The sequence below is a fragment of the Pelobates fuscus genome, chromosome 3 (genome assembly GCF_036172605.1).
Source record: "Pelobates fuscus isolate aPelFus1 chromosome 3, aPelFus1.pri, whole genome shotgun sequence".
Taxonomy (NCBI): Eukaryota; Metazoa; Chordata; class Amphibia; order Anura; family Pelobatidae; genus Pelobates; species Pelobates fuscus.
This window is the reverse complement of record NC_086319.1, coordinates 262,847,650-262,978,388: the sequence shown is the minus strand read 5'-3', so window position 1 is coordinate 262,978,388 and position 130,739 is coordinate 262,847,650. Positions and strand designations below refer to the sequence as shown.

At 41.9% G+C, this 130,739-nt stretch overlaps 1 protein-coding gene across 6 annotated transcripts; it reads left to right on the top strand.

Annotated features, from left to right (window-relative positions):
* The first annotated feature begins 21,198 nt into the window (after nt 1–21,198).
* Nucleotides 21,199–108,209, top strand: RHOBTB2 (Rho related BTB domain containing 2). 6 transcript variants are annotated; one of them, XM_063448461.1, is made up of 11 exons: nt 21,199–21,346; nt 29,876–29,938; nt 79,503–79,704; nt 79,919–80,022; nt 80,141–80,326; nt 92,300–93,204; nt 94,594–94,712; nt 97,910–98,060; nt 100,734–100,822; nt 103,689–103,794; nt 106,365–108,209. In XM_063448461.1, the coding sequence occupies exons 2-11, from the start codon at nt 29,886–29,888 to the stop codon at nt 106,568–106,570; spliced, it is 2,121 nt and encodes a 706-aa protein (XP_063304531.1). In that variant the 5' UTR covers nt 21,199–21,346; nt 29,876–29,885; the 3' UTR covers nt 106,571–108,209. The 6 variants fall into 6 exon arrangements, with proteins under 6 accessions (XP_063304531.1, XP_063304532.1, XP_063304534.1 ...); XM_063448462.1 differs by lacking the exons at nt 21,199–21,346; nt 29,876–29,938 and adding an exon at nt 71,400–71,515; XM_063448464.1 differs by lacking the exons at nt 21,199–21,346; nt 29,876–29,938 and adding an exon at nt 71,400–72,048.
* The last annotated feature ends 22,530 nt before the right edge of the window (nt 108,210–130,739 follow it).

Here is a 130,739-nt window from a genome sequence, read left to right as displayed (position 1 = left end):
GTTATGCGTTACCAAGGAGACCGTTTTTTTCAAACAGGAGAACGCCCTCTGGTTAAACTCCGTGCACCCTAGGCTAGGACAAATCGGACAATTTAAAATACAAGTTCAAATACATGATCTGCAATAACAGGGCACAGCAAATTAATTAATCTTATATACCAAAACATAGTGACATATAATACCAAGAAAATGAAAATAATAAAAATAAAAATAAAAAGCATAGTTATCGTCAGAATAAGTGAATGAACGAATCTTTAATATAGATAATGGAAGTGAGACTTCCTAGTGACTGTTAGCTATAGATGTGAACTTTACACTTTCCACTGAATGTGCATATACAAAAAAATTATTAAAAAAATTATTATTAAAAGAAATTAAGGAAAAATAAATAAAAATATCTAATATATTAACACTCTAATGTGCATACTTGTGTTAAAGGGAATTCTATATAGTTAGGGCACTTAAGATGCCTATATTAATTAGGGGATAGAGTACCTATTTCTATAGGGATTATCCTACTTTAATTCCAACTTTTGATATAAGTGCTTATGGTTGTGTCTGTACAAAACTATGCATTATAAATATATCCTATTAAATATACCCTATACAATAGCAGATCATGTAATCATGTGGCCGACTACCGGTATTTACAGTGAGGATAATCGTCTTAGCTTTTATTTAGAGAGCCCTTATTAAGGTGCTGCAGTTTCAACTGCAGATGCTCAGAATAAGTTTCTAAGGCATATTATTAAATGTAATTTAATTTAGACTTTTTACTTTAAACTTTTTCCAAGATTTTATTGCAACTATATTTTACATAGTACTAATTGTAATGTCTATAATGTAATTTAGTCTAAATATAATGCCATTGCTGTTGCATTATCCATTCCTATATTCCTAATCACTGTTATACAAATCTATAAGTCGGTCCTAATTAAAATCAAAAAACACAAGCAGGAGTCTACTCAGAGAAAAGAATGATATGAGATCATTTCGTTGAGTCCTTTTGGGGCAACAGTATCTAGCAAGAAGATCCAATAAGTCTCTCTGTTGAGGAGCATCTTGCCTCTGTTTCCACCTCGTCGTGGTTCCGGGATATGGTCTATAGCCGTGAATTTAAGGGATGCTAGAGGATGTTGATACTGTAAAAAGTGTATATATATATATTAATATATATTAATATCAAAATACATGTACAATGATATTGATTAAATATATATATAATTTTCATTATATATATATATATATATATATTTATATATAATAAAAAATAAATAAATATATAAATACGTTAAAAAATAAAAATTAAAAAATATATATACATGCGTAATTTCGTTCTAACTGTATTTTAAAATTAATATATATATATTGATATCAAAATACATGTAGAACGAAATAATATATATATCTATATACATAAGTACAAGTGGAAGCTTGGCACTCTCCTCCAAAGACAATTAATTGTGTCTAATATGCCTGGGTGCAAATTGCTGGCGTCACATATATAAACAGAAAAATGAAAAATCAAAATGCACTCACAGGTCTTCGTGTTAGTAGAAAAATTGGTGCTTTATTAATTCATATATGGTGTACAAAAATCAATCGACGTTTCGACCCTGCCGCGTCTTTTTCAAGATCACAAAGTACATGACAGTGAAGTGTTTATATATTAAATACAAATCTAAGTAAATGTGCACTTACCCAATGGTGAAGTGAGGAGGAGTGAGTCTGCCCGTTGGAACCCGGAAGAGATTGGAAGCCGCATAGAACGTCACGTGATCGGGACGTCGGACGGAGGAAAAGTGGTTGCCAAGGCAACGATATACAAAGAAGAAAATTACATGCCGGGCGCAAGTGAAACGCTCTGGGGAACAGAGTGGGTAGTGTAAACTACCAAAGGGTCTATATAGCCCAGATGCCAGGAGAGAGCACTAATAAACAATAACCAGTGCTGTGCAATGACGTGTTTGGTGTTAATGACACACAAGTGACAAAGTGTGACCAACCAGAAAATACAAACAGTGAAACAAATCAAAAAACCTGACATCATAAATTAAAATCAAAGCAGAGAACAACACATATTCATACAGTGCTATATACATAATTTATACATGTTCTATACACTAAAGCATACTGTGAAGTGTACTGATAATGTAATAATCTAGTACTAGAGAATATGTCATGAACTCTAAAGGTGACACGAACTGACTCAAATACATATATGTAATTCGCCCCGCAGATAAAGGCGGAGGCGTTGTGATTCAATCGTACCAGCAATATAAGTGTGAAATTATGCGACAACTGAATGATATTTCCACATATCGGAAACTCACTTATGATCCTGTTCAGTCATTTCAAAAAAAGATTCAACAACTCGTCGATATCGGCCTTCAAGCTGGTTATATTGATTCTAATACAGCAAAATATCTCTTGGTGATCCATCCTATACACCCTGTACTGTACACCCTGCCTAAGATCCACAAATCCAGTCAAAATCCACCAGGCAGACCCATAGTCTCGGCCAGGGGTGGTTTACTAGAACCTATTGCTAAATACGTGGATCATTATCTACAGGATTGCGTCAAAGATTTGACATTCTGCCTCAAAGACACCCAGGACCTTTTAAGACAACTCAGAGAACTTGGTCAGAATATAAAAAGTGAATTTATTTTTGCCACTCTGGATGTTCAGAACCTATACACGGCAATACCACAAGCGGAAGGGATTGAAGCTGTCCGCATTATCTTTTTTTATTGTCTAAATGTACAGCATACAAAGGCCCCCCTATCGAATTTATTTTGGAATTACTCACTATTGCACTCTCTTGCAATTATTTTAAATTTAAGGGTAATTTTTATTTGCAAACATCTGGGACCGCTATGGGGGCGGCCATGGCTCCATCATATGCTAACATCTTCATGTCATGGTTTGAACAACAATACATTTTCTCCACATATGCAAATAAAATACTGAAGTATTTTAGATTTGTGGATGACATCCTTCTCCTTTGGACTACTACACACCAGGAATTGGAAGATATGGTTCAACAACTAAACACGTTACCCACCACCATAAAATTTACTCTTAATCATAATCGTGACCAAATCCACTTTTTGGATGTTTACTGTACAAAAACACGGGTGAAATTGGCTATACTCTACACCGCAAAGATACGGACAGAAACACTATTCTATCAGCCACCAGCTTTCACCCCCAACATCTAAAAGACTCTCTGCCTATCTCTCAGTTTCTCAGAGTCCTACGCTACAACAGTGACATCTCTCATATGAACATTCAGCTGGCAGAAATGAAACAACGTTTTTTTTTTTTTTTTTTAAATTTGCATTTTATTAGCTTTTGCACATAAATCTTACAACGTGACCAATATATGGGTAGAGTAAAGTATAGTAATATATAAACATTTGCAATGCTGGGTATGGGTCCATATCACATATAGCCAAACAACACTACATGTTAAGGAGATATGATACTAGGTTAAAATATGCTAGTTTTACTTGTAATGTCTAGGATTAGAGTAAAGTGTCTCTAGATTGTAGTTGTGTCTTCGGTCTCTCGTCATTGATCGTAGGCTTGTTTTGCCGTCCTCGCATTGTAGGTGTGCGCTGGAACTCTTCAGGTAGTGTTCCTCGAGCCCCGTAATTTTTGCACTGGAAGGGTCTTCACTGCTGCAGATTCCAGTCTCCACCGTGGTGCGGTGTGGCCCTGAGTCATAGGGGACAGTATGTCGTGCCCCTTGGGGTCTGCTCGTTTCTTTGGTGTAGGCTCCGGTTGTATTTGTTGTCGTCTGTCTGTTAGTGCATTAAGGCTGCGGAGGAAAGGTTCTGGGTCCTCGGAGGAAGTGAGGGTGACCTGTCCTGTTCCCGACATTGCCAAGAGTGACCCGTCCGCTCCCCATCTGTACTTCACGGAATTGTCTCTTAGTCTCTTTGCTATGGGTGCCAGTTTCCTCTTCTCTACCAATACTGCAAAAGGGAGATCACTGTATATCGCCAGTGTAGTGTTTTCGTAGTGTATGGTTTGTAATTCCCTGGATCTGGCCATGATCGCGGCTCGTACCGCTATGTCTCTTGTGAGAGCGATTGTGTCTCTCGGGGCGTCGCTAGGTGCTGCAGCGGACTTTTTCACCCTGAATGCTGCTTTTATGGCGGGTGAGGTTGCTTCACTTTTGATTCCCAGAGCTGCTATCGAGTTCCTGGCGAACTCCAATAAGTGCTCCCCTTCAACATCCTCTGGGATACCCCTAATACGGATGTTCCTTTGTCTGTGTCTGGTTTCGAGCAGTGTCATTGCCCGTTGCATCTGGCGTACCTGAGTGGTGAGTTCCGCTATTTGGCTGCTGTTGCTTTGTATGTGGCTGTCTCTGGCGGTTTCTCTCTCCTCCACCTCTTTCACTTTTTGTTGTATAATCCCCATTTCATTTTGTGTCTCCGCCAGATCTGCCTTCCAGATCTTCCTCAGGTCCTTTAGCAGGTTTTTAATGTCCCCTTTAGTAGATGGGGATGAGTCTTCTTCTGACTCCGAGGTGTGGGGGGTCTCCCCCTGTGCGGATGAGGGAATCGATTCCTCTCCCTCTTGAGAGTCTTCCGAGGCTTCTGGGTCTGTGTGGGCTTCGGGCGCCATCTTGGGCTGCAGCCGCGGTTCAGGCCTGCTGAAGGAGAGCCTGATATCAGGCATACGCGGGGGTTCGGGTCGTGCTCTTTGACGATTCTTACGGCCCATTTCGTTCTCTGGGGGTTCGTGGGTCTCTTGCTGTGAGTAAAGTTTGTTTTTTTATCGGCTTTTCTTTCTTTTTTGTGGGTTCCTGTCGGAGCTCCACAGATAGACGTCTGGTCATGAAACAACGTTTTATTGACAGAGGCTATGCCCCTCAAACATTGGAGATTGCTGAAAAAAGAGCCAGAGAACGCCTTGATTCTAGCGCCAACACCAAAACCATGAAGACACAATTGTTTCTCCCTATGACCTACCACACAGCAACTACAAAAATAAAAAACACGATACACAGACACTGGGATGTAATACAAGCAGATAAGAATCTCCCCTCGATTTTCCAACAACGTCCTATGATCAGTTATAAAAGAAACCGCAATCTGAGGGACTTATTAGTTCGCAACGACCCTACACAATGTTACACCAAGAAAACATGGATTAAAAAGAAGGGCTGCTACAAGTGTACTGGTTGTGTAACGTGTAGCCATATGCTGACCAGTACCTCCTTTGCCCACCCACACACGGGCAAACGGATACCGATTAAGCACTACATCACCTGTACAACAGACCATGTCATTTACATGGTGACCTGTCCGTGTGGACTATCGTATGTTGGGAAGACAGACCTCACATTACGTGACAGGATGAGGGGTCATCGATCCGGGATAATGACACCAAACCACGTAAAAACCCGTGGCTAAACATTTCTTGGCTATGCAACACCATCTTCCCACACTCAAATTTATTGGGATTGATCATGTACCTCCTCTGGACCGAGGTGGCGATCGATCTAAAATCCTTTTACAGAGAGAAGCCTATTGGATCCACTATTTGGACACAATTACACTTAAGGGATTTAATGAAAACATTGTATATTCAATGTTCTTGTGACTATATTCTCATATCTCTTATAGAGCATATCTGTAGATTGGTGGTGATTATTATTATTATGGGTTTGGTTTTTCCTGTACCATCAAGATTCCTTTAACTTCATTTTTTTCTTATTATTTTTTCCATTTTTTATTTATTATTTTTTTTCCTTTTCTTTAGTTATCATTACCAGATGCCTTATGGCAACTATTGGCGGTTGCATTGATTATAGTCTTTTTTTGTTTAAAAAGATATTACAGCTATACGCCTTAGTTATCATTCTATCATTATTTTTTATCATTACAGTGAGTGCAGAATTATTAGGCAAATTAGTATTTTGACCACATCATCCTCTTTATGCATGTTGTCTTACTCCAAGCTGTATAGGCTCGAAAGCCTACTACCAATTAAGCATATTAGGTGATGTGCATCTCTGTAATGAGAAGGGGTGTGGTCTAATGACATCAGCACCCTATATCAGGTGTGCATAATTATTAGGCAACTTCCTTTCCTTTGGCAAAATGGGTCAAAAGAAGGACTTGACAGGCTCAGAAACATCAAAAATAGTGAGATATCTTGCAGAGGGATGCAGCACTCTTAGAATTGCAAAGCTTCTGAAGCGTGATCATCGAACAATCAAGCGTTTCATTCAAAATAGTCAACAGGGTCGCAAGAAGCATGTGGAGAAACCAAGGCGCAAAATAACTGCCCATGAACTGAGAAAAGTCAAGCGTGCAGCTGCCAAGATGCCACTTGCCACCAGTTTGGCCATATTTCAGAGCTGCAACATCACTGGAGTGCCCAAAAGCACAAGGTGTGCAATACTCAGAGACATGGCCAAGGTAAGAAAGGCTGAAAGACGACCACCACTGAACAAGACACACAAGCTGAAACGTCAAGACTGGGCCAAGAAATATCTCAAGACTGATTTTTCTAAGGTTTTATGGACTGATGAAATGAGAGTGAGTCTTGATGGGCCAGATGGATGGATTGGTAAAGGGCAGAGAGCTCCAGTCCGACTCAGACGCCAGCAAGGTGGAGGTGGAGTACTGGTTTGGGCTGGTATCATCAAAGATGAGCTTGTGGGGCCTTTTCGGGTTGAGGATGGAGTCAAGCTCAACTCCCAGTCCTACTGCCAGTTTCTGGAAGACACCTTCTTCAAGCAGTGGTACAGGAAGAAGTCTGCATCCTTCAAGAAAAACATGATTTTCATGCAGGACAATGCTCCATCACACGCGTCCAAGTACTCCACAGCGTGGCTGGCAAGAAAGGGTATAAAAGAAGAAAATCTAATGACATGGCCTCCTTGTTCACCTGATCTGAACCCCATTGAGAACCTGTGGTCCATCATCAAATGTGAGATTTACAAGGAGGGAAAACAGTACACCTCTCTGAACAGTGTCTGGGAGGCTGTGGTTGCTTCTGCACGCAATGTTGATGGTGAACAGATCAAAACACTGACAGAATCCATGGATGGCAGGCTTTTGAGTGTCCTTGCAAAGAAAGGTGGCTATATTGGTCACTGATTTGTTTTTGTTTTGTTTTGGAATGTCAGAAATGTATATTTGTGAATGTTGAGATGTTATATTGGTTTCACTGGTAAAAATAAATAATTGAAATGGGTATATATTTGTTTTTTGTTAAGTTGCCTAATAATTATGCACAGTAATAGTAACCTGCACACACAGATATCCCCCTAAAATAGCTAAAACTAAAAACAAACTAAAAACTACTTCCAAAAATATTCAGCTTTGATATTAATGAGTTTTTTGGGTTAATTGAGAACATGGTTGTTGTTCAATAATAACATTAATCCTCAAAAATACAACTTGCCTAATAATTCTGCACTCCCTGTATTCTTTACTATTTATTTTATCCCTTTTTCGTTGTTTAGATGTAGGTAGCAATCATATGGTACTAGTATTTTCTGTGTATATTACATTTTTTTCCAGGCATCTGAGTATGGTCTAAGATAATCAGTGGTGTTGTGCATGGACCGTTATTGTTTCTCCATTTACTTCTAGCGTTTGACATGTATGCAGCAACCACACGCTACAATTATGATTCTGTAGGATAGATCCTATTGTAGATTAGCCACACATAGAGATTTGTGTGATCCCACTCGACGTTAGTGTTCTAGCTTTTATTAGCATTAGACTCTTTTTCTACTGTGGTTTTCCATTTATTATAAGTTTTTTCATTTGTATATAGTAATCATATGCTATAAGCATTATGTTACTATTCCGCACGTCGGATTTAGATTTGGACCTGTCATAGACGGTGTGCTGCGTGTTGATATCTGGCATTATGCTAGATTTACCTGTTAGTGGCGTTCAGTCACTGATTGATTTATTTTCCGGCTCAATTATTGATTTTTTTCTGACAAGTCATCTCAGATAACTCTATGTGTAGTTAGTTTGATATTCAATAGGCTGTCCCATTTATCTCTTTAGCCCTCTAGATAGGATACGTATTTAAAAAATGCATATATGTATTTGAGTCAGTCCGTGTCACCTTTAGCGTTCATGACATATTCTCTAGTACTAGATTATTACATTATCAGTACACTTCACAGTATGCTTTAGTGCAGGGGTAGGCAACCTACGGCACTAGTGCCATGCACGGCACTCAAGGTGTCTTTGCACAGCACTCAAGGTGTCTTTGCACGGCCCTCAAGGCTGCTAGAGCCAAACAGGCTATGGCCTATTAGGAGTCCCAGTGAAACTTCAGATACCTGCTAATACAAAAAGGTGGTGAAGGACAATCCTTAATTTATGCATTGCAGCACATAGAGGAAGTGATCTCAGATCACTTCATTCCAGCACTTGTGAATGGGAATCCACACTGTAGTAGAGCAGCCTGCAGCTGCTGTTGCAGCTCCTGGCCAGCCTGGTCCCCACTGGAACCCAGGGAAGCCACCCGCACTGCTAGATATACACAGAAATGCACAATAACCCTCCCCTCTTACAAATAATACAAACAGCCCACAAACATACACACAATCCGCAGAAACGTAACCTGCTAACAATCCACATACATGCACACAACCCCACATGCAGTCTCTCACATGCAATACACCAAACAGCCCCCACACATACACACACTACCAAAGACACAACGTGACATATCCATCCACACACAATTCCACAAGCAGCCCCCATACACCGCCCACATTCATATGTATCATACACGATACCACAAACTACTCCTGAACATACACATTATAATAGCTCATATACGCACAAATATTCAACGGTACAAAGCAATTACAGTATATATAACACAAGCAGAATACGGCAGCACACACACCTCAATTTAAAAAAATTGGACCGGCACGCTACGAGACATCACAACCCTATATCGGCACAGTGCTGCTAAAAGGTTGCCTACCCCTGCTTTAGTGTATAGAACATGTATAAATTATGTATATAGCACTGTATGAATATGTGTTGTTCTCTGCTTTGATTTTAATTTAGTGTGGCAGTTGTTTTTTGTCAGGTTTTTTGATTTGTCAGTTTTTTTGATTTGTTTCACTGTTTGTATTTTCTGGTTGGTCACACTTTGTCACTTGTGTGTCATTAACACCAAACACGTCATTGCACAGCACTGGTTATTGTTTATTAGTGCTCTCTCCTGGCATCTGGGCTATATAGACCCTTTGGTAGTTTACACTACCCACTCTGTTCCCCAGAGCGTTTCACTTGCGCCCGGCATGTCATTTTCTTCTTTGTATATCGTTGCCTTGGCAACCACTTTTCCTCCGTCCGACGTCCCGATCACGTGACGTTCTATGCGGCTTCCAATCACTTCCGGGTTCCAACGGGCAGACTCACTCCTCCTCACTTCACCATTGGGTAAGTGCACATTTACTTAGATTTGTATTTAAAATATAAACACTTCACTGTCATGTACTTTGTGATCTTGAAAAAGACCCGGCAGGTTCGAAACGTCGATTGATTTTTGTACACCATATATGAATTAATAAAGCACCAATTTTTCTACTAACACGAAGACCTGTGAGTGCATTTTGATTTTTCATTGTTCTGTTTATATACATAAGTATATACGTATATATATATATATATTTATATATATATATATATATATATATATATATATATACACATATACTCAGGAGACTTCGCACAGTAAACGTACAGTAAAACGTATCACAACAATTATATCGTCAGTGTAAGTGCCATTTGTGTGTGAAAAATGCAAAAATTGTCACTGTCACTGACGATATCGTCGTTGTAATATATTTTACTGTTTTGAAACACGAATATTTGTGTTCATCGAAGTCTTCCGAGTAAAACAGTACCCCCCATGTACAGGTTTTATGGTGTCTTGAAAAGTTAAAGGGTTAAATATAGTGCTAGAAAATTAAACTCCCTGAACTTTCGGCCTGGGTTTTCAGGCAGGTCCTGCAAATTGTAATTAATAAAATGACTTAATTATGTAAAATTATTACATAAATATATACGTAGAATTGTTATATATACGTAGAATATACGTAGAATTATATATCAATAAAATGACCTAATTATGTAAAATTATTACATAAATATATACGTAGAATTGTTATATATATATATATGTGTGTATATATATATATAATAATTCTACGTATATATTTATGTAATAATTTTACATAATTAGGTCATTTTATTAATTACAATTTGCAGGACCTGCCTGAAAATCCAGGCCGAAAGTTCAGGGAATTAAATTTTCTAGCACTATATTTAACCCTTTAACTTTTCAAGACACCATAAAACCTGTACTGTTTTGAAACACTAATATTTGTGTTCAGTGAAGTCTCCTGAGTATAACAGTACCCCTCATGTACAGGTTTTATGGTGTCTTCAAAAGTTACACAGTTAAATATAAGGCTTGCGTTTCAGTTTTTTCACATAAAAATTCGCCAGGTTGGTTATGTTGCCTTTGAGACCGTACGGTAGCCCAGGAATGAAAAGTACCCCCATGATGGCATACCATTTGCAATAGTAGACAACCCAGGGTATTGCAAATAGGGTATGTTCAGTTTTTTTAGTAGCCACTTAGTCACAAACACTGGCCAAAATTTGCGTTCAAATTCGTTTTTTGCATTTTCAAATATTAACACTAACTTTGGCCAGTGTTTGTGACCAAGTGGCTACTAAAAAAGACTGAAACTACTCCATTTGCAATACCTTGGGTTGTCTTCTTTTGCAAATGGTATGTCATCATGGGGGTAATTCCTATTCCTGGGCTACCATACGCTCTCAAAGGCAACGTAACCAATCTGGCGAATTTTAATGTGAAAAAACTGAAATATGTAACACGCTATATTTGACCCTGTAACTTCCCAAAACACCAAAAGGCCTGTACATAGGGGGTACTGTTTTACACGTGAGACATTGCTGAATACAAATATGTGCATTGTATTGCAGTAAAAGCAAACAGTATTTTAATATTCATAGTTAAAATGTCACGTATAACTAAATTTTTTTTAAAAAATTCCCATTTTTTTATATTTTTCTCTTAAGGGGTTAAGGGGTTAAACACTTTGTATATTGTGTAGTTGGTGTTTTGGGGTGTACAACACTGTATGCTTGATATGTCAATGAATACTACTTAAATAATTGCTGCACTAATGGGGGATATGACAGATTTTGTTTTAGTAAATTCTTGCCCCCATCTGCTCTATCTTTTATTTTCTGATTGTATTGGAATTTCAATGAAATCAAACAAAATATAGTCAATCTGAGTTTTTCATAAAGATTCAATATTTATGAAAAATTAAAAAAAAAAAAATAGTGGAGTGATGTGCAGTTATATCAATTCACTGCAGGTAAGAGGCAGGGTGCATGTATTATAGAGGCATTTAAAATTAACTAATCTTATCAGAGACACAAGTGGTTCATTGGTTTAGCTGTGAATTGAAAATTGAATTGCAAAAGGAAAAAAAATGCTAATTTGAAAGAAAACAATCTACGGCTACCTGTAGTTACAGCTTGGATATTTTAGTGTAATTCTTATTTGTTTTTCAATTCATCATAATTTACTGTTTAGTGAACAAGCCTTACAATGTTCATACTCAACCAAATGCAAATAGATTTGAATATTGAAATCCGCTAAAACAGCAGATCCTTTACAGTGCACTCGAAGGTTTCATATTCAGCAGCATAATAATTTATAGTACATTGAAGGATTACTATAGAGTCAGGAACACAAACATGTATTCCTGACCCTATAATGTTTAACCAACCATATAGGTGGCTTGCCCCCTTATAAAAGTTTAAAACTCAACTTATTTCCAGCGCCGCTCGGGTCTGCCGGCGTTGGCCCGCCCCCTTTGTGACATCATCTAAATGGCCGATTTTTAGCCAATCCAATGTTTTCCCATAGGGAAAGCATTGGATTGGCTAAAATTGGCACAGGGCAGGGCCAAATGCCGTTTTGGCCAATCAGAGCCTCCTCATAGAGATGTATTGAATCCTCCTCATAGAGATGCTTTTCCATGCAGAGTGCGGGAACGCTGAACATCAGGGCTGCTTACTGTGCAGCCCTGAGCAAGGAAGCCCCTCCAGTGGCCATCAGAGGAGTGGCCACTTGAAGGTTTCCCTAGGGGCAATGTAAACGGCAGTGTTTACATGAAAATGCCTGAAGGGTGCTATTATACTCACCGGAACAACTACATTTAAAGGGACTGTCCAGTGCCAGGAAAACAAACCGTTTTCCTGGTAGAAAAAGATACTCAAAGAGCTGGAGTGATCCAGACTAGCTGAGTATAGTGCTGGAAAAGATAGTAATTGAGTGGATAGATAAATAACCATACAATATGGGTACTGAGTAATCCAAATTAAGTAAATAAATAGGTATTCAAATAAACCTAGTGTAATCTTGCCTTAATGGCTCACCTCCAGCTAGATCCAGTTATACCTTGGTACCTATTCGCTCCAAAGATCCCCACCGGGTACTGACTTTATTAGACAATTAGGTATGGTCAAGTCCAGTGGCTAGAGCGTGTGGAATAGGTGTCTGTCAGACGGCTGACATAGGTATCTGGAACGGGTCACTGAAACAAGTCTGGATAATAGTTAGTGCCGGATGGTTGCTGATTAACTCTACTATACAACATAACTATTGTAGTATGGTTGTAAGTGACTGGTTAAATCAGATGCCTGTGCCGGCGTCAGGGGTGACATGCAGCTGTACCACTGTAGATTAGCTATTAGCATCTAGGTATATTTGTAACACTAGAAATAACTGCTGAATAACTGTGACTTTACTCTTTTGGTAGTCACCAGATCTACTGAGATGTGTACTGCCTGCTTGTCAAGATAACCCCATAGTACTCTGAGGAAAAATCCTCTCCAGACTATAGTAAGTAACAAACAGTGACCCAACGAAAAGAGGTGAAAAAAATAGTTAGAATGACTATATGTGCAGAACCATACTTAGGATGTTGGTTGCCTGCACATATGGATAGATAGCCCTAGTGAGAAGAAATAGTGAGTGAAAATGAGCCCATAGAGCCCGACGCGCGTTTCGGTGCTTGCTTAGATGCACCTTCGTCAGGGGCTGACTGGAGACTGGTCCCTTGTCTCCTTTTATATGTAGTCTAAAAACTGTGTCTCTGAGAATTGTCCAATCATAAGCCGGTATTCTGAGAATTCCGGCGCCAAACTCCCCCACGTGATGGTATGCAAATGAGCCGGTTCAGCCAGCCAATCATATGTGTTCTAATCCGTGTGATTTCCCCAGCGTATTAACCATTTCAGTGCCGTGAGAAGCCACTGGCATCTAAATGTACACAGAGAGGAGTATCGCTATACCCATTGAACTGTGCTATAGACTGTTCCGAAGTTACAGATCACAACATGTGGGTTCAGAAACGTTCTATTTATCACTATGTGCGCCGATCGAGATTGAGGCTGATTCTCTCTGTTTCTTGTTGTATAACAGGGAGAGACCGGGCTCAAGAAGAAACTCTCTGTCCCAATACGTGCCCTATAGCCAGGGCAGCATTTCACTGTACGATCCTCACAGCCTGTTAACCACCTCAGTGCTGGTGGATTCCACCGGCATCTAGGTGTGTGCGAGGAGCTGTATCATTGTGGCCGTTCAGCTGTACTGCAGATGATACAGAGTTGCAGGTTGTCAGAGCGGCATGCTTAGCACTGTATGCCATTTATGGTAATATTGTATTGAAGATGGTTAGTGTAGCAAATTAGATTGCTGTCAGTTTGGGGCGATACTGCTATATGGTTATGTTGGAATATATCTGATTTATTAAGTTTATTCATCATACGGCAAGATTAAACGTTCATATACGTTAGGGGATCTCCTAATGAACAAGTTCTACTGAGAAATCCCTCTGCGCTGGGATATAATATGTAGCCCAAGTTGCATTACACTATATAATCCTCTAGGGTGAGGATAATGTTCTGGTTATCTTGGCATGTATCATAATGGAGTCTAGAAACTCCTGAAGTATCCCTTAGTGCCTCAGACTCCTACTAAGAGTATATATAGTGTTCAATGATTATGGAGGAAGGCTAATTCTGGAGAGTTGTACTAAATATGGACATTTAGGTCCTAGAGACACAGCGATTACGATAGAGCCTATAGCTAATATACATATTTACATATTTACAATATATACAGATTACTCTTTAGTACTAATATAAATTAGTAGTAAAGCGTGCTCAGGATGGAAGTGCGAGAGGGATTCTGTACTGCCATAGAGAGGTGGTACATAGATGAGAATGGAATGGGAATGGAGAAAGAAAGAAAATAAAGGACACTTTTGGACGCGTCCACCAGAGTGGCTACTCCGTTCCAGATAAGTATTCAAATAAAAGGAGTGTAGGAGAAACCTTCATTCAGTCCGTTTGGGGATAGAGTTTTCAGTGTGAAGATCCAGTAGCTCTCCCGTTGGAGTAGTTTTATATCTATGTCCCCCTTTCTAGGACCTAATTTAATTTTCTCGATCCCATTGAAGCGTAGGCCCTGTGCTGAGCCATCATGTCTTGATTTTAGGTGTCGAGAGATGACCGTATCGAGTTGTCTAGTGGGATTCACAGAGTTTACATGCTCAAGAATTCGTTTTTTGAAAGGTCTGAAGGTCTTTCCTACATATTTCAGATTGCAGCTGCAGGTTAGAAGGTATATTACTCCTGTTGTTTGGCAGTTGAAAAAGGTATTAGTCGTATAAGTTTGTGTGTTAGTTGAATCCGAGAAATCTTTGGATTTTCTGCGGATGTATTTGCATGCTTTACACCTGCCACATTGAAAGGTGCCCGTTGTTGGGGACCTCAGCCACGTATTCTCTGGTTTTTGTAGTGAGAGGTGGCTTGGTACCAGTAGGTCTTTCAAGTTACGACCTCTTCTGGCTGTAAGTGACACGTGTGGAGTTAGGACCTCTTTGAGGTGTTGGTCTTGATAAATGAGAGGCCAAAATCTTTCTAAAATCTGTTTCACTGGATCCCATCCAGCGTCAAAAGTGCCAATACATCTAATCAAGTTTTGTGACGTGTCTTTCTTGGGAGTGTCTTCTAGGAGAGTTGTTTTCCTGGCACTGCAGGTCCCCTCTCCCTCCCACCCCCCATCCCAAGTTGCTGAAGGGGTTAAAACCCCTTCAGTGACTTACCTGTATGCAGCGCCGATGTCCCTCGTCGCTGGTTCAGGGTCCGCCCACGCTCCTCCCCCACCGACGTCATCCGGCGGGGGAGACCCATTGCGCATGAGCTGCCAGCTGGCGGGGGAGACCTAATGCGCATGCGCATTAGACCTCCCCATAGGAAAGCATTGAAAAATGCTTTTCTATTGGGATTTCAGCGACGCTGGAGGTCCTCACATAGCGTGAGGACGTCCAGCGACGCTATAGCACACGGAATGTGTGCTATAAACACGGAAGTGCCCTCTAGTGGCTGTCTACTAGACAGCCACTAGAGGAGGAGTTAACCCTGCAAGGTAAATATTGCAGTTTATGAAACCTGCAATAATTACACTTGCAGGGTTGAGGATAGTGGCACCCAGACCACTCCAATGGGCAGAAATGATCTGGGTGCCTGGAGTGTCCCTTTAAGCTGTAGTTGTTCTGGTGACTATAGAGTCCCTTTAACAAAATCTATTAATTCCTTTACATATCTAAATACTGTGCAACTCTGGTATGATAGTGAGGAAAACATTGGTCGAGACTCCACCTAGTGGATATTCTACGTCATTGATCAGGTTTCCTTTCAGATTTTCTGAAACTAAGGGGCAGATCACAAATAGGTAACCTCTATAATAAAGAACAATATTCCTGTAATAATTTTATATGTAGTACAATAACAAAGCCCAGTATAGCAGTTCGAATTCTTTATAGAGGCACATTCCTGAAATGGTATCCAAGTTCCAAGTAATCAGGGCACCTCGCATAGGTAATTGAGACTGAAAATCTGAACTACAAATCCTTAAAACCTTTTGTGAAGGGGATTGTTAAACTATTGCAGAACCGACCGTAAAATGCTATGGTTGCATCTGGGTTAGCTTAGATGTTACAGGCCCTTCCCGATCTATTGACAACTCCGGTTTAAAGCCTTGTCAATCAAAGAGTGGTGTCATAGATCTCCTGGCTCTCAGCGTGCATAGCATGCTGACGTGGAAGGCACTTGCATGCGGTGCTACCAGCAGTGAGCGCTTGCTCAAGTGTACAAAGACTGTCCATGATTCTGTTATGATTGGCATGAGGCACACATGGCAAAGCACATCAATCACCAAAGATGCAGGGATAGTCTTTAAACGCGCAAGTTCTTGCTACCAGGAAGCAGTGCATATAAGTCTCTTCCATGTCCGTGTTACATACATGCTCACTGGTATGAGTTTATAGGGAGCAAGTGTATTCCTGTTGAAATAGTTGACTGTTCATTTGCTGTCTAATTTATCCTAACCTAGACAGGTGCCATTGTAACAATATAACCAATGTTATTCACTTGACCTGCCAGTGGTTTTAATGTTGTGGCTGATCAGTGTACAGGCATTTTTCACTTACTGAACTCCTGCTTTATGAACTCTCACCTTTATGTACTTTTTCTTGGATGCGCCACCATTTTGTGTCAGTGGTCCGCAGACCAGGAAGGAGGAGCATGCTTTAGAGCCCAATCAAGAAGAGAAGAAGAGGGGCGGGGCCTGACAGCCAAGATGGTCGGATGTGCTCTCTGAGAGCTCTCACATCAGCAGGCATAAAAACGAATATCCCAACTATCCTAGGCATGCTAATGACACAAGATGCCCAGAAAACAACACAGGACCACACGGGGAACAAGACGATACAAGTCCTGCACCAAAACTCAGAACGAGCACCTGAACCGGCCATGAGGCCTAAACTGAAGCTGAGCCTGAGGCATGGGGGAGGCGGCCGATCTCCCGGCACGGGACCTGCTCAAAAGCGTAAACCAGATGCAGCCCTGCTACACCCCCTCTGGACCGGCGGGGGATATCCTGGTCCACGCTGGGGACTACTGCCCCCGCAAACCACCCAAGCAAACCCTGGAATTCTTTGACAGACTATATACCATCATGGGGACTACGCTCCGTACCGTTGGCCGGCATTTTAAGCTAGCATTGCGAAGAGTGGCGGCGTGGTTCCGCTCGTCCACCCGACGCCACCTGATTAGTTGCCCACCCCGAGCACCTAAAGCGGCCCCTGGACGGAGCCTGCCTCGGAGCTTCAAATGGCGGGAATCGGAGACCTGCCTCTCAGAATCCAGCACTCACCATCACACACAACAAAGCAAGATTACTACTCCCGCTCGACCTACTCACCTCCCAGCTACGTCGGAACCCTCTGGCCAGCACAGCACGTTTCTGCACTCACAAACCCGAGCCGACAGCCACGGGGACTGCCCACGTGAAGCTCAGCTCTATACCGGCGAAAGGCGCGGACGGAATGCCCCTCCAGATCACAATGGCGACGGAACATGGCGGCAGCACCAACTCTGCACATGGCTCACCTGTCAAGCCTCCAAAGCCGGCATCGGCTAACCAAGGCGGTCTACGCCGCAGACGGACTGTGATCCGGTACGGAGACAGCGCACGGTCCTCCTGAAAGGGCAGTAACTACCACACTGTCATCCCGTTTGTTATGAACTTTACTCACCACCGAAATAGGCACTGCTGAAATGTTTTATTTTATTTTATATTCACCGCTAACTATGCATTACTAATCTGTTATAATGTTGCTCCACACAGACACACATTACATTTGAACAGCCGCTTACGACCTTCGTGCACATAAAGTGCATAATAGACCCACGTGTCTCATGTGTCACATGTGTAGAACACCAGTTTATTTTCACTTTTAGAATTCTCATTCACATAATCAACTGTTATATTGCACTATAGGATGTAGATGGTAGTCGCATTCTAGACTCACATATTTACTTAACACTGTCACACATCGCTGTACAGCACAGCCAGTTGTACATAGCCTGACCAACATGCTTAAAGCACATAAAAACTGAGACAGATCATCAAGAATTTAGTTACTGACCACATGTATCCAATCTTAGTATATGCAGTAATTCCTTTACCATTATTCTCTGTTCATATATAACATTTGTGCAGAACCCTCCACATGCCGACCAACTGTTAACAAATGCTTATGTATATGCTTGTCAAAGCTGTTGGGGCATGACGAGCCCACTTGTTATGTTTTCATGCACGCAAAAATAAAGAATTTAAAAAAAAAAGAAGAGAAGAAGAATAATTTGTGTCTAGGAGAAGACAAGAGGATCAGGAATGCAGTTCCTGAAGATAAAGGTACGGTAAGTCTAAAAAACGGGTTTAGACTGTACTGAATTCTTTCTGCGCTTTCATGGGTATACCTGTAATATTATTGCACTGTGTACTATTGAGTAGAAATTTGACTTGATTTGTCTGTGTGTGTGTTTGCCATGTTTTGGCAGGCAGCATCATTGAGGAGCAGGAGGAGGGCTAAAAAGTCTAAAGAAAGGGGAGAAGGAAGAGAGTTTAGGAGCTGTAAAAATAAAAGGAGCAAAAGAAAGGTGCTTTAAAAAAGAGATGCAAGCTTGAAAGTAAGGAGAGGAGAAGGAGTGTTTGAGAGAGGTGTAAAAATTAAAAGAAGGAAAAGAAAAGTGATAAAGGAGAGGGTGAAGTTGATAAAGAAGAAAGTGAATAAGTAGGGTTTAAGAGAGGTGCCCCCATTTAACAAGTGCAGCGTGTATTTGCTATGCTTTCATTTTGTATTTGTACTTAATAATTTAGGTTTTCAATGGTAAAATTTGTTGGTCAGGAACGGAACCCATGTTTATTACATTGTGTCTATGGGAAATGAGTTCTCACTTTATGAACTCTCACTTTATGAACTAGGTTAGAGACGGGGCATATGATAGAAACATTTAAATACATAAAAGGAGTCAACAAAGTAAAGGGGGAGACTATATTTAAATGAAGAAAAACTACCACAACAAGAGGACATAGTCTTAAATTAGAGGGGCAAAGGTTTATAAATAATATCAGGAAGTATTACTTTACTGAGAGGGTAGTGGATGCATGGAATACCCTTATAGCTGAAGTGGTAGAGGTTAACACCGTGAGGGAGTTTACGCATGCATGGGATAGGCATAAGGCTATCCTAGACTTAAGATAAGGTAATATTCTACAGCACAACATGTAGCTCCTCTTTAAAATATTATACTGCATCTACAAATCTATCCATCTAATTGTAGGCAATATTGGGGTACTTGTAATTTTTATGTAGGGGGGGGGGGAATTAAGAGTAGGGTTTGAGGAGTCAATAACATACAATGAATGCTTAACATATGGAGATTTGTATAATTGAGATCAATTCTTTTAAATGAGCTCCATTTGCCTCCTCTCAAAGTTGGGCTCTTTCAATTGCATTGTTCATAACATTAGTTAATGTTTGTGGCTCTTGCACTCCAATTTCTGCATGGATATTTGTAGTTTGTTCACATGCAACCACTCCTTCAGATATCCCCACAGAATGTAATCGGGAGTTGAAAGGGCTGGCGAATATGGCAGCCATTTAATTTGGGAATTTCTTGAAATTATCTGTTCAACGAACAGTTGTCTCAGTTTTGAAAATTCCACTATTTCTCATTGTTCCTTTGTGACATTACCAATGATAAATCTCCCAAGACTCGGTTATAATATGTAATTGCAACCAAAACAAAGTTATTTTACCTGTCAAATCCTACTCTGAAATTTGGCCCACCCTGTACATGATCCCAGATGGGTTGATAGTGAAGTACATTTAATTTTAGTGAATAAAAGTAATAATGTGAAATTACAGCAAACAATGAAAAATAAATGTTATTTACAATTGTTATTAATATATATCTTTTGCTTATAACCTTTGGACAATTTTAAGTTTTAGCATGTATGGGATAGGTATATGGCTATCCTAGATCTAATATAAGGCCCAGGACTAATGAACGTATTTAGAGAACCGGGCAGACGAGATGGGCCGTATGGTTCTTCTCTGCCGTCACATTCTATGTTTTTATGTAAATTTTTATATGTAGCGAGCAGAGGAAAGAATTATGCAAACGTACATTTTATTTCCAATATTAACATGATTAAGAGCATTTTACAAGCAATTTGTAGCAAAAGTACCTTGCGTGTACTCAGACAATGAATTCAGAATTCTATATGTGCTTGCTGAAAATGGTTGTAGATGACAATGATTGTTCCACTGAATAAATGCCATTGTGTAAAGTAGTTAAATGAGACTATATTATAGCTCACATTATGTGGATGACATGTCTACTTAATATAATAGAAACATACACAGGGGTTTATTCACTAAATACCAAATTGTAGTGAATTGAAAACCAAAGTGAAACATTTTAGGCAAAAAGAGCTGATTTGGAAAAAATATTTATTATTAGCATTTATTTAGCGCCAACTTATTCCGCAGCACTGTACAGTATCATAAAGGGGGGCATTTAACAATAAATTACACCATTACAAAATGTTATCAGAACAATAGGTTGATGAGCTTTCAATCTTCTAGAGGCTCAGCTGTATTTACAAATGTTGCAATTCTTTCACTACGAATTGGTGTTTAGAAAATAACATTTAAATATAGGAGACAGTACTTCTTAGAAGTTCTCTAGGATGACTGGAGAAATGCATTCACAGGAAGATTTCATTGCCTTGTGTGTCAGTCATAGTAATTTATTTTAGCATTTCAAAATACCCCTCCCCAATCCCCTCCCTACATTGGATTTTAATTACCAGGCTCACTGTAGGTTGCACAGGTCTCACGTCCTCTAACTGACAGCCATGTGCATTCATTCTTACAATACAGCTGCACGTGAGACAGCATTCCGTGTGTTTGTTATGTATGTGTTTTTTATTTTGCCTCTCAATCCGTAGTGTACGTTCTGTCTCTTTTTCATGGCTCTGTAGGGCAGAGGATTGTAGCCGAGCAGGTTGGATGTGATGGCTTTGCACGCCCCCCTGGACTGGATTGGACAGTCTTAAGACTGACACCTGTGTGACGTGGGGGAGGTGTACTCAGAGTGACCCAAGAATACAGCAGCTCCCTGATAAGTGACACAACACACCTGCATACCTCAGTCAAGCATCTTTCACTGCACTGAAAACAGGCGCTCAGGAAATCTCTCACAACCCAGGACCGTAGATATCAGGACGCTAACCCTTGCTAATGAGATCAAATCTCAGAACATCTTTCCCCATTCAGCACCCCGCAGAGAATATCCCACAGGTACTGTGCATGAAGTTTATCATTGGGACTTTCGTTTAACTTGTAACTGTTTCTGAATGATGTCTCCACATGCAAATAGTAGAGCTGATGTATTTTCATAAATGTTTCTTCTTTTAAATTTCATAAGCATGGTCATTTACTAAAGTGAGAATCGTCTGGAAAGCAAAGTGAATTCCAGATTTAAAGGATCACTATAGAGCCAGGAACACAAACATGTATTCCTGACCCTATAGTGTTTAACCCACTAAATAGGTGGCTTGCCCCCTTACTAAAGTTTAAAACTCACCTTATTTCCAGCGCCGCGCGGGTCTGCCGGTGTTGGCTCTTCCCCCTTTGTGACATCATCAAAATGGCCATAGGGAAAGCATTGGATTGGCTAAAATCGGCAATGGGGCGGGGCCAAATGACCGATTTGGTCAATCAGGACCTCCTCATAGCGATGCATTGAATCAATGCATCTCTATGAGGAAAATTCAGTCCATGCAGAGCGTGGGGATGCTGAATGGCAGGGCTGCTTACTGTACAGCCCTGAGCCAGGAAGCACCTCCAGTGGCCATCTATGGAGTGACCACTTGGAGGTGTCCCTAGGGGCAATGTAAACACTGCCTTTTCTCTGAAAAGGTAGTGTTTACATTAAAATGCCTGAAGGGAACCATTATACTCACCAGAACAACTACATTAAGCTGTTATTGTTCTGGTGACTATAGTGTCCCTTTAAGGCCAAAGCAGCCAAACTGGAAAAGAAATCTTCAAGTCTGCTATGCTTCCAGTTCAGCTGCTTTGGTCTTAAATTCACTTTGAATTCCTCACAATTCTCACTTAAGTAACTAACTCTGATAATCATATCATCTGTAAAGAGGATTTTCAAGATTTATTCATTAAACTGGGAATTGTGGAGAATTGACAAGCGTTTTGGAAATTTTAGCTCAAAATAGATGTTACAAATAAATGCATTAGGAGCATTTTTATAGTTCAGCTAGTTTGGTCTAAAATTTCACTTCTCGATTCTCTACAACTGGCAGTTAAAAAAAAAAAAAAAAAAAAACTATTTTAAAGTATCAATCTATAGATTATTTAAATATACCATGATATAATGGCAATGTGCATTAACTGCCAAAAAAGGATCTCATATAGTCTTCTTGCTTTTATTCTTAGGGATTTATTTGCTCAACAAGGAATTGTGGTGAATTGAAAACCAAATTTAAAAGTTTAGACATAAATAGCTGGAAGCATTCTCAGATAATTTTTTATTATCACTCTTTTGTTTACACCTCTTAGTACCTTTTACGTACTTATAATAGTGATCAGGTTTAAATCAAATTTTTCACTATCACATGAAATGCATTTTGGTCTGAGTACATGGAAGTAGCAGTTAAATATGTTGCCTGCTTCTTTTTGTGCTTGTGGCTCCGGTTATTAAGTATTTTATTTAGTAAAACTACCTAGAAGATAACATCTACTCTCAAAGGTGAATTAAAGGGAAACTCCAGGTCCCCACATCAGGTTCGAAAACAAAAATTACTTTTGTTTGATAACCCCATCATTTCTGTTTGTCCCTTTCATGATGTGATGACTTGAGTTTCTGGGAGTTGTAGCTCGGCTGTTCGCTTTCTACAGTAGAAAGCTAAAAATGTAACTACAACTTCCAAAGCCCTTGCTATGCCCATAAAGCACAAGTTATGGGATACACTCAGGGATACACTCAATTTTAAAGGTAAAATTACTTGGTAAATCACTTTCTGGTCTGATAACAAGTCACTGCAGAATCTGCACTGCTTGGGGATTAGCAGCACATGCTTGAATGTGAAATGTGAGTGTTCATCTGCTTTATTATTAATGTATAATTTTTTTCATATATTCTTAAAGGGACACTATAGTCACCAGAACAACTACAGGTTCATGAAGTAAATACTGTATTTTCAGAGACACATAAACTGTGTTTATGTTGCACCCTAGGGACATTTCCAGTGGTCGCTCCCCAGATGGCTACTGAATGTGCTTCCTGGAGCAGTGCTGCACAGTAGGCAGCACTGACGTTTAAAATTTTCCTCATAGAAGATGTGCTGATTGGCCAAAAAAGCATTTCGCCCCGCCCCCATCTCGTCTCCTTGCTGATTTCAGCCAACCCAATGCTTTCCCTATATGGAAAATCGTAAATTCTGATGATGTCACCAAGGAGGTGGATTGGGGCCGGGGCAATGCTGGAAATAAGGTATGTTTTAACCCCTTCTAAGGGAGAGGGGGGGGGGGGGAAAGCCACCTAAATACTGTTTTTAATACTGTCGGGTCAGGAATACAAGTTTGTGTTCCTGATCCTATAGAGTTCCTTTAACTTTGTTTTCCCCATGACACTCTAGCTCAAGTAAATTCTGTTATGGCGTGACAGTTGGCAAGCATGCCTTAAAGGAACACACCAAGCACCATAACTGCTACAGCCCTGTTGTCCACCACCACATCATCTTCAATGTAATAGCTCAAACCGTTTGCTCACAGTTTGAAAACAGTACAGTGGGTACTTAGTTTAGTTAGAGATGCTATTGGAAGGTTCAGCTATTTTGGTCTAAAATTAGGGATTATTCTAGCCTCGGTCAGGGAATAATCTAAATTTTATTAAAGACAGGAGGCGAATATTTGCTTTATATTCTTTACTGAAACCTCCAGCAGTTAATAGAACTTTTCAAAATAACCGATCAAAACAAAGCAACAGTAGTATAAAACCCCTAAGCAGTCTCTTCCACTTCCTCTTTCTTTAATGAGGTCGAGCAGGAGAGCAAGGAAACCAACGAATCCACCTTGTAGCAGACACATCCAGAGAAACAATCGTCAAGCCCAGAGAGAAAACAGATTACACTGCAAGAAAAAGGAAAACATCGTGAAAGTAAACTGTCATGGCAAGATGTCATATCCATACAATATCACTTGCACATCATAATACCTGATGAATAAACAAAGTCTACAGTATGTACCTAAACTAAAAGGCATTGACGAAACATAATTACAACACAAACATGATGAATAAAATGCACACGGACAATAATCACTGAATAATAGAAATAACCTTTATTGTGTAAAACCATGCATTTACAAAATATAACAATATCCCCAATTAATTATAATAGAATATGACCCAAATCCAGGGAGGGAACGTAGAAAAAGGGGGGGGAATATTCGCCTCCTGTCTTTAATAAAATTTAGATTATTCCCTCACCGAGGCTAGAATAATCCCTAATTTTATGGCATGACAGGAGGCTTCATATTTGCAATTTTAACGCCCAAATAGTAGAACCAGAAGCAATATGAGATAGAGGACCGAAATAAAAGGAGAATGGAAAAAACATTCCCTAAACCAAGCAGCGGTGTAGAGAAAATGCAGAAGGGACCCAACGGCTTCCAAAGTTGTTGAGGTGACAGCACCCCGAACCAAAAAGTGTCCCAGAGGAACTCTCAAGGTCAGTCAATGAGAGGATCCACCAAATCCAACGGGCGAGCGAAGATGCAGAAATAGTCCAAAATGGCCGTATGCAGAAATCAACAGCTGTCCATGAGTAGACGGACGAAAGAACCAGATCCTGGATCTACATGGTCGTGTACAACCTATCAGAACTGTGGCCTATCCGGAGAATAGCGGTACAACACAGAGGACGAATAGAAATTAAATATGTGTGGAGCAGAAGCCGATGTACTGAAGGGCAAGAAGGAAGAAGACACTACGTTGATACCATGACGTCAGAACGCCATGAAATACAAGATGTACTGGGGAAAACCGTAAGCGGAAAAACTGGCGAAATGGAGAACACACGATACCACTAGAATTGAGGAATAGCGAGAGATAGGGCTCCCGTAAGGTATACTCCTCTTGGTAGACTGCAGACCAAGAGATCCTTACCAATGCCAGAATCTTGAGAAAACGCACATGAGTCGTCCACTAGCTGACATAGGACATGAATGGCCCCATACGATCCTACCCTGAGAGGACAATGGGGACAGCCATAGGGACCCAATCATCTCTCCAGACACCAGTCGTGGCAGGCTACCCCTGTGGAACCCACACGGGACATTAAGAGACAGGGAGTCGTAGATTGCCTTCCCATGGCAAACTCCAGCAAAAAGGGGAAAGCACGGAGGACTCCTCCGAAGTGGTGTGGCCAGGCGAAACGACACTCCCAGGAATTCGGTCTGAAGCAAAGCCCGAAGTATCCTGGAGGTAAACGGGATGCGTACGCCCCGAAGGAGACCAAGCTTGGAAAACGCGTCCCTCGCCGAGCATTCGGCAGCCAGCTGAAGAACCGCTCCGTATGGCGGTTCACACCAAATTTAATCATGCCAGTACTCATGACTCCGGAGGGTGAGGCAACCAATCATTGGGGTCTCTCCATGGTCGGGTGAAGCCGTCCTCCACATGAGTGTCTCGTCCCGCAGACATTCTGTCACAAATGACGAATACTTGTCCAGACGCTATAGATAGCCTCCTGTCCTGCCATAAAATTTAAAATCCCCATATCAATTATTGGTTTAGTTACTAACCCTCACAGTGCCTTGGAGTAAGTCGTAGTTATAATGTGTAAGGAGAAGGATGGCCACTTACCAAAAAGATAAATCAATTTAAAGTAATTTTACTTTGACACAAATTACACAAAACCTACACTTTTTGTGTAACACTAGGGCTGATAGTCTTCTACTTCGCAACATCACATTAGCTGCCCATAGGGCCTTGGCGCAGGTTTGGCTGCAGCCCACTACTCCATCAATGGCCACGGTACTCAATAAACTATTTAATGGAAAAATTAATGGCACATGTAAGAGGGACACTAAAGAAGTTTGCAAGGGTTTGGGAGCCATGGGAAGCTTACTCAGGGAAGGGGGGGGGGATTAGGGAACTTAGAACGGGAAAGGAAGGGTCAGGCACTCCGTCTCTGGGCACCCAAGGGATCCTGCCTGGCTGCTCCCTGTACTGCAACCTCGCTAGCCTACCTGATGCCTCTGCCGATTGCGACCCGGAAATCTCCTCATCTTGTAACTTTCTCTGACTATTCTCAGTCTTACATAACACTATTCTTCTATCACTTCTGTATACTTTTTCTCCCATTCACAATGGTACTCGTAATACAAACCATTAACTTTATTAATATTTCACACTGAAACACGTATACCAGAAAGAAAAATATCAAACAGAAAAACCCTCATAAGACGGGTCCAAAATAGCAAACGCAGAGACATTCGTATTCATGGCAATAATGTAGATAGGTATTGCCGGTAGAATAATGCATCTTCCTACTTGGTCGACTGCCACTTGCAACTCCGCTGGGCTTGGTTATATCAACAAATAGACATGTACAATTGTACGTACCTAGAGAATAGACCCAACCTCAATAACCGCTGCCAAACGTCTCTCAACTTCTAAAGCTACAAATATGCCTATAACTACTAAGTTACATTAACTGCGCAATCAAAGTGTTGTCCAAATGTATTATATGTGACAATTGTATCTTATGTTACTGAAGATTGAATTGTTCTACTTGATGACCCTGTCTAGAGCTGCAAAAAATAAAGAATTTAAAAAAACTTATATGCTGAAACTAAAATAATTCAAGCAAAAAAAAAAAAAAAAAAGAATGCTAGGTATTTACTACACTTAAAAAGTTCTCAATGACTTGACTTTTCACCTAGTGCATCTTAATTTTAAGGGGAAACGCACTTGCAAAAGCTAGCCTATAAAGTTATTTATGAACACTTCTGCAATATTGAGTGATAAATTGTGTTCCTTCAAGCTAGAAAGGGCTTTCTTTCTGATCTTTGGCCATTTCGCAGCTGATGATTGAGATGCATGCTAGGAGCGTTGGAAATTAGCTGTTCCAGCCCTTTTATATATTTATACATATATATATATATATATTATTACAGTACTGTTGAGACTAACTGCTGGGGGGGAGCAGGGCTAACATGGGCCTCAATATGGGTCCTAAAAAGCACCAGATCTAGTTTTGGCCCCAATTCATTGTTGGCCCCACATTCCATATAATACTGAGAGAGAAATAGCATTTCCAGTTTCATAATTTGTAACAATACCACTTTAATACACCTTTTTGACGTTAATTATACAGCACAGTGTGTAATTGCAGCGAGTCCTGCGTTTTATGTAATTTATAGAATATGTTGGGACTTAGGGCATGATAGAGGGTCTGGTTTTAGGAGAAGCTTTGATCTGTATTTGTGGAGGGATCATAACCTTTTCTCTTGGGCTGAATTCACTGGTCAATTTGCCACATAACAACGCAGGTGCTTTCAAGGCTCTAGCAGGGACAGAAATTCAGTGACAGTTAAGGAATCTAATAAAAGGTGTGTTCACGGATTGCTTACATGAGTATGCAATGCTAAACAGGACAATGAAAAGACTTGTCATTTAAGAAGAACTGTCCTCTGTAGGATACATATTTTTTTTTTGCAAAACAGCACTTACAAGTTGTTCCTGTATTATGAATGCTGAGAGCACAGAAATGGGCATTTCATAGGAATTTTAATTTTTTTTTCCGGAGTTGGTTCTTCTTTGACTTAAAGGAATGATATACTCATCCAGACCCCTCCATCTCAATGAAGTGATGAAGTTGTCTAGGTGCCATCTGCACCCGCCTCCCCTCCTGTAATAACCCTGTAGCTGTAAACATTGCTGTTCTGCAGGAATGTTAAGGTTTTCTTTGCAGAGGTAACATGCCTGTAGTGGCTGTCAGTATGACAGCCCCTTGAGGCGCTTCCATTAAATAGTTGAGTAAAACTCCACTTTTCACTCAGTCTCTTTGATTGGCGCTGCATGGCATGCTCGCTAGCCTATTAATGCTTTCCCATTAAATTGGCAGAGCTCATCAATCTCGAAGTAGGCATGGGCAAAGCAGTATAGCATAGGAAGCAATGTAAGTTAACTCTCATTTAGATCACTTTTAACTCTTGCAGTGGGCTTGTCAACTAAAATGGGACAAGGGCACTATAGCATTAGGAATAAACATTTGTATTCCTAATGCTATAGAGTTCCTTAAAGTTTGACTAAGACCAAAGTAATTTTCAGAAATTGGGAACCTCATGTTGGGAAGAGTACAAAAAATACCAACTTTGTACACTCACAATTCTCTTGCACCAGACAGAGGATCATGGTAAATCAGGATTTATGTATATATTTATACATATATATATATATATTATTACAGTACTGTTGAATAAGAAAATAACTGATTATAATTAATATGTGGTTGATAATGAACATAAATAATATTACATAGTACATTAAAGATTTATAAAAATGTATGCATTATGAGACACTAATGCCATTGCAGGGTTCATTCTCACAACCCACAAGACACAGTGCAATGTTATGTATCTTTTACATTGCATTATGTTTCATTTATTTTTAAATATTTGTATTGATTTGTGTTCCATAACAGCCTGAATGCCAGAGATTAATCCCTGCCATTCCAGCTACTGTGAAAGGCAACCGACACATACACAGAAACACCAGATATATAGAAACAAGACACAGGCAAGCACAGCACACTAAGCTACTGTCATAGTTGCTTTCCTTCTGAAATATATCAGGCTACCTGAGATTGAATGCAAAAAATAAAACACAGCAAGTTTCTGCAGTACCGGTACTTAAAGGACCACTCCACACCCCAAAAGCACTTCAGCCTCTGATTGGTTATTTCCTTGTGAAGAGACTGCAAGTCTCTTCTGGGGAAAACGGGGTAGGGGCTTACAAAGGCTGCAGTCATAAGAAATGCAGCTTTTGTAAGCTATTTTAAACTAAATTCCCAATGAACACATACATGAATATATGCATGTATGTATTCATTGGGTGTATATCTACTAAACTGTGGTTTTTTTGGGTGGGAAGCGTGGAGTGGTCCTTTAAAAAAAATAAATGTGGTTCCCCCCATCTTGTCAGCTAGAGCCTTACATGCAGTTCCAAACCATTAGTCTCTCAATTTTGTTTCTATAAGGATTTAGTTAATTGCTGAGAGACAGTGAATTCTATCAAAAGAAAGACAAAATTGCTGTCACTAATGCAGAACAGAAACGTGCAATTTAGCAATAAATATGAAGATGGGCCAGACTGCTGGCCCTTGGGGAATTTGGGTTAGTGTCAAACCATTCAAAAATAGTTTGAAGGCACTGTAGGACTCCAGGCACCAAAACCACCAAGTTGGGATGTAGGAGTTATTGTATTTAGTGTGCCCTTTTTAGTTAAATTATCTATTCTGTGCTGCCAGGGTATTTTTACATGGGATTACCATCATTTTCTGCCTGACATTGGAACTGTTATTCCTCAGAGTCCACACCACTGCTTTAATAGTACAAAACCTTCTTTCAATTGAAAAATAATCATTGTAGTAGTGTCAGTTTTATTTGTCATTTATTGGGTCTTAAAATGTTTGTTTTACTCTTATGTAAGTATATGACTGTTCTTCCTGGCATAGTTTCATAGTCGCAGAGCTGTGCAAATGTGCTACAAATTTTCACACTCAGGCTGATTTCTTTTTATAGCTGCCTGAAGATGGAGGAGGGGAGTTTGGATCTGATGGAGTTAACCGACTTCCAGTATGAAGCGTGAGTAATATATCCATTGTTTCCAAATGATGAAACTTATTCGCCATGATACACGATGCCATAAATATGTACTCAGGAATGCACAATAACCTATATGTATACACTGACACACTTTCACATACTAAGACTTTTATTCCCCGTCACAACGAGGCTGGCAATCTGCAGCCTTGAGGTTTATGGTGGACTTAAACTCTCCTCATCTAGCTAGGGATTATGTGTAATAAAAGGTCAGGCCACACAAATTTCCAGCACTTGATGTAAAGCTAGCTTTCATTTTATATACATAAAAGGACAAAAGATGGATGAAATCAGCATATCAAAGTGTAGCTCCTATTACCCTCAGTTAGTTGCGTAGATGAGAAAGCATCATTGGGAGTTGTAGTCATCACAGTATGTATCAATTATCTTTGAACCATTAAGTGGTTAAAAATACAGCTCAAACATTTGTTAGAAATAATTCTGTATTCAAGTCCAAATCACTGAGAAATATACTAGTAAACGGAGGGTCGCAAATCGAACCTTGGGAGTTCAAGACAAATCTGGTGTAAACAGCCGTATTTGCTGCAATGAATAACTTTTAAAGCTTCAGCTGTTTTGACTAAATTTCTCCATAATGCTTTGCACAACAGCTGCAATCTCTTCGTTTGGCCATTGCTGCTATAACATTTCTTCTTAACCTACTGCGTTGAATGCTTGTGGGTACAGAAACCGTGCAGACAGCACAGAAATGCTACTAGAATATCAACCAGATGTCGCCACATTTGGAACTGCTGGAAAATAATGCTACAAAATTCAAACACGGTGGATTCTGAGACTACGAGTGTATAATGTGACTCTTTGTTCCTATTGAATTTGTTGTGGGTGTGGATTGACACATCAACATTAACTAACACACAGCTTGACATAATGCTTGCAAACACGTGTACATGTAAGACATGTATCATACTGAATATCTAGAACCATACGTGCGATATGCACTGACACACATTTTGATATACTGTAGAAAACCACAATTCTAGCTTGACAAATAATGATGTATGATATGACCGCAGACATTTAGTTAAATACCATGACACTGACTTTCACTGGTGTATAAAGTGATACACAAGTACTAAAACTATATAGCAGATACCAAGAACATGGAGTTCCACGTTTGACCTTCTACCGCTCTTTTAATGGCATGTACACAGAAAATAAAACAAGCAGTAAAAAGTTATAACTGGAAGATAAGCACCTTAGAATCTAACAAATGTCAAATTATTCTTCTGCCAGGGGCAGCAATGAAAAGTTTACCTTTTAGCACTACTTCTTGCTAATGCTAAACAAACAGTTTTACTGTATTTTATGTGAGATCGGGACACACCATACGTGTCTAGCCACTAGCCAGTACCCTAGGGCTGCATGAACTGGTTTAAATACACCTTTCCTTGTATTTAAATATCAGTAATAAATGTGCTTGGACATTTTCAGGGTTCAAGACAGGTGCAGTAAGGACACTAACTATACAGCGTTTGTATGAGAGGCACGGTACATATAGATATTACACTAAAAGACAGAAAAATGTGAAATAACTCTTACTGCTTTACTTATTCTAGATGAACTTAGATAAATCGCTTCATGTTGCCAATGAGATTTTTTTGCACTGATCCCAATAGATTAGATCAGGATGGTCTATGATGGTAAAACATCAGTTCAGCAGGTAAATCTCCTGGGCTGGACCATGTGTTACTTTATAGAATAAACGTGATGTATTTCTTGAAGGTGCTCATCTCACATGTCTCTCTTGCTGCTTATTTCCTTTCTCACTCTTAATTTCCTTACTCGCATGTAACTACACGCTTTGCTTTCATCTTCCCACTACTTTTTACTTGTCTCAATTCTCAATGCTGACCACCTGTTCCTCATTTATTTCATGTATCACTTTATTGTATTTCGCCCTTTTCACTCCCCACATTAAACACCTCTATAGTAATGTAAATGAGATTGGCCCAGGACAAATGATAGGTCTAATGCCCAGATATCTGGGACAACCTGTCAACCAGTTACTCACTGAATAGACATCCCACTTTCCACTACACCATATGAAAAAGTGTGGCTGAGGGAATTTTAGAACAAAGAGACTCGTAGACTTGATCTTACCCCTCCTCCTGAAGCACTTGTTATTTCACCAGTGCGCATTGTATGGTTCCTATGAATAGGCTGAAACTTGAATGCTTTTATAAAAATCATTCCCTATGTAGTTTGCTGAATATGTTGGTGCTATATAAAATAAGTTATAATCGTAGTCTTAGACACATATTTGTGTTTTGTTTAGTTTTTTTGTTGTTTTTTTTTAGGAGTGTGACATTCATCGCACAAATGTTTTTCTTGTCATTTTCCCTTTAAGATCAATTGAAAGTTACTGAAATGGAGAATTGCACTCAGAGGAAGAAATAGGCACCATGGCCACTATGGGGTAAAATATGGGGTTAACACTGAAACTTGGTGGTTAAGTCACATTCCATTAGCAAGTTGTGGGGTTGACTAAGGCAGAGAAAGTGGAAAATGATCAGTTGATTCATACTTTTGTTAAGGTCTTCTGTGGTCTTCAGGTTGTGTAGTTGAACTACATCTCCCATGATCCCTTGTCGACATCCAAATGGATTGACTACAGGGATATAAAATATCAATCTGCTTAACCAAGTAAGTCATAATTTCAGCTAGCTTTCTCTGGAGAGCTGTTACAGCAACTTGTAGTTTATTGTTGTAAAAGTTAAACGGTCCATTCCAGGTCAGAATGACGATGCACCTTTCTAAGAGTAGATCAAATTAAATTTGTATGCAGAATTGTGATTTGTTACATTGCTACAGGTAATGGCATCTGATTACAGGAACATTGTGAAGTTACTGCATTCCACCTGTACTATGCCATGTCAATGTATAATTACTCATTATTTCTATGTTATAATCACATAATCCTATAATCCTGCCAAAAGTCCCCATTGCAAGGTAAACATAACATGACCATGTTGTGTCACTGAGTACCCATTTTGCTTCCGAGATTGCCATTTTTATAATTCTCCAGTTTTTATTCGATACATGTATCACTGTCCCTTTCTTCTTCCCTGATGTCACTGCTTTGGGGTCACCAAAAAAATCTCCACAAAGTGCTTAACATTACCGGACACCATAATCCACATATATATTTCTGGCTGAGTGACCATACAACACTAACCACATGTGCAAGCCTCGCTTAATGGTAGGACTGGATCTCCATAAAGGGCAAAAGGCCGAAAGTTCTTTTTTTTTTTATTTTTTTTTATATCTACCACTTCATCACACACTCCTTTATACCAACATCCTTTCTAATTTACATTTAATACCTTGTGATATTGTGGTATGGGCAACAGATGGGCTCTGTGGCTGGCTAAGCATCATTTGTTTTTTGCCCAGTTTCTATTTTTATGTAGAAGGTGTTTTTAGAGCTCTTTTATAGATCTATAAATAATTTCACACAATGTGCCTGCCCCCTATTGTAGTTGCATGGCTTGTCGAAAATTGCATGAAATCTTGTTGAGGAGTTATTGAAGAATTAATAGTTTGAAGTGTCTCCATGTCAGTTAATTTGGAAACTTTCCAGATATATTAATTACACTAAATTTATGGTAAATGTGGTCTAAGGAAACATATTACATAGTTACATAGCTGAAAAGAGACCTGCGTCCATCAAGTTCAGCCTTCCTCACATGTTTTTTTTGCTGTTGATCCAAAAGAAGGCAAACAAAACCCAGTTTGAAGCACTTCCAATTTTGCAACAAGCTAGGAAAAAAATTCCTTCTTGACCCCAGAATGTCAGTCAGATTTATCCTTGGATCAAGCAGTTATTACCCTACATTGAAAGATTATATCCTTGAATATTCTGTTTTTGCAAGTATGCATCTAGTAGCTGTTTGAACATCTGTATGGACTCTGATAAAACCACTTCTTCAGGCAGAGAATTCCACATCCTGATTGTTCTTACAGTAAAAAAAAACTTTCCTTCTAGTCTAAACGCATGACCTTGTGTCCTATGTAAAGTCCGGTTTGTGAATAGATTTCCACACAATGGTTTGTATTGGCCTCGAATATATTTGTATAATGTTATCATATCCCCTCTCAGGCGACGTTTTTCTAAACTAAATAGGTTTAAATTTGTTAACCTTTCTTCATAGCTGATATGTTCCATTCCTTTAATTAATTTTGTAGCCCGCCTCTGCCCTTTTTCTAGTGCCATAATATCCTTCTTTAGAAAAGGTGCCCAAAATTGCACAGCATATTCAATGTGTGGTCTTACCAGTGATTTATAAAGAGGCAAAATGATATTCTCGTCCCGAGAATGAATGCCCTTTTTCATGCATGACAATACCCTACTGGCCTTGGCCACTGCTGATTGACATTGCACATTGTTGCATAGTTTGTTGTCTATAACAATTCCCAAGTCCTTTTCGTGTGTTGTTATCCCTAATTCGCTTCCATTAAGGGTATACGTTGCTTGTGTATTCTTTACGCCGAAGTGCATAACTTTGCATTTTTCAACATCAAGTTGCTATCTGTGTGATTTTATGAAAACCTGCATTGTCTTTTATTTAGTCATTAATCTTCATTCATGGACTTTCATATATTTAATTGGATCACAGTTTTCTAATGAGAAATTTGCCCTTTTGTAGACTCAACGTTGCTCACGCAGCTTTTCCCCTACGCTGGTGAAAGTTATGTATGGCTGTTACTCACCAGGTCCACTTATACATAAACACCATTTTACTCAATAAGCAAACATACACAAACTATGTCCACTGCAGGTGCTCCTATGCCATCTAGTCTGTCTGAATCAAATTTTAGGAAAACAGTTTTTAACAACAACTAGATAGTTCACCCTGTCTGCTGTAATACATTTCACTCAAAGTTTAACAGATTGTAACAATTCTAGTTTGATTATCTCTAAAAATCTATTCAAATTGTTTTGTATGAATGATTTGGGCTTGGTTCCAAGGGGCATACCTAGTGATCTATTTACATTTTACACTGCCTTAGGCCTGAAAGTGTGCATTGTTATTTCTTTTATTTTCTTTCTTATAAAACACATTTACATGTCTACCTCACAAATTCCCATTTTTACTACAGCCTTGTCAGTAGCTCTTTTTTATATATCTCTATCCCCAATCCCTTTTCTGAACTTTTTTTCTCCTCCAAATTATTTAACCCTTCCAAAAACGTTGACATGTCTGTCTAAATACCAATCCATCCACTCACCGACCCACCCACACTCAGTGGTGACCTTGTAATGCAGTGATTTTTCTATTGGTGTGCCATGTCACAAACCTATTAGGGAGGATTTATCAAAATGTACATGTTTGCAAAACCTTTTAGAACATGTTAATAATCCTATAGACTGTAAGCTCGTTTGAGCAGGGTCCTCTTCAACCTATCGTTCCTGTAAGTTTTCTTGTAACTTTCCCATTTATAGTTAAATCCCCCCTCTCATAATATTGTAAAGCGCTATGGAATCTGTTGGCGCTATATAAATGGCAATAATAATAATAAATCCTCCCACTGGATTTAGGACTGTAATGGGTTGAATACAGTCCCTAAGATATTTTATTAATGTGCCAAAACACAGCTTCAGAAATGAAAGGCAATCATGACAGAACATTTCCGTCATGTGTCCTTAAGGGATTAAAAAAAATACGTTCATTTGGCTAGAGATGTATGCATAACATTCATAAACTACTGATGAATATAAAAAGAAAAACAAAGTAGGTATGTGAAGTGGAAATCAATCAATAAATTGATTATTTTGTGTATCTGCCCCTGGCCAAATTAAAGAAACAGTGCGTGCATGCTCCCTGAAGTAATTCACACCGGACACAAGTTTCAGGTTAATGAAAAACTTGAGGAATGTTTATAAAGCAAAATTACATCATAAGCATTGTCAGAGATAACATTGATTTATACATCAATAATTGGTTAGGGGTTAAGTGGTTGATTCATTGCTCGTCCTACCGGGTGTGATGTCACTGGCATCTTGCGGGTCTCCCCCAGATTCACAGCGCCATCTTGTTAGTGAGGATGTTATTCAATGACTAAGAGAAACTCCCTGGCCCTAGCGGCCATTTTAGGTAAACTAAGTAAATCACATTATGAAGTTATAAATGCTGATTAAAAACTATATAAAGTAAATAGACATTTTACTAACTAGAAAAATTAGAGTAATATTTCATGTCCACAACAGTATGCTTTGGAGATTTTTCACATTTTATTTCATAATTAAAGTGTACCATAGTTTAACCCCTTAAGGACACATGACATGTATGACATGTCATGATTCCCTTTTATTCCAGAAGTTTGGTCCTTAAGGGGTTAAAGAAGGTTGGGAACCCCTTTTGTTATGTACACATAATGTACAGCATTTTTTTCATGCATTCCTCAGGGTATACCAAGTCTTGCATTGACCTATGCAAATACTTGTTATGTTCACATGCCCCCTGGTGGCCTTTTGGCGCCTCCAAAGAAGTATTGGGTACTAGTGGCAGGCAGTCAGAACAGGTTGTGTGTGGCTGGTCATAGAATGTCACCTTGCTGCTTCTTTCCCCCGATAAGATCATAACTTGAAGACAGACGGTTCTGGGACACATTATTAATTTGTTCAAACACTTTTAAAGCAGCCTGTGTTTTCCATAGTGAGCCTCAAGGAGCTTCTGTGTTGTCTATCGTCTGTCAGCATTTTTCTCAAATGAGTTGATTCCTCTACTCCTGAAACACATTAACCCTCTATTACTCTTTTTCAACGATTTAATGCATTATCCTCCCTGATTACTGTTACCAAATGGCTCTAATGCCAGTGATGTTGGAAAGCATCGTCGTAACCTATACACACTTTGAGCATTACTTTTCCGTTAGGGATTTAATCTAAAACATATCACAAAAGACATATTTAGACAAGAAAATATAAATTTAGATTCTGCAGTATTATCCATACTGTATGATTGTAATACAGACAGCTCTTTTAATACTTTTTTATACTCTGACATTGAAATAAAATCTCAAGTTAGCAAGTAGGATGATCAACATATTTTTTTTTTGTCAATCTTTCTTTTATTGAGGCAGGAGTTAAATGGGGTACAGAATAGAGAAGAGGGGATGCACAGTATTTGTACAGAGTGGGATCACTTTAACACAGTAGTACATCTCCTTCGAATGGCAGCCTCATTTTATATTTTATATTACAAAAAAGTTAATAACACGCATAAAGTAGCAATTATGAAGGTAGTTTGAACTAAACGATTGTATCGTCAAGAGTTAGATTAAGTAAACAAGTGTAAAACAGATGAAAAACAATCAGAGCTTGTCGTTGCTAGACTAGTTATGGAAAGTAATTAGATCTAAATGTGTAGGTACATACTAGCTGGCTCGTTGCTGTAGTCGCTTTAGTAGCTGTAATGTGTGTACTCAGTAAGCCTATCCTTATAACAAGGCATATAACCTTCGCTTATAACATTTGCTTATATCAGCAAGAGAAATGGTGAGAATATATGTAGGTACATCTAGTAACTCACTGCTGCGTAAAAATTTGACGTTTGTAGTATCACTAGCAGGTTGAGCGTGAGAGTAGTGAGTAGCAAGACTTATAGTAGGTTAGGTAAGGCATGGCTTACGGTACATGTGTTAATGTCCGCCAGTTCATCCTGACTCCGTCAGGCGGCAACCAGTGAAAGATGCATGTGGGTACGTGATATGCAACACGGGTCAGTCCAAATGGTGTTCCCTACTGGGTGCAGCTTACAGTCGGGAGTATCTGCGAGCTGGTCTGTTCATCCAGTTTCATCCGATCCCTCTGCGGGGTGGTGTTGTAGCCTGTAGTTGCAGTAGTTGGGGAGTAGAGTGGTACGGGCTTGTGTGGGCCGCCATCCAGCCCCAGGTCGGAGTGAAGGCCTGTACTTGCAGTCCGCAGACTCGGTTTCTCGGTGAGGCCGGGTCTCCCCTGCGTCGGGCGCTGCGTGAAGCCTGGGTGTTACGTCGCCGCCAGCGGCGGTCAGACTTCCGGCGATGCGGTAGGTACCTTGGAGGCTTACTCCTAGTGGCCTTCGGCCTGGGAAGGTTTTTGGCGCGGTCTGTGTAGCTTGTTCCGTGAGGCTTGCCACGTGGTGACCCCCTCTCCTGTCCCCCACTGACATCTTGTGCCACTGTCCCGTGCTGCGTCTGCTCATGTTTATTGCGGCTTTCTAGGCGTTCCCAGAACCTCTGGAAGAGCCTGTCAAGCCGTGCCATAAGGTGGTCCACAGGGTTAGTGCCCTGGAGGGGGGCTTGTGTGCATGCTGATTGCTGCCGCTCAGGCGCCATTTTGTGAGGCCCTCTGGCCGTGTTGCTTCGTTTGTGGAGAGGTCCGCCAGTCTGCTGAGCTGTGGGTCGGGGGCTGGTGGGGACCGGGATAACCCCCACCGGTCCAAAGGGGGGGGGAGTTACAGGGGCCCTTGCCAGATTGTGAGTGTGTTGCGACCGAGAGAGAGCGGCCGTCCCTCCCCCGGCCATCACACTTGCCATGCTGCAGGCCAGATCACGTCGCCGGGCTCCGGTTCCCGCTGGACGATCGGGATGATCCAGGTATCGGTGGGTGTCTCGTCGAGTGCCGGGCAATACCCGGTGTCGGGCTGCTCGTTTCCAGCTTAGGTAGACCCGGGTGGGTCGGAGATTATGCCCGCTGCCGCCGGAGCTAAGAGCAGACGCGTCCGGCCATCTTGGCTGCCAGGCCCCGCCCCCCTCAACATATTTTTTTAACTAGATTTATAACACAACAACTTTATCTGTTCAAAGTCACCACTTACCACGTTGGGATTCATTCACTAAACATAACATTGTTGTGAATTGCAAAGTGCTGATTTGGAAAAATTCTCCCTACTCTAGTATAGTTATAGCTAAATACAATTCACTGTGGGCTTCGTGGCAGGCAGACAGGGAGCGGACGGGATGAGGAAACTGCTCAATCTTCTACATCGAACACACAGCGTGGGGAGACCCGGTGCATTCCTCTCCTTAGATACTGAAACAGCCTTTGATCAGCTGCACTGGCATTTCCTCACAGCTGTCCTTGAGAAATTCCAGTTTGCTCCGCACTTCACGTCCTTGGTGTTGGTATTATACTCAGCCCCATTTGCCAAGGTAGCCAACAGCGGGTTTCAGTCCATTGAGTTCCCAATCACGAATGGAACAAGACACGGGTGCCCTCTATCCACCCTGCTCTACGTTCTGGCTTTGGAACCCCTGGCAAATCTCATACGCACGAACCCACACATACAGGGGATCAAGGTGGGAGAAACGGACTATAAACTTACGATGTTTGCGGACGACATTCTGTTGTCCTTCACAGACCCAGGGGTGTCCATACCACAATTTAGCGACCTCCTGCAGATCTATAGTGCCTGCTCATATAGATCAAGCTAACCAAAACGAAAGCAATGCACCTCAACCACATTGTTGCGCGAGCTGAAAGCCGGTGGGACAATGATAGCCTCACCTTTCTAGGCGTAGAGTGCCCGGCCAAAACCCAGACCTTATTCCAGGCCAATTACGCGAAATTGTCCAAATATATCAAAACATCAACTGCTGTCCTGGATGGGCCGCATAGCGGGCGTAAAAATGATCCTTCTTCCTAAGCTGCAATATGTGTTCCGCACATTGCCTATCAAACTTCCACCACCATATCTGAAAAGCATGCAAAAAATGCTCAATGACTATATCTGGGACTACAAACGACCCAGGGTTGCGGCCAAGGTGCTTTACAGATATTTCAGAGGAGGTGGACTGGGTGTTCCTAAACTCACTAGGTACTACAAAGCATCCCAAACTAAACCCACTGATCATGGCCCATCATCTCAAAGTCCAACCGGCCTGGCTACACATAGAAGCCACGTATACGGCGTGACAGGACCTTACTACCTTAGCGTGGCTCCCACGACATCACGACAGACTGCGACACAAACACATGTTGCCTACCACATCTCTAACCCTTTCGATGTGGGATGTGCACCACGCTGCAACCCACATGAAAGACTCAGTTTCTCTAGCAATGCCACTGACCGCTGTCGCGGCCCTTCTAACTACTTTCTTTGGTGGGGTCCATGCATGGAATCACTCACCTTCACCAAGTGACACACGCTGGTCCACCCGATGCAGCTCTTGTTCCCTACCTACAGATACAATCCTGGCTTAAACAACAGGTAGCTCAAAGGGCTGACCTCGTAAATGGGCACCAGATGTCGGACTTGGAAAACCTTTGCACTCAACAGACAACCCCCACCAAACTAATTTCCTCATTATACGCAGTTGCCACACAGAGACAGGCCACTGAAACCCCCCCTCTTTGGTTAAGCCTGGGAGACGGACTTCAAAAAAACACTGGATGACACACAGTGGTCCAAAATTTACTTGGCAAATAAAAAATTCCCATTATGCATAGCACACATTGAACTGACTAGGAAAATCCTCTATCGATGGTATCTGGTGCGAGTGGACTTAGCAATGAACCCAGAAATATACCTATTGCAGCTTCTCCCCACAGATATACCCAAACATAAACAATACCTGACCTGTCACATTCTCATAGCAGCCCTATCCACGATAAGCAAGGCCTAGCTCACCACCACCACTCCCAGCATTGAACTATGCACCTGGCTGTATGAAAGAAGAAGCAATCCGTCCAAACGGTTCTGGAAGGAGGCTTGGGATCTCTGGGACTCCCAGCACTACCCTCCTGGGGGTACCACACCCTGCACGGGGGACGCAGTGCAGCCCATCATGGCAACATTTCCAGACCAGATGATTGAATCTACCCACACGCTAGGTATATTTCCTCTCTCTGTGATGATAATTGCAGGATAGTACCAATATATGTGGAAAGATATACATCTGTCAAGTGCTGTGCTTAATACAGAGTCAAACGGTGTGTTAACTCAGCATGTATGGTCTTTGCATAGACTGGTAAAAATCTGACTAGATAGAAATATAGGGGAGAAAATGATTTTTATTCCCCTATTTTTCTATCTAGTCAGATTTAAAGAGAGAGAGGCTTACTACAATTTTCCTCCTTATAAACCCTTCTTACCAGTCTATGCGAAGACCATCCATGCTGAGTTAACACACCCTTTGACTCTGTATTAAAGGGACACTTCAGGCACCCAGACCACTCCTGCCTATTGGAGTTGTCTGGGTGCCATCTCCCACTACCCTTAACCCTGCAAGTGTAATTAGTGCAGTTTTTCATAAACTGCACTAATTGCCTAACAGGGTTAAGTCCTCCTCTAGTGGCTGTCTATGAGATAGCCACTAGAGGAGCTTCCGGGTTCTTAAAACACTTTTAGTGTTAGGGGTTAAGCCCCGAGACACCCCTGGAGTGTCTCACTGGTGTATCACCTCTTTGACTGTGTTAACACTTAAGAAACACGTTGCTGTTACGCTGTTGTATGGGTGTGACACAGTTATAGAACCCTTCTCTATAGGGAGGATTCCTTCCTACTTCCGTTAGCTCCCCTGAGCTAACAGAAATGGCAGGCATTCCCTACTTGAGTGTGCCTGCCTCCCCACTCACCAGTTCCTCTGCTCCAGACCTCAAAATAGACGTTTATGCGCGCACACGAGCCAATGCTGGTACACCTATCTGTGTGCACAAACCGGTGCGCGCAAATGCAGCTGTGTGCACGAGTCTGTGCACGTGTGTACCAATTCAGGGGCTTCTCAACTGAAAGTCTCTTCTGGGGAAAAAGGTGAGGGCTAGCTAAGGCTGCAGTTCATAAGATCTGCAGCCTTTTCAAGTTCTTTTAGCATACACCCCCAATGAATACATGTATGAAAATTCATGCATGTATTCATTGGGGGTACATCTACTAAACAGTATTTTATTTTATTTTTTTTGCCGTATGGGAAGTGGAGTGATCCTTTAAAAACACTTAGCTATGCACTGTTCTTAAAGGGACAGTATAATTACCAAAACAACTTTAGCTTAATGAAGCCGTTTTTGTGTGTAGATCATACCTCTGAAGTTTCACGGCTCAATACTCTGCCATTAATGAGGTAAATCACTTTTGTTTTTGTTTATGTAGCCCTAGCCACACCTTCCCTGACTGTGACTGATGCAGCCTGCATGAAAACAAAATGGTGTCATTTTCAATCAAATGTAACTTGCTTTAAAAGTTTTTATCTCCTACTCTGTAAATTGAACTTTATTTACACGCATGAGGCTCCTGCAGGGTCTAGCAAGCTATTAACAGAGCAGGACATGATACATTCTAATTTAAACAGAATTTGGAACAAAGAAAGTATTTTTTTCTTTTTTATTCTTTATTTTCGGTACATTCAGTTATGTGACATACATACTTGCATCGCCTTAGCAGCATAGACAAATTGGCAATCGGCATGGTTAATAGCTTTGTTCAAAGTTATGCAATACGTTTACAGGTGCAAATTGATAGGAACTAAGAGTAGGTAGCAGCTATGTTGTGTTTGTCTTTCTGTGCAATGGTCGAAGGAGTTAGCTTGTGCCTATGTGGTCAGGGAGAACATAGTGGAAATGCGTCTGCACATTTTCGAGTGTGTGTGTGGTAGTAGAGTCTTGTAGATGGTTGATTAGCACCTTCCTTGGCAGTTTCGGCGAGGCATAAGGTGGTTGGTTAAGCTGTCGTTTATCCCCCTTTGTAGTGGCGTGTATGCCTCGTTGTGGGCCATGCGCTTCTGTCAGTGCTTTGGTGTAGGTTGTGTGTCGGGTATGCTATGCGTGGTACAGTGGGTAGTGTCGACCCCTAACCAAAGGGGGTCACGGGGGGGAGGGTGTACATCTCGGTCTTTGTAGGGGGTGGCTTTAGTCAAACTTGGGGTGTAGAGAGAGTAGTAGGGTGAACTTAGAGAAGAGAACAGCAGAGCATGGAAATTTGTGGTTTACATTTTATGTGATGTTCAGGTCGCTGCCTCCTGTCTCCTGTTGCCCCTGGGAAAGAATGGAACAGTTCTCCCTGGGTCCCATGAGTGGGAGCTGTTGTTGTGCCCGGCGTTGAGGTGTTCCGTGTCAGTCCCAGTTTTTGGAGGAGCGCAGGGGCCTCCGAGAGTGAGGTGAGTTTTAGGACCTCCGTTCCACTGATGACCGCCATGACCGCAGCAGCCATTTGTACTCTACTTTCCCTTTCCGCAGTTGTTCCATTACGTAGTTCAAGGACTTTCTCCAGAGTAGGGTTTTCCGCGTAATGTCTTGGAAAAAGGTGAGTTGTGAGTCTTCGGAGGTCTTGTCTCTTACCGCTGCTAGTATGCAGCGTTTTTCTGTCATGGAGTGGCAGCGGACTATGACATCCCTTGAAGCTGTTGTGGGTGCCCTTTTGGCCTTGTTTATGCGGAAGTGGCTGTCAAATTCCAGCTTTTTAGCATGTGTGTGTGGCAGGATAGTTGCTGTGAGCCTCCTCAGGTACTGTGTTTGTTCTGAGGGTCCGACTGTGTCAGGGATTCCCCGGATCTTAATATGTGTGCACCTACTGCGGTCTTCCATGGCGTCCAGAGTGTTTTGGAGCGCTGTGTTCGCCGATTGTAAGTGTTTCAGGGTATCTCCCATGCTTTTTATCTCTTGTCTGAGGTCTAGTATGTCCTCTTCAGAAGCCTGTACTTGTGCTGTCACTGCCTGCGTTTCTGTGCGCATTAGGTTTAAATCAACATCGAACATCTGCTTCATTTCTTGTAGCAAGAGTCTGATATCCTTTTTAGTGGCTGGGGCTGAGTCATCCCTTTCTGTTGGTGGGCTGCTGGGGGATTCAGATCTCCTGTCTGCTCTGCGTTCTTGTGTCTGCTGTTCTGTCTCTGTGGAGCCAGTCTCCTGGTCCTGGTCGGCCGCCATTTTGTGGCCTGCAGTGCGCTGTAGTAGGGCCCATATGTCTTGTGAGTCCCTGGGTGCAGCTTGTTGTGGCTTTTGTGATCGCCTCCCCATTTCGTCACTGGGTGGTCAGTGGTAGTCTGCCCCCAGGCTATACCAGTCCTCGGGGCACGGAAAGGACAACGCTGGCAGTTGTGATGCCGGCTGGAGGGCGAGGTAGGCCCGAGATTTGCGGATGCGTTTTTTGCCCAAGTTTGTATATAAAAAGGGCATTGGCGGGTAGCCCTGTGAGCCCTGGAGCTGTGGCTGTGGGTCTCACGGGTCGATGGTCCCCCGTACCTGCGATCTGTGGCAGATTGCTCAGTGATACTTGGGAGCCGTTGAGAGCAGCGTCCATTCGGCTCCGTGGTTAGGCCCCTCCCCCCCAAAGAAAGTATTTTAACACCCTCATAAGTACACTGTCCCATCAACCGAAACACCTATTTCACACTTTTGATGCTCTTCTTCGCCCTTTTATTCCCCCTCCTTCTACCACCTTGTCCGCCACAAACTTTGCATCTCACTTCACTGAGAAGATCTCTACAATCAGAGAAGCGATCGCTAATCTCTCTCCTTCCCCTACCAATACATCACCCAACGCCACTCCCTCCACCGTTCTACACTCATTTGCACCTGCTACAGCAGAAGAGGTTCGTGCTCTGCTCCGGTCCTCCCGCCCCACCACCTGTTCCCTCGATCCTATTCCCTCGCATCTTATCCGCACTTTGTCTCCTTCTCTTGCTCTTCCTCTCACTAAAATCTTCAATCTCTCCCTTTCCTCTGGCACATTTCCCTCTCCCTTCAAACATGCAACTGTAACCCCAATTCTAAAAAAGCCCAGCCTTGACCACAACTCCCCATCCAACTACAGCCCTGTCTCGCTATTGCCATTTGCCTCCAAGATCCTCGAGAGAGTTGTGTACATCAGACTGACTGACTTTCACAAATCCAACTCTTTGCTTGACCCCCTTCGGTCTGGATTCCGCGCTGGTCATTCTGTCGAAACGGCTGTGACCAAAGTATCCAACGATTTAATCGCTGCTAAATCTCGCGGCCATTACTCTATCCTAATTCTTCTTGATCTTTCTGCTGCCTTTGACACTGTTGATCATCAACAGCTTCTTTGCATTCTCCATAATTTTGGTCTACGGGATACTGCTCTCTCCTGGTGCTGCTCCTACCTCTCCCAGCGCTCTTTCAGTGTTTCTTTCTCTGACTCTGACTCTTCCCCCCAACCACTCTCTGTCGGCGTCCCCCAAGGTTCTGCCCTTGGTCCCCTACTGTTCTCTATTTATACTGCCTCCCTTGGGAAACTCATCAGCTCCTTTGGCTTCCGTTATCATTTCTATGCAGATTACACGCAAATCTACCTGTCCTCTCCTGATCTCTCTCCACCCATCTTGACTTGTGTCTCTGACTGCCTCTCTTCGATCTCCAACTGGATGGCTGCTCACTTCCTTAAACTCAACTTGTCCAAAACAAAACTTCTGGTCTTTCCTCCCACAAGTGTTACTACTCCTGTGTCTGTCTCCCTCCAAGTCAACGGCGCTACCATCACCTCTACCTCGCAGGCTCGATGCCTGGGTGTTATTTTTGACTCCAACCTCTCCTCCACCCCTCATTTCCAATCAATCACTAAATACTGTCGCTTCCATCTCAAACCTCTCGCCTTGACTTCTTTCTCAGTGGTCTTACGTGTTCCCAGATTGCACCGCTGCAATCTATAATGAATGCAGCAGCGAGGCTCATTTTCCACCCCGCTCGCACCTCCCCGCTCTGTCAGTCCCTGCACTGGCTTCCAGTTAAATATAGGGCTCAATTTAAAATTCTGGTGCTTGCTTACAAGTCCCTACATAAAGCTTCCCCAACCTACCTATCCTCCCTAATACACAAGTATGTCCCATCGAGGCCCCTACGCTCTGCCAAAGACCTACGTCTATCTTCGTCCGTACTCCCACCTCTGATGCCCGCCTCCAAGATTTCTCCAGGGCTGCAACTCTTCTGTGGAACGCCCTTCCCTTCTCCGTAAGACTTTCACCCAGTCTCCACTCATTCAAAAAATCATTGAAAACTCACTTCTTCAAGAAAGCATATCCGTTAAACTGTAAGCAGGTTTTTATCCCCCACCCCTATGACTCCTCTCCTGCAACTGTCAAAAATGACCTACTAAGCCCTCAATGAATACTTTTCTAACAACCTACTTCGTACCCCTACTTTTACCCTTTGTGTCACTATACCCCACTCCCTCTAGAATGTAAGTTCATTGAGCAGGGCCCTCAACCTCTCTGTTCCTGTACGTCCAATTGTCTGGTTAAAATTACATGTCTGTTAGTCCACCCAATGTACAGCGCTACGGAATGTGATGGCGCTATATAAATAATAATAATATAAACATTATCTGACTCTTTACAGGAAGTCTTTAGGAAAGCTGTGTAAGTCACATGCAGGGAGGTGTGCCTAGGGCTGCATAAACAAAAAAAGCTTTAACTCCTAAATGGCAGAGAACATTTTCTCACCTTTCAATTCCCTTTCATCCAATTTCCTCTCACCAACATCCCACCTTATCTCATTTCCATCCTCATTTATCTATCTTTCCTCTTCACCTCTCTGTTATTCCATCCTCCAAGTTCTGAAGATCTTTCATCACAACACTTGCTCACTTTCTATTCAACATCCCAAAAATGTAATTTCTTCCATCTTTCCTCTGTAACCTCTTTGTAGTCTTCCATCCAAGCTGTCACGCCACAAACCAAGGGGAATACTGCCAAACACTCACCACAGGTAACCTCTCCTCTCTCAGCAGCCGGGTCTGTATTATTAAGGACGCCGCCCGCTGCAGCTGTGAATAATAAAGGGTTTCCTGTTTAACCCTTAAAGGGACAGATCAATTAATTTAATATGGATGTGTTACACACATAAGCTTGATCACGTTTCCGTACAGCCTAGCAGGAAACGCCTTTAGCTATTTAAACCCAGTTTGTCCATTTCTCAGTGCCCTGTCGTGGTTTCCAGTTGGTTATCCGAGAGCGCGTCCCTTGTATTGATTTCTTGTGTATCTGACCTTGGCTTCCCTTATTGACTATCTTATCTCTGTATTCCTTGACTTTTGGCTTGGCTCCTGACTATTCTGATATCTCCATTCCTTGACCTTTGGCTTGTTTATCGTTTGTGTTATACCTTTGTCTTTGCTTTTCCCTATCTTGTGCCTTTTGCCTTTATGCGTTAAATCCGGCCATTCTAAGGCCCGGTAATACGTCTTAGCTATTTACTTTATATCTACTTATACTACAGGGCTGTTAAATGCTTGAATCTGATTGGTTGACGAATGATTGGTTGACGAATGGCTAAAGTCGTTTCAGACAGGTCTTGACCGCATTACAGTTCCATATCACTTCACATAGTCAGCTGTAATAACGGAAAATAGGTTACAATTCATAACAAGAAAAATTAGTCCTACATACAAGAGCGTTTTAATGACAAAAACTTGACAAACGTCTTGAAATACATCATCTGAACAATGTTTTGAGATGTGGTAACTGTAGTATAAGCGGAATAATTGACTCTAGGCCGTTGAATTATTAGAAAACATAATGCACACCCGAGGTGTAACGGCCACTCCGCTTCGCGTTGTGACCGCATTACCACCTCGGGTGTGCATTATTTTTCTAATAATTAAACGGCCTGTCCTCAATTATTCCTTAAAGTTCTGCATGTTGGGCATCTACAGTAATCCTGACACAAGCTCTCTACCTTTCCATTCCACCACAATCCTTACCTCTCTTACTTGCATCCCGTGTCTGTCTTATCTCTCATTTGTAGTCTTCTATCCTACCTCTATAACCTTATCTTCCAGCTCTCTAGCCTATATTGCACCTTGTTTGCAACTTTATTCTGTCATTGCTTTTCTTTAGCATTGTTTCCTTGTCATAACCATTTATTACACCTAAGAAAAGAAAAAGTTACCTGCGCTCTCTCCTTAATCCCTATGTATATTTAGACAAATGGAGGTCATTTAGTTGCTCCAATGGCCATTGGAGGGAGCGTTAGGACCCGCTTAGGGAGGTCTGCCTTGACGTTGGCAGGCGGGCATTCCCTCCAATGGCCATTGGAGCAACTAAATGACCTCCATTTGTCTAAATATACATAGGGATTAAGGAGAGAGCGCAGGTAACTTTTTCTTTTCTTTGGTTTTTACTATATATTGGGGTTGATGTGTACTGTGGTCCTTGCTGCCGGCCCAGTAATGATGGGAGTGAGCGCAGGACTTCTCTTTTTGTATTTGCACTTATTACACCTCCCTGTATTGTCCAACACACCTTTACAGCCATCCATTACACTATTCTGTTTTCTTCCAACCCAACTTCAATTCACCTCTTATGTTGTCCAGTTTAACTCAGTAGCTTTTTATCACGTCTCTAATCTACCTTTTTCTATCCTTCCAACCCAAAAGTGTTCCCTGTCACCTCTGTTGAACAACCCACATTTCATCCTATGTCTCAATATGCTTTCATCCTACCTTTAAATCTCTCATCAACATAAGTATCCTTCCATGTCACCTCATAGACTTTCATGCAACATTTTTATATTGCCCAAACCACCTTTTATAGCCTGTCACACCACCTCCCTTTAACAGCATCTACAGTCTTCCATGCATATCTTTTCATTCCACCTTTTATCATCCCTTTAACCTCATTGCTCCCTTGTTCTTCTGCAACTTTTGCTTTGTGTTGCTCATTCTCTCTTTTTTTTTTTTTTTTTTTTATTTCCATATTTCTTCTTCAAATTACTTACCCTTCTGAATTCTACTCCTCCCCCCTCCCATTCTTTGGTTTCCGACTCATATGAGTTGTGACTGGCACTGACTGGATAAGCGTACATGGAACACGCTTTTTATACATGCATGCAGCAATGTTTTCAAACAATAAGGTGCTCTGCTAGTCTCTTCTCATAGTCTAGCAAAGTCTTACGCAGCACTTGAGATGGTAATATTTTAAGAGGTTGTGCTATACAGGAAAAGTTGTGTATGCCTGAAGATATGCTTTTAACAGAAAACATAGCAAATTCAGAGTGTAAGCAGATATAGTAAAAAAATAATAATAAAGTAAAGGGAATTTGCACACACTAAAGAGCAGGTAAATGCTGACACAGATCAGAATCTGGTAAAACGATATGTGAGTTCAGCTTCTTGTGTAAACTACATATGTTTGTGATTTATTTTACTTGGACACACTGACAGGGTTGTTCGCTAAGGTGTGAATTGCTAGGACTTCAAAGTAAAATTTTAGGCCATAATAGCTGAATTGGAAAAAAATATCTAAGTTTGTTATGGATTGAGTCAGCTTTCTAAAATTAAAACTTTTTTAAATAACCCTGCATGTATCAGCTTAAGCAACAACACATCCAGTAGATGATCTGTACTGATCGGTGTTGGGTAGCAAAATGTTCTAATTCCTATTACTCTCAACCTGCCCATAGTATGTTGGAAATGTATGCTGTATTTTCACATTATGAGTGCTTAGTAGAAAAACGTAAAGTCTACAGTGCTTAGTAGAAGAATGTAAAACATTTTCTTTTTTTTTTTTTCTTTTTTTTAAATTCTTTATTTTTGTGGTGCAGAAAGATATGACAGCGCTTATGTGGTACCCCAACGGCATTCCACATGAGTATCAACATCAGTAATAACAGTGGGGTACATGGAATACTTGCACCTTTTTATATAATAATGCAGGATTGAATTCGCTTAACATTGACTAGTTGCGAGGGAGTAAGTGCGCAAACTTTGTACTGAATAGATGCGCAGGTTCAGTATTTCCATGTCGCGCAAATTAAACTAAAGTAATAGAAACACGCTTACACAGTAAATGATAAATTGCTTGCATAAAGGGTGATTAGAGATAGCTTAGGTAATATGATTAACTAGAAGACTATGATGGGGAGGTTCAGGTTGCAAAGAAAGCTTGCTTATTCCTCCTTCCCCTCTCAATAACCAGAGCTTCGTCAGTAGCCAATGTGAGTTATGGTTAAGGCTATACTTGAAAGGCAAAACATGCAAACTTTTAAACATTTAAGACATGAAACAAGGTTATAGTAAATCATGAGCTAGTCATTGCTTTGCATGCTAAACACGCTAAACTAGGGCGGCTTGAGGTAGAGCCTAGCATTTCTTAGGGTAAAGTTACTGGAAAAATGAGTAGTCTCAAATGTCCTGTGGAGCACAGAGTAGTGCTGATCGTAGTCTGCTTTACAGCTGTACTAGGCATCAAAGTCTGGGTGCTTCTTTGTTGCGATAACAAGTAACAGTCCAGGCTTCGAGTACCTGTGGAGGTCGGTATATTGGGCGCTTTTAGCCGATGCCTGTTGCCGGTAAGCTCAGGGCATTGTCCGTCTGAGTCTCTCCGCTGTTGCCCCCCAGCTTGTTGAGGCTGCTGCAGTAGTTGGCTCTGGCGGTGTGTCGTGGGGTCCTCAGCTGTACCGTCGCTTGGGTCTTCTTGATGTGCATGTGGTATCGGTGTAGGTTGCTCTGTGTGCTGGGAGTTAGATCTGGTGAGTCGCTTGCTTGCAGCGGTTGTTTCACCGGTCCGGGCTGTTTCCGTTGTGTGTGTGGGGATGCGCCCGGTGGGCCTCCCGCCGTTTTCCGTCGCTGAGCCCGCTTGTGTCTGCATTGTCGGGCGGCCATTTTGGGGCCTCGTGGTGTCTGTCTGTAGTAGCTCCTTCGTGCAGCAGGTCGTATCCACGAGGTCACCATTCTCTCTGCTTGCCGGTATGTGACACCCCTCTTCTGCAGGGCATATCTGAAGCTTGTGCAGAGGTGGTCGAAGGTCTCCAGTGGTGACCTGGGTGGCTGGGTGTGTGTGCTCCGCTTGCCCCGTTTGCGCCGAGCCGCCATTAAGGGTTTACCCTGTGGGGCAGTGTCCCCGGTTTGGCTCGTGTCTAGGTCGCCTGCTTGCTCCCAGTGTGGACCGGGATATCCCCCGCCGAATGTAAAACATTTTCATTCACAAAATTACTGTATTGATTCCTCAGCTTCCGTCAGATGTTTTTTCAATCCAACTGAAATTTTATTCTAAAAATTCAAATGTATAATAGTTTTAACTGACCCGATAACATTTGATTGTTAGAAATGTAGTGGTTCCGTTGCTTGCTGAATTGTAATAATTGCCTTGTCAAACCTGTTTATTTTGAATGTTTTAAGACACAACAGTTATACATCTAAAAGTCCATGATTTTGCTAAAGGGATTGACATGGGATACGGTGAGTCCCCACTGGCTGTGTCAAACACAGAGTATATTAATACTGCTGTAATGGAGCATACTGATCTAATAGCACTTTGCAGATTCTTTTACCACCTACATGTCCCTGTTGTAGGTAATGATGGCATCACTGATTAGTCACTCTCTTGTAGGTATGATAATTAGGTGGTGGTGTCTGTTTAGCATCATTGTATGCTAATAGTGCTCCCATTAGCATGTGAAATTACGGGTGAAAATATACACAGAAGAGGGGCAGAGCTTGCAACCAACAGGGTCACAGACCAACAGGATGCCATCTCAGCCAGCTCCTGGCAACTAGCCCAAATCTGACTAAATATCATCACCATCCTTCCACATCCAGCCCTACAACCCGACTGACCTGCCTCACAAAGACATACCGCACCTGCCGATGCCGTTCTTTCAGCTGCCCAAGCAGACAAAAATAAAGCGCAAGTCTGCGGCCTACCACGCACCGTCAGCCTACGGCCTGGGAGCTATCCTCAAGGAGAGCGCAGCGGGAAACGGCCTGCACACTCACAACACCTAGCCCCCATGACCGACCCAAATGCCGGCAATGGGACGCCGTTCCCAAAAACCAAACACGGCTGAGGAGTGCAGAGATATCGGCTCCATGCTGCAGAGGCCCGCGCAATCAAAACAACCTCCCGTGGAGACACAGCAGCCCACACACTCGGAAGCCACAGGGGGGAGCGACGAGGTATGGGCCACACATGACCATCAGCCCGGTCAGACTCCATCCCCAGAGCCTACGTCATATTCCGCTGCTCCTCTTCTCAAGATAAGGCCCAAATTATGCTGGCCCTGAAGGGTAAAACACCATTGTCCTTTGGGGGCGTATCCCTAACCTTCTTAACCCCTTAAGGACCAAACCTCTGGAATAAAAGGGAAAATTGACATGTCACACATGTCATGTGTCCTTAAGGGGTTAAAGGACCTTATAAGAGCCACACTGCTCTGGCGCAAATCCCTTCTCTGAACTTAGAACCGCTGGGGTGGTATACAGATGGGGCCTCCCCGTAACTCTGTTAGCTACGCATAACGGGGCTGTTCACACGCTTGAATCTGAGGCAAAAATACCCACGTTCCTAACATCGTTAGGCATGGAAGATTAGCCCAGGAGAGCATCACAGGACAGGACCCCCTAGGACCACGTCAACAAAGCCACATTCACACAGAGAGCTACCACTTCCAGGGAGTCGGAAACTGACAGGACTGAGCATTAGATATCCTGATACAACCCCACATGGCGGTCGGACACGTACCCAAGGCACTCGCAGACAATGCAGATGTACCACAGAGTTTTATTGTTTATAGTTTATCTATCATTTCTGTATATTTTTTTTATGTTGCACTAAGGCTAATCACTACAACCCAAAGACAAGGTAAACGGTATAGCGAACCGAGATGGCGACCCCCCAACCCCTGCCTGACACCCCCCTCGGTTAGGGGCAACCCAGTTAGAGGTGTGCATGTACCTATCCTCTCACTTACCTCCCTTTAGCATAGGATGACGTACACAGGGATATTCAAGCCACACATGTTCTCCCCCTCCCATACTCAACATCTCTCCCACTTGGTGGGGACAGTTATACAAGCAGTTATGACAGACCACCAATACAGCCCAAGATTGATCTGGACTACAAGCACAATCAGCCCGACACGTACATAGACCGGTGGAACGCGCCTTTACACACTGGTAACACACCCTTTGGTGGGGGCCCTAAATTATAATAAGGGGGGAGGACATAATGTCCTCCCTCCTGGCCCCCGCCCCTGAGCGATGCATGGGGGCCCTAAATACTAGTAAGGGGGGGAACCTAATGTCCTCCCCCCTGGCCCCCACCCCTGAACGGTGGGTGAGGACCCTACAGTAAAATAAGGGGGGGGGGCTAATGTCCTCCCCCCTGACCCCCACCTCTGAGCGGCGGGTGGGGGCCCTAAATTGGAATGGGGGGGAACCTAATGTCCTCCCCCCTGGCCCCCGCCCCTGAGCGGTCGGTGGGGGCCCTAAATACTAATATGGGGGGGACCTAAGGTCCTGGCCCCCACCCCTGATTGGTGGATTAAGTAACCAATCAGAGAGTTATGAGTCAAATTACACCGAGTGGGAAAATTCCAAAGAACTTTCCCACACTGTGTAAAAAAATCAGAGCACTCTGATTGGTGGATTTCAAACCAACCAATCAGAGTGCTGTGACAGGTAATGTAGAGATTTACCGGTCAGAGCACTCTGATTGGATGGCTTAAACCCAAAAATCAGAGTGCTCTGAGCCTAATTGCAGGGCAAGGCTTTATAAGCCTTCCCCCGCCCTGCAGAGCTCAGTCTGCGCGGAGCCCTCGCCGGGTGAAGATGGATTTTTTGGGGGGGCCTTTTTTGGGGCTGAAAAAAGAAGATTTTAGAAGAAAGAAAACATGGAATGGTAATTTTTTTTTTTACAGGTACTTAGTTAAAGGTTCCCCCTCATTATATTTAGGGTGAGGGGGCTAGGTAGGGGGTTAATTTTTTTTGGGGGGGGGAAGGGGGTGACTATGGGTTTGGGGACCCCTAGTCACCTGGGGAGGGGGGGGTAACATTTTTTTAGGGCCCCCACCCGCCGCACAGGGGTGGGGGCCAGGGGAAGAACAATAGGTCCCCCCCTTCATTATTGGTATTGGGGCCCCCACCGACCGCTCAGGGGTGGGGGCCAGGGGGGAGGACATTAGGTTCCCCCCCCTTATTAGTATTTAGGGCCCCCACCCACCGCTCAGGGGTGGGGGCCAGGGGGGAGGACATTAGGTGTCCCCCCTTATTCCAATTTAGGGCCCCCACCCGCCGCTCAGGGGTGGGGGATAGGGGGAGGACATTAGGTCCCCCCCCTTATTCCAATTTAGGGCCCCCACCCGCCGCTCAGGGGTGGGGGCCCGGGGGGAGGACATTAGGTCCCACCACCCGCCGCTCAGGGGTGGGGGCCAGGGGGAGGACATTAGGTCTCCCCCTTATTCCACTTTAGGGCCCGCACCCGCCGCTCCATGTCACTAGGATACTAGGGGACACAGTGAGACATGGGGACACAGAGACCTGGGAACACTGGGAGACACAGGGGCACTGAGACACGTGGGGACACTGGGAGACACGGGGGTGTGAAGAAAATAGACTTCTATTTAATATTTTCTTCTTTGTTCAGGCTTTTTCCTCCAAGTACTGCATGTATATTGAATATTGGTTCGGTGGTTTAAAACTACCGAACACCGACCACCCTCCTGGCTCATTAACTTCAAAAGAACCGACTATTAAGTGCTCCCCGGGCGGCCGCTGTTCGTATAGCTGAACGCCACGTGGAATAGAAAACGGCGGCCATCTTGTTCGCACGAGGGGAGTCAGCGAGACTTAGTCGTTGAGTGTCTGGAACTAAAATCGGACACTCGACCTCACAAACCACCGCTGAAACTACCGAACGCCTGCTTCCTTTAGTTACCGAACAGCCAGGAGAGCGCCATTCGGTATTTTTGTTCGTACAGACAAGGGGAGCAATCATTCCTATGAGCCAGGAGGATCCATTCAGTACTTTGTTCGTTTTTTACCTTTTTCTGAATTGACCGATCGCACACGCTGAATTCGTGGAACTGTTTTGGGCAGGAGCCTCGTGTGTGCTATCAGGGGATACCTTGTGGGGAAAAGAGTTTGTTCCAACTTTTGGGAAAATTGTGTGCTCTCTGCCTGGAGATAATTTATTTATTCCTTAACTTATCTCAATATCTCCCAGGCAGAGGGAAGGCGGATATTACTGTAAAACTGTATGGTGATTGGTTATTGTCTTTGTTTGCTGTGGGAGGTCCTCTTGCAGGAGGATTTCTCATAAAAGCCAGTGTGTTTTCAATAAACTTCATTCCTGTTACACCCTTCATGAAGTCTAGGCTCATGTTTGGGGAATATTCTATTTGCTGGGGAGAATCGTCTTGGAAGCTGCATTCATCTACACTATTCCTCTACTCCCTGCTGCAGCTATAATCACTTATGCTCAGCTATTGGGAAAGGGATAGAAGACCGCAGTACCATAACCACTGCAGGTCTTAACAGGAGGCACTTGTGAATACAGACATGGGGACACTGGGAGACATGGGGACACTGGGAGAAATGGGGACACTGAGACACTAGGGACACAGACATGGGGACACAGACACCTGGGAGACATGGGGACACAAACATTTGGGGACACTAAGACACTAGCGACACTAAAAGACATGGGAACACAGACACTGGGAGACTAGGGGACACTGAAATACTAGGGACACTGGCTGGAAGACACTGGCTGGAAGTGTCCCCTAGTGTCTCAGTGTCCCCATGTCTCCCTGCTGCCTTTCCCCCCATCCCTCACTTACCTGAGCTGTAGAGCTGCTGTCTGGACTCTCTGTGCTGTGTAGCTGCTCCCCTATGGATCAGTGAGTAGTAGAGAGAGACAGGGATATGCTGTAACTTCCTGTCCCTGCCTCTCTCCACACACAGTGACCCCTACTGGCCGGTGCTGGTATTGCAGAGTAATCTCCGTTTATACTGAGAAAAATACCTGCATTTGTATTGATGGTATTACTGCAATACCGGCATAGCCAGGCAGCCTCAAATACTGACTGTGCCAGTAAAATACCAATCTGGTGGCAAACCTAAGAGTAGTGTGTTTAAAAAAAAAAATAAACGTTATAAAACAATTTTTTTTTCATTTTTTTTTTTTTAATGGGCCTATTCCATGGACCTGGGCCTGGAGCTGCAGCTCCATCAGCCCCTATGTTAATCCGGCCCTGCTTACAATGCACTGTTCCAAATTATTACGCACAGTAAGTTTCAAAACACTTTATAGGTTGTAAAGAACTGAAAATTGTCATTTGTTGTGTTTGCAACATGTTTACTGAAATCAAAAGCTATTTCAATTAAATTTATAACAACATTTTAACAGGTCACGTTACATTTTAACATAGGACCCCTTATTTGATAGCAGCTTCACAAGTCTTGCATCTATTGAACTTTTGGACAGTTTCTGCTTGAATTTGTTTGCAAGATGTCAGAATAGCCTCCCAGAGCTGCTGTTTGGATGTAAACTGCCTCCCACCCTCATAGATCTTTTGCTTGAGGATGCTCCAAAGGTTCTCAATAGGATTGAGGTCAGGGGCAGATGGAGGCCACACCATGACTTTCTCTCCTTTTATCCCCATAGCAGCCATTGATGCAGAGGTATTCTTTGCAGCATGAGATGGTGCATTGTCATGCATGAAGATGATTTTATTACGGAAAGCATAGTTCTTCCTTCTGTACCAGGGAAGAAAGTGGTCTGTTAGAAACTCCACATGCTTTGCAGAGGTCATCTTTACACCTTCGGGGGCCATGATTCCGGCCCAAAACATGACTCCACCACCGCCTTGCTGATGTCGCAGCCTTGTTGGAACAGGGTGGCCGTCCACCAACCATCCACTACTCCATGCATCTGGACCATCCAGGGTTGCACAGCACTCATCATTGAACAGGAATGTTTGAAAATTAGTCTTCATGCATTTTTCTGCCCAATTCAGCTGTTTCTGCTTGTGAGCATTGGTTAGTGGTGGCCGAATAGAAGGTTTATGCACAGTTGCAAGATTCTGGAGGACTCTACACCTGATGTCCGTGGGACTCTAGAGGCACCAGCAGCTTCAAATATCTGTTTTCTCCTATGTAATGGTATTTTAGCAGCTGCTCTCTTGATCCGATGCATGCATCTGGCAGAAATCTTCCTCAATGTGCTTTTATCTGCACGAACCTGTTTGTGCTCTGAATCAGCCACACATCTCTTAATAGTGCGATGATCACGCTTAAGTTTTCATGAAATATCTAATGTTTTCATACCTCTTCCAAGGCATTGAACTATTTCACTCTTTTCGGCAGCAGAGAGATCCTTTTTCTTCCCCATATTGCATGAAAATGGTGCTCTGCTTAATAATGTTAAGCACACCCTTAGTATTTTTTACTTAAATTGGGCTCACCTGGCAATCTAATTATCACAGATGTCCGAGATTGTTTTCAGTGATCAAAAGAGCCCTGAGACACAATGCCATCCATGAGTTAAACTGAAAAAAAAATATTTAATCTTTGTGACACTTAAATATAATTTGCATAATAGTTTGGAACAGGGTGTATATTCATTGTCTATGGGAGCGATTTAAGGTAAGTTAAATTATTCATAACCAGATCACTTTAATGACCATTCTAGTAACAGAAATATGACGTTCCTGATGATCTCTGGCCCAATCAAATGCTTCTCTTTGAGAAGGCTTGCAGACCTACAGCACAATACCTTTGAGTTGTTCCTGGTGGGCAGCGCACTCATTTCCACAAAGCTCCAATTCACACACCACTTGTGTGCAGCACTCCATTTATTCTGAAAATCATAAGGGGAATCACACAGGTACTCATAACTATATATATATATATACTGCTCTCAAAAAAATAAAGGGAACACAAAATAACACACCCTAGATCTGAATGAATTAAATATTCTTCTGAAATACTTTGTTCTTTACATAGTTGAATGTGCTGACAACAAAATCACTCAAAAATAAAAAAATGGAAATCAAATTTTTCAACCCATTGAGGTCTGGATTTGGAGTAACACGCTACAGGCTGATCCAACTTTGATATAATGTCCTTAAAACAAGTCAAAATGAGGCTCAGTAGTGTGTGTGGCCTCCACGTGCCTGTATGACCTCCCTACAACGCCTGTGCATGCTCCTGATGAGGTGGCGGATGGTCTCCTGAGGGATCTCCTCCCAGACCTGGACTAAAGCATCTGCCAACTCATGGACAGTCTGTGGTGCAACGTGACGTTGGTGGATGGAGTGAGACATGAAATTTAACGTAGAAAAATGCAAAGTTATGCACTTCGGGGTTAAGAATGCACAAGCAATTTACACCCTAAATGGTAGTGAACTAGGGATAACCACACACAAGAAGGATTTGGGAATTGTTATAGACAATAAATTAAGTAGCAATATGCAATGTCAATCTGCCGTTGCTAAGGCCAGTAAGGTTTTGTCATGTATAAATAGGGGCATAAATTCTCGAGATGAAAATATAATTTTGCCTCTTTATAAATTGCCTCTTTATAAATCGCTGGTAAGACCACACCTTGAATATGCTGTGCAATTTTGGGCACCTGTTCTAAAGAAAGATATCATGGCACAAGAAAAAGTGCAGAGACGAGCTACAAAATTGATAAAAGGAATGGAGCATTTTAGTTATGAAGAAAGGTTAAAAAATTTAAATCTCTTTAGTTTGGAAAAACGGCGCCTGAGAGGGGATATGATAACATTATACAAATATATTCGGGGCCAGTACAAACCATTATCTGGAAATCTATTCATAAACAGGACTATACATAGGACACAAGGTCACACATTTAGGCTTGAAGAAAGGAGTTTTTATCTAAGGCAAAGAAAAGGTTTTTTTTACAGTAAGAGCAATAAGGATATGGAATTCTTTGCCTGAAGAGGTGGTTTTGTCAGAGTCTATACAGATGTTTAAACTGCAATTGGATAAATACTTGCAAAAACATAACATACAGGGATATAATTTCTAATTAGTGGGGTAATAGCTGCTTGATCCAAGGAGACATCTGACTGCTATTTTGGGGTCAAGAAGGAATTTTTTCCTAGTTTGTTGCAAAATTGGAAGCGCTTCAGACTGGGTTTTTTGCCTTCTTTTGGATCAACAGCAAAAGCATATGTGAAGAAGGCTGAACTTGATGGATGCAAGTCTCTTTTCAGCTATGTAACTATGTGACTATGTGACTATGATGTCTCAATTGGATTCAGGTCTGGGCCAGTCCATAGCATCAATGCCTTAGCCTTGCAGGAAGTGCTGACACACTCCAGCCACATGAGGTCTAGCATTGTCTTGCATTAGGAGGAACCCAGGGCCAACCGCACCAGCATATGGTCTCACAAGGGGTCTGAGGATCTCATCTCGGTACCTAATGACAGTCAGGCTACCTCTGGCAAGCACACAGAGGGCTGTGTGGCCCCCCCAAAGAAATGCCACCCCACACCATTACTGACCCACTGCCAAACCGGTCATGCTGGAGGATGTTGCAGACAGCAGAACGTTCTCACAGCGTCTCCAGACTCTGTCACGTCTGTCACATGTGCTCAGTGTGAACCTGCTTTCATCTGTGAAGAGCACAGGGCGCCAGTGGCGAATTTGCCAATCTTGGTGTTCTCTGGCAAATACCAAATGTCCTGCACGGTGTTGGGCTGTAAGCCCACCTGTGGACGTTTAGCCCTCATACCACCCTCATGGAGTCTGTTTCTTTCTTACAGTTTGAGCAGACACATGCACATTTGCTGGAGGTCATTTTTCAGGGCTCTGGCAGTGTTCCTCCTTGCACAAAAGCGGATGTAGCGGTCCTGCTGCTGGGTTGTTGCCCTCATACGGCCTCCTCCACGTCTCCTGATGTACTGGCCTGTCTCCTGGTAGCGCCTCCATGCTCTGGATACTATGCTAAAAGACACAGCAAACCTTCTTGCCACAGCTCGCATTGATGTGCCATCCTGGATGAGCTGCACTACCTGAGCCACTTGTGTGGGTTGTAGACTCCGTCTCATGCTTCCACTAGAGTGAAAGCACCGACAGAATTCAAAAGTGACCAAAACATCAGCTAGGAAGCATAGGAACTGAGAAGTAGTCTGTGGTCACCACCTGCAGAAACACTCCTTTATTGGGGTTGTCTTGCTAATTGCCTATAATTTCCACCTGTTGTCTATCCCATTTGCACAACAGCATGTGAAATTGATTGTCACTCAGTGTTGCTTCCTAAGTGGACAGTTTGATTTCACAGAAGTGTGATTGACCTGGAGTTACATTGTGTTGTTTAAGGGTTCCCTTTATTTTTTTTAGCAGTGTGTATATGTATATATATATATATATATATATATATATATATATATATATATATAGGTGGGGAAACACAATGACTAACAAGAAATATGTCCCATGATCAATGTTCCTCTAAGTTTTCTTGGTTGGTGTGTGCAGAAATTTTCTTTAAATTTTTTGCACACTGAATGTTTGTGCGAATGTAAACCTTAAATTGTTTCTCGATAATTTTGGCCTAGCGCAGCCTCTCTCATGGTTTATAACCCTACATTACAATATTATTATGTGATTATGTAGTATTAGTAGTTACACAACTGCATTACTGTAATGTCAGCCATTCAGACAGACAAGCCTCTCTGCTATTGCCCATTTTGGTGTGTCAGACAGTTTATAGAAATCTATGGGGTGCAACTGCACAGACAAGGGTACAGACAATTCTTCAAAAAACATATTCCAGCTGGTTCCCTATATACTTCGCTATGAAGCTTAAGCCCCACCTTAACCACAGTAATTAATTAAGTTGACTTTTCATTAATCAAGTTGACTTTTCATTCAGCCAAAAGGTTGGTAGCTTGTTGACTCTATTTGGCCAAGCATGTTAATTCCCCAACTTGGACAGAAACAGTGAATGCAGTCCAATAAATGATGATATATTCATAATAAATGCTTCCTACACATAAATCAAATTCAGCTGACATAATTATAGCAAACATTATATGGAGAGGAGAAGACCTGCCATGTCACCTTAGAATTTTCAAAAGGAGCTCTTGGCCCAATAAATGGTGACATTAATGCTTCTTATACAGAAGTACACTCTCAATGACAGACACACAATCTCACAGATTTAAAACACTGACAGACATACACTCACTGACTGACAGACAAACACACACTGGCAAACACTCAATGACAGACACACAAGCTCACTGATTTGAAACACCCACTGACAGACACACATTTACACATTTTTGCGCACTCACATTCATTTTATTTCTTGTTTGTTATGTAGGCACATCCAGCCTCCCTACCTTTAGGAAAGCTTGTGTAGGTCCTCTCCCAGGGGTAAAGGGTGGTCTTCTACTTGGGGTTTAGTGGGCATCTTCTCCCTGGTATCCAGTGGGGATTTTCTCCCTGGGGTCCAGTGACTGCTATCACATAAGGTTAAGAGGTACACAAGGGGAAAAAGAGATAAGAGAGAAACAAGAGTGAAGAGATGCTTGAGTGGTAAAAGGGCTTAAGATGCATACAAGTGGTAAAATTTAGTTTGAGATATACAAGTGATTAAGGTGAGGATTGACAGACAGAGGTAACATTTCTGAATAATAGGCACACAAGGGGTAAGTGTAAAAGGCACCCAAAGATATGGGTGGGTAAAAGACCTTAAGGTGTTAAGAGACATACAAGGACTAAAAGAGGGATTATAGTGGGGGTTACAAATCACACAAGGACTAAAACAGGATCAGATAAGAAGAGGTAAAAAGGATAATAATATGCATATAAATGGTAAAAGGGAGGTTAGGGGCAAACCATGGGTCAGAGGGATGTTAAAAAGCTGACAAGAGTGTAAAGGTATGGGTTTAAAGACACAATGAGTAAATGTGGGGGTTATAAAGTGTACATGTAAGAAGCTTTATAAGGCACAAAAGGAATAAAAGAGAGGTTAAGAGACACACAGAGAGTAAAATGGCTTTAAGAGGTGGGCCCCAGAAATCTGTATAAATAATACATTGTAAGTTACTTAGAAAGGAATGATAGAGTTTGCAGAGGGAGTGGGGTAACTCCTATAATGAATATAGAAATACACAAGAAAAAAGGAAAATATATTAAAACAATTTTTATTACATTGTATGTGATTATGAATTCATGGAATACTATACAAAGGTACCAATGTAATCCGCAACACCCTAACCATATGGATGTCAACCTAGTCTGTCATAAATACATGTTGTTTGGTGTAATGCTAATAGCAGGCAAGACTTGCAGTTTCTACACAAATCAAATAGTAAGTATCCAAATAAGGACACAATGTAAAATTAGTATCAATTTGTATCAGAACCAGACAGAAGAAACGCTAATAATGGAAAATATCAGCATCATGGAGAGGCAATGAAGAAGGATAGATGTGGCCCCAAAGAATCTGTCCATGAGCGTGCCTTCGAGGGCAACTATACTAGACTGTATGGGTATGGAGAATCACTCCATGTGCTATGAAGAAAGCTGCGTGCTCAAAGTGACAGAACCGGCTGAAGTGGAGCCCAGATGATCGTTACACCGATCAGGCAGCTCTTCAAGCCCCCTTGAAGAGATGCCTGACCGTCAAAATGATCGTTGGGGCTCTACTCCGTGTGACAGACCATCCGGTCACTCAGGAATGATACATTGTGGCCAAGGTATCACCGCCACTCATACCCTATTCCCATAGAAACAGCAACTAATTCCCACAGGCGAAATATCACTGGTGTAGAATAACCACCCCACACATGAGCAAAGGCTTAATGCTGGGTAAAGACTGATTTTAATGGAAGTACAGGCATCAACTTTATACAATCCATTAACTCCTCCTCTGTGCCTGAGAAATAATTGAGTCAGTAAATATACTAAACTCCATTATCTCCAGGTACAGAAAAATTCACAATTTTGCAACACCCCAAAATACAGGGAAACCCCACAAAAGTCACATCCCTGGATCTGGGCGAACAATATATCCAAAAATCACCCAGATCTGTTCGGTAGTTTTGGATCACCATCGCAGGGAACTTCTGACAGGTCTGCCACGAGGAGTAAGCCCAAAATAGTTCCATGGAAATGATGGCAAGAGCCGGTCTCCGTTCGTGGGGTTTTGTACGAAAATCACCTAAAATAGAGGAAAACCGGTTCGTGTAGAAGGCTCACCATGTTCGATAGTCTGTAACTCCCGAGCAGTTCGTATGGGTGAACTGGAACTGGAATGGGCCATAGGTCCATGGTGACCAGTGTTCGCGGGACTACCTGGACAAAATTAGTTCCAGGCACTCAACGACCAAGTCCTGCTGCCGGCGTTCGGGAGACAAGCCACATTGTGGAGCATTCTATTAATGATTTTCTTTGCGGTTTTCATACAGATACATAACGTTCCGTGTTCTAATTGGTTTCCAGGGTGGTCTCGGTTCGGGAACCAAACAAAATGAATGTAGACATAAACAAAGGGTGCCAAAAGTGATGGGGATATTCCTTCACATACTGGTCTCCCAATCACCACCGTCCTGTTAAAAGCAATATATTCACTTAATTTACTTCTCCAGCCCGTGCCTCCCTGCCTACACCTTTTTCAGCAGCCCAAGAATCATCAAAGATCGTCTTTAGCTCCTGAGCGGATCATGGAGATGCCACGGTCTGGTAAAACTTTGTTGAGGGCGCTTTCAGTCTCAGAGCACTATTTGGAGGCATGATAGAGGAGGTGGTAAGGCATTGAACAGTATCCAGGACTTGAGTGAGCATCATGTACTAAGCGGAACCACCATAATTTTACGTGGCTGGGTTTTCCCACCCAGCGCTGTGGGGATGGTCACAGCCCTGTCAAAACTTTCCTTCCAGCTTACCTCCATCCTGGGCTTTTCCACAAATTTGAAGTGAGGCACGGTCTTCAGCGCCACAAAATGGTGGTGACAGCATACCACCACATGCCTCAATGTCTTTGATAGCATCTGCAGAGTCCAATCATGAACATTGCAAGCAGCTTCACCTGTAAGGCAACTAGATCCAGAGGATGTCAAGACCTGTACTACGCACTCTGGGCTAGGAACACAGAAGAGACTTCATCCTGGACTCTCTAGTTACCTGGAAAGGCTTCTCACAAGAGGGACTCTCCAAGGCTATTAGCCTGTACTCAGTGGATGCAAGGGTCTGTTGGAGATCCATATGAGTCCTGGAACTGGAGGAAGTGGTATAAGGGGCAATTCCATCCAAGCTATTCCGGATCGTTACTCTGGTCTACAGCAGCAGACCTTCCTAGCCAAGGCATAGGCTGACCAAGCTGACCCAGCAGCCTGCAATCCTTTGTTTGTTTTTTATTCTTTATTTACATGTGTATAATGAGCATATAATAGGTGAAATAAGAAGTACAACAATCAACACAGGTGCAGAATTGACTTTGTTTTAAATTATTAAATACTGTAAAACCCTGCTTTCCTTAATCCAAGAGGTTCTAACGGCGAACTAGGGAAAGCATATATGAGCTTTATGTGCCTGTTGGCTGAACTTAGCTTCGTAAGTGAGGGTTGTGCATATGGCACTTATAAGAATATGACTTTCGGGGAAAAAACCTTCCGATAGCTTATAGGGTTATCCGATTCCTGCCAGGGGAATGTATAAACATGGTGTACGTCTGGGGTGGAACGTGTAGGTAAGTGCTCATGCTAATAAGAGAGCAGGAAAGGACACGTTCTGAAGTGATGTGGTGAGGGGTATAATAGCTATATCAATAAGCAAGCCATTTGCTTACGGAGCCAGGGTGTGAGGTAAGTAAGCGGTGAATGCAACAAAGGAAACATTGAAAAAGTAGAACTGAACATTAATATTTAGGATATTAATTAAGGATATCAACATAACATTAATATTATAGCAGCCACTTTGGGTATTAAGTAGGAGAGCCAGTCGCCACCGGCACTGCCCTTCTAGGCACAAATGGAGTAATCCCCTCTACAGCCCAAATTGGATGTGTGTTTTTGTTTTTCTGGACAGGCTCGGGTGGTAGGCCTAGGGACTGTATGAAGCCAGGTGCCTCCGAGATGTGTGACAGGAGGTGCGTCTTGCCGGCCTTGTCCGCAAGCAGTCGGTGTGGGCCCCATCTGTATGAGATGTCTTGTTCATGTAGCAGTTGAGTAATGTGTCGGAGAGATCTCCTCCATGTGAGGGTATTACTTGATATGTCTCTGAAAAAGACCAGGTGTGCTCCCTCAAAGAATACTGATGGAGAGCCTCTTGTGGCACCCATGAGGGCCCCTCGGTCTGAGTCCGTTATACATTTAAGCAGGATATCTGCATTTGCTTCTTGGGGTGCTTTGGCAGCTTTCGGGAGGCGGAAGCAGGTGTCCACCACTAGCTGTTTGGCCTTTTTTGTGGTAGAAGGGTGGCAATAAGCCTCCTGCAGTAGTGAGACAGTTTGGCTTTAATGACCGACTCTGGTACTCCACTTATTCATACGTTGCATGCTTTAGCCCTGTCTTCCATGCTGGCTAGTTGCGCTGTCAGATCAGCACATTTCTTCTGCAGTGAACCCAGAGCCGCATCTGTGGCGGACTGCACTAGTTTAGCACTTGCCATGTTCCCCTCCACTGCCTCCACTCAACTGGGAAGTGTGGTAACCTCCTCTCTAACCAGTGCTATATCTGCCTGAAACATGGCTTTGATGTCTTGCCTCAATGCTAGTCTGTCGGCTTTGGTCGAGTGAGCCGAGTCACCCTCCTCCAGAGATGCCCACTGCACTAAGCGAACCTGGGATGCAGCCTGAGGGAAATTTTGGAAGCTGTCGTCATCCGACATTGGTGTGGAGTAGGCCCCAGCCGCGCCATCTTGGGAAGCACGGTTCACGACGTAGGTCACAGAAAAGCTTCAATTTCTCTGGAGCCCGAGCCAGAGTCAGCACAGTGTTTTTATTTTTCTTCCCCATGTGATCAGCTGTCCAGGGAGCCCCTCTGAAACCCAGTAGGTAGGGTAATAGCTAGGGGAAGTCTTGCTCGGGTGCTGGCTCTGCCCCCTCAATCCTTTGTTTTTATGTGCCTGCGCAACAGCAGATTTCACCCTTGATTTTAAGTTTAGTTTTATGTAGTCCTTTAAATTGTCTTTACAACTCTCAGGATATATCAAGGACCTTGTGTGGGCTCCAGTTTAGCCTGCTGTGCCAGTGGTTGCCTTTTTATTCAGACCACACCAAGATAAAGCTGTCCATTACATGTCTTTGTTCATGTAGCCATATGTCGCAGTCTTTACGTGTATTATTATTATTAGCTCTTAAAAGTCATGTCTATTTTAAAGGGAATCTCCAGTGCCAGGAAAACGATCCGCTCTAGCACAGGTTTCCTGTGCTATAGAGCAGGAAGTGACCTCTAGTGGCTGTCTAGTAGACAGCCACTAGAGATGGAGTTAACCCTGCAAGGTAATTATTGCAGTTTATAAAAAACTGCAATGATTACAATTGCAGGGTTAAAAGTAGTGGAAGTTGTCACCCAGACCACTGCAATGGGCAGAAGTGGTCTGGGTGCCTGGAGTGTCCCTTTAAGCCTCCTGATCTTACGCACTTAACTGGTCACATACTTAGACATGACTGTTTTACTCGTGATGTTTAATTCATTTAAAAAAAAAAGTGCTAGTCACTCGACATGTCCTGTAACATATATGCTGATTCTTTGCTGCATTTAGTTTTGTTGATGTGTCCGGATAAGCATGATTGTCTCACTATGCACTACAAAAATAAAGAATGAAATTATTTTTTTTAAATTCACAAAACAGCCCTGCCTCAGCCAAACCTTTAAAATGTGTATTTCTGTTTTTCCATTTGAAATGCTGTGAGACATATGTTTGCGTGTGCGTGCATACATAGAAATATATGGGGGCAGGGCTGAACCAGCATGGCAGCAGGACGCATCTCGGAGGAGTTCCTCCACCAATATGCCAAAAAAGGCACTTTACAGCCAACTACTACTCGATCTGAGCTACTCTACTCGATACCTAAGCTACCTGCCTTACCTACAAAGCGGGAAGGAGGCTGGCGACTCGAGGCACCTGTCCTGCTACACCCGTGGGAAAAGCGGCCCAGTGGGCGCCGGGCGGGGGAAGCGGGCGATCCCCCGCTTCGAGGAAACCGAGCTGCAGATAAGCATGAACCTGTGCCCCGTAACCTCCCCCCATTGAACCGGTGGGGGTGATCCCAGTCCCCCCCAGAGGGCAGCGCTACCCCAGCAATCAAGCACCAGCTGGACAATCGGTTCCTGGAATTCTGGCAGAGACTAGAAAGCATGTTGAGTGTGCCTACCGCTGTACAGTCAACTGCTCCCTCACACCAGGGCCCACCGCAAAAGCCTCGAAGGAAGCACCCCTCACGACGTCTGCCCAAACGGCAGGCACGGCTCACGTGACGAACAACGAAGAAGCCTCATATACCGCCGGGTCACCCACACACCTGGCTCAGGCAAATCATTAAAAGCAAGCAACACAGAGGGGGTCCCTGTGCAGCAACGCAGAGTCCAAGGCAGAAAATCCAGCACAAACTACAGCACCTCGGTCCTAACCCGCTGGGAGAAAGGACACTGCTGCAACACGCTGGGTTCTGGGTTCCCTGAGAGGAACCCAGAAAGCAGCCTCCTAGACATCAGCATGGCCCAGATTGTGAGATCTAGTGGTAACCTCCGAGCTGCCCAGCCAAGGCATTGGGTGAAGTACCTATGAAAAGGGGACTGTCTGATATCAGGTTGACGAATACTCCAGCAGATGACCAGACTTTAACTATCTAGCATACCTACCACAGCATACTAAATGAGGTGCACCGCACTTGATTACTCATGTGATTCAACTCATGTTTCCTATCAATGCTTAAGCACTTATTTTTCTCTCATTTTACTAAGCTTGCCTTACTCACCTGAGCCCTAGCAGAGCGGTACAGGCACAAGTGGAGTGTTAAACTCTTCTTGTTAGAATCTCCTCAGATTGCTTAACTTGCTTTTATTTTACTATTTTAAGGCTAAGTATGACAGTGGAACCAGTAAGCTTGGCATGTATTGTTTGCATATACTTAAAATACTGTTTAGTCCCAGCATGCTTATATACAATTGCAAGAAAAAGTATGTGAACCCTTTGGAATGATATGGATTTCTGCACAAATTGGTCATAAAATGTGATCTGATCATCAACTAAGTCACAACAATAGACAATCACAGTCTGCTTAAACTACTTACACACAAAGAATGAAATGTTGCCATGTTTTTATTGAACACACCATGTAAACATTCACAGTGCAGGTGGAAAAAGTATGTGAACCCTTGGATTTAATAACTGGTTGAACCTCCTTTGGCAGCAATAACTTCAACCAAACGTTTCCTGTATTTGCAGATCAGACGTGCACAACGGTCAGGAGTAATTCTTGACCATTCCTCTTTACAGAAATGTTTCAGTTCAGCAATATTCTTGGGATGTCTGGTGTGAATCGCTTTCTTGAGGTCATGCATCTCAATCAGGTTGAGGTCAGGACTCTGACTGGGCCACTTCAGAAGACGTATTTTCTTCTGTTTAAGCCATTCTGTTGTTGATTTACTTCTATGCTTTGGGTCATTGTCCTGTTGCAACACCCATCTTCTGTTGAGCTTCAGCTGGTAGACAGATGGCCTTAAGTTCTCCTGGAAAATGTCTTGATAAGCTTGGAAATTCATTTTTCCTTCGATGATAGCAATCCGTCCAGGCCCTGACGCAGCAAAGCAGCCCCAAACCATGATGCCCCCACCACCATACTTCACAGTTGCAGAAAGATAAGTCCTGCGCTCACTCCCATCACTGGGCGGCTGCAAATGGCTACAGTACACATCAGCCCCAATATATAGTAAAAACCAAAGAAAAACAAGTTACCTGCGCTCTCTCCTTAATCCCTATGTATTTTTAAACAAATGGAGGTTTTTTTAGTTACCTCCAATGGCCATGAGAATATGAGCCCACCTGCCAACGTCAAGGCAGACCCCCCCTAGGTGGTTCCCTATTAAGGTTTAATAATGTATAGGGGTGTATATAAAAAATACCCCTTTCTGTCTCAGTAGAGATTTTTGCCAGAGGCTCAAGGAAGCAAGGTGAATGGTTAGAGTTAGGACCCACCTAGGGGGGTTTCATCTGTCCACAGAATATTTTGCCAGTACTGCTGTGGAACATCCAGGTGCTCTTGTGCAAACTGTAAACGTGCAGCAATGTTTTGTTTGGACAGCAGTGGTATCCTCCCATGAAATCCATTCTTGTTTAGTGTTTTACGTATTGTAGATTCGCTAACAGGGATGTTAGCATTTGCCAATGACTTTTGTAAGTCTTTAGCTGACACTCTAGGATTCTTCTTCACCTCATTGAGCAGTCTGCGCTGTGCTCTTGCAGTCATCTTTACAGGACGGCCACTCCTAGGGAGAGTAGCAGCAGTGCTAAACTTTCTCCATTTATAGACAATTTGTCTTACCGTGGACTGATGAACAGCAAGGCTTTTGGAGATACTTTTATAACCCTTTCCAGCTTTATGCAAGTCAACAATTCTTAATAGTAGGTCTTCTGAGAGCTCTTTTGTGCGAGGCATCATTCACATCAGGCAATGCTTCTTGTGAAAAGCAAACCCAGAACTGGTGTGTGTTTTTTATAGGGCAGGGCAACTGTAACCAACACCTTCAATCTCATCTCATTGATTGGACTCCAGTTGGCTGACATCTCACTTCAATTAGCTCTTGGAGATGTCATTAGTCTAGGGGTTCACATACTTTTTCCACCTGCACTGTGAATGTTTACATGGTGTGTTCAATAAAAACATGGCAACATTTCATTCTTTGTGTGTTATTAGTTTAAGCAGACTGTGATTGTCTATTGTTGTGACTTATATCTAATGATCAGATCAAATTTTATGACCAATTTGTGCAGAAATACATATCATTCCAAAAGGTTCACATACTTTTCCTTGCAACTATATTGAGCTTATTGGTATAGCATATCGTTGAAATCTTTTCATACATCCAGTCGGGGCCGCCATTAGAAATTTTGGGGCCCCTAACACAGCTCAAGGGCTGGGCCCCCGGGGGCCCGCCTCCAAGTCCGCCCACAGGGCCCGCCTCCAAATCCTGCCCACAGGAACACACACACAGACACAAACGGACACAGACACAAACAGAAAGATACACACATACTAACAGATAACAATACTGAAACAGAAATACACACATACAGGTATACTGACACACACGCACATACATAAGAAGATACAGATACACACACACTTACATACATACATTCTCACATACACGCATACTGACACACACATATACGTGCAGACATACATACTGACAGACATACATACATATACACTGATATATACATACTGGCATATATACATACATACACACATACATGCAGACATGCATACTGACAGACATACATGCACACACACACATACTGATATATATATATACATACATACTGACAGACACATACTGGCATACATACATACATACACATACATACTGGCATACATACATACAGGCATACATACATACAGACATACAGACAGACATACAATTCATTATTCAGCCACTATCCTTTTCCTTACCTTGCATTGCAGGAGGGTGGCTGGGGATGATGAGCGTCGGCTGCTTCTCCTCTCGGCCTTCAAAGGGCTACGTCCTCCTTCCCGCGCGGAGTAAGCTGACTGGCCGTCACTTCCTCCCAGCAGCACTTGCGGTGCGGCTGCATTTTTTTATTTTTTTTTTTTTAAAGGGGCCCGGTCGCGCTATTACAGCGCTGACCGGGCCTCTGAAGATAATAGGACCCATTGGGTGGCCCTAAATGCTTGGGCCACCTGATGGGCCCTGGTGCAGATGCACCTGCGGCAGTTCTACCGCTCCACGTGGGGCCAGGACATCCACTCAAACAAACAGTTACCATTACACAGTATACTGTTACCTCAGCTTGTTTAATAATATGTTAATCTACTTACTGTGCCTTTAATACCTATATGTCACACTAATGTTATCTCGTTTATTCATCATTGGAATACACACTTGCGTCTGAACAAAACGTCAGCTAGAATCCAGATAGAACTCAGATAATCTAGTACGTATCCGATAGTAAAGCGCAGCAGTTTTATATGTTTCATAAATGCCGGTACGTATCAATTGAATGTAAACTCCTATAAAAATTTAAAATGTGCCTGACTAGCAAATACCACGACATGTACTGCATACTGAAGATATATATACCTTGACACCGCTGTTGTGGCATACCAAGGCTGTTTGTCAATCTTTGTGCACAAAAAAAATAAAATATATATATATACGTGTGCAAATGTACGTGTGTGTGTGTGTGTGTGTGTGTGTATATATATATATATATATATATATATATATATAAACATATATAAGAGATCACAGATAAATACACATATCCATACTTCCAAAATGTGCTTATTGCACTTAAACCTAAATGCACTGTAAAATCTACCTGTTTCCATCCATATTCAGCTAATAGTTAAATAGTTTTCTTTGTGTGCACACAAATATAGGTCATAAGTATGCATGAATATAGTAATGCAATTGTATGTCTGAATTTAAATGTGTATTACCCAAAAGGGTCTGCAGATGGCACACAAGGCTTTGTCTTCCAGTTGCAAATGAAACCCCCCTCCCATTGGACACATAAGACGCACACACACACCTCCTTGCTGGAAATCAGGAGTCGCAACCTGCTCCCATCACTGCTATATACACACTCACAATGACACAGGATTATAGACGCTATGATACACAGAAACAGCTATACTTACAATGACACACAGAAACAGGTACACATATTGATACATAAAACCATAATAATTAAGATCTAGACACACAGTGGCAGAGATACATGCACGTACAATGTAACTCACACCATCTTCATCACATACAGAACACGCTTACACACACACACACACACACACACATACATACACTCATACTGCCACAATGTAACACAGATGCACTTAAATATTAATAATATATTTCACATAGATTTATAGAACTATGCTGTATAAATATATATTTAGAAATATAACGACACATTTATATATTTGGTACTAAATAATGATACATGCAACCAAGCATAAATTAACATACACACACATCTTCATAAAAATTATCACAAATCCAAACACATACATATACACCAACAGAAACACAACTATATATTAATATCAAGTCATATTTATATACACATACACATAGCCAAGCCTATGCTTGTACACTTGTAAATAGATTTACATTAGCACACGCGTAACCCTTGACCACCGTTTTCAGATCTGAGGAGAAGATGCGTGGGTGACGTCACCATGGCTGCCATGTATGGGACAAGGCCTAACTGGGATTGGGGTATAGTGTCAGCTGGTTGTTTCATAGATGCTAATGGAGTAGTGGGTTCTAAGTCCTAGGCAGATCTTCAGGGAGGGCTGGTATTTCTTTGATGCATGGAACGGTCGTGTGATTGCTTATGTTTTAATTGGTTTCTTCTCTCTAATGCTTCAGTGGGTTTCTTACTTCTTAACTGAAAGGTTTAAGATTTATGCTTTTGGTGTGCCTGTTAAGGAAGCCCTTTTCTTTTTGTAGTCTCAGATATGTTTGCATTTTTACCATAACACATGAAGTGGGTCCTCTTTTTTTTCTGATTCTTCCTTTTTCTCCCTCTAAGGTATGCATGCTGCTGTTTCTTTGAATTTTTTCAAAACTGTCTTATCCTATTTATGTGTAGAGAGGCATGTGTCATGCTTGGCTGATCGAATATCAAAACTGTGTGTAGATTGTTTAGATTTCTACTCTAAGATTTTTCTGTTGTTGGTTAGTCTCAGGTTTGTTTTGGTGTGGGCTGTTGTTAATTCTCAATCTCTGTTTTTTGTGTGGATGAACTGTTTATTGTAAGTTTAAAATGTGTGTCAGAGCTGTCTGTTATGGTTTGTCAGTCTTGGGTTTGTGTTGGGGGTGTGCTTTTTTTTCGATTGTTTGTCTCGTATTTAAGTATGGAAGTGCCCATGTTGTTTGTTAATTTCTGGTTTGTGTCAGATTGTACTCTTGTTGTGTTTGTTTTGTGTCAGATGTGTTCTTCTTGTTAGTGTTGGGTTTGTGTAGTATGTGGTGTGTCTGTGTGGGCTATTGGTGAGCCTCTGGTTTGGTTTGGTTTGGGGTGGGCTGCTGGTTAGTGTTGGGATTGGGCTATGTCGTTTAAGCTCAGGTTTGTGTGCTGTCAATTAGACTCTGGTTTGTGTCTGGATGGGCCCTTGGTTATGTTTTTCTCATAGTGTCAGCTTGGAAACCTTAAATATGTATGTGGGTGGGCTCTTGTGTCTTGTTTTGTAGGTTCTTGCTTGTTTGTCTCAGGTTGGGTTTGTGTATCAGTATTGTTTGCTAGTCTCATGGTTTTATCTTGATGGGCTCTTGCTCTTTTCATCTAGGCCTTCCTATTTTATTTTTAATGTAGTGTACAATAAGTGCACCATGGTAACAGCACAAGTATCACAAACTTAAATTCCATCAGTCTCCTTGTTTATTAAATATTTTGCTTTCTATTAAATAATTCAGTTTGTTTTTTGTTTTTTTAGGAGTTCTTGACATTTATTGGTCTAAGGTTTTTGAGGGAGGACTTTCCAGGTTTCATGGACTTCGAGTTGGGCTCTACATGTTTTATTACTCTTGTGGGGAGAGGGGTTGTTTAAAAAAAATAAAATAATAATACTATGCTGTGTTAGTGTCTATGATAGTAATCTGATAAATGGGTGGGATCATGTTTCATGGCCTTGGGGTTCAAACAAAAAATCTCAGTTTTTTTGTATTTTTTTGTAATGATTGTTAGGCTTGTGATGTCTCATTAGTTTGTCTTTCTCAACTTTGTTTTTAACTGGAAAGCATAAAAATGGTTTACTAATCTAATACAATGCACGAGGTGGACTTGTAAATTAGTTACAATAGGAATTCTTCCATAATTGATTCTTGTATATATTATCTAAATTGCCGTGAACACATTGTAACCATGAATGTACTTTTCCTATATGTTCTGATCGTGCAGTCTGATAGGTGTGGGATAGCTGAGTGTTGTAGTTCTCAGTAAATTCCAGTTGTCTCTGTGTATGAGTGGCTCAGGCTTTTTGCTGTCTCATGTGGTGTGGTTAGCAGGTGCAAAACAAGACTTGGCGATTTCAGTAGGCCGTTTGCATGCAGGCAAAATGTCTTAATATAGCTCACTTATGTCACTTATAATATGGGCCCTCTGATATATCCTGTTTTGTTTTTTGTTTTCTCGAAAACGCGTCCTCCTGATTTATTTCTGTTTGTTTATAATGTCCAATCCGATTAAGCCATACTGTATTGGGACTTACTGCCTCTTCTACCGTCGGAGTCACTGGTTAAATTATTAAACCAATAATATAGAAAAGGGACTGCATGTGCTCCTTAGGCATTTTACCTAGTAGACAAAAAAAATTGGTATGGGTACTTGATCATGAAGAGTTTAAGATATTTTGTGGAGAGTGGGTGGAGTTGTAGTTTGCTGACTGTGTGCTTCTATATTTGGGTTACCCAGATATGTTCCCTGTAGCTTAGGTAAAGTAGCAACTATGCATTTGTCTATCACAAAACTTCCATGTGTTCAGAGAGAATGCAGTGTTCTGCTCAGCTATCCAGAGCCACCTGAGTAAAAAAAAAATCCCCCCTCTGAATTTCTAAAACATATCAACACTGAAACAGTATAGTGTATAGAAATACAAAGCTACCCCTTTAGCCATGTAAAGGGTTAAAGACAAACTTTTTTCACTTACCTGATTACAGCGCCAATATCCCAAGGCGCTGGGTCGGTCTTCTCCTCCTCTGATGTCAGCTCATGGGGGGAACATAATGTGAATGCACAGCAAGCACCACTCACGCATTATGCCTTCCAGTGCTTTCCTATGGGGTTTTTAACAGCTGTCTGGTAGACAGCCACTGGAGGTAGTCTTTACACTGCAATATAAATGTTGCAGTTCCTCTAAATGATTTACATTACAGGGTTAAAGGGACAAGGACAGTGCACCCAGACCACTTTATTGAGATGAAGTGGTCTGGTTGTCTATAGTGTCTCCTTTTTTAATTCTATAGATGATGCATACAACTGTAATTTATTTAGACGTTCTTGTGATCTTTTGGACCATTTGGCTAGCAGCTAAGAATGAATATTCTATATATGAAGAGTACGGCATTGCAATTTGTAGCATTCATATGCTGCAAGAGAGAGAATAATTATTTCCTCAAAGAGGGATCCCAAAAGAGTAATTTTGACTGATTTATTCTCTCCAACATCATATCAACCTCCTACAGGGCAGCACTTTTTATGTATTGCCCACCAGCATTAAGAAGCATGTGTTTCCAGGATTAAAAGTGTCAAATCTAGTAATGCTATGTCATCAGTGATCTTTTCCAATATTGTGTTTTTGTGTGTTTAATGACATGGGGACATAGAAAAAAGTAAGAGGAGGAAGACACTCAATGATTAGATTTGTTAAATCTATCTATTGTTGAAACGTCAATGATTAATAATCAAAGGTCACATATTGAAAGAGGTACCCAATTTTTTAATGTAATAAATAGAAGATGGGACCTTCCAAAGATGGTTACTGAATCTGGCTGCAGAATAGAGTAAGGAGATAATATCTGGTTCTTTGCCCACCATATCAGGAACCATAGGTTTGAAATGCCTTGGAAAGAGATTAGATGAATATTTTGAAGTTTTTTTTCGAGGTCAGGTCATTTAGATTTTTAGAACATAGTAAGTTATTCCATTTATTCTGATTTCTCCTCCTTTTTTCTGCATTCTCCTTCGCCTGACCTCAGCATGTTTACTGAATACTTTACCAAGATCCCAGCTTCCATGCTGCAGTCAGGTGTGACTCTACCTCTGTATTGCAGAGTACATGTTATATTTTACTCATGTAATACCTTCACAAATTATTTTTTTAATATGGAGATAAATATTTGAAATGTAGAATTAATATCTAGCATATATAATTTTGAGATATTCTCTCTTTTGTGTATAGACTGAAATCATGTGCCTTTAAAGACATTTCATTTTTCACCAGTTTGTGTTCTTTTTAGTGAGATATTTGGAGAGGGGTACATAATGTATCCAAAACTAAACTGCATGCTTTGATGTTATTTTGGAACCTGTGTAACATTACAAACAAGCACAAGTAGCCTTGTATAAACAGGAGGTGTGACAAAAAATATGAATACAATTGGTCTGATATACTGTGCTTATTGGTATTTATAATGAAGGTTTTCCCCAAATGCCTGCAGAATCCAAACTCTGAGTGTTTGTGATCATCTTCATTATATTGGACATTGTCCCAGGGCCTTCTAACCCTCCCTCTTCCTGCAGCACTATACTGATTGAGCCCTTTAGACTCCAATAAAGGGCGTGGGAGCAGGTTTTACCACGGACAATGCAACACGAAAACGAACCTGTAGATACAGTGTTGGCAAGGAAGGATTAACATTTTCTGCTTAACTGGCCATTTCATTTATTTAAAAATGAGTCTTTGTCCGATTGTAACAGTGTCAACTTAATATTCTATGAAATAGATTACAGAAACTCACTGCTCAAATGGGCATATGGTAGTTGAAAACATATTTCTTTCAGTAATCAATTTTGTTTAAGCTAAAGATCACTTTTTCTAAAAGGTACTTAGTACTTCATTCTATTTATAATGGTTTCACATACATGTAGCTCAGTTCAGTAGGATATGAGCTCATCGACTACAAGAGTACACCGCATTCCCAAAATATTTATTTTCGTCAAAAATGGAAACCCTATAAAACGAATGTTCCATTTGTAAAAGTAACAACATATTATCACTGTTCATAAAAGCTTGACAGAGTAGCCTAAAGTAAGGATGGTGGCTCTGCCTCTTTTATTCTGGAAACTTTTGGCAGTCCTGACAACTACAAGGGTTATATTGCCTTGCTTTGTGTGTACAACATCCCTACCAACTGCATCCCTACCCTAATCAGGTGGTATTTTTTTACTTGGGCACTTCTCTTGAAAGGGTTCATGAATAATTTTATAGTGGGTTTGCTCCATGCAGGTCTGTAGGTTTGGCACAAGATTTTACTGAGTTGTCCGTAAGTGCATCGTGGCATAGAAAGTGTTGTAATTGACAATAGCCAAAAATGCCCTAGCAAATCTAGACACAGATCAGATAAACCAGTTGCTATTGTGGGGTAATGTGCTAAATAAGGAGCAATCCCTATGGAAACCAATAGAATATCACCCTTCATTTAGCACTTTGCACCATATAAAATGCCTGATACATCCCTCCCCCATAATGGTTAGGACTAACCAAAGTTACATTTTTGTGTGGCATTGTTTGGATATATATTTATCACTGTGGACATCATAAGCTTGTATGTAGATTCACGCATGTCTTCATTAATGAAACCACTTGGAATTTCTGAATTACATCGCCCATAAACCTCTGCTGGGGAGGAATTTCTTGAAAATACAAATTCTCCCTGAAAACAATAGGGGACAGGGATGGATGAACAAAAGGAATCCTGGAAAATGTTCCTTTAAATATGAGCATGGAGCAACATGAGGGTTAGTTTTTTTGCCTGGTGTAATATATATTTAGCCAATTAGAGTTTTGTAATGTGATAGGTGGTCTTGGCCCAGCTACTGAAACATTCCGGGTTGCTAGGAAGCAATTCAGGAACAGATTTTGTTGCTGTGGTGACAAGGGATTAAAAAGGCTTTTAACTAATTACAGATTTTTTTGTAAATCTCTTATATACAAACACAGACAGACTCGCACAGAAATAGATATCCATTTCTAGATGGGTACATGTATATGTATATGTGTATATGTACAACTTTCATGTAAACTGATTGACATGCATTTTATTCCTCTGTTAGACTTTCTTTCTATTATTATAGTCTGCACTCTTTTTTTTTTTTTTTTTTTTTCATTGCTTCTGAACTTTACATTCTGGTCTCATGACATTCTGTTTACTATGCTACCTGATTAAATCAACAAAAGGCTGCCCATTAAATATTAACAGCTTATCTCACCTTCATGAGGACATTAAAAATCTACAAGACGTTATAATGTGGGAACCACATGGGTAGGATTTTCATGTGTTAGCACTGACTGTACAAAATGATACGTATTTGGCCTCCAAATAAAAAAGTAACCCTAATATAGCAATCTTGAACATAGATCACATAATAGTCTCAATAAAAAAGGTAGCTTACATTTTAAAGGGTTACCTCAACCAAAAACAGTGTTTTCATAAAGCAAAGGTTTTAGTTAGAGAAACCTTTCAGAGGTGTGTGTGTCCATACAAAAAAAAAAAAGGCTAAAGTCCAAGTTCTCCCTGAAGCCTGATCCTTTTTGCTTGATGTGACTAGATGCTGGAGGGTGTCTGGCTCCACCATGCTGCGTGTATTGGTTTCAGACTAATTTTGTACAGAATTGACACAAGAACTCTGTTGTGCACTGGCTTATGACACACTGCGGGTGGAGTTATACCTCTGGCAGTAAAGTAGTTAATCTCTGTATGTACAGTGTTTAAAAGTGAAACTATGCACATGCAAACTCCAGGCACGATCACCAATTAAAATCAATGATTTATTTATATTTTTAAACGTAAAATGTTTAAAGGACCACTAAAGGCACCCAGACCACTTCAGCTCAATGAAGTGGTCTGGGTGCCAGGTCCCTCCAGTATTAACCCTGCAGCTGAAAACATAGGCGTTTCAGAGAGACTGCTATGTTTCACTGAGGGTTAATGCAGCCTCTAGAGGCGCTTCCGCGATACTCACTGTGAACGTCACAATGAGAAGACGCTGGACGTCCATAGGAAAGCATTTAGTAATGCTTTCCTATGGGCGGTTTGAATGCGCTTGCGGCTCTTGCATGCGCATTCGGAGCTGACGTCGGCAGAGGGAGGAGAGTTCCCCAGCGCCGAGGGAGCCCGGCGCTGGAGAAAGGTAAGTGGCTGAAGGGGTCTTAACCCCTTCAGCCCAGTGGGAAAAGGGCCCTGAGGGTGGAGGCGACCTAAGGATTATATAGTGTCAGGAAAACAAGTTTGTTTTCCTGACACTATAGTGGTCATTTAAATAATGAATGTACATTAAAACCCATCTGACTCCTCTAATCTCTCATTGGAAAAAAAAAATACAGCTTTCACTTTAATTCTATGTTCACCTCATTTTTGTCAAATTCATTTGTTTTAATAGCCAGTCTGATAAAATAGAAACAACACATGCTTTATGGCCATTCCATGCATCCCCAAAATTGTCTGTGGATACATATTTCTTGTTTTAGCCCTGCATTTCCCACCCATTTCATCAACAAACCTGTCAATATCTGTAGCCATTATAGTGAGGATATTCTATTCTTTAATCGCAAGCAATATATGTTAGTCTAATACATTATTTCCTATTCTGTATTTTTATCCTAGTATACGGTGCATGGGTTATTAGATAACCAAACATATCCCTTTCAGGCTTCAGTTATGGATTTATTTAAGACAGGTTTGTTGCACAGAGAATGAAGGTACTCTATGATTAACCCCTTAAGGACACATGACGGAAATATTCCGTAATGATTCCCTTTTATTCCAGAAGTTATGTAATTAAGGGGTTAAAAAGGCAATAATGTTTATTTTCTCAACATCCAACTTTATCTCTTTAACCGCCTCCATTTTTCTTTCATTGTTGTTTTCCATCTTGAATCGTGTGTTGACATTTTCCTTTTGCCCTTTTTTATTATTTTTCAGATCCCAGCTGCTGGACACTGATATGGATTATGAGCGCCCAAACGTTGAGACAATAAAATGCGTTGTGGTCGGAGACAATGCAGTGGGGAAAACGCGTCTGATCTGTGCTAGGGCATGTAATGCCACCCTGACCCAGTACCAGCTCCTGGCTACCCATGTGCCTACTGTCTGGGCTATAGATCAGTACAGAGTATGTCAGGAGGTAAGACCAGTTAATTTTATACCCTACACAAAAAAAGGGTAATTCCTTAGTACAGACACATTGTTATGTGTACCTGTTGCTTTAGCCCAATAATTCCTTTTTTTTTTCTTTATTGCTCTGCTATTATCTGTTTGTGAGCACATTTCATAAATGTTACTGCAATCAGTGTCTTCCTGTACTCATTTTACAAAGACCAATTTTTCCATTATGATAGGTGCTAGAAAGATCCCGTGATGTAGTAGATGATGTTAGTGTGTCACTGCGCCTTTGGGACACATTTGGTGATCATCATAAAGACAGACGTTTTGCCTATGGAAGGTAGGTGGGGGTGACAGGAACATGTACATAAATAATCTCAATGCATTCTATAATCCATTGCATCGTTGCCTAATGAAGATAATATAAAGTTGCCATAATCTTTTCTGGTATATTTCAGATCCGATGTGGTGGTTCTTTGCTTTTCTATTGCAAACCCCAACTCCCTTCAGCATGTACAGACTATGTGGTACCCTGAGATCAAGCATTTTTGCCCCCGTGCTCCTGTCATTTTGGTTGGATGTCAACTAGACTTACGCTACGCAGATCTGGAGGCTGTGAATCGTGCTCGTCGCCCACTTGCAAGGTTCTTTGCTTATTATTATATAATACCTTCCAGCTTTGAACTAGGATTTGCCTTCTAACTTGCTTCATTCACTCCTCACTTGCTTAAAGTGGAAGTGAGGGTTTCTCATAGGGAAGCATTAGGTTTCTTCATATGTATTGTTTCTGGGAGATCATCACTAGTGATGAGCTCCTGGTGATGGAGCAGAGCTGCTGCACGACTACTATACTATCTCATCATTGGATTAGATGTAAGTAAATAATTTTTGTATGACCCTATGTGGGAGAGCTAAATCTATAATAAAGAAGGAACACTCCAACATTATAAATGAATTTATTTCTAGCATTGGAGTGTTCTTTCTACATCATATTTTAGGTACCTCATAAACTTATACGGATAATTTGTTCTTTTAGTTGTTACTATAATGGGCGTAGAATGATTTTTGATTATTGACTTTATGATAAAGTGAATCTGTAATGCTGAATTGTTTTTTTTTTATTTCATTTATTTGATATGGTTTCTGGTTATTGAATAAAACACATTTTTATAGTTCTTAAATAGAGACAATGTTTACCTCTTCAGATTTTTAAATGGTCCTCAATTTAAAGGGACACTATAGTCACCTGAACAACTTCAGCTTAATGAGGTTGTTCAGGTGAGTGCTACAGCTCCCTGCAGCCATTTTCTTGTAAGCACTGGATTTTCTGAGAAAATGCTGTGTTTACATTGGAAGCTTGGAACACCTCTTGTTGCAGTCAATCAGACGGCCACCAGAGGGACTTCCGAGTTCAGAGGCCCTAAAAAGGCCTCACGTCTGACGTATTCACGCATGGGTGAATACTTCAGACGGGCTATCAGCACACAAAGCACTGTGAACGCGCTTTGTGTGCTGAGGCTGTCAGCTCTGCTGTGGGAGTGGCTAGAGCTGACAGCTGAAGCCCGAAGAGGAAGACCCACAAGGACTCTTTCTGGCCACAATAGTGGTTGAAGGGGGGGGGGGGCAGACCTACTCTCCTTCCCCCCCCCCCCCCCCGGCCCCCACCCCTGGGCGGCGGGTGGGGGCCATGAAGATAATGAGGGGGGGACCTACTGTCCTCCCCCTCTCCGGCCCCCACCCCTGTGCGGCGGGTGGGGGCCCTAAAAATAACAAAATTGGGGGGGACCTACTGTGTCCCCCCCCGGCCTGAGCGGTGGGTGGGGGCCCTAAATACAAAGGGGGGGACCCTAGTCACCCCTCCCCCCCCCCCCCCCACAAAAAAAAATAATATCTCCCTACCTACCCCCCTCACCCTAAAAATAATGAGGGGGGGACCTTTAACTAAAAACCTGTTTTAAAAAAAAAAAAAGAGAGATAAAAACAACTTACCATTCAATGTTTTCCTTCTTCTAAAATCCATAATAAAACCGACGCAATAAAAAAAACCATAATAACCGACGCAATAAAAAAAAAGAAAAAAAAAAAACGAGCGCAAAAAAGTAATAATCCATCTTCACCCATGGAGGGCTCCGCGCAGACTGAGCTCTGCAGGGCGGGGGAAGGCTTATAAAGCCTTGCCACGCCCTGCAATTAGGCTAAGAACACTCTGATTGGCTGGTTTAAGCCAATCAGAGTGCTCTTTGTCATTTTACACAGCGTGGGAAAATTCCAAAGAACTTTCCCACGCTTGTAAAATGACACAGAGCACTCTGATTGGCTTAAACCAGCCAATCAGAGTGTTCTTAGCCTAATTGCAGGGCGTGGCAAGGCTTTATAAGCCTTCCCCCGCCCTGCAGAGCTCAGTCTGCGCGGAGCCCTCCATGGGTGAAGATGGATTATTTTTGTTTTGCGCTCGTTTTTTTTTTTTTTTGCGTCGGTTATTATGGTTTTTTATTTGCCCTTTTTGGGGGCTGAAGAAAGAAGATTTTAGAAGAAAGAAAACATTGAATGGTAAGTTGTTTTTATCTTTCTTTTTTTTTTTTAAAACAGGTTTTTAGTTAAAGGTCCCCCCCTCATTATTTTTAGGGTGAGGGGGGTAGGTAGGGAGATATTATTTTTTTGTGGGGGGGGGGAGGGGTGACTAGGGTCCCCTCCCTTTGTATTTAGGGCCCCCACCCACCGCTCAGGGGTGGGGGCCGGGGGGGGGGGGACAGTAGGTCCCCCCCCACATTGTTATTTTTAGGGCCCCCACCCACCGCTCAGGGGTGGGGGCCGGGGGGGGACAGTAGGTCCGCCCCTTATTTTTAATTTTAGGGCCCCCACCCACCGCTCAGGGGTGGGGCCGGGGTGGGGATAGTAGGTCCCCCCTATTGTTATTTTTAGGGCCCCCACCCGCCGCACAGGGGTGGGGGCCGGGGGGACAGTAGGTCCCCCCCTTATTTTTAATTTTAGGGCCCCCACCCACCGCTCAGGGGTGGGGCCGGGGTGGGGATAGTAGGTACCCCCTATTGTTATTTTTAAGGCCCCCACCCGCCGCACAGGGGTGGGGGCCGGGGGTGACAGTAGGTCCCCCCCTTATTTTTAATTTTAGGGCCCCCACCCACCGCTCAGGGGTGAGGCCGGGGGGGGACAGTAGGTCCCCCCCTATTGTTATTTTTAGGGCCCCCACCCACCGCTCAGGGGTGGGGGCCGGGGGGGGGGACAGTAGGTTATTTTTAGGGCCCCCACCCGCCGCACAGAGGTGGGGGCCGGGGGGGACAGTAGGTCCCCCCTTATTGTTAATTTTAGGGCCCCCACCCACCGCTCAGGGGTGGGGGCCGGGGGGGACAGTAGGTCCGCCCTTTATTTTTAATTTTAGGGCCCCCACCCACCGCTCAGGGGTGGGGCCGGGGTGGGGATAGTAGGTCCCCCCCCTATTGTTATTTTTAGGGCCCCCACCCGCCGCACAGGGGTGGGGGCCGGGGGTGACAGTAGGTTCCCCCCCTTATTTTTAATTTTAGGGCCTCCCCACCGCACAGGGGTGGGGGCCGGGGGGGGACAGTAGGTCCCCCCCCCTATTGTTATTTTTAGGGCCCCCAGCCGCCGCTCAGGGGTTGGGGGCCGGGGAGGGGGGACAGTAGGTTATTTTTAGGGCCTCCACCCGCCGCACAGAGGTGGGGGCCGGGGGGGACAGTAGGTCCCCCCTTATTGTTAATTTTAGGGCCCCCACCCGCCGCACATGGGTGGGGGCCGGGGGTGACAGTAGGTCCCCCCCTTATTTTTAATTTTAGGGCCACCACCCACCGCTCAGGGGTGGGGGGGGACAGTAGGTCCCCCCCCTATTATTATTTTTAGTAGGTTATTTTTAGGGCCCCCACCCGCCGCACAGAGGTGGGGGCCGGGGTTCCCCCCTTATTGTTAATTTTAGGGCCCCCACCCACCGCTCAGGGGTGGGGGCCGGGGGGGACAGTAGGTCCCCCCCTTATTTTAAATTTTAGGGCCCCCACCCACCGCTCAGGGGTGGGGGCCGGGGGGGACAGTAGGTCCCCCCTTATTGTTAATTTTAGGGCCCCCACCCACCGTTCAGGGGTGGGGGCCGCAGGGGACAGTAGGTTATTTTTAGGGCCCCCACCCGCCGCACAGAGGTGGGGGCCGGGGGGGCAGTAGGTCCCCCCTTATTGTTAATTTTAGGGCCCCCACCCACCGCTCAGGGGTGGGGGCCGGGGGGGACAGTAGGTCCCCCTTATTGTTCATTTTAGGGCCCCCACCCACCGCTCAGGGGTGGGGGCCGGGGGGACAGTAGGTCCCCCCTTATTGTTATTTTTAGGGCCCCCACCCGCCGCACAGAGGTGGGGGCCGGGGGGGCAGTAGGTCCCCCCTTATTGTTAATTTTAGGGCCCCCACCCACCGCTCAGGGGTGGGGGCCGGGGGGGACAGTAGGTCCCCCCCTTATTTTAAATTTTAGGGCCCCCACCCACCGCTCAGGGGTGGGGGCCGGGGGGGGACAGTAGGTCCCCCCTTGTTGTTAATTTGTGTGTGTGTGTGTGTGTGTGTGGGTATGCAAACACTATATATAGAGAAATCTCTATATATAGTGTTTGCACGCAAAGTTTGGAGTAGGAGGGGGCGGGTATAGAAAGCGAGCTGAGCTGTCAGTCAGACAGTTCAGCTCGCGAACGCGCATTCCGCGCACATGCGCGGTAAAGCGCTGAGTGTCTTCATAGGGCGGCTGTCAATGCCGCTCTATGAAGAACACGATTGGTGCAGCGCGAAGCCGCGCATGCGCACCACATCGCGATGACGCTTCTCTCAGAGAAGCGTCCTATTGGGCCCCGCGATTTCGTCATTTTTACGAAAAGGGGGCGCGGCATGGCTGGGAGCTCGGCGCTGGAACGGAGGTAAGTTTTTTTTTGTTTTTTTTTAATTCTTTATTTTATTTGTGCACAAAGTTAACAAGTAGCCTTGGTGCGCCACAACAGTGACATCAGGGACAGTTAGTAAACATTGATAATACAAGTCATGGCATTTGCTATTCAGGCACTTTTTTTTTTATATATCAATATTTCAGTAGTTTAGGTTCACGATTGGATTAAGTGAATTAGCGAGATGCACATGTCAGAGGAGGGTGTTCAGAGAGGTGGCAAAGAGGGAAAACATGACATGTGTAATCGTTAAACATGCAAAGCTGTACAATTAAACATAACCTAAGCTGATTAGCGAGATGGTCAGACATATCTCTAGTCTAGCTAGGCATGGACTAGGTGGATGTTATGCTAGCCTTAGAGTATAAATCCAGCATATGCAAAATATGTGTAACGTGTTTGCATCGCTTAACAATGAAAATTTTGCTTAATGAAGTTAAATAACAGGCTTATAGAATTAAAATTATAGGATTATAACAGGAGAACAGGATTATAAAACGCTCAAAATATATCGCTGGTTGCCACAGTGAGACATTTGCTATATATCGCTAGCTGTCAGCCCAACACCTATATTGAATGTCATCGCTTCAGTATTTAAACAGTGGTTCGATTAGCTAGTTGATTAACTAATAATATAAACAGACATAGTAGCCAACAGAGGCATATTACACATGGTACTTGGTTGACATGCTGTCGTGGTAGACATATTAGGTGCAGATTGGTAGTGCACCTAAAGATAAGCTGCTCAGCTGAGGCTTTGGTAGGTAGGTAGGTCTCGGAAATGTCCCAGGGGGCTCCCTCTCAGATCAAGTCCTTGAAGCAGGGAGGCAGGGAGGCAAAATTAAGACTTGGGCTCTCCTTATGTGTTGTGTGTTTGAGAGGGGCACATACATTTAAGAGGAAGTCCCAGCACCCCTGGCTCCTGGTCTCTTATCAGCCGACTCCCGTCACAGGTATCCCGGTGTTGGGCAGCTCAGTGAAGATTTTGTTGCGCTCCACAGGCTTCTGCAGGGCATGTCTAGTAGGTGCCTGATGATAGCGCTGGAGCTCAGTTGTTGTCATCCGGGTTTTAGGCAATGCTGATTTCCATGTGAGCTTCGTGGTGGGGTTTGGAATCCTCATGGGGGGCCTTCGGGTTTTCCGTTGCTTGGGCCGTGCCTTCTGTCTGAGCAGACTTTGTGAGGGGTGCCTCCTCTGCCGTGGGGCAGCAGGCTTTTGTGGTGGGCTCTGTTGTGAGGGAGCAGTCGGCTGCATGGCGGTAGGCCCTCCCATCATGCTTTCTAGTCTTTGCCAGAATTCCAGGAACCAATTGTCCAGCCGGACGAGTATGTCCCGAGCACAGAGTTTGGTGCTGGGAGCCATGTGGCATCCGCCATCTTGGCTTGCTTGCCACTGGGTGCGCCCATAGCCGAGTACCCGACTGCCGAGGTTGCGCAGCCCTCTGGGGGGGGACCGGCATTACCCCCGCCGGTCCGAGGGGGGAGAGTTACGGGGCCCAGGTTCATGCTTAGCCGCCCGGTTTCCTCGAAGCGGGGGATCGGCCGCTACCCCCGCCCGGTGTCCACCGGGCCGCCTTTCCCACGAATGTAGCAGGACAGGTTGCCAGCCTCCTTCTCGCTTTGTAGGCAAGGCAGGTAGTTTGGGTGTCGAGTAAGTTACTTCAGATCGGGTATTAGTATGCCATAAGGAGCCTTTTTTGGCATATTGGTGGAGGAGCTCCTCCGAGATGCGTCCTGGCGCCATGCTGGTTTGGCCCCGCCCCACGGAGGTAAGTTTTTAATATAAAAAAGCATCGAAAATATTTTTGGGGGGCTGAAAGTACATATAAAAGCAAGAAGGAAGGCTGGGGGACCTGTCTTTCTTGCTTTTATATGTTGGCTATAGAGTCCCTTTAATATTTTTGGATAGGAGTGGGGGGAAAAGGAAATTGGCGGCACAGCCAGAACATGCATTGCTCTGAAGTGGTGCTGCCATAGAGACCAATATTTATACAAAATACTGTTTGAGGAACAGCACAAGCACAAAAATACAGTTTTTTACATTTTACAATACTACTTACAATCACCTATCTCAGCAAAGAAATATAGGGCTTCAGTAACACCATATGGCCATATCATGTGCATGATATGCATTGTGAGTATATACATCAAAGCACTATCACATTAATTATTTCATTTTGTCACTGCATTTTTTAAATTGTGTTTTTATCACATTAATTTTCCATTTTATATATATATATATATATATATATATATGCACAATGCTCTTACAACAGATTAATTAAATATGCTTTAGCTCATTTAGAACTAGCACTATTCAATTTGTCCCCCATGTTAAAATTAGTGTAGGACCCACCAATATTGGGGTACTGTTGCGTAGTGGTGAGTGTAACATGTTATGGCCATATCATGTAAATTAATATTTGTTTGCTGAGATAGGTGATTTTATGTAGCTATTTAAAATTTTATATTTGTGTGTGCTCTATTCCTTAATCTGTATTTAATAGTGAGTTTTGATATGCTTTTTAAATACTTTAATATATTTTTATAAACTTTAAGATGATTTTTTTTCTAAATATTAAAATATCAAGAAACATATCACTATATAAAAATATTAAATACATTTAGAATTATTTGCATAAATATTAAATTGAGGCCATAGTTTGTTACCCACCTTCAGAGCTAGAAATCGGTTTGAATAATGTAGTAGCCAAACATACCTTCAGTATTTTGTACACCACTGTGATTATTTTAAAGGGATACTCCAAACACATTAACTTGCTGAAGTGCCTTATGTGTGAAGAATGTCTCCTTTTTTAATTTTATAAAAGTGCTGATTGCAAAATTTGCACTGTTATATATAAAACCCTACTGTGTCTCCCTGGCTATCAGACAGCGAGGAGTTGTTTCTTCCCCGAGTTTAGCTCCATGGAAATTTTTAGGAGCCATGGCTTTCTGTTTCCTGAGGTTTGTCTAGCTTGCTTACCTGTCATCAGGGCTGGACTGGGAACAGAAAGCAGCCCTGGAAAAAAAATATTCCAGCCCTCTAATTCATTGTGTCACATAGTTAGCTTGTATTGTTTATATGTATGTACTTTGGAAGACTTTTGTCTTACCTGCAGCCCCTCGCTCCAGATGATCCATGGGTGTTACAGTGCTATAACCGCCACCCTCCAGGACGCCCCCTGTCCGTTGTGATTGGCTCTGCTTGGGGAAAATTCTTTAAGCAGGGAAATACTCCTTGCCGATATCAGCATATCGGCATCAGTGTGTCAATTATATAATTTCAGAAAATATATATATTAAAAATATGTTCCACATTAATAAATTACACTAGTTCAATGGCACACACACACTGACTACAGAAAAGCTCACTGACACAAACAAGCTCACTACAGACAAGCTCACCGATACACACAAATGCTCTCTGATCCATGCACAAGCTCACTACAGACAAGCTCACGTTCACTGACATTCACTCAAGCACACTAGAGACAAACACAACCCAACTACAGGCAAGCTCACCAACACACACAAGCTCCCTGCCCCATACAAGCTCACAACAGTCAAACTTACTGAAACACACAAGCTTATTACAGGCAAGCTCACTGATACACACGCACACTACAAACTCACTGACAAACACAAGCTTACTACAAGCTAGTTCATACACACAAGCACACTACAAGCTCATTGATACACACAAGCTTACTGATACACACACAAGCCCACTACAAGTGCACTGATACACACAAGCTTACTACAAGCTCACTGATACACACACAAGCACACTACAAGTTCACTGATACACACACAACCACACTACAAGCTCGCTGATACACACACAACCACACTACAAGCTCACTGATACACACACGCACACTACAAGCTCATTGATACACACACACACATTACAAACTAGCTGATACACACACGCACACACACACACACACATTACAAGCTAGCTGATACACATAAGCACACTACAAGCTCACTGATACACACAAGCACACTACAAGCTCACTGATACACACACAAGCACACTACAAGCTCATTGATACAAACAAGCACACTACAAGCTAGCTGATACACACAAGCACACTACAAGCTAGCTGATACAAACACAAGCACACTACAAGCTCACTGATACACACAAGCACACTTCAAGCTAGCTGATACACACAAAAGCACACTACAAGCTAGCTGATACACAAACAAGCACACTACAAGCTAGCTGATACACACACAAGCACACTACAAGCTCACTGATACACACAAGCACACTACAAGCTAGCTGATACACACACAAGCACACTACAAGCTTACTGATACACACAAGCACACAACAAGCTAGCTGATATACACAAGCACACTACAAGCTAGCTGATACACACAAGCACACTACAAGCTCACTGATACACACAAGCACACTACAAGCTAGCTGATACACACACAAGCACACTACAAGCTAGCTGATACACACGCAAGCACACTACAAGCTCACTGATACACACAAGCACACTACAAGCTAGCTGATACACACACAAGCACACTAAAAGCTCACTGATACGCACACTACAAGCTAGCTGATACACACACAAGCACACTACAAGCTCACTGATACACACACAAGCACACTACAAGCTAGCTGATACACACACAAGCACACTACAAGCTCACTGATACACACAAGCACACTACAAGCTAGCTGATACACACACAAGCACACTACAAGCTCACTGATACACACAAGCACACTACAAGCTAGCTGACACACACACACAAGCACACTACACGCTCACTGATACACACAAGCACACTACAAGCTAGCTGATACACACACAAGCACACTACAAGCTCACTGATACACACACAAGCACACTACAAGCTAGCTGATACACACACAAGCACACTAAAAGCTAGCTGATACACACACAAGCACACTACAAGCTCACTGATACACACAAGCACACTACAAGCTCACTGATACACACACAAGCACACTACAAGCTCATTGATACAAACAAGCACACTACAAGCTAGCTGATACACACAAGCACACTACAAGCTAGCTGATACAAACACAAGCACACTACAAGCTCACTGATACGCACAAGCACACTTCAAGCTAGCTGATACACACAAAAGCACACTACAAGCTAGCTGATACACACACAAGCACACTACAAGCTAGCTGATACACACACAAGCACACTACAAGCTCACTGATACACACAAGCACACTACAAGCTAGCTGATACACACACAAGCACACTACAAGCTTACTGATACACACAAGCACACAACAAGCTAGCTGATATACACAAGCACACTACAAGCTAGCTGATACACACAAGCACACTACAAGCTCACTGATACACACAAGCACACTACAAGCTAGCTGATACACACACAAGCACACTACAAGCTAGCTGATACACACACAAGCACACTACAAGCTCACTGATACACACAAGCACACTACAAGCTCACTGATACACACAAGCACACTACAAGCTAGCTGATACACACACAAGCAAACTACAAGCTCACTGATACACACAAGAGCACACTACAAGCTCACTGATACACACAAGCACACTACAAGCTAGCTGACACACACACACAAGCACACTACAAGCTAGCTGATACACACACAAGCACACTACAAGCTCACTGATACACACACAAGCACACTACAAGCTAGCTGATACACACACAAGCACACTAAAAGCTAGCTGATACACACACAAGCACACTACAAGCTCACTGATACACACAAGCACACTACAAGCTCACTGATACACACACAAGCACACTACAAGCTCATTGATACAAACAAGCACACTACAAGCTAGCTGATACACACAAGCACACTACAAGCTAGCTGATACAAACACAAGCACACTACAAGCTCACTGATACGCACAAGCACACTTCAAGCTAGCTGATACACACAAAAGCACACTACAAGCTAGCTGATACACACACAAGCACACTACAAGCTAGCTGATACACACACAAGCACACTACAAGCTCACTGATACACACACGCACACTACAAGCTAGCTGATACACACACAAGCACACTACAAGCTTACTGATACACACAAGCACACAACAAGCTAGCTGATATACACAAGCACACTACAAGCTAGCTGATACACACAAGCACACTACAAGCTCACTGATACACACAAGCACACTACAAGCTAGCTGATACACACACAAGCACACTACAAGCTAGCTGATACACACACAAGCACACTACAAGCTCACTGATACACACAAGCACACTACAAGCTCACTGATACACACAAGCACACTACAAGCTAGCTGATACACACACAAGCAAACTACAAGCTCACTGATACACACAAGAGCACACTACAAGCTAGCTGATACACACACAAGCACACTACAAGCTCACTGATACACACACAAGCACACTACAAGCTAGCTGATACACACACAAGCACACTACAAGCTCACTGATACACACAAGCACACTACAAGCTAGCTGATACACACACAAGCACACTACAAGCTCACTGATACACACAAGCACACTACAAGCTAGCTGACACACACACACAAGCACACTACACGCTCACTGATACACACAAGCACACTACAAGCTAGCTGATACACACACAAGCACACTACAAGCTCACTGATACACACACAAGCACACTACAAGCTAGCTGATACACACACAAGCACACTAAAAGCTAGCTGATACACACACAAGCACACTACAAGCTCACTGATACACACAAGCACACTACAAGCTAGCTGATACACACACAAGCACACTACAAGCTAGCTGATACACACACAAGTACACTACAAGCTAGCTGATACACACATAAGCACACTACAATCTCTCTGATACACACAAGCACACTACAAGCTAGCTGATACACACACAAGCACACTACAAGCTAGCTGATACAAACACAAGCACACTACAAGCTCACTGATACACACACTCTCTCTCTCTCTCTCTCTCTCTCACTCTCTCTCACTCTTTCAGTGTCACTCATACAATTACCTGTCACTGGCAGTGTGGATTCTAAGCTTGGTGTGAGGTTCCTTCATGATATGCTTCCTCTTCCTGTGTGAAAGGTCACCAGGCTGAGGCTGGGGGTGGAGCTCCAATGCAGGGGTTGGATCCTACCAGACTGGCCGTGCAGAGAGACTGGCAATGTGTGGGAGGCTCTCACTCTTCCCTGCTGCAGATGGCTGCTACCTCTGTCTGTGTACCAGCCTCTAGCAGCCACCTCGGTAATTATCTGCCCCAGCCCCCAAACAAAACTCAGAGGAGGAAAAAAAATTTTATCAGGTGCTGCACTGCCGGCCCCAAGTCTACCGCCCCCCCCGGGGAAATTCCCTGGTATCCCGGTGGGCCAGTCCGGCCCTGCCTGTCATAAGCTTATTTTTGCTTATCGAGCAGCACCTGTTTAAGATGCAATAATATTCATTCTACTAGATAGGCATAATAAATGTATTTTTGGTGGAAGCATACTCATGAAAACTGGGTGAGTTCGTATGATTCCAATGTGGACAACATAAAACTAATAACTGATTCATCTGGAATCCAAGAATAGTCATAATTTTGAACAAATTAGGTTATTTTTCATGTCTAGTCTCTAACAGATATCACTTCTCTGCACAGGCCAATCCGCCCACAGGAGATCCTGCCACCAGAAAAGGGCCGTGAAGTAGCCAAAGAATTGGGAATACCATACTACGAGACAAGTGTGGTGGCACAATGCGGCATAAAGGAAGTGTTTGATAATGCCATACGATCAGCCCTCATATCTCGCCGCCATCTACAGTTTTGGAAGTCACATTTACGAAGTGTGCGTAGACCGCTTCCGCAGGCCCCCTTCTTGCCTCCTCGGCCTCCTCCTCCTGTTATCATTGTACCTGACCCCCCTGCTCAAAGTGAAGATCACCCTGCACGGCTATTGGAAGAGGCATCCTGTGCTGATGTGGTATTGGTGGTTCAAGAGAGAATCCGTATATATGCCCATCGCATCTACCTCTCTACAGCCTCTTCCAAATTTTGTGACCTTTTTCTAATGGAGGACAGTGACCCTCCAGCACAAGCCAGAGACCCCTTACTACGGGCCTCCAGCTTTGATGCTTGTGAGGGTCCTGGGGAAACAGAGGGTGGAGGTATGCGAACATCAGCCAGTGATGGCACTTTGGGGAGGGATGGAGGCCGGGATCTATCTGGATGGAGCAGGGCTTTTGAAAGCATCCACAGTGGTGTAATGGAAGAGCCCCCAGGATATAGGGCACGAAAAGTGACTGTTGTAAAAATGGACAGTTCAGTGAGGGCTGGTCCATTCAGAGCAGTTTTGAAGTATCTATACACTGGACATCTGGATGAGAGGGAACCTGAACTAATGGAAGTGGCACACATAGCAGAACTTTTGGAGGTGTTTGATCTGCGAATGATGGTAGCCAATATTTTGAACCGCGAGGCCTTCATGAACCAGGAGATCACTAGAGCTTTCCACGTAAGGAGGAGTAACCGGATTAAAGAGTGTTTAGCAAAAGGGACCTTTTCTGGTGAGGACCAATTATATTAAAAGTCCCATTTTAATATAATTTTATTCTGTTATATACCAATACAGAATAAACCTAGAAAGGAAAATGTTATTCTCAGGTATTTGTGTGCTTAATATCATTTCAGTCCCCCAAGGCTCTGTCCTTGGTCCTTTTCTATTTTCTCTTTATACTGCCTCTCTTGGCAAACTTATTACCTCTTTTGAATTCCGCTACCACCTGTATGCTGATGAAACCCAGATATATCTCTCCTCCCCGGACCTCTCCCCTGCCGTTCTGCAGCATGTCACTGCTTGCCTTTCTTCCATCTCTGACGGGAAGTCCTCCCGCTTTCTGAAACTTAATTTCTCTAAAACTGAGCTCCTTGTCTTTCCTCCTCCTAATACTGATCCTCCTCTTTCGCTCTTCCTTCAAGTTAGTGGTATCCACATAAGTCCATCCCTGCAAGTGCACTGTCTTGGCGTCATACTTAACTCTGGCCTCACCTTTGAGCCTTCCATCCAGTATGTTGCCAAATCCTGTAGATCCCATCTTAAAAGCCCGCATCTGCCCCTTTCTTACGCAAGACGCTACCAAGGAGCTTGTCCATACTCTAGTAATTTCCCGCATGGATTATTGTAAACCTCTCCTAATTGGTCTTCCCAAAAGCCGTATTGCCCCGCTACAGTATGTAATGAATGCTCCCGCCAGACTGATTTTCCTCTCTAGTCGGTCCTCTCACACCTCACCCCTCTGTCAGTCCTTACATTGGATTCCTGTATCCTATAGGAGTCAATTCACAGTGCTAATCCATAACTATAAAGCACTGAACAATTCTAGCCACGCTTATATTTCTTCACAGATCCATAGGTATACCCCTTCTCAGTCTCTCCGCTCTGCCCGTGATCTTCTCCTCTTCTCCTGTCTTCTGCTCGCACACGTATGGCCAACTCACGCTTGCAGGACTTCTCGCGGGCGGCTCCCTTTCCATGGAATAGCCTGCCTACCACCATCAGACTCTCCCCTAGTCTTCAATTGTGAAGAAGTGCCTTAAAACCCATCTCTCTAAGAAAGCTTATGGCCTCCCAGAGTAACCTCTACCTTAAATATCTATCTGTCTCTTGCTCTCTCCTAAAGGGCAGCACTCTACTCTCTCCTCCAGCTCTTCTTCACTCCCACCTTATTTGATTGGTATTTCCTGTCCTAATGTGTTTTATTCCCCACCTCCTATAGACTGTAAGCTCATTTGAGCAGGGTCTTCTTCAACCTATCGTTCTTGTACGTTTTATGTAATTGTCCTATTTATAGTTAAATCCCTCCTCTTATATTGTAAAGTGCTACGGAATCTGTTGGCGCTATATAAATGGCAATAATAATAATAATTTCTTAATTGTTCCCTTTTTAAACATTTAGATGTCACCTTTGTGCTGGATGATGGAAGTATAACAGCCCACAAACCTCTGCTTATCTCTGGCTGTGACTGGATGGCAGCTATGTTTGGTGGACCTTTCCTGGAGAGCAGCACCAGTGAGGTAAGAGATGGGCTGAAAATCTTTGGAGAGTAAATGTGAGGTTAAATGCTGCAATGATGAGTATGGATTCTTAAATAAAGAAGGTCTTGAAGGGAAAAAATAATAATAATAAAAGAGGCAGAAAGAAACATGGACTTCAGCTAAAGAGCACATTACTTAAACAGGACATACAGAAGGTCAGGGCAGTTTTATATAAAAGATCGGGGAGTATTAAAGCTAAATAATGAATTTAAATATAGAGGAATAGAGTAGAAAGAAGAAAGTGCCTGCCTGTTCTGGCTTAGATTATCAATACAGATTATCTCAGCCAATCCAATGCTTCTCCAATGGGAAGCATTGTGAGGCTAGTGCACATGTGCAGTAATCTCACGCTGTGCCAATTAACATCTCCTCGTAGAGATGCATTGAGTCAGTAAGTCTCTATGAGGCGAGTTCAGCATCTCCATGCAGAGTGTGGAGACTCCGAAAGTCAGTCCTGCAATCTAGTTTAACTTGAAAATGTATTTACTGAACAGGAACAATAAGATACCATCTCTTCAAACTGCTCTTCATATAGATATTAAGAACACAAAAACATTAAATAAAAGATGCAGAAGTTCACAAAATTATATCATTTAAAATAATCCTTAAAATGCAGTGCGGTTTCTAAGATCATTTCCGTTGCTATCTCTCTGTTTGATGGTTGTAATGTCATCCCCCAGAAATTGATTAATATGTGGGAGAAGAATTTAAATTTAGTGATTCCCCCAAATGATTGGCTTACCTCCTTAATATATACAAACAAATATATACATTGTCTTAATTTGACTGAATGACATTTCAGGGTCTTACACAGATGGTATTTTACCCGAACAAGACTGGCCAAAATGTATGATACACACGACTCTACTTGCTGGAGATGTGGTACATACCCGGGCACATACATTTATATATGGTGGGCCTGTCCAGTAGTTAAATCGCTTTGGGCATGGGCATTTAATATCTTCTATACAGTTACATTTAATAAACTCAATAAAAATCCGACATCAGCCCTTCTACACTTGAATTGGCAATTAAAGTTGCATAAATATATTTGTTTTGCTATTCACTGCTCTGTTGCAGTTCAAATTATTATTGCCAGACATTGGAAATCTTCCAACCCATTTCAGAAATCCCGTTTGATCGATCAAATCATATTTCAATTGACAATGGAAAAAGACACCATAAGTAATAGGATAGTTTTCTCCAAAAAAAGAGATTGGTACTCCAACTGGCTCCAAAAACTTTCCACCATTTATCGGTAATACATTTCTGGTTTTGCTTTTTCAGTTAAACAGGGTTATGGTTATTAACAATCTTTCATAGGCTCTGTGTCTCGGACAGTGTAAAAGTATCCAGTAACAATATTTGTTACAAGTGGGCGATTTTTGTACTGTTTTATTTTAATAAGATTTGTATCTAGAAGGTTGCAATATATTACTAGGAAACCTCCCTGCTCAGTATAGGTGAAGGGTTATCTTTTTGTCTTTGTCTAACCTATATGTTTACCACTACTTAAGTATTCGATTTAACTTGTTTATACATGATGATTTTCTACAAGATGTCGTGTCTCTCATATCAATCGAATATATTTTGTGTTGTTACATGCCTATTGACTCTCTTGTTATTATGAAAAAAAATTCAATAAAAATTTAAGAATAATTTTTTTTTTTTTAAATCCTTAAAATGCAGTGCACAGAGGATCTTAATTTTGCATGTTTTAATTTAAAAGTGTCTGACAACATAAACCCAATATCTCCTTGTCTTTTCTAAGAAGAATGAACTGCTCTTCTATAAGCCTAGATCTTAGGAAGAAATAATATGTACTTGGGAAGAGGGGAATGAAAGAGGTGATATGGGGTAGGGCTTAGAGCAGATTAAATCATACGTTCCATAAAGATGCAGCTTGAAAAACCAACAGTAGTATGATCCAGGCACTCCAATATCTTCAAATATGTTTATTAGAACAAGTGAGACACCGCAAAGTTTCGACTCCTATAAAGGTCTTTTGTTGAGGGTCGAAACATTGCGGTGTCTCACATGTTCCAATAAACATATTTAAAGATTAGAGTGCCTGGATCCTCTCTCTACTATTGGTATCTACTCCACTAGGTTGGTGCTGGCCCTTGGTCCAGTTTTAGCACCCTTTTCTTCACGTGATTGGAGTGCGGTTCTTCTATTCATTTTTTTGGAAAACCAACAGTGACATAGTTTTGAAATGATAGTGTCTTATCAGCCTTGTAGTATGAACTCTGAACCAAGACCAATGTGTCAGAAGCTCAACTACACAAAAAACATAAATACCGGTAGTAATCAGCATAAATGCTCTATAAGTGAACCTTCATCCAAAACATGGAAGTAATTTTATAAAATGTAATCAATTGATGTAAGATATATCTTTAGTAAATGTATAGTAAACACTATAGTCACCTAAATTACTTTAGCTAAATAAAGCAGTTTTAGTGTATAGATCATTCCCCTGCAATTTCACTGCTCAATTCACTGTCATTTAGGAGTTAAATCACTTTGTTTCTGTTTATGCAGCCCTAGCCACACCTCCCCTGGCGATTATTGACAGAGCCTGCATGAAAAAAAAACTGGTTTCACTTTCAAACAGATGCAATTTACCTTAAATAATTGTATCTCATTCTCTAAATTGAACTTTAATCACATACAGGAGGCTCTTGCAGGGTCTAGCAAGCTATTAACATAGCAGGGGATAAGAAAATCTTAATTAAACAGAACTTGCAATAAAGAAAGCCTAAATAGGGCTCTCTTTACAGGAAGTGTTTATGGAAGGTTGTGCAAGTCACATGCAGGGAGGTGTGACTAGGGTTCATAAACAAAGGGATTTAACTCCTAAATGGCAGAGGATTAAGCAGTGAGGCTGCATGGGCATGTTCTATACACCAAAACTGCTTCATTAAGCTAAAGTTGTTCAGGTGACTATAGTGTCCCTTTAACTTGTTAACTTTCCTGAAGTTTGCTTCCTGCTTTGCATAGTAGGTTTTGCATCCATCCTGGCACACCACTCACAATGTCTAATGAAGAATCCAGCTTTGCCTGGCCCAAACCTCCATGAACATATTAATTACCAGCATTCTGAGATATATTCCAGTGTTGGATGACTGTCCATGTGATCTTCTCCACTTACCATTCTACCTCTTCTATGCCAACAGGTGGTGGTTCCTTACACCTCCAGAAGCAGCATGCGAGCAGTGCTGGAGTATCTGTATACTGGGCAATTCACTGCCGGGTCAGACCTAGAACCGTTGGACCTCATCATACTGGCAAACAGGCTTTGCCTTCCACACCTTGTGGCACTAACAGGTACCAGTGACGGGTGACTTTAGGTGGCAGTGAAGGAGTGAAAAAATAGGAACCTTAACATTCCAGTGAAAGAAATCTTTCCAGTGAACATACATCTATAGTAGCTAGTATTTGCTTCTATAACAATTTGAGTATATGGTTACGCAAACTGGAGTATGGTTTTATACTAACTAGAGATAATAATTACAGTTATATTCAGTGTAGGTCAGAATTTGAGACAGAAACATAGTGATAACTCAGACATTTTCCATTTTCTATTCTTTTTTTTTTTTTTTTTTTTTTTTAATTCTTTATTTTTGTAGTGCACAAGTATTACAATCAGACTGGAGGTGCCCCACAAGCAGTCCTCAGGCATTTTCCTCGCGCTACATGCGGGGCAAAAGCTTAACAGGCACATTTTTTATATTTATGTAACATAAGTTAGGCAGGTAAAAATAGGTATATACTGTAATAAGGCTTGAACAGTGTTTATGCTTGTCTATAGACGTTACAGGTTATGCATGTATATTTAGAGTATTCAGCACAATTTTTATAATAAGATTTGGGTAAGACATGTTAAGTTTAGCGTCTAGTTTGATAACATTTTAGTGCTCTTAAACGTGCTGAACAAGAATAAGTAGCTAAATGAGCCCTGTGGCCCATGCATGATGGGTTATGGAGACAGACATTATACATGTGGTTAGCGAATACAGTGCTTAAAGTTACCACCCCATGTTAACCCTGAGTCGGCCAGAGTCTTTGTTGGCATTTATGGTGAACCTTCGGTTTGCAGCATAGGTCCCTGTGGTGAAGCCGAATGCTTAACGGCTGCCGCCATGTTTATAGTCCCAGATGGTGGTGGTGTAAGGGGGGTCTGGAATCCTCTCTTGGGTTCCTTTCACTTCAGCTGGGTGCTTGTCTTAGGTTTGGAGAGGGCTCCTGCATATAGGCTGTGAGTGAGCAGACCTCCTGATTCAGGCCCTCTGTGGGATGTTGGGCGATGTGGCAGGTTAGTCCTGTGCGTTATATCGCTACCCCTCTTCAGGGTCTGTACCTGCCGTTGTGTCGGGCTCCATGGCCGCTCCTCCTGGGTTCGGCTCGTACTTGCCGGTTCCCTCTCAGATGTGTTCTGCGATCCTTCCGTGTGGGAGCAGGAGAGGGGGGTGTATCCGACGGCTCTCTCGTTGGAGATGACATGCGGTCTCCGCCATCTTGGGCTCGGGCCCTCATTGGTATTATGGCACTTCATTGGGTCACAGGGTGGGGACCGGGATCACCCCCACCGGCCCAGAGGGGGGGGGAAACAGGGCCGGACCCGCCTAGCCGCTCGGTTCTGCAGTACCGCTGCTGGGCAGGATAGCTGGGCAGCGGCCGTCCACCCCGCTCACCGCCCGAGCGATCTCCATCTTGCGTGGCTGGAATCGCTCCACCGAGGGACTAAAACCCCGCGGCAAGCCTCACCTCGGGACCAGGGTTGCTTCTTGCACCGGGGCACAGCTGCGGGCTGTCTTGTACAATTTTTGCTGGGTTTTAGGGGCTCAAGTTAAGTGTTTTAGCCGGAGCTGCTCCTCCGTGCGTCCGCTCAGCATGGCGGTCCGGCCCCGCCCCCTTTCTATTCTTTTTTTAAAACGGATTTATTATACAGGCATAGCAAGAAACAATGCAGAGAATATCCAGGGGAAGGCAATTTTTTAGCAGCACTGTGCCAGATGAAGACTTTAAAGTCCCTTGGCATTTTCCTAAATGAACTTGTGTGTAGGTTGTCGTATGCAGCTTGTGTTATGTTTAGGTGCTGAACCTGTTTTGTAGGATTGTGCGTAATTGGGCTTTATTGTGTATGTGTTTGAGCAGTTTGTTGTAATGTGTTATTTGTGGTACCCCTCCAATGCCCACTCCCATAGCACAGAGTTACACATTGCCACATACACTTCTAGATTATACACAAATCTAAACACACACACACAAGGCTACATACATAATTATAGTAGACACAAACTGAAAGACACATACACACTACTACACCCACAAATTTACAATGCCGTTATTTTTAGTTGCCATCTTTTTTTGCTTACTATTTAGCAGCAGACAAGTGGATTAAGATCTGCCCAGGTCGTGCAGAGGCAGCTTGTGTACCATAGGCTGCTGACACATGCTTTAGTGCATACCCTTAGCATATCCTTTGTACCTCTCACTGTACCTTTTCTAATTGTATCTGTTGGATTATATGTGCTACACCGTTATCATACAGTGTATTCTCAGTGGGTATCTCCTTGTGGGTATTCTGTATTCTCAGTGGGTATCATGTAGTGCACACTAGTATATAGCTCGTACCCCTGTGCCTACCCCCACTGTACATTTTTTGTGCATGACACCTTTTACTTCTCCTTTGATTATTCTTCAAACAAAGGGAGGGTTGGCTTAGCATATTTGAGAATACACCTATAGTCTACTAGCACAAACACCACTGCAACCCAGCCATAAGATCTAAGTAGTCATTTTATTAGTAGAATAATGTATATTGCTTAATACTGGTTGTGTACCACTGTGTATCATGTTGCGTTAACTAATAATAATGAATCTAATATTGTCAGACAATGTGTAATTATTATATGACAATATTATATTACTGCATTGTTGTATGGTAGTTTCTGTGTTTTGTTCTATATAACATGTGACTTTTTTATTTTGTCACAGAACAGCACACTGTGTCGGTCATGCTGGACGCCTCCCTCAATAATAAAGACATTGATGGAGAGGCACTCATGTTACTGGAGGCTGCACAGGTAACTGTTGCTTTAAAAAGATGGAAACCATAATCAGGGCCGCCACCAGAAATTTTGGGGCCCCTAACTCAGCTCAGGGTCTGGGCCCCCAGGGGCCCGCCTCCAAATACCGCCCACTGGGTCCGCCTCCAAATACCGCCCACAGGACTACACACACAGACACAAACAAACACACTGATACAAAAGGACACAGATACATACTAACAGACACACATACTGAAACAGACATACACGCATACAGGCATACATACTGACACACACATACTGAGACATACACACAGGCATACATAGTAAAAGACAGACACATACTAACATACATACAGACACCGACATACATACATACACACACATTCATACATACAGACATACATTCAAAATGGCATACAGACATACATTCATACATACAGACTGACATACATGCATATATACAGACCTACTGACAGATGTACATGCATACAGACATCCATACACACATATACACAGACATACGTTCATAATGATATGCAGACATTCATTCATACTGACATACAGACATACATATATAATGACATACAGACATACATATATACATACATAGACATACATCCATGCATACAGACATACATACACACACAGACATACATACAGACAGACATACATACATAGACATACATGCATGCAGTCAGACAGACATACATAGACATGCATGCATGCATGCATCCAGACAGACATACATAGACATACATACATACATACATACATACATACAGGCATACAGACATACACATACATACAGACAGACATACATGCAAACAGACATCCATACACACATACACACAAACATACGTTCATAATGATATGCAGACATACATTCATACTGACATACAGGCATACATATATAATGACATACAGACATACATATATACATCCATAGACATACATGCAGACATACATACATACATACATACACACACAGACATACATACAACCACAGACATACATACAGACATACATAGACATACATGCAGTCAGACAGACATACGTAGACATACATACATGCATGCATGCATCCAGTCAGACATACATACATACAGACATACACATACATACAGACAGACATAAATACACAAACATACAGACAGACATACATGCATGCATAGACATACACAGACATACATACATACATACACAGACATACATACATACATACATAGACATACACAGACATACATACACAGACAGACATACATACACATACATACACAGACATACATACATACATACACAGACATACATACATACATACATAGTCATACACAGACATACATACATAGACATACACAGACAGACATACATGCATGCATACAGACACACACACACAGTGCTCCAGCCACCCTCCTGTCTCTTACCTTTTCTTTGCAGGAGGGTGGCTGGGGATGGTGGGAGTCGGCGCGGCTCCCTCTTCACTTGTACGCGCGCTCATCGCGCGCGGAGTGAGCTTGGAGGAAGTAACCACTTCCTCCCAGCAGCACTTGCGGCTGCTTTTTTTTTTTTTTTTTTTAAAGGGGCCCTGTCGCGCTATACCGGCCATAGCGCTGACGGGCCCCTGAAGGAGGGGGCCCATCGGGTGGCCCTAAGTGTGTGGGCCACCCGATGGGCCCCACCATGTGGTGCCCGGGCTGCCGGGCCCCCCAGGGCCGCCGGGCCCGTGACAACCGTTATGGTTGTCACCCCCTGATGGCGGCCCTGTTCATAATATAAGGATAGTTTATAGATGGGTAAATATTTGGACACATTTCCAAAATCACTTGAATCATTGACTTTATAGTCCAGTGAATGTCCAAATTAACCATTTTTACAAACTGGATTTGGCCAACTCATGGTCTCTAATGGGTTCATTTATGTAGATGGGTCAATGTACATTCTTTACATTGACATTGGTCAGTAAACCTGACCAATTCTAATATACCTTTTCATCAAGGCTATGGGTGAGTATTGCTAAAAACAGCACATGAGTGATTTTAACCTCTGTTTATATTAAGTTGAATAATGACAAACCATTATTGCAGAGTCCAAATCAATCCCATAGAATGCTGTACTATTTAGAAATAGTAAATAGCAGATCTAACCCCTACTATGAGGTCTGACTTCATTTTATGAAATCTAATCACTGAATCTATATTCAATACATAGCTTCCAAACGTTCACATGGACCAAGAAAGACACTTTCATTTTATGGTTGGGGATGAGGGTGTGGCCAGTGGCGCAGCTGCTCTGAGAAACTTTAGGTGACTTACTAATAATTTATGCAGCTAAAATGCAATTCAAAACAAGAACAATGTGTCTTATTTACACAGAGTGGTTCCTAAATACATTTACTGTAGTTTAAAGACACATTACTGTAAGTGTTATTGCTGTGGGGCTCGGTTATACACTCAGACACACCAACAATATGGACCTCCTAGAAAAGAGAGACTTTAGGATCAAAAGGAGAGACACGGGTTTGGGCCCAAAATAGGGACTGTCCCTTCAACTTAGGACACTTGGGAGTAGTGACCATACAGTGTGTACAGGGGATCTCTCTTCCGTTCAGGTTTATAACACCTGATCATTGCAGGGGATTTTTGTTTCATTTGGCATACCCACTTCCACCACCACTTACTCATGGGTAGGGTGGCATTTTATAGGCTGTTTTGTAATCCTCTACCTCACGGATGCTGCACAAAAAACTGAACTGGGATCAAGGGTAAGACAGAGTTGCTATTAAGTCTGTTACCTCTGTTACCTACTCCTACTCTTAGATCCTTATTGTACAATATATTATATTATGTTATGTTCAGAGATAAAGAAAATAATGTTACAAGTGAGAAATGTGTCTCTCTTATAGTTTCATGGAGCACAACAGCTAGCTGCTTGGTGCATGCATCATATCTCAACCAACTACAACCGTGTGTGCAGAAAATTTCCCAGGGACATCAAGGCTGTGTCTGCAGGTTAGTGATATCATCTATAACCATTTTCTTTGCAAAGAAACAAGCTGCAACCCGTGCAATTCATCAAGCTCCCTGTACAACTCTGGCCAGTCTTTATTGTTTCTGCACACCACTCAATCTCTATCAGAGTCATATACTAAAGTTAGAACTCAAATTGAATTTCAAATATAAGGTCAAAATAGCCGAACTGGAAAAATTCTCTAGGTTACCTTTCAGTTCAGCTATTCTAGCCTTACATTTGAAATTTACTTTGATTTCTCACTTTACTGAATAACCCTCTAAACTATTTTAAACCAACCTTAATTAGCCCTAGTGCTATATTCAAAAAGAATCATTCAGCTAAATATAATTCCCCATTTTTAATGTATTCTATAGCTAGTGATTTGGAAAATAATGCAATAAAAAACACAATAGGGGGGAAAAAAGCGTAACCTTCTCTGTTCCTGAAGCTGACTAGTTAAGATAAGCTGGGTGCAGCTTCAGACAAACTCCTCACCAGTGCTGGATTAAGGATCTCATGGGCCTGGAGCTAAAGGAGCTTCAGCTTGCCAAAGTACTTTATGTGTAAAGAGTGTGTCCTCTTTTTCTTCTCATTTTTCAAAAAGTGTAGTTTTTCAAAGAAAGTGGCATTTTTGATAAATTAAGTTACACCCTCCTGGCTGTTAATCATAAAACCAGTCCTGTTACTTCCTGGTTTGGTTAGCTCAGTGAAGCTAAACTCAAGAGGCAGCAATTTTACAGAGCCCCTGTCTTGTAAAGACTTCACATTGAGCTGCATTAGGAAGTCTGTGATTGGACAGCCACAGAAAGTCTGGGCAGGGTTAGAAGGGGAGCTGCATTAGGAAGTCTGTGATTGGACAGCCACAGAAAGTCTGGGCAGGGTTAGAAGGGGAGGGATTGCAAATGCTGCAGAAAAGAAATCTGCAACTTTTGCAATCTGTTTTTAAATATACCCCCAGTAAAAATGCATAAATGAATGCATTTATGTTTCCACTGTGGGCATATCTGCTAAACAGTAATTATTGTTTTTTTCTTTTGGGCAGTGGAGTGTCCCTTTAAAGAAACACTCCAAACGCCATAACCACTACAACGTGCTGTAGTGGTTATGGTGCCAGGAGTTTTAGAATGGTTTGACTTCTTAATTGGGATCCACCAGGCTCCGCTCCCGACTTTACTACCTCAGCCAGAGAGCCATTATTAGCTCTTGCTTATGACCTTCTCTAGCTCTCCTGAGCTAAGCCCTGCAATGCAGATTTAGCTTATTGGCTGAAAGCATTAAATGATCAGTCTCAGCAATGAGCTAAACCATGTAGCATAGGACTTAGCTCAGAGAGAGAGCTTCTGGCTCTCTAGCTGAGGTAGTGGAGGTGGGAATATACCCCACGTCAAACCATTCTAAAATAGATATTATTTGGTCAAATAAATTTGATATGAATAGTACAGAGATTTTCAAGGAATTGATGAGGTGTTGTGACTATCTTTAAAAATCCTTTGTGTATATAAAATTAGGTTTGCTACAATAGCTCTAATAAATGTGAGTGAAAAATTGAAAAGGAATATTTGTTAAATGAAACCTGTATTTCCAAAAATAATAATCATTATTTCTGGACTATTGGTTCCCTTATAGAGATGTAATCACTGTCTAATTCTTTGCTCAGCAAAATGTTAAATAAAGGTCAGCATCCAAGCTGACATCACTCAATATATTTATTACACTCCTCCAATCAAATAAAGTTGTCAGAAGCATTTCATTCCAGGACTGAGGCTTTAGTGGAAGAAGCATCTCTAGTGGCTCTCAGGTAGACAGCCCTCTGAATTGTATTTAAAGGAACACTAATATGTTAGGAATACAAGCCTATATTCATAACACTATAGTGATCTGGTCCCTACTTGTATTTAGATTCCTTGTGTGCAATAACTTAAACTTAAAAAAAAAAAAAAAAAGTTTTTAATCAACTTTTTACAGCACTGATGCTCTCTACCTCTTCGCCTACCGCAACATCAAGAAGGATGAGGAAACGGCTCCTCCACAATGGTCCGATCCAATGTTTTTCAAATAGGAGCATTGAAACCACCATAGGAACCATTGTTTCAATACTCTCCTATGGGAGCTGCCACGTCACTTTTACTTGGTCAGCGCCTCCTCAGCCCTTCAATGTAAACATTGCAGTTTATAAGACTGCAATGTTTCATAATGAAGGCTTGGATTGACAGGACCAATGCACCCAGACCACTTCATTGAGTGGAAGTGGTCTGGGTGACTTCAGTGTTCCTTCAATTTGATCACTATATCTCTAAACTATCTGCACTATATATTGTGTTTGTTTTTGTTGTGGTTTTTTTTTCTTCATGCACAATACATGGACATCCCAGAATAATTTTAAAGTAGACTCATCTTACGCTATAGAAGTATTCTTTATTTATTGTATGCCTTGTACACATATGATATTGTGCTCCACTTTTATGTACATACAATTATTTTTATTTACTAGATGCAGTTCAATGCACCATATTGCTTTGTGCCTCTATATGAGTTTGCAGTGATATATATTCTCTGTTTTTATCTATAGAGAACCAGCAGATGCTGGAGGCTCAGCGCTGGCCTCCTGTGTGGTACCTTAAGGAAGAGGACCATTTCCAGAGGGCTCAGAGAGAACGTGACAAAGAGGCAGCCCTTCATCACAAGAGACAACCCAAGAGGCGCTGGTTGTTCTGGAACAGCTCCGACACAGGTTCTCCTGCATCTCCCACTACTCCTTCATCTGCTGTAGGCTGAGACATAACCCTCTTTTTCAAAAGCTTCTCCCCTTAACAACAAGCTGTGTGTCTTGAGAAAGGGTGCGCTACTCATGTTTGTGTCTGAGACTTATGTAAATGAATGAGCATATAGTTAAATTTACTGTGAGAAAGATACTGGAGTGGACATGAATATAAAGACAAAAACAATGTCATATAAACATAACTCAGCACCAATGCTAAAGATTAAACAAAAAGATATAGAAAGAAAACATTGAGCTTTTTTGGAAAAATATATATAAATAGTTTTAGTAATTTTAATTATGAAAACATATATAGAATATTTTTTTTTATGAGTAAAATTACCATTTTTGTAAACGTACAACCAATCAGTTGACAGGCTTCATCTGATATAATAATTCTAAATAACTACTTGCATATTCTCCCCAAATTTTTAATGGCAACTAATTTTATTGTTTAAAAATATGTAAAGACATACCAGTGACACAAACTCCACCAATACAGCATAATGACTTACAAGTAAGTTTTACCATCATATACAATTACGGTCAGTACATCCATTACTATAAGGTGGACACAAATAACTTATGGTAAATATAAAAATATAAATCTCACCAAGGTTTTATAGGCCCTGACTGTACTGTAAAAATACTGCAATCTTTTTTCTTGGGCTAGGCAGAGGGAGGGACACATTAAAACATGTATACATTATAATAAAGTGATAGGCTGACTAAAGGTTACAATTAAGTAACTTGATGAGATATTGAACATGTTAATTCTGTACTAGCAGTTAGGTGAGCTCTGCAACCCTGATATATTACAGCATTTTACTGGCAAAATTGTGTAAAGGTGTATGGTTTAATGAGTGATTGTTACCTAGTGTGTCATTTTGTCGGTATGTTGTTTGTGGTTGATTTATTATTTAAACTAGAATTTCAGAAACATGCTTGTGCACATAAGGAAAAAAAAGTCACATGATAAGAAATTAAATTAGTTTGGAGATCTATTTACAAACCATATTCATTATTCTTCAAATAATGCAGTGATAATCTTTTTTTTTTTTTTTGGTCAGGTTTCTTAACCCTGTAATTTCCAACAATGAGTATAAGTGGCTTAGGTCTTTTTTGTTTTGCAGTGCAAAAACAAAATGAATTAAAGTCCATTTACTCTCCTGGACTCTGTGCTAGTATGGAATATCCTGTATATTTTGTGTGTCCAGATTTTAATAAACACAAAAAGGAATTGTGAGCACACCCGGAACATGCATTTTGTAGGAATGGTGCTACCGTAGTGACCAAAATTCATGCATAATACAGATTAAGTAACATTTTTAAATCGCCTACCTCAACAAATAAATATGGGGGTTCAGTTCCACCAAATGGCTATATTGTGTTACGCGCGATATCAGTAGGTCCGACACCAATTCCAAACGTGGGAGGCAAATTAAATAGTGCTAGTGCTAAATAAGCTAAAGTGTATTTAATTAATCTATTGTGATTTGAATAAAATATTCTATTTTAAAGTTTTTTTTTTGTTATGACAAAATCATAATGTCATTGGCCTTTAAAGAAACACTATGGCGTTAGGAATACAAATCTGTATTCCTAACGATAGTCTCCCCCTCACCAGGTGCAGTAAAATGTTAAACGTTTTACTAACCTTTTTCCAAGAAAAAATAGAGATATCAGGTGTATTGAATAACAAATATTGGGGACTGGCAACTACATACATACACAAGCGTCTATAAATGAGTGGTAGCTCAAAAAGGTAAAAAAGTATGTGCGCTCAAGAATAAATATATCAATAAAGGACTAATGCATATACTATGATTTAGCACTTGTACAAAAAATGTATGTATTTATTTAAAAATCAAACAGAATATTGAGTCAAATAAAAAGTCACAATGTGTGTAAATAGATATCACACAGTACTATGTGTGCATGGATCCACTTTGGTGAACGTTGTATCAATTAACTTACTCTATATAACACAAAACAAAGTGTAGTGCAGACGCTAATCTGTCACTTGACTCTGTGTAAAGAGTACAAAGTATCACATACGGTATCAGAAGCAGCTGCAAAATAAATCACAAAAATAAAAAACTAATCTAAAAAGAATATACAACAAAAAAATATAAATACACAACAAAAAACTAAATACATAAACAGTAATGAAGAGTACCTGCCTCGGTGTGGGCCCCCCACCGAGGTGATGGAGGTTACTGTTTATGTATTTAGTTTTTTGTTGTGTATTTATATTTTTTTGTTGTATATTCTTTTTAGATTAGTTTTTTATTTTTGTGATTTATTTTGCAGCTGCTTCTGATACCGTATGTGATACTTTGTACTCTTTACACAGAGTCAAGTGACAGATTAGCGTCTGCACTACACTTTGTTTTGTGTTATATAGAGTAAGTTAATTGATACAACGTTCACCAAAGTGGATCCATGCACACATAGTACTGTGTGATATCTATTTACACACATTGTGACTTTTTATTTGACTCAATATTCTGTTTGATTTTTAAATAAATACATACATTTTTTGTACAAGTGCTAAATCATAGTATATGCATTAGTCCTTTATTGATATATTTATTCTTGAGCGCACATACTTTTTTAACCTTTTTCCAACACCGGGGGTTTCTCAGTGCTGCTTACCTTTCTGCCTCTACCAACATCACAGGGGAGGCATGCCCTTCTCTTGCTTGGTCCAATCCAATGCTCCTCTATTAGGAACTAATGCGCATCTGCTGCGAGCACCGTATGCAAATTCAAACTTTATCATAGGCAAGCATTGAATAAGGGGCATTCATGTCATATGAGTTTTACTTTGTCAGTGCAGTGGGAGAGCCTCTACTGAGTGTCATACTGGCAGCCAATAGAGGTGGACTTTACTTTTTTAAAAACTGCAATGTTTTGCATTGTAGGGTTAAGAGGACCAGGACACTGCACCCAGACAACTTCATTAGGATTAATTTTTCTAGGTGACTTTAATGTTCCTTTAAGGGGACATTGCTAACCTTGCAAAGGCAATAGATTGTACTATTAGGTACACCCAGTTTATATACCGTATATACTCGAGTATAAGCCGAGTTTTTCAGCACATTTTTTGTGCTGAAAAACCCCAACTCGGCTTATACTCGAGTCAATTGTCTGTATTATGGCAATTTGCATTGCCATAATACAGACAGGGGGCTGTGGGGGCTGCAGAGAGATGTTACTTACCTTTCCTGCAGCTCCTGTCAGCTCTCTCCTCCTCTGCCGGTCCGTTCAGCTCTTCTGTCAGCTCACAGTGTAAATCTCGCGAGAGATTTACACTGGGAGCTGACCGAGGTGCTGAACGGACCGGCAGAGGAGGAGAGAGCTGACAGGAGCTGCAGGAAAGGTAAGTAACATCTCTCTGCAGCCCCCACAGCCCCCTCCTACACAGTGCCCATCCACTGGACCACCAGGGAAGGAGAGCCCCCCTCCCTGGCCAGCTAGCAAGCAGGGAGGGGGGCCGAAAAAATGTGTATATATATATTAATAATAATAAAAAAATAAAAATAATAAAATAAAAATAATAATAAAATAAAAAATAATAATAAAATACAAAAATAATAATAATAAAAAAATGTAATGAAACAAAAAAAATATTAAAATAATAATTAAAAAATAAAAATGCCCACCCCCCACCAAGGCTCTGCATCACACTCTGCATTACACACACACATACACACACTGCATTCATACACACATACTGCATTCATACACACACACTGCACTCATGCACACACACACTGCATTCATGCACACACACACACTGCATTCATGCACACACACACACTGCATTCATGCACACACACACTGCATTCATGCACACACACACTGCATTCATGCACACACACACTGCATTCATGCACACACACACTGCATTCATGCACACACACACTGCATTCATGCACACACACACACTGCATTCATACACACACGCACTGCATTCATACACACGCACTGCATTCATACACACTGCACTCATACACACACACTGCACTCATACACACACTGCACTCATACACACACACTGCACTCATACACAGCATTTTCATACACACACACGGCATTCATATACACACACTGCATTCATACACACACTGCATTCTCATACACACACACTGCATTCTCATACACACACACTGCATTCTCATACACACACACACACTGCATTCTCATACACACACACACACTGCATTCTCATACACACACACACACTGCATTCTCATACACACACACACACTGCATTCTCATACACACACTGTATTCTCATACACACACTGCATTCATTATATACACACACTGTAAATAAATATTCAATTAATATAATTTTTTAAGGATCTAATTTTATTTAGAAATTTACCAGCAGCTGCTGCATTTCCCACCCTAGTCTTATACTCGAGTCAATAAGTTTTCCCAGTTTTTTGGGGTAAAATTAGGGGCCTCGGCTTATATTCGGGTCGGCTTATACTCGAGTATATACGGTAACTTGCAGGATTTCTGTATCTAGTATGATTTGTAGGGTTAGACAGAGCTTGTTGTATAAGTGGGTTTAGGAGCGTGTCTGAGTGTGTATGTAAGCAGAGTTGTCAGTATGAATGCAAGTGTGGCTGTTTAGGTGTAAGTGAACACTGCTGTAAATCAGTATCTGACTATAGTGTGATCTGTATCTGTGTGTGAGATGCAGACTAAAAGGTGAAGCAACTGCCCATGAAAAATTGGTATCCATATTTACTCATCTCCATCCTCTGCCCAGTTCTAATCAGGCCCTTTAGTGCCAGTCTGTGCCTCACAGACAAATGAGCAAAGTGAGCATTTCAGGGACAAGGTTACACGAGTGGAGCAAGTCCATTGGTCTGCATGGTGATAGCACTACCTTTAAATCTTTGCTGTGTGTTTGCTCTGTGTACTTAAATACTTGTGTTAACACTACATTGATTGCTGAGGAGAGAGTACATGATTAGTAAATGTGCCTCTTGTGTCCAGGGTGTAAATCTGGTGCTGACTACAGGATGCCAATCCCTGTTGTAGAATATCGTAAGAGCTGATTTAATTTTGTACAATGTTATTAACCTAGTGCAGTGATTTCCTAATGGGCATCAGGATGACTGTATACCGTGCCAGTCACCATATGTGTGACTGTTTGTGTAAATATTTCTCTTGGTATGTGTGATTATTGACACACACTGTGTGAATATCAGAGATTAATTTATGCAGCTGCAAGAGGGGTCAAGCTATATATAAATTAGATTATCATTGTATATTTTGGGATGGTTGGATTGAATTTTCTGTTTACAGAAAAGTAATAATTTCTTTTTGTAATAAAATCTGAACAAATTATTCCTCGTGTGTGAAATATGTAAAGAGATTTTTTCTATGACAAGAATTCATGTGTCCAGTTCTGGAAAATCGTATATACTGAGTTTAAGTGTTGCTGTATACCAGTAAACAACATATAAATAACATTTTGGGCACCAATTCAATCGCTGTCTCACATCGAGGGGTTAAGCCATTCTTAAATGGTTTAACCCCAAAGTCTGTGTTTCTGCACCAAATCACCCTGCCTTTCTGTCCTTCCGTTTTCTCAAAATCTTTAAACCGGAAGGCTCTTGCAGAATTGGACAGCAGCGTTGCTGATTGGCAGTCAGCTGACGCTCTCAGTCAGTCAGTGACTCCCCATTCAAAAAACGGTCTTAAAAAGGCAGGGATTCAGCACCAGGGACCATCTGGACCATAACAACTTAATGTTGATGTCTTTTTTATATATATAATATATTCTTTGGTATTTTAATATTTAGAAAAAATCTTTGGAAAGCTTATCTAAAAATATTAAATCGAGTCTTATATTAGCTGGGACCAATTGTATTATTATCTCCATCATTTAAACAAATACCAGTTTTCGCCTAGGATACAGTTAGTTAAAAAACCACTCCACACCCATAAAGCACCTCAACTTGCTGAAGTGCTTTATGGGTGAGGAGAGTGCAATTTCAAAGGCACTTTATAAAAGTGCTGATTTCTATGAGAAATCAGCACTTTTCTAATTAAGTAGTTTATAAAACACCCCCTGGCTGTCAATCAAGCAGCCAGGGAGGTTTCTTTCTGCTTCCGTTAGCTCTACTTGAGCGTGCCTGCCTCCACTTACATACATCCTTTGCTCCTCCTCAGATCAGACTAACGTTCGAAGCATGAGGAGGGGGCACATGCACATGGAGGGAAGATATAGAGGCTTATTAACGAGAAGCGGTTTGATAGGCTATTTCTCATAAATATACTGTTAGTCTCTTCCAGGGAAAAAAGTGGAGGGCTTACAAACCCTGCAGTTCATAAGTTTCCAATGGAAGTCAGGTATCTAGATAGTCCACATGTCAAAAAAAGAGGCGTCCAAGCACTGGAAAATGTGTGTTCCATTAGAACAATAATGAAGAATGAAGAAAGGATATGCATAGGGGAAGTGGAGAGAAGAAGTGGAAGATGGGAACAGGACAAGAGGAAGATAAGACGCAAAGGGAAGGAGGACAAGTAAGTAGAAGTTGATTTATGCAGTAATATAAACTGAATAAGGACCCAACATGCATTACAGTAAAATGTGTTATGTAACAGTCCATAAAGATACTGTGCTTGCAAATTACATTTATTCCATCCAAATAATTGGAGGGCTAACATGTCATGAGCATAGGCCAGCAAAGCAAAATTAAAAAAAAAAAAGGATGCTGAGAGGGTTGTCCCTGGGTTGGAGCTGAATATGGTTAGACCAAGGAGGAAGCCAATGACAGACAAGGTCATTCCACATGTGACTTATCCTCCTGGGTCCTCCCCACTCAAACAACCCATGCAACCTCCCCCATCATCCACCTCAAGGATGCTAGTGATTGATCCTGTCACTGCTGGATCTTCTGTATTGACCAAGACTAGGCAATCAGTGCCTCGGTAGCGTATAAAGGATCCTTCTAGGTAGGTATGAATGTGATGTGCCATGAGCTCTCTGGCTCTGTGTATCCGAATACTCAATCTACATTTCAAAAGAAATTGCTAGATGCAACAAGAATTGCATCATCTGTAGAGCTTCACAGAAGATCTCCAAAAAAGCGTGTAGTTTAAGAGTAAAGGTCATACTCAATGGAGAGTCCTCAATAAGTGACATGGTGCAGATCAGAAATGTGGGTGCATATATTTCAGGTGGCGTAATGCCTCCAACGCATTAAGAAGTGACAAGGGGTGTACCACAGTACTGAATGAGGAGCACAACCAACTAAGATAAAAAGCACTTTGTTATACAGGTACAAAAGTAACAGGTGTCACCAAATATCTAACTGTAAATCTCAGTATAAATGTAATCGTTTACAGTATACAGTCAATATGAAGACTATAACCCAATCAGAAAATAAAAATAAGCATTCCTAGATATGCAGGCTAAATAGTACTCATCCAGATACAAAAGAGGATGGGTACATGTATACAAATGTTCACCAAATAATACATACCAGAACCAATTGAACCTATCAGATTGAATGAAAAGTCACAGATTCGTGTTTCGGCGTGTACGCCTTTATCAAGGGAGCATGTACGCCAGGCCTGATTGTAGAGCAATTGAAAAAGTTAAATATTATTCCATAATAACCCTAATTGGATTAAGGGGGAGCTAGTAGACTTGTCTCAGTGATGAAGCCCTAAGTAAAAGTGCAAGGGGAGGCTGCTTTCTACACCCAGTAGACATGGGCCTCTCTAATCCGCCAAAAGGGGACACTTGTTACAGAACAGGATTTCTGGTAAATAATTAGACCATGTGGCACTCTGCAGCCAAATGGGAGCCTTGGAAAGACAGTGGCGTCATGTCATACTGCAGCTGTCCGTAAGTTCCAGAGCAGTAGTCCAACCAGCCAAAACCCAAGATGGCAAATTGGTTGGGTGAGTGCAAAGACTGGGGTTAAGACAATCCAGAAACATTTCTCCACTCTCTGAAGCTTATTCAGAGTTAGAGAGTCTGATGGATTCAATGTTCAGTGGATTAAAAGAACACTTTAGGCACTGTATCTGCTTCATCTAATTAATCTGGTTACAGTGTCTGGAGTACCCTGTTGCCATCAGAATAAACTTAAGGACACAATGGTGAGAACCAGCCCAAAAATGCAAAGTATAACCTTTACTATATCATGTTAAAAATCCTAGAAATCAACATTTCAATCATTGAGATTATCTAAAGTGTATGGAATAACAATAACCTTGTACAGAAAAGGTATGGCTCTAGTGAGAGTCTAAGTAAGTAGTACTTCTCAATATAGAATCCTGTCTTACAAGAAACAATACAAAAAAAATACTAAGGCTAGTAAAGGGTGGAGTCATAAATAAAAGACAACTCAAAAGTAGTGGAATTAAATCATCCAATAAAAAAACGATCTCACTTCTATTATGTGTGATAAATCAAACATAAATAAATGTAGAAAAATAAGAAAAAAATAGCCATATCAAACAAGCAAAAAACAAAGTCCTCACATGCGTTTCGCCACAACTCTCTTCAAGGAGAACCGATGTAGTGAATACTGAAGTTTAAATAATGGTGACTTTTAAATGTGACTGGTGCTCGCTCAATCTCCAATCAAAATCAGCCGCGTCAAAACAAGTGATGTATGATTCTTGACACGCCTCCCTAAATGCTGATTGACTGTAAGCGGAAACCTGTAAACTGCTGCAGTATGGGGCGTTTTACAACAACCCTTAATCCTGCCTATGTAGGATCCTAATAGGCTCCGGAGACGAACTTCTATCAAATTCCACAAAGCATACTAAGGAGGCATGTGTCTAAAGATACATTATAATTCCACCTCCCCAAAGCAGGTGCTGAAAAGTAAAACAATAAATAAATTATTAATAATAAGAAAATTCTGTAAACATAAAGTATCAAAAGGGACACCAGTACAGTTATAATTTAGATTCCAGTCACAAGCATAAAGTAAAACTCATCAAATAAAGACCCCAAATAAACAACATGTAAACTTAAACACCAGAAACAAATCAATAAATAATGAATCGCAATAACCTGATCCAGTAGTATGTCAAAAAACAAAAAATCACAAATAATTTAAAATAATAAAAAATATATACAGAGAGAGGACTAGATATACCTATTCTAAAAGTGTATATATTCACTAAATCACCTTTCATGTATGAAGGGTGTGAAGTTGAACTCTTTATTTAAGCCTTTGAATAACTCAATTATACCTACGATTTTATGTTTTTTCTTTATAAGGTTTTAGATTGAAATGTTGATTTCTTGGATATTTAACATGATATAATAAAGGCTATATTTTAGATTTTTGGACTGGTTCTCTACTTTCTGTTGTTAAGTTTATTCTATCTAAGTATGGGGTTACTCCCCACAGTCAATTCAAGCCTGACACACTATTCCCTTATCACGTATTCATCCGCATATAAAAATGTGATTAATGACATTTACTGTTCTGACAGGAAAAGTTATGCCGAGCAACATTACTGTCCTGACAGGAAAAGTTGTGCCGCGCAGCAATCAAATCCACAGAAGGGTTTGTGCTGAGCAGCAATTATGCAAATGGAAACCTGGTAACTGCCTTTGGGGTCAAGGGCCAGTTACAGCATATCAAATCTAGAGGAGGGGTATGTAGGCCCAGTTCTCATCCTGCTCAGTGCTCTGTCGTGGTTTCCCTTGTGGTTGTCCGAGAGCGCATTCCTGATTCAAGTTTCTTCTGGTTTTTGACTTTGGCTTTGATTTTGACTTCCCTGTATTCTGGTATCCCTGACTTACGGCTTTCCCTTATCGTTGTGTCTCTTTCTGTATCCCCTGACGTCGGCAAGTATCCTGACTACACTTTGGTATGTTAAGTCCAGCCATTCTAAGGCCTGGTAATACGTTACCTATTAGTCATCTGTGTGACACAATTCTACGTGCTGGATCAACTAGTAATCCTGGCATCCCTTTATAAAATGTGATTGTTTAACCCCTGTTGCCATCATTCCATTCAGCATTAAACATTTTTAATGTTTTTATGTTTTAATACTAAACGAGATAGACCAGCAGAGCATCCGCTCTGTGCTGCTTTGGCAAATGAGAATGTATTAGCCTGAGCAGCAGTTGGCAGCTGTGATTGGCTAAGAGTGTCAGCTGACTGCTTTTAGCCTATCAGAACTCCCACAGTATAAATGGATATGACTACAAGGAAGTGTGTAATCTCTGCCTTAGCCAAAAATCCAGAAGGGACGGGCTGTGGGTGGCCAGGGACCCTTATTTAGTGTTAAACTGCTAGAACTCTTAATGGTGGGGCAGTGCTAAGGAACTCCAGGCACTGTAATCAATTCAAAGAGATAAAATGGTTATAGTGCCTGCAGTGTCCCTTTAATAAAGATCCAGAGCTCTGCATTCATGTGTCTAACTGTGCTGACATTGAAGCTCTGCCCCTATACATTATTATTTGAAATTCTCAGATTACAATTCGCTTGGATGGCAAAAAGGACAAAAATATAAAAAAAATCTACTGTATATACTCGAGTATAAGCCGAGCTTTTCAGCACATTTTTTGTGCTGAAAAACCGGAACTCGGCTTATACTCGAGTCAGAGTCTGTATTATGGCAATTTGCATTGCCATAATACAGACTGAGGGAGAGGGGGCTGGCAGAGATCTTACTTACCCGTCCTGCAGCTCCTGTCAGCTCTCTCCTCCTCCGCGCCGTCCGTTCAGCACCTCGGTCAGCTCCCAGTGTAAATCTCGCGAGAGCCGCGGCTCTCGCGAGACTTACAGTGTGAGCTGACAGAGGGAGCTGCACGGACGGCGCGGAGGAGGAAAGAGCTGACAGGAGCTGCAGGACGGGTAAGTAAGATCTCTGCCAGCCCCCTCTCCCCCCCCACTGAACTGCCAATGCTGGACCACCAGGGAAGGAGCCCCCCTCCCTGCCATGTATCAAGCAGGGAGGGGGTACGAAAATAAAAATAATAATTAAATAAAAAATAAGAAGAAGAAATAATAATGAAAAAAATATATTAAAATAATAAAAAATAATAATAAATAAAATAATAAAATTGCCCACCCCCCCACCACTGCAACACACACACACACTGCACACACACTTCACACACACACACACACACTGCGCACACACACACACACACACTGCACACACACACACACTGCACACATACACACACACTGCACTCATACACATACACACACACTGCACACATACACACACACTGCACTCATACACACACTGCACTCATACACACACACACTGCATTCATACACACACTGCATTCATACACACACACACTGCACTCATACACACACTGCACACATACACACACACTGCACACATACACACACTGCACACATACACTGCACTCATACACACACACACACACACACTGCACTCATATACACACACACACTGCACTCATATACACACACACACTGCACTCATATACACACACACACACACACACTGCACTCATATACACACACACACACACACACACTGCACTCATATACACACACACACACTGCACTCATATACACACACACACACTGCACTCATATACACACACACACACACTGCACTCATACACACGCTGCACTCATACACACACGCTGCACTCATACACACACGCTGCACTCATACACACACGCTGCACTCATACACACACTGCATTCATACACACACTGCATTCATTATACACACACTGCATTCATTATACACACACTGTAAATAAATATTCAATTAATATATTTTTTTTAGGATCTAATTTTATTTAGAAATTTACCAGTAGCTGCTGCATTTCCCACCCTAGTCTTATACTCGAGTCAATAAGTTTTCCCAGTTTTTTTGGGTAAAATTAGGGGCCTCGGCTTATATTCGGGTCGGCTTATACTCAAGTATATACGGTAACTTTTTTAATTCATGTAAAAAAAAAAACAGGGACAAGGGCGGTCGGCAGTAGACAGATTTAAAAGAGAGGTTTCTGAACAATTTAGACGCATGTTGTACAACCTACAGTCTGTAAATCAATAAAGCAGGCTATAAAAGAAGCACAATTTCAAAAATGTGTGAAGTCAAAGAAGGGGAGTGGAGATTCATTATAGATGACCATTGTAGCATTCCAATGTAAGTTCTACTCTAACTGTAATTCAACAAACTGAGAACCTTCACTGCTCTTTAGCAACTTAAGTTCATTAGCATGGTTTCCTTCTCTTTCTGGTACAGTCCAAATAATGCACAAAATAAATGCAATAAGCCTGTTAGTTACTGTACAATATATAAAGTAGATAAAATATAATTCAAAGTCTTAAAACTACACTTCAGCAATTTTGTTTGTATATATAGTGTTTGTTGATATTTGTGGTGTTCTACTCATGTTACAGCTACAGTCCAAGTAGGCAACATCAATTTGTGACATCAAAATAGTGTTAATTACTTGACTTACAATTTTCATCATCATTTTTGTTAGCTGCATGTTTTCAGTGATGAAAACCAAACTATAACTAAATCAAAATTAAGTTAAAAGGACAAAAATGTATTTTAATTTTCTTCAACGAACGAAAATGCTACAAAAATGTTAGGGAGGGACTGTCACTGCAATGAACTTACAGGTTTGGACTTCCGGTTCCTTGGATTCTGACAAAGCCCCAGTTCTCCCCTGACTCTACCGCCGCTGACTCTACCTCTGCTGCCGCTTGGAGCAATGCCAACTGCATAGTACACACAGGAAGAGGATACTCCATCCTAAATGCTTCTCCATTCGCCCGGTACTGTAATGCCTTTTGTTTAATATGTCACAGCCAATACAGTTTACAGTTTGTTTTTCTTTATATATTTTAAAGTTGTACTTCTGTTTATGGAAATGTAGTAATATTCTTGTTTGTTTATAAATCTTGTTTTTAATTAATTTTAAGATAAATAATAAAGACGTTCTATATCGGCTAAATCTGTGTCTGTATTGCATGTTTAAACCGTAATACCATAAATAATAAAATGTTAATTGATTTTTACTCCTGGAGTATAAAATGCGTTTGTAATGAATTATTTAAGCAGACTTTCCACTTTAACTGAACCAATTCGATTTTGGTTGTGTTGACTAAAATCTACTGGAGATATAGTCGACTAAAATGAGGTTAAAACAAAAAATTTAGAAGACTAAAATACGACTAAAACTAAAATGAATTTTTAGTCAAAAGGCTACAACTAAAAGTAAATTGAAATTTGCTGCCAAAATTAGCACTGATCAAAACTAAGTTGGGTATTGAGTAATACTAGAAATTAGGCAGATTATGGTTGTCCATTCACTTGCCAAACTGCTTGGTTTCTGACAAAGTTTACCCTCTGTATCAGTGGTCTTAGGGTAAGATTGTAATAATTCCCACATTTTTAAAATCAATGTGTTAGTGGCACTAAGAGTTAGTATAATATTTTATCCATCTGGTTTTATAGTACTTCCCAAATATTAGCCATGAGTTTATCCAGAAATATTAAATCGGGTCATTATTTGAATTTTTTATCATAAATCTTGGACCTCCAATACTTTTATCCTGTAGTCGATAGCTTTTATGTTGCCAAGCTCAGCTGTGAGAGTGAAATCACTCTGATATATGTCTGGAAACTAACTTTAGCTGTCGCCAAGCCCTCATACCTAGTCAGTGTGGTTCTTTGTCTCTTTTGATAGAGACCTCTAGGTAAAAAACACAGTTGGCAACATTTGAAAAAACATTTACAGGGATATTTTACCAACACCTTTATGGAAAATTATGGCGCAATTTATACATTTTGTCTTTTTCTTCCCATCTGTTGCTTCTTTTGCACCGTTTAAAATTCTGAGAAAAGTATTCTGTTTCACTTTTTTTTCCCAGCACTCTTAATGTGCTTGGTCAGCCAGCCTTGTTAGCAGATGTTACAGACATTGTGTATCGCTTCACTCTCAGGGTAGAACTGGGAATAAAAACAGCCCTGCAATTGTTGGTTTTATAACAGCCCTATAATGCATATTGTCACATAGTGTGCAGATATACAGGTGTAAAAAAAAAAATTGAAAATTTTAACATGAAGGAGTGTACTCCAAAGACTTCAAATAAACCAAACAATTGCAATTTATTTTATGAAAATATGCAACAGTAGGCAGTCAATGTTTCAGTCCCATTTCCTCGACTTTTGGTAATGGGAGAGAAGCATCTGAAATATTGACTGTATATTATTATTATTATAATCATATATTGCTTTTGTTAAGTGCCAACTAGCACACGCTGATGCACACACTGTCACTTACTCACACAAATATACTCACTTTTACACATGGACATACAGGGCTGCGTTTACATGTCAGGTGCCTGTAGGTCCTGAATTCTAAGGCTCCCCCTCCCACAACAATAAACGGAAGATAATGTGAAAATAAACAAAAACAACCAAAAAAGATGAGCTTTATTTACATAATGTGATTAATATTGGTATATGAATATAATCACATATTGTTGCAAGCACACAAATTGCACACACGTGCATATCACAATAGACCACCACAAAAAGTGCTGCACATAATAAGTTATTCAAAAGATCTTAATACTTAGACCTTGTATATTACATATATACACATAAGCCTGAAATACAAAAAAAACTGAAAAAAATAACAAAATAAATACACCCCTTAAAACCCCATTAATGATCGTTACTTTAGTGTATATCCCACAACACATAAAAGAGAAAGGCAGGGAGAGAGCCAATAGCATGATACCACCAAAAAACTTTATTATACAGTATAGATAAAAAAACCTCTTACTTCATAAAATAGTAAGACTCACAAACAGCATTTTAAGGAAAAAGCTCCACGAAGTCCACAGCGCCTTAGCTTACAGTCTCCGCTTGCAGTCTGCTACTCATGCATCTGGAATCCATCACCTCCCTGTGATGCAAGCGCGCTTCATAGCTCATATCGCCATGAACCACATGGGCTTCCATTGACGGATTATTTGCAAAGTACTCACTCTTCTTTGTCTTCTATAGTCTATTCGGCCTCTGGTGAATAATAACAAAAATGCATGAGCCGTTGTACATTATGCATCACGCAATGCTGTTCCTGCTCATCCTACGAGGCACTTCCTGCATGCCTACCAACATTTCTTTGGTGGACAGTCTCTATTTCGGGGTCCTGTTCAAATATTGTTCCCTGGTGTCCTGATGCAAGGGCATCATCAGACTCACATATGCTGTGCCCTGGTCACTAGGACCATGCAGGACATGCTTAAAGGACCACTATAGGCACCCAGACCACTTCAGCTTAATGAAGTGGTCTGGGTGCCAGGTCCAGCTAGGGTTAATCCATTTTTTTATAAACATAGCAGTTTCAGAGAAACTGCTATGTTTATAAATGGGTTAATCCAGCCCTCAAATCCTCTAGTGGCTGTCTCACTGACAGCCGCTAGAGGCGCTTTCGTGATTCTCACTGTGAAAATCACAGTGAGAGCACGCAAGCGTCCATAGGAAAGCATTGATAATGCTTTCCTATGAGACCGGTTGAATGCGCGGGCAGCTCTTGCCGCGCGTGCGCATTCAGCCGAATGGGAGGAGAGGAGGAGGATCGGAGGAGGAGAGCTCCCCGCCCGGCGCTGGAGAAGCTGGGGTATGAGATGCATGGAGGAACTGGGGGAGAATGTGACACATGGAGGAGACATGGAGGGGCTGATGGGGGATAAGACACATGATGGGATCAGACACATGGAGAAGCTGGGGTATGAGACACATGGAGGAACTGGGGGAGAATGTGACACATGGAGGAGACATGGAGGGGCTGATGGGGGATAAGACACATGATGGGATCAAACACATGGAGAAGCTGGGGTATGAGACGCATGGAGGGTGCTGAAGGTAGGGAATTAGACACATGGAGGGGCAGGGGGGGAGAATTAGACACATGGCGAGGATGGGGGGAGAATGAGATAGATGGGGGGCCTAAGGGCAATTTAGGCCCTATGTTTTCTAGTTACGCCTCTGGCTATTGCCTTATCTTACAGCCACCGAGGCATTAAGGGAAAGGAAACCCAGTACACTTAAGAATACTCAAGCAGTATAAATAAATGTATTTGGAGCACTCAGTTAAACTAATATACTAGTTAGACAATCACACTTAGTATCTGAGCACAAATATCCTGGTCTTTTGACTATACATGTGATACATTTAAAAACACAGGACTCAGGTTGATCACAGATCTAAATAATACATTCTAAACTGTATGACTGACAGTTGTGAATTTTCTACCTACAGTCATGGGAAAAGTGGAAAACCTTCAAGGCAGTTGCCAATCTTCACAGGAGTGGACATCCAAGCTAATTCACCCCAATGTTACACTGTGCAAGGCAATGCAAGAGTTACATCTCAGACTCTACAGGCCTTAGTTAGCATGTTAAATGTTAAAGTTCATGGCAATACAAACAGAAAAGACTGAACAAGTAAGGTTTGTTTGGAAGAGTTTCCAGGAGAAAGCTTCTTCTCTCTAAAACATGGCTTAGGTTTGCAAAGTTGCACCTGAACAGTACAAAACATCTGGAACAATGTCCTTTGTACAGATGAGACCAAAGTGTAGATGTTAGGCCATAATGCACAGCACCATTTTTGGTGAAATTCAAACACAGCATATGAGTACAAACACCTCATACCAACTGTAAAACACAGTGATGTAGGGGTAATGATTTGATCTTGTTTTGTAGCCACATGACCTGGGAGCCTTGCAGTCATTGAGTTGACCATGAAGTTCTCTGTATACCAAAGTATTCTAGATTCAAATGTGAGGCTATCTAACCAACAGCTCAATTTTGGCCGAAATTGGGTCTTGCAACAGGGCAATGATCCCGAACCCCCCCAGCAAATTTACAACAGAATAACATACAAAGAAGAGAATCAAGGTGTTGCAATGGCGAATTGAAATGCTGGGGCAGGACCTTAAGAGAGCTGTGCACAAACAAATACCAGCAAACCTCAATGAACTGAAGCAATGTCATAAAGAAGAGGAGGCCAAAATTCATCCGCCACTATGTGAGAGAGTGATAAAGTCATACAGAAAAAAATTAATTCAAATTATTGCTGCTAAAGGTGATTTTACAAGCTATTGAATAATAAGGTCTACTTAGCTTTTCACACATGGCTTCTCCATTTTGATTTTATGTTTGCTAAATAAATCATGACACGGTGTAATATGTCATGTGTTGTTGTTCATTTGAGGTTGTATTTACCTAATTTTAAGACCTGCTAAGGAACAGATGATTGTTATTATGTCCTGATATGTAAAACCATAGCATTTCAAAGAGGGTGTACTTTCTTATTCCCAGAAATGTAGATCTAGAAAAATGTCAAATACAGACTCAACACTGTGGAAATCTTTCCTACACAATTTTCTGATGCCAAAAATATCCTGTTTCTTCAATATCCAGGAACATATGTACCTAAAGTGTTACTTTACAATATAAATAGCCAGTAAGTGGCAGCAGAGAGCTTGATTGGATCTCAGTGAGCTCAAAGACGGGCCTCTGATGCTTTTGGCGTCCTTAGATCCACGTGGTACTAGAGTTTTGCACAAAAACATGAGTAAGTTGGACTGCCCAGAGTTCTAAATAGAACACATTTACCTCCCTGTTACCTCTATATCTGGTGAGTTAGTACAACGTAGAAAACATCAACCTTTTCAATTGCTGTGGATGATGCACAAACTGAGTATCCTGGGAGTTGCAATTTGCAGATGCCACTTCATCAAGACAACGTTCTGCACTTAAAAAGGATCCTCGTAATTTTGCTTTCAATATAAAAATTTTATCTAGATTTAATTTAAAAAGTATTATTGTATTAATATCAGGAGTATTTTATCTTCAATGTTTTGATGGGCATCTCTTCTTTGTTGTAAAAAAGTTGTCTTCCCTGTAGTGGTTATATTGCCAGGTGTGCTCTTGCAACCCTTAAATGACCACTATAGTGCCAGGAAAACAAACTAGTTTTCCTGGCACCATAGTGTTTATAGGTCTCCCCCACCCTCATGGCCCTCCTCCCGCCGGGCTCTGGGGGAGGAAGGGGTTAAAGGCTTACCTTTCTCCAACGCCGGGCTCCTCGGCACTGGGGACTCTCCTCCCTCTTCCGCCGAATGCGCATGCGCGGCAAGAGCCGCGCGCGCAATAAATCAGTCCATAGGAAAGCATTTATCAATGCTTTCCTATGGACGTAAGCATCTTCTCACTGTGAAAATCACAGTGAGAAGCGCGGTAGCGCCTCTAGTGGCTGTCAATGAGACAGCCACTAGAGGCTGGATTAACCCTAATGTAAACATAGCAGTTTCTCTGAAACTGCTATGTTTACAGCAGGCAGGGTTGACCCTAGATGGACCTGGCACCCAGACCACTTCATGGAGCTGAAGTGGTCTGGGTGCCTACAGTTTCAACAACATACCTTGGGTCCACTCACTGGGATTCGGTGACTTCTTCTATTGCAAGCCAGAAGATCCAGCACAAAGCTGCTGTGAGCTCCTATGCATATAATGGGCAACATCTCACAGGGACAAGTGTAACCAGAAGAAAGAGCACTTTAGAGAACTGTCTGTCTAATATTTAACTGCTGGTTCAGAGTGGGGATCACTGCTCAGGTTATAAGGTCTTATATGGATCCAAATTGTCCTTTTTCTAAAACTATCCCTAAAAATTGTCAGTCTATGCATCTCGCAAGAAGGACTTGGCTTAGCATACGGTAAGTGCAACGAAAATATACCCCAACACGCAGGATTCAACTCGACAGAAGACAACACAGAGGGGAGATACGTCTACCGGACCTTAGAATGGCCGGACTCGACGTATATAAGAGGATTACAGAGTCAGGAGCGATCCGAGGTCAAGGGCACAAAGAGACAGCGTAAACTAGGACTAGCCAGGGTCTGGGACACAGTAAACAGCAAGCCGGCAAACAGAACAGATAAGGTTAAAGAGATAACGTAGTCAGAAACAAAGCCAAGGTCAAGTACGAAGGAACACAACTGAACACAACAAGCGCTAAAGGGAACTGAAACAGAAACCACGATAGGGCAACGAACTAAGGGAAAAAGGTGAGTATATATGCCTTAACATCTATTTTGATTGGTCCCTGTCACATCCACGCCCCCAAAAGGTAAGTTTATGGGGAGTGTGGCATGACAGAGACCAATGGGAGGCCTTTGCCAATTTAGGCTCCCACTGTCCCTTTAAGAGCACGCCCGAGACCTGCGGCGCGCTCTTCGAGTCAGGCGGGACACGTGACCGCTTCTCGCGGTCACTGCCCGCCCTCCTGTTGCAGCCAGTAAGACAGGCAGTGCTTAATGGGTTCATCAAGGCAAAGCTTGGGTGCACAATAATAGGCTCTAACAAATTCCCAGAGGGATCTGGAACTAGCAAATTAAATTAAGAGCTGCTCTTCTGGGCCTACTTACATTAAGTGTGGGGGGGGGATGGCTCTCCAGATGCCATAACTACTATATATCTTACTATAGTTGCTTCATTTTTGCAAATGGTTATACTTTGGGAAAATGTTATAAAAATGTAAACTATAAATGTCACTATGTGATAGCCTTGAGATGGGTGGCACTGCATACAGGGCCGGCACATCCTATAGGCAACTTAGGCAGTCACCTAGGGCGCTTCGGCCCAGGGGGCGCCAGATTTGAGAGGCCTGGAAGGAGGGAAGCGCACAAGCCTCCCCCCTGCCAGTCACTCAATGTAGCATGGGGAGGGCCACTAAGAAGGGGGAGGAGAGGTAGGACCACTAAGAAGGGGGAGAGCTCTAAGGACAGAGGGGACAGCTCTAAGCAAGGGGAGGAGAGAGCACTAGGGGACAGAGGGGTAGGGGAGATCACTAAGGGAAAGGAGGGGAGAGCTTTGAGGGACGGCTGGGGAGAGCACTAATGAACTGGAGGGGAGATCACAAATTGACAGGAGGGGAGGGAAAAGCACTATAAAAAGAAAATATAAAGTGTGGCTCCCCTCTCAGCCTCTATCTCACCCCACAAACCCTCTCTTTCACACCACACACATACACAATGCATCCTTACACATACACAGAAAGACACAATGCATCCCTACACACACACAGAAACATACAATGCATCCCTACTCACACACAGACACACCTAAAAACACAATGTATCCTTTACGCACACACACACAACACACCTTGCATCCCTTACAAACACACACACACATAGAAACAGAGAAACACACAATGCATTCCTTACACACAAAACACACTGCATCCCCTATACACACACTATATCCTTTACACAAATTGGTATCCCTATACACTATATTCCATAAGAACACACACAGTACATCCTCTACAATAACACATAACACATCCCCTACACACATACACTCCATTCCCTGTGAGTGATCTCATGGATGGGCCATGTAGGTGTACATATGGGTGGGCCCTGGGGGCACAGACCTGGAGCATTGTAATGGGCCCCAAAAAATAAAGCTGCTTTCGGTTCGTTGATTTTTGTGAGCACTGTTACAAACAGTCTCCAGAGAGCCTCTTCTACACCAGACCAGTGGAGCCAAACTGCAGCCTGATCCTATCATCATCCTCTTGTCCTCATCTGGTGGTAAGTAGGCAATCCAGTGTATTATTAGTAGCACTAATCTCTAATTTACCTCACATTAAAGGGTCACTACAGTCACCAGAACCACTACAGCTTGATGTAGTGGTTCTAGTGTCTATAGCCTATCCCTGCAGGCTTTTTAATGTAAACACACTGTTTTTTTAGATAAAAGACACTGTGTGCAGAATTGGTGTTGGCCCATATGGCAGATCATATGGGTGGGGCATTGTGATGTCACATGATGGACAGAACATATGGGGGGGGGGGGGGGCTGCAAATTTTTGTTTGCCTAGGACGGCAAAAGTCCTTGCACCGGCCCTAAATGCATACTAGTAAAGATATAGATTCTGCAAGCAAAACAAGATAAAGGTTTGTCAAAATATGTACACACTTAAAGGGACACTGTAGTCACTCACTATAACCATTTGATCTTGTCAAATTGGGTATAGTGGCTGGAGTCCCCTGGCACCAGCTCTCCAATCAGTATTAAATCATTTCAAGTAGTCTAACTAAATAAAGGTGTCTGGCCACCCACCACAATAGAGATTACACTCTCCCTTAGCCATACCAGTTCATAAGCAATAATGGGCAGCTGTGGTAGCTATGTGCTGATACTGATACTTCCTCACAGTGGGGATGGGTTGTTGGAGATTCTTTTTTAGCATTCTACGGTTTAATACTGAGTGAAAGGCTAGAGCTAGAGGTTTTTTAAACACTATAACCACTTCAATTAAATGAAGGCGTCACAGCGTCTCTTTAACCCCTTAAGGACCAAACTGGAATAAAAGGGAATCATGACATGTCACACATGTCATGTGTCCTTAACCCCTTCACGACGGGTGACGGACGAGGTCCGTCATCCTGGGGATGCCCTTAACGACGGGTGACGGACCTCGTCCGTCACGCGGTAAAATTAACCCCAGATCGCCGCAATCGCGGCGATCGTGGGGTTAATGGTGCTCCGGTCTGCCTCTGCATTAGAGGCAGACCGGGAGCACCGGATCGGGCTGTCAGAGTACATGTGCCCGCTCTGACAGCATGCCAGAGCGGGCACATGTGCTCTCTATACTCACCTCCGCCTCCCTGCACTTCCGGGTTCAGTGTGAAGTGCAGGGAGACGGATCTTCAGTGATCCTGCCCCCTGCTGTTAAAAAAAAAAGTTAAATTAAAATCCCACCCCCCCTTTACCCATATTAATAAAAAATTAACCCCTTCCCTGCCAATTGATCACTGACTACAGTGATCAATTGGCAGGGATTACATTTTAATAAGATCTGATTTTTTTTTTAACCCCTGAGGGATAATTCTTTTTTTTTTTTAACCCTCAGGGGTTAAATTTATTTTATTAATTAATTTAAATATTTTAAAATTATAAATTTAGCTAGCTGGGGAGGGTGGAAGTTAGTGGGGAATTGGGGGATTTAGTGTTAGGCTAACTAGGGGTTAACGTTAAAAAAAGTTTTAAAATAAGCTTTAAAAAGTTAAAAAATTAAGTAAAAAAAAGTTTTAATAACGTTTAAGTAAAAAATAAAAAAAAATAAACCCTTTACCCAGTCCAAATAAAAATTAACCCCTTGCCTGCCAGTCTATCACTGCCTACAGTGATCAAAATACAGATCACAGTATTATACTGTGATCTCATTTTTTTTTAACCCCTGACGATTAACTTTTATTTATTTTTTAACCCTCAGGGGGTAAATTAATTTAATTAACTAATTTAAATATTGTATAATTCAATATTTTGCTAGCTGGGGTGGGTGGGAGTTATGGGAAAATGGGGAATTTACTGTTAGTGCTGCTTACTGCTAGTTAGGGGTTAACGGTAAAAGAAAAAGCTTAGAAAAATGTTAAATCTGTAAAAAAAAGTTTTACGAAAGTTTAGGAAACTTTAAAAAAATGAATAAGCAAAACAAAAGTTTAAAAAATAGTTTTAAAAAGTAAAAAAAGTTTTAAAAAGTAAAAAAATACATTTAATAACGCTCATTACCACTACACCTGGTACAAGCTAGCGGAAAAATGATCCCACGCTAAGGTTCAAAATATGCCTTTTGAAATACCCTGGGATGTCTTCTTTAAGAAATGGTATGGCTTTATGGGGTATTTGGATTATATAGCCTGGTAAAATACTCTAAAATGGGACATGGGCACAGCGTAAAAATTTAAAGTTTGAAAAAAATGGAATGGCTGTGTCCCAAATGTGCCCCTCCGATGTCCACATATACCTGGCAAAGGTACATACGGGGGTATTTTTGTACTCAGCCGACATAGCTGAGCAACATATAAAGTATTATAGAGTGGTGGTACACAAAATGTTTGCAAAATATACTGTGCAAACTCACTTTGTGTGTCAAAAAGGCAGAAAAAACGCTTATTACCACTACACCTGGTACAAGCTAGCGGAAAAATTATCCCACACTAATTTTCAAAATATGCCTTTTGAAATACCCTGGGATGTCTTCTTTAAGAAATGGTATGGCTTTATGGAGTATTTGGATTATATAGCCTGGTAAAATACTCTAAAATGGGACATGGGCACAGCGTAAAAATGTAAAGTTTGAAAAAAAATGGAATGGCTGTGTCCCAAATGTGCCCCTCCGATGTCCACATATACCTGGCAAAGGTACATACGGGGGTATTTTTGAACTCAGCCGACATAGCTGAGCAACATATAAAGTATTATAGAGTGGTGGTACACAAAATGTTTGCAAAATATACTGTGCAAACTCACTTTGTGTGTCAAAAAGGCAGAAAAAACGCTTATTACCACTACACCTGGTACAAGCTAGCGGAAAAATTATCCCACACTAATTTTCAAAATATGCCTTTTGAAATACCCTGGGATGTCTTCTTTAAGAAATGGTATGGCTTTATGGAGTATTTGGATTATATAGCCTGGTAAAATACTCTAAATTGGGACATGGGCACAGCGTAAAAATGTAAAGTTTGAAAAAAAATGGAATGGCTGTGTCCCAAATGTGCCCCTCCGATGTCCACATATACCTGGCAAAGGTACATACGGGGGTATTTTTGAACTCAGCCGACATAGCTGAGCAACATATAAAGTATTATAGAGTGGTGGTACACATAAGGTTTGCAAAATATACTGTGCAAACTCACTTTGTGTGTCAAAAAGGCAGAAAAAACGCTTATTACCACTACACCTGGTACAAGCTAGCGGAAAAATTATCCCACGCTAAGGTTCAAAATATGCCTTTTGAAATACCCTGGGGTGTCTACTTTAAGAAATGGTAGGCCTTTGTGGGGTAGTTTGAATTTAAAACTTACGAAGATGCTTGGAAATTGCACATAGGTCCAGCGTCAAAATTCAAAGTTCTGTAAAAACTGATATGGCTTGGTCTCCAATATGCCACTGTAGCTTCACAAAATAGTGCCAAAGACATTCATTGGGGATGTCTTTTTACTCAGAAGACTTAGCTGAGCATAATTTGAAGGTTTTGAACTTAGTGGCACATATGAAATATACAAAATGCCCAGCAAAAATGCAATCCGTATGTAAAAAATGCACACAATTATTTTTTACCACAT

Coding starts and splice junctions, on each gene's coding strand:
- RHOBTB2 (XM_063448461.1), top strand. CDS start 29,886: ATGGAGGAGGGGAGTTTGGATCTGATGGAGTTAACCGACTTCCAGTAT. Junction 79,705..79,918: donor AGTACAGAGTATGTCAGGAG/GTAAGACCAGTT, acceptor CCATTATGATAG/GTGCTAGAAAGATCCCGTGA. Junction 94,713..97,909: donor TGGAGAGCAGCACCAGTGAG/GTAAGAGATGGG, acceptor CTATGCCAACAG/GTGGTGGTTCCTTACACCTC.